Genomic DNA, 144179 nt, shown 5'->3' on the forward strand with positions numbered 1-144179 from the left:
CCAGCACAGCACTTCATTTTTTCTAACGATGAGAGGGACTTCGCTCTTGGCCTCGTTCTTGAGACGTAATTTCGGCACCAGATTTTTAAACCGCGAGAACACTGGGGACTGCGGAAATAGCATATTACAAGAAAATTCGTTGAGCATCGCGTTCAATTCAAGATGTTAGCGGACTGGCCGTCTATCGCAGAAGGATTCCTAACCTCATTTTCAAGAGTTACAATTTATACAAGGAAAAACTGTCGAATATCTGTGAAAAAATACTTCCTGGCTGGTCGTCTCGGCCAAGCTTAGGCTAATCAGAGTCCCGTTAACGAATTGAAGGTTGTTTGATTTGTTGGACTGATGGAGTTAACTAGCTTAAGAAACTCGTGCAAACGGAGGCACCGGGAGTTTGATCAAAAACTTTCATTCCCTCTCTGCTCAATGACTCTAAATGGCTCTTCGTCTGAAAGACTGAGTCTTTTTGTCAAATTTAGCCCTCAGTACACGCTCTTAAACATCCTATTAGTATAGGTATGTTTGGGCTTACCCGAAAACTGACCTTGGCAGAGTGAACATATTTTTAGAACGCTAACTCAAATAATTTCACTAGACATTCGAAATGAACAACAAAGTACTTCAATAACAACTAAAACTTCGAGAACTGAAACCCTAGAGAGAACTTCCCGATGGGGACCTTAGGCAAGGTCAAGGACTAACCCAAACATGACCAGCGATGACGATTATTGTACGATTATTGTTGATATATAATTATTTTTTATAATGACTTGGCTGGGTATCACCTAAGCTTACGTCGCCCTAGTGCTGAATTTTTAATGTAAATACTAACTTACCAAAAACTATCCATTATTGCAATGATTAAGCTTTTGTTTCGATTCGCAGATGTACAGCTAAAATTCATCTGTTATGTTGGCGAAGTGCATTAAATTAAAAATTTATTCAGCATAATATTTATAGTCCCACTCTGTAAAGGTAATCGCATAGGGCCGAGCAGAATGAAAGATTAATATTACAGTAGTTTTCAGAAGGTACAGAAATTGCCCGAGCCTTGCAGCGACTTCGTCAACTTCTGAAAACACTAGTTACATCGATCCTAATGTTTGAACGATGAAACGTGCGATTGCTCGTTTATAATAATTATAAAGGGCAAAGTTTCATTTCAGTTAGGTCTAAAATGGACACTGTTGCGCAAGTACGTGGGGAGCCATTTCAGTGTTCAGTTAGCGGCAATGAACTGTAAAACTCACGAATCAGCTGAATGAAATCTTATTTTTTTTCAGCAACGCCAAAATTTTTTACAATTTTTTTTAGCAACGCCTTGCTAAAAACATTCGTAAATTCTGACATTCATGACTATTCTACAAGGCAAAACCAGGCAGAACGGTAGATCAAAGGTTCGAACAGTAGATTAAAGGTTCATCGAAGTAAAGAGGTCACCAGAAAAGGGTTCATGAAAAGGGTACTCTAAGAAAAATAAACTAAAATTAAGTTTTACTTTACCTACTTCTAAGCTCCAAATGTGCTGCAATAAGCTGAATTTATGATGCTACTAAGGCGTTGGGGTTTTAGACTAAGATTGGATTGCTTCATAACAGAAAACAAAGAGCGTTATTTGTGTTTTTGACAATCGTTCCAATCAAATCACAGGTATATCTACAACAACAAACTAAGCAGTCTTCATCCAGGAGTATTTAGGACCTTAAAGTCCTTGGAAATTTTGTGAGTGGTTGTGTTTTTTTTCTTACTTTTTAACAGTAGAAATTATTTGGTAAAGTTTCTGGTCACGCACACTTTTATTTGAAAATAAATTGTCTTATTTGAAATTTACTATGTAAGGGCTCCTTTCGATTTTGATATTTTGATATGATTGCTAAGTTCATTGGGACAGTTTGGTCCATGTAAGAGTTGCTGGGGTCAAGGATTGGTTAACAACTATACGCTATACCGCTCTCTCTCTGAGGAACAATTATCTTGAAGAGGCCTGGGAACAATCTGAATAAAAGACTTTTTAGTTCACCATGCTGCCACAATGATCGGTAGCTACTTCAAGTATAGCGTTTACTTTGTTTCTTTTTCCCAAAGTTATCATAAACATTTCAAATTTTGATGGATAAATTAGTAACCAATTTAAAAATAACAATGTTTTCGTGGCTGTCGTCGTCGTATAGAGCCGGCGGTAAACAACAACCAGCTACATTAATATAAGATATTTTTTAGTCAATGTAACAATACATTTACTGAAAAGCTAATGGCACTGCGCTGCCACTGATCGTGACTCCCCATGCCAATTTTCTTTAGATAAACAGATAGTGAAAAGCTCTTCAGCAAATATTTTATTTCTTTGGTTAGTCGAAACTGCTCAAGGGTACTGTCTGTAGAATAAGGAAATCATAAAAAAATACAGTACTTTAGAATGCATTAAAATTAAAGAGGCCAGAAAAAACCAGAAAGGTCAAGGATCGCAAAGATTAGTGCAGGTCACCTGACGAATTGGAAAAATTAAGACTAAACTGTTTTTTGGTTTCACAAACCACGACAAAGCTCTGTAATTAACACAACAGTGCAAAATTTGAAACATATTTCAGTAGAATAAGGCAAAAAAAGATCAGTAGAATAATAATCAAAACTTTGCTGGGCTAAAAAATTTGTAGTTTTTATCGTCTTTATAGATCAGCGTATGGAAATGAACTGAAGATGTTACCAAAGGGAATATTCAACAACTTGAAAGATTTAAAAGTACTGTAAGTATAAAGTAATTTAGGTTATATCATCAACATGCGAATTGCTCCTTTTCGACACTGCTAACCTAAGTTAAAAATTTATGACAGGGAACAAACATGGCTTTGCTTTCGTGTGCTAATAATTGCAATTAACATTAACAGATAAGAAGCCGTCGGAAGTTACTCATTTACGGATGTCTTTTTGATGGGAGTGTCTAGCATTTACCCCTCCCCCCCACACCTCAACCTCTTTGACGTCTGAAACCTTTTCAAATTCAATGATTTCTTTTCTAGCTCGAAGAAACACTTTAATAAGTGAAAAAGTTGTAAAAAGTATCAAATGTAAGTCTGCATGGGAAAACGTTTTTAAAAGTGAACGCAGGGGACGGTAAAATGACACGATAGGCCGTAGTTTGGTACCAAATGACACGGCGGGTTCTGAGCGGCGTGCATGTCCGATAGCATGAGGAAGACGAAATGCACCAAAGCCGGACACAAAATCCCCAAAAGCCAGCAGGCGTGAAAAAGGGGAACGGGTGACCTCGACCAAGGTAGTAGTGTCATCGTCAGAACTTCAGGCGTCCCATGTAAAACATGGTGTGCACATGATAAAAAGTAATTTTATCAAGGAAGGATCTGATTAGACATTAAACTGAAACAAGGTGCCAACATGACAATACACACAAGAAATAATGAATAAAAAGAAAACGAAACCTAACAGTTTTACTTGGCGAGGGCTGAGCGTAGAATGCCTCACCCTATTGGCGACTGAAGGATACAAATTACGATCCCATCTCCGCGTCTCGCAACTATCTCCAGCCCCGCGATGCGTACCGGCAAATCTTTGTTACCATGTACCACACGAGTGAATGGTGCTTTCCGCACGCGCTGATTGGCTAACTCGGAGGTGAACTTGATCGCAGATACTTCTGGTATAGCGTTTACGTTATTTTTCTTTCCCAAAGTTATCATAAACATTTCAAATCTTAATCAAAAAAATAATAACCAATTTACAAATAATAACCACGTCTTCGTCGCTGTTGTCGTCGTATAGAGCAGGTAAAGAACAGCTAGCTATATCATGATATTTTAGGGAATGGAACAATATATTTCTTGAAAAGCTAATGGCACTGCGCTGCCTTTTATCGTGACTCCCCCTGTCAATTTTCTTTAGATAAACAGATGGTTAAAATCTCTTCAGCAAATATTTCATTTCTTTGCCAGTCGAAATTGCTAAAGGGTATTGTCTGTAGAAGAAGGAAACCTTAAAATAATACCGTACTTTATGAATGCAGCAAAAAACTAAAGAGGTCAGAAAAAAACAGAAAGATCAAGGATGGCAAAGATTAACGCAGGTCACACGACGAACTGGAAAAGTCTAGACTTAATCTTTTTTTTCGGTTTCACAAACCAGGACAAAGCTCTCTAATTAAAAAAACAGTGCAAAATTTGAGACAGATTTCAGTAGAATAGGTTGCAAACAGGCGGAATGTATGGAAAACCTTACATAATATTTATAGTCCTCAAGTATCATGTAATTACGATTACCCTAACTTAACTAAAGCCATTTGCACTTTCCGACTGGTGATAAGTTATCTCTACCAATTTGAACAATAACTTGTAGATAAGAGATCGTTACCTATGTAATTAAAACTGCAGAACAGAAATTGATCGCGCCCGGTGATCGGACAACTTAGTAGAGTAAAACAAATATGAGTTCAAAGAGAGTAAATGTTCGAGAAAATATTGAATTAAAATCACTGACCTAGGAACTCTTTTCTCATTTTTAAACGTGCTGCTCATAAGCTGCCTTTGTCATGCAGCAACTTTTATGCAAAGTTAGACTCTATTTTATTTATCGTATTTCAGTTCGAACCTACAACTTAATTTGCACCTACAGCTACTACTGAATTCTCTTTTTTGCCAAAGAAAACCAGCTGTTTGATGCTCTTTCAAACGTTTACCAAACTGACGTTTGGTCTGTCCGATGTTTTCGCTGTAACCATACAATTGGTTAATTGTGGCTCATGCCTGTATTTGGACACCTACAGTTTGATAAAACACCTGACCCTGGGCTTAGTGACAACACGTCCTCAGGCTCACACTCGTACATCGTAACCTAGTTCGGGTGATGCTTATCATTAAGAATTCAGTGAACAGTATGTTACACACAACTGCTGCGGCAAGAGCAACTAAGCATCCGTTTCTTACCACACTGCCAACTAAAATTGGTTTACCAGACTGCTTCATTCAAGGGCCTGAGAAACACAAACGGCTCCATAGGTTAGAGACGGTTGCAACTATGCAAAGTTAGACTCTAATTTATTTATCGTATTTCAGTTCGAACCTACAACTTAATTTGCACCTACAGCTACTACTATTTTTTCTACTGCTACTGCTACTAAGGTCAACGATCTTCGATATTCGTTATCTTCATGAGCCCTCATCTCAAACGCAACCGATTTATCTAGACCTTTTGATCAGTTATTAAATCAGTTTAAATCTACCAAGAGGAGCTTCGATTATTGTCACCTCGCACTGCGCTACCCCTGTAGTTGTTGAGGATTTGAGTAAGCCGCAACCTCAACAAACCATTAGCGTTACTTAATGGTTGTTTTTTGAGTTCTGAATAGCAGCTAATAAGGTGCCTCTCTAATGCTACTCAATCGTTGAATTTTTAAACTGTGATTGCGCTGACTACATAAAGAAAGCCAGGTTTTGTCTTCAAAACAAAACTTTGTTCAGAACACAACTGGCCGGGAAAGTCAGAGAGAGGCTACGCGAAAAATTTCATTAACAACACACACTCAAAAGTGAAATTTGAAGGACGTGAACATTTTAATTAAACAAGCTGCCACATTGCTCGACAGATACGTTTCGTATGGCGTTTTTTGTTGTTCCTCTCTCATTACATAAGCATTTTAAATTTTAACCTTATTAAAAATTATTAAGTATTGTATAGTAAACTTATTATTTATCCTATGAGTGAGAGCTGATCAGTATCATCAAAGAAAAGTAACATGTCGGTTGCTTTTTTTAGCCTTATGTAGGACTGAATTCACTGAGCGGTCTATTCATTGCGCACAATTAGATGAAAAGAATTAAACTTTGACCGATGGATGATAAATAACTGACGGTAGGATCCTTGCAAGTTGACCGTGCGTCTATAGAAATTTCAAAAAAGAAGCCTTGACAAATATTGGTGCAGCGACTGGAATCAAACTCGTGCTACCGAATAGTGCTTGGTCGCTACTACCGACTGAGAGACAGTTAGAGTCGAGAGCGTGGCAAATTTTAGTGAGATGGCCATTATCGTAAGGGAATCTGATGACAATTAATTCAAATAAATTGTACTTGTTTATGCTTACCTGTTTTTCAAGCCTGACAATAAACAACAGAGTAATCCTTGAAATAAGTATTGGAATAATGAGTAGAAGCAAGAACATTAATCGTAACTTAACATGCGGGTAATATATGAAAAGCTGCAGCTTTTAGAATCGATCACAACCAAGAAGAAGCTGGTCTACCCAATGTTGAAGAGAGAATAGACTGCTTTAATCTGGACTTCTGATTTTTTTCTTCTTTTTAACCCAACTATAGTGACGTCTCGAACAATGAGCTCCAAACGTTGCCGGAGGGAACATTTGACAACCTGACCAGCTTAACTGAACTGTAAGTATATATCAACTGATTAATTGATAGATGCGAAAACAAGTATTTTGCATTTTTGTTTTGTTTTGTTTATTTTCCTCGGTTTTGTTATCAAAGGGCCAAATAAGGTTGATTCACATTATTATCGAGTTGGCAGATCAGAGTTGGCGTAAAACCTTAATCATTTTCTTAGCAGCTAAATGTAACATGAACAATGCAATGAAATAAATTAGGTAGATATTTAATACAAAATTGTATTTCCCTTTATTCGTTGTAATCGTCATGAATGCTCTTACGTCTACCCTAAATTACCTTGAATGAGCTGTGCATAAATTAGGTAGAAACGCAATCGTGAGATCGACAAAACCAACGTGCTATACGGAAAGAAAGTATGGTATCATTAGAAAACAGTGGGTGAGCAGATCATAGGGAAAGATAAAACATGTAAAGTGCTTTCCCGTAGAAGGAAACTTTGTCCTGTTATAGCAAAATATGCTTCGTGCAAATCAGCTAGGAAAAAATGATGATACTGAGAGAAAATGGAAAAAGTTTCAATACCATATGTCATTGATATTGGTAACCTGCCATCGACATCATTTATCACATGTGGTTAAAGGGCAATCAGTTAAAAGAACTACCACCAAACATTTCTGATAAACTGACTCGGCTGCAGAAATTGTGGGTAGCACTCTTTGCCTCTACGAATAATGCGGTTATTCACAAGGCTGGATAAAATCAGAAACAGGGGCAATTCTAAATCTTTCCTTGATTGCAAACGAAAGCTAAAATCAACGAATATTTACGCGTGACCTTGTGGTCTAATCGTTATTATGGCTAATGTTTGGCGCGTTGGACCTGGGATAGAAAGGTGCGGGTTTGAGTTCTGGCAGAGACTCTCTCTTCTATTCTGCATGGGAGCTGGATGTAAATTTCTTTATTTTAAAGATCATCGACATGATCAGATGGAAATTGAGGAATTGAAGGTGAACACTGAGCTCACCCAAATAAGAGATAGTTACGTCTGAGTCACAACTGTATACTCTAGTCCTGATCAATTATGTTTTGTCCAACATGATGTTGGAGGAGCATGTACAACCACATACACTTGAAATGCCTCCCTCAACATTGTGTTTGATGGATTCTTAGGTTTGCTCTAAATCCAACATATTTATTCAACATTCTCCTTCTTCACGGGCAAAATTTTTGATGGCAATTGTGCATATATCGAAGTATGAATACACGCAGAAGGTTTGGAGAGCACGAGCGAAGCGTTGCTCGAGGGGCAAAGGTCTTCCCTTGGGCGGCTACCACACAGGTATTTTTATGGAGAGTAATACCGATTTGGAAGACCCGGATGATCTATTTTTTTTTTTTTGTTGTTGTTGTTAGAAGGAACTAGCAGCTAAACTGACGGTAAAGATGCAGGGACCCGAAGTGGTCGTGATAAAGGAATTAATATGGCAAGAATACCTTCAATTATTACTAGTCGATGAGAAGAAGTACGGAAACTTTCCACGGCAGGGTCTGTGGTAAAATTTTTATCTTCGGAAAAGCGGCTAAACTGTGGGATCGTTACGATCCAGATTTGCTTCCGACCCAAAATCTAGGTCATCAGTAATGTGTTTTTTTCGAAAAGCTTCAAGCCTATCTTGAAGTTGCCGCCAAGCGAGACGAGAGAGTCAGAGGTCGTGAGCTGAAACGTGTCGCAGGAGAACGTGAACGGCAGCTACGGGAAGAAATCGAGTCCAAAAAACAAATAATTGATGAAGCAAGAGTAAAGGTTATCGACATTTCCTTCGATGTCGGATCAGCAGGGGGCACCAGGCTCAGCAACACAGGCTTTGTTTTGCATTTGCTGAGGTCAAACTTTCCATTTCCACTTGCGTCGGCGCTGGCACCTCCGGTTTTTGAACACAACTTCCAGAGAAGACTTCCGAGTTCTCAGAAACCTGAAGTCCCTCATTGAGATTCTCTATCGTTTCATCAAGGTCAGCTTGCATTTTCTTAGCGGATTTAAAGCTAATATCGCGGACACGAGAGTATTCCACCTTGTTTGCGGAACTGGGAAGTACCAAAGGGCACTTAAGTTGCGTACAGGAAAGCTTTCTATCGACCTTTGTCCAGGCCTCAAGGTAAAATAGAACACTAGCTATGAGCAAACATGATTCGGTGAGGCCTGCCCTGCATCCCAAACAATCAGCGCAGTTTATTGTCCTATCCCTCACGGTACTAATCCAGATTTGATTGTAGGCCTCAAGACTGCGGAAGACTTTTTTGCGCATAATAGCTCGTCTTGAAAACAAAATAGCAGAGCAAATGAGTCGATTCCACCGACGGTAAGCAATCGGGCTTGAAGCGTTTCCCACCTATCAAAACAGGATCGATTCTGATAGTCGAAATGTTCTTTAGATAACGCTCTCTGACTTTTAACGTAATCAAACAGAGGAATTTGGACGACATGGTCTGGATCAGACGAAGGAATGGCAATTTTTTCAGTAGACGCCATTCATTTAATTCTTTTCGAATTTCTGAACTATCAATTTGGACCGTGTTTGCATATAGTAATGACTGAAAGCTAGCTGTGACCGGTCACGTATCCAACCAAAACAAATGGAATTATATATGAATGAATATATATATGCTATGTACCCTTACTTTCTCTTCGCCGCGATTCACCATCCTAAATCGTCCCCGACTTTCTCTGTGCGACCTGGTAGCTCAGTCGGCAGAGTAACGGTAGATCTAATCCGGAGGTCGTGGGTCCGATTCCCACCGAGGTCAAAAGATTTTTTCTTTGCCTCGTGTGGTTCCCTGTTTCCCTTTATTAGGGCTAACGCCCTGTGGGTTATTCATGGGTTTATATAGCACTTTAATTTACAATTCAGAGTTAATTCTCTGTTTCACCACAAATGGAATTATAGCTTCGGTCAAATAAAACGCTTATAAATTTTGCTGTGGTCGCTTACTTAATTTGTTTTCACTCTAAATCTTTTCTTAAAACTTAAAACAAACTGAATTCACTGCTTCTTTCTATTGTCAAAACTGGAAAAAGAAAAAAAAATCATAAAAAGGAGGTGTTGCTATGTGACCGGAACTGAATCAAAATCCAATGCTAATCAATTTACACAGCCTGTTCTGACTATTTTCAAATGAATTCAACAATTTAAAATCCAAGGAGTTTTCAAGAATACGAGAGGAAGTGGAATACTTCTTAGACAAGCATTCAATCACGTTGGAGTTTTAGGTCATCGACAACTGAAGCAATGAAGTTGTGCACAGCCTTTTGAACAAGTTTTTTGGTTCGTGGAACCAAGCGGAGAAGTGAGAAAAAGAATTCAGCATGCAACACTTTAGTAAATTAAGTGACCCAATCTGAACACTGGAAGTGCAATAACCGATGCCAAGAATCTGACAGAGCGATCAAAATCATCATGGCTTCAAGGGAATTAGATACGACAAGCAGATGCTGTGTTGTTTGGGAAATAGCCTCCATTTAACTCGAAAAAGTGGTCGTATCATTTCTATCGAGAAGTGGCCACATCTTATGAGAGTGAAATTTAAAGAAAACTCTGACCAACCTGGAAGCCATTGTAAATAAAGGACGCTCAGCACTCGGCCAGGTATTCGTTTATTACCGAACGGTTTATCAAAATAGACTAATGAGTCGTCGAAATTATAACGAACAATTAGAAAAAGTAGGAGTGCCGCATACCATTATAGTAGGTCCTTTTTTTAAAGTCCCTTAACTTTGACCACATTAGGTTCGCATAGATGGTATGAAGTTTGGCAGAAACGTGTCGGAGACTTGACGTATTAAACAGGGCGCAAAAACACTGAAACACTCAATACACTCAATACAATCAATACACTCAAACCTGTGACGGGAAGTTAAAAAGAGCTTGAAATATCGATATATCGATATATATTTCAAAGTTTTGGGAACAAAAGACCAGAACTGAGGAAAATACGCTTTTTATGGAATTTTATTCGTTCAGTGTCAAAATATTTCTCTTCACCCTGAACATTTTGATCAAATTTGATGACAGTATAGTGAACAGTCGCTGCTAATAAGCTGCGTCTATAATGCTACTCATCTGTAATGCGACTCAGTCATTGAGTTTTCAAACTCTGATTGCGCTGAATATAAGAATGAAAAGCCAGGTTTTTTTGACATTGCTTCATAACAGATAAAAAAGGTGGCTGTATGCGTTTTTGAAAAGAAGTCTGACAACTTTTCAAATCAAAGGTCTCTTTACATCAACAAACTAAGCAGCCTTCATCGGGAATATTTTTTTCCTTCTTTTTTGCAAATCATAGAAATCGATCGTTAAAATTTTAGTCACAGCGACTTTTGTTCAAAAATAGAGTGACCGAATCTATGTAGGCACAACATTAAAGTGCTATCTCTGTAGATATTTACTGATTTTATTATTTAGTTCATTAGAAAATTCTGGGAGAACAGAATAAAGTAAAGCAAAAACATTAGTTACATCGATCCTAATATTTGTACAACGAAACATGCGATTACTCGTTTGTAAAACAAAGGACAAAGTTTCAGTTCGGTAAGGTCAAAAATGGACACTGTTGCGCAACTACGTAGGGAGCCATTTCAGTGTTCAGTTAACGGCAATAAACTGTAAAACTCACGAATAAGCTGAATGAAATTTTATTTTTTACAGCAACGCCAAAGCAATAAATCTAGTCTTGCTAAAAGAATATTCGTACATTCTGACATTTATAACTATTCTACAAGACAGAACAAGGCAGAACAGTAGGTCAAAGGTTCGAACAGTAGATTAAAGGTTCATCGAAAAAAAAGTTCACCAGGAAAAGGTTCATGAAAAGGGTCCTCTAGGAAAAATAAACTGAATTACGAAATGTTCAATTTTCGGCGGATTCTCGGAGGTGGGTACGGGGGTAGCTGGAACTGCTGTAAAGTTGGTAAACCTGTTCTCCAGTGAAGATGAGGAGGTTCCTTGTGGAGTGTGGGGGTTCCTTGGGATGATTGTATACTCATCATTACTACAGGTGCCATCTGCCAAGTCTTCGGCCTGTGGTACAGGTATCTGACTAGCAGTGCTACGCTTATCCTTCCGGACTCTTCTTTCTCTCTTCTGGCTAGTTTCGTTTGGGATGTTAATGAGAAGATTATTACATGGCAATAGCAAGTTCCCATGTAGGGTTCTGTTCCTCCCATTGCCAGCTTCGAGCTTGGCTTCATACACAGGGCTATCTTCTTCCTTACGGCTGATGACTATGTGAACCTGATCCTCCCAATGCGAGCGCAGCTTCCCCGGTCTACCCAGTTCTCTGAGATTGCGTACAAGAACTCTATCACCAGGCAGGTCATAACGTTGTTTAGCTCGTGTGCCTGCTTCACTGGGCTTCTTTCCTGCTAATTTGTATGCCTCTGTCTTTGCTTTTCGCCACTTTTCGGCATATTATGAGTGGTTCACGTGGTTGGTTTCATTTTCGGTTCCAAAAATTAAGTCTACCGGTAAACGGGGGTGGCGACCGAAGAGGAGGAAGAACGGTGAGTAGCCAGTTGATTCGTGTTTCGTGCAGTTATAAGCGTGTACCACATGGTTCAAGTGTTCTGCCCAACGTGATTTCTGGGTCTCTGGCAAGATACGGAGCATTCACAAAAGTGTCCGGTTGAAGCGCTCAACTTGACCGTTCCCTTGGGGGTGATGTGGGGTAGTATGAGAATGTTCCACACCGCATAGCTCGAGCTACCGATGGAGGCAATTTTCAAATTCTCCCCCTTGATCATATATCAAAAAATAAAGACCTGAAAACATATTTAGTTAGCTTTGTAGATTAGAGAGTGTTCTCTCGCGCAACATACATGCCTAATATTATTCATGCCAACTAATTGGCAATTGTTACCGTGGACTTTCTTCAAATCTTTTACGAATTTGCATTTGTCGAGTTTTATGGCACCATCGCCATCTTTCTCTCTTAGTGATAAAATGACTCATAAACAAATTACTTGTAAAGAAATTACCGTGTAGGATGTTTCTTTAGTATTTCCTGCAACAGTCACTTTCTACGCGGGTTTTTTTTTATAATTTAAATGGATATTTGGACATCGTATTACAAAGACAGGAAAGCTAAAATGAGGATTCAAATTTAGGATGGTAGAAGCTTATTTCCACATAAATTAACTGCAGGTGGTTATACGCCAACAAACTGCAAAGCCTTCCTTCTACGATATTTGGAAACCTTACCTCCCTGAGAAAGCTGTAAGTACCTATAACTCGCAATTTTCAGTTGAAAACTTTTTCATCAATGCTAACGTTCTCATGCAAACGTCTCATAAAGATCTAAACGATCTGTGCTTACCAAGAATATGATAACACTTTTTTCCCTATAATGAATTCTAAAGGTCAGAGAACTGATATATCCGAACTAATTTTCCAATTCTTTATTGTGCACCTTAAAACTTAACCATTTAAGGTATGGGGTAACTTTTAAAAATATTCTACAGGTCCTTGTCCCTTAACCAGCTCAGTCAACTGCCACCGATTGTTTTCAAAGAAAATAAAAACCTAGACTGGCTGTAAGTAGAAAACGAATTACTCTTCATAGTTACTGAAGCTGTATAGTACTCAACAGCGATCGATATATTAGACCGGAGGTGAATATAAAAAAAGGTCCTAGATTCAGACAATCATTCCATATAGATTTCCTTTATTTTTTCCTCTCTTATAAGTAAGGAAAAGTGCGTCAGTCAGTGTTTGAACGACTAAAGCTGAGTTCACTCGATTTACGGGGAACTTATTTTCCTCTAGATATCCCGGCAAAGAAGTTTGAATTTTTTCGTGATTTACATTGACCTGTTTATTTCCCTCTTGATTACTTCCAGCTAGTTTCACGTTGGGTTAGTTAGCAGTTAGCGCTGATAGTCCTTGCGGCCCTGCGACCTTCTAATTAAAAACATAAGACAAAAATCCCCATATAAGGGCTGTAGCGACCACTTGAGTAAGGCCAAAAAGCCGTGCGGCCCCGGGAGGTGCCAATGCAGAAGAAATCAAGAGAAAGAAAGAGTGAAGTTCTTACGTGCGTCGCCTATAGATATCTACGCTACATCAGTTCCTAACTAAAGTCAGAGACAAGGACAAGCCAGAAAACAGACAGGGAGCTTTTATAAGATCAACTGCTCATACTGCAAATATCCTTTATCGGAAAAACTTCAAAAACAACCGCATGACTGGACACAAACGAGAGGCAATAATCGGTGACGTCAAAATTCACATCGCTGAACATTATTCACTCTATGAAAACACTATCAACTGGGACTCTACGTAATTCCTGACCTACAGCTCCAACTACTTACGACGACAGATTCTGGCCAGCAAATTTGCTACCTTAGAACAGACTTCCCTCAACAGATGCCTAAAACTGCCAATATCATACAAACGTCTTATTCACGGTATTTGCAGGCAAATAGAACCGAAGAGAACGACCTTTAACGACGGATCGAAGCCGACCAACTACGACCGACTAACGGGTACTCGAGTCTTGCAGACAATAACACCATGGGAAAACTGACCAATCAGTATGCACGAACCGGACTATAAACAGCTCGACTGACAACAACTCTTCACCAGTCTCTAATGAAGACTTCTGCTGAGGTTGTGCAAGCCTCATTCACCACTTCCCTCACCCAGACGATCAGAATACATAATCAAATGTTACTCACAGGTTTAAGACATTTATGGTACCATTATTTTTGTTTTCTGTTTTATTTCTATGAACAATGCAGAGAGTTGTCCGACAACAATCTCAACGAATTAACTAATAACCTGTTTCGAGGAATGAAGAATTTAACAAGGCTGTAAGTGAGACCTTTTTAAGATTCTAATAACGTTATGATTAAAGGAACTTTCTGGCATGGGATTTAAACTTGTAAAAGCAAATCCTGACGACAGACGTTAACGATTTTTCACCGCAGGGCAAGAAGACTAATAGGGTAATTACAATTTATGACAAGCCAGCTTGCAAAGGCTGTTCTATGATCAGACTTTTATACTTCTCATTAATCATTCCAAATGATGGTAAAGGCTGCAAACCAGCTCGTTAAATCATCTATAACCTTTACCCAATTTTTTTTAGTCTTTCTGTCGTTATCCTCTGTTAGTCCATTCTTAACCTTTATCTAGATTGTTTTTCCTATTTTTATACTGTCTTTCCGCATATCTCTCCCTCCGTTTTCCCCGCTTCTCGTTTCAGTGTGTTTATCTGTCTGGATATCCATTGATTCTCTTGCCACTCTTATAGGTGGTTGCGTAACAACAAACTGAAGAAGCTAACCCCAGAACTGTTCACAGATTTAATAAGTTTGAATGACACGTGAGTGAATGCGTTGAAGATTAAATCTAAAAGCCCTTTGATCTTATATTTCTACCTCCTACAAAGTCGTAATTTGTCAAGTTAGACTGACTGAAAATGGAAAGGGGAAATAAAATTGTTATTCTTAAATAAAACCATGAACAAATATGTACACTCCAAATATTGTAACATGCCATTCTGACTTAAGAAAAAGGCTTAGTTTTTCGGTTTTATTTCCTTAAAATTTGGAAGAAATCATGATGAAATACGCATTAAAGCAAATCAATCTACACTCAGATGTTAGGAAACTATCAATCTATTCAATGCAGTGAAGCGGGGGGGGGGGGGGAAGCGTGAGCCTCTGAAGCCCTCCCCCCAGTTTGAATATTATCAACAACGTATTTACTAACAGTAACTTTGGGGGCTGGCAGGTAAAGTTTCGTTACCTTCTTAGCCATAACGAGCATAGGTTTTCTTTTTGCCTCTTAACCTATCAATTCCCAAACGTATCCAGGTCAAAGCAATGACCAAAAGTAATGCAAACGTCTGCTTTCTAGCTTGGCCTCGAAAGTAATCAGTCTTACCCATTAGACAAAGAGCACTTAGTTTCACTATTCCCCGGGCTAAGCAGGATCTGTTTCTGTTGCGATTCATGAAATAAACGATTGTTTTCAGGGATCTGTCAAACAACGAAATTAAAAATCTGCCCCTAGGACTTTTCAAAGGTCTAAAGGAGCTTGAACAGCTGTAAGTGATGAATTACATCTAAGAATTCCTTAGTTTTGGAGAATGATTTAAACATCCTTCCTTCAAATATAAAACCAAGAAGTGCTGTCACTCACCTTTCCAACCAACAATTTTCTAAATAAGCTACAAGGCAAGCGCTTTCATTAACAGGGGGACCAGGATTGGGGAAAAACAAAGATAATTAAAGCAAATGTTCAAAAATATAAATTTCAACAAAGAGCATGCAAGAAGAATAAAGATTTGCTGGTGTTATTAGATACTACCTAAGTTCTAATAAATGTATATGAAACCTTAAGTTCATCAAGACTTAAAATTTAAATATCAAGAGAAACAAATTGATGAAGAAAACTGCTAAAAAAGAACAAATCAAATATAAAGTAGTTTCTAATGCACAAAATTTTGAAACAAAAATTCTAAATTTACCATTTAGTTTCATTATTTCTTCGTTCATTCATTCATTTAGCTGTTGCTCTCTCACTTTCTTATTTATTTATTTATTTATTTATTCATCCTTTCACTTGCTTAGTTCAAATACAACCTTTCTGATAAAAACAAATACCGTTGGTAATTATCTTTTTGTAAAGGATAAAGCAGAGGTTTTTGTTGTCGATTAAGGTGATTCCTCAAAGAAAAAAAGTGACCGAACATACCAGTAATTTTTTTTAAACTTTCCTTAAACGTTCCTTACCAATGTCTCTTTCGAAATTACAATAAAAGGGACAGGTCACCGTGCTTGTTTTAAAGATATGATAAGCCAAACTTACCCCACTTATACCTGTACTGGTACTAATCACGCGCGTCATTTCATCGGTTAACGGTACGTTTTTCTGCACTGGGTTTTTAAAGTAACACATGTAAAAAAATCTTGATTGGTGGAAAGTGTCCAGCACATGGCACAATTGATATGTAATTTCGGGAAAATCACGCAAATTTAAACATGTTCCTCGAGTCGTTCCTTTCAAGGTTATAATTTGCATCCTCGAGGAATGGGCTTCGTGCACGCTTTTAGCCTAATCTTTTTTTTCGTAAGAATAATTTTTTTTAATTTCCCCAATTTAAAGTGGAAAAATTTTGCACCAAAATTATAAAAAAAAAAAAAAAAAAAATATATATATATATATATATATATATATATATATATATATATATATATATATAGAGAGAGAGAGAGATAGGTCACCGTGCTCGTTCAAGAGCTAAAGACCATCGTACATCTTTTCCTGATCCATAGATTGAAAAACAATACCGTGTGGGCGCTCATTCCTCTGATTACGTGATTTTTATGCGCAATACAGGATGCGCGGTGCAAATCTGAGGAATTACCTCAGGCAAAGTGTTAAAGCAGATTTAAGCAATCCTATTTGATTGGAAGAAGCAAGTATCGGAAGTAGCTATGTAATCAATAAGCAACAGGTTAGTCCTCGATCCTCCTGAAACGATTGATAGCGAAACTAGACTTAACTTTCAACTTGGTATCTAGTTTCTTTTACGCTATCTCTGTTTTCCATAGGATTTTGTCAGGCAATCAACTCGAGGAACTACCCGGAAATATTTTTGCCAACCTCTCCAAGCTGTTAAATATGTAAGTCATCAAGCACTACACCCAATGTCCCATGGATAGTGTTTTTCGCCGAGCTTTATATTACGCCTGGCGGTATAATGTCACAAAGTGTATTTTTGAAGAGATATACTATGTTTCACAGTGCTCCAAAGCTTTCTTCGTCGCATTTTCATTGACTTATTATATGCCACAGAAAACTGGACAAGAACAAGCTTAAGAACCTCCCCAGGGATTTGCTTCGTACTCTGGTCAACTTAAACGGGCTGTAAGTTTTGTGATTGGGTTGAAAGATATCACTTACTTTAATAATGACATATTGTAATCCGCGAAAGTATTATCGAAACTAAATAAGTTCTCTAATTTAAAAATATGCATAGTAAAACTATTCATTGGATTCAGTTTCTATATGAAAGTGAATCCATTTTTTAATCTCGCCATCGCGCGCTGTCTTCGATTGGAAAAAAGTGTTCTAACAGAGTACAAAACACGGAGCTGAGCTAAAGCTGTCACGCTATCTGCCAATGTTTACTATTTTTTGTAAACATGCCATGGGCCGTAATTGATGTTATTAAAAAACGTGAGCAGAGACGAAAATCCTCAAAGAGAAAACGAAATGGGCAGTCCGAGTTTCGAAGGTTTTCACTCCCAGTGAGATTGTGAGCTTTCTTTCGGCAATAAAAATCAAATATAGATAACAATCGTATAGCATATATAGTTTCGTGTTCAAAAACAAAATAGAACCAAGCAGGAATCATGAAAAACATAACCAAATTGGCATAACTGTTAAAATTAATGTAATTCATGACGGTGTCAGAGCGACTGCGATCATGATGAGGTCAATCGCGGTCAACTGTAAATTTGGCTGTCGTTCATTCAGTAAACATACGACTTGAGCAGTTTGTTTTCTGATTGTCATGTGAAAAAAAAATTGCGTGTCTTTATGAGCCACAACTATCTCGGATTTCAGTGCACATTTCACTTTAAGATTCTGTTATAAGACTGGAAAACTTCAGGCAACAATGTTAAAGTCGACCTGCCAACGTACTTTTTCAGTTTGTGAACTAATACAGATTATGCACTTTGATGGTTGTAAAATTTGCTTGTTTGACATTTTTGACAGCTTTAGTCTTATTTAACTAATCAGATCATTTGAACCATCCTAACAAGGATACTGATTGGCTTATTCTACCTTGATTAATGAGAGTATAGAACATGCTGACGGCGCTTTTGCTCGCTTCGAAAACTAAAATTTGTTTTTAAAATAGTAAGTAATGCGTGGGAAATTCGATGGATTCTTTATTACAAAAAAAAAAAGACAATTTCATCAAGGGCGTGGCACAACTGAATGGCTCCCATTTGTACTAAATAATATCGTTGGAATATGTTGCATTGAAAACAGTCTAAGGGATAACACGGGTGAAAAACTGATCGAGACGACGGGGAGTTGTCTGTGATACTACTTTCATACTGTCAGCTGACTCTAAATCCACGATATCTTGTTTGCCTCAGTAGCTCGATATAGCAGGGTTTACTTTGAATAACTGTTGTAATCCGCAAGTTTCGTGTCTGTTCATGTTCTGTAGCTATCACTTTGTAGCTACCATTTCGTCTCCCTGTTAATGCACGTGTTTACATCTCGTAACCGCGATGCAAAGTGATGCCTCTAACAACTAAACATTAATTCGTTTGCCTAGCCAGTCCAATAAAAAAAATTTGGGCATGTATCTAAAACATAATTTACATTTAAGGTATCTTTCTGAAAATAACCTCGAGAATTTACCCAAAGGGATTTTCAACGGCATGAGAAATCTTCAGGTTCTGTAAGTACAACGTTCGCAAAAGTCACTTGATGGATTTTAATTTTAAATATCGAGAAGCACTCCATATCATACGATGCTATACGATGCCATATCATACTTTGACATTACAGACCACACCTCGTGTAGATTAATAAGGACCAATAAAAAGCGTGTCCACGATAGCATAGGGCAGTCGTGCTACATGCCATCTCACCGATTTCATTGAAACTTTGCCAGTTTAAAGGGTCTACCCTAAAACTCAAAAACACAAACCAGTTTCTGTTTTGGTTTTGGATTTTTCCGGGGGGAGATGGACCACCCCCCCGGTTTTTCTTGGTTTTCACTAAGGAAGACGCTTCAAAATAGGTAAAATGTATGAAGCTCTCACTGCGATGGTATTTAACCAATTACTCTGAGGGTTTGCACGCATATTTTTCCATCCTTATTTAATGTCTGCCGCAAGTATCAGTCAATTTGATTGACAAGCCGTCAATCAAATTGACTGATAAAAAGGAATGACTGTGTTTTTAGACTTTTCGATTCATCCAAATATTTGACAACTTTGAGGTCAAATATCTCCCCTTGCCAGAAAGCTACAACACTAATCTTGATTCCCCTTCATAACCATCATTTCATCTCTGAAAATCATCAAAAAAATCTTTGGGCACTACCGTATTTTTGTCTTGGATATCTTTTAAAATCTGCGACTATGACATGTTTCTCTCAACTACACCTGTCACGCAATTCTTACTCTGGGCGGTCACTTGACCAAATAAACCTACATTTTTGGCTCTTTATACAAGATGATTGATCAAGAAAGGTAAAAAATGTGAAAAACTTTCGAGATTTTTTGGTAGGAATGGAAAATTTCACGTTAGAGAGATGCATTTGAGCGAAAAATCCATGGGAAGATCGTAGCGTTTCTTTCTCCTGTCGTTTGTTACTTTGAAGATTTGCTAAAATCAGGAAATAGGGCTCTTGTACAGAACAAAAAATTCATTTCTCTATAATTTGATCGTCTATTATCATTATCGCACAAAAAATAAAGAAACTGTAACAGGAGAGGAGATTTTAAAGTCACATGTCGCGTGCTTGTTGAAGTACAAGTTCCTGTGTGTAACAATTTCGGCTTTTCCATACCGCGGATGACAGGAAACTCTGCCCCCCTTATTTGATAAGAAATATCAGTATCCCCATAAAATTCATTAACCGCGCCATGTTTTCAGAATATAAGACTGGAAAATGTTTTTCCACTTTCCACCATCAAGAAATTCCACGTAGAAATAGTATTTGTAGCGTGCCTGCGTGACTTTTCATGAGAAGTAAAAATTATCTTTTTTTTTTTTTTTAAGAACACACTTCTAGAAAGTTCTTAATCCTTATTTTATCTTATTTTCCTGTTTTTTGAATATTTGCTATTATTTCCGGTGATTGTCATGGCCTTTCCTGCGCGCACGTGCGAGCCAGTTCATATACAGCACTCTTTCGAGTTTCTTTGGGTGGTTTCGGGCTCAGGTGTGTAGGTCTGGCTCAAAAGATATCTGCACGCTGCAACACGGGTTCCTTTGTTTTCTCCTTGCATTATCACACACATTTATGATTTTTTATTCCCTCAGCGCGTTCCCTCAGATTTGGAAGTAGACTATGAAAAGTCAATATTGACCAGAACTGAAACCCTTTTCTATCACTATTTGTTTCAGAGAACCCCTGTTATTTATAACTTTATTTCTGAAGAGAATGTGTTTTTATTTGCTATTTATTTCCATTAGAACATGAAACTAGGTCCTGATAAGTTTTTTTGTTTCATGACTCCCAAAAACTGTGTTTGCCACAACATTAATTGAGAAATCAAAGGCAATTACGCCTGAGAAATTCGCTTTTAGCCTTCTACCCACAGAAGGCAAATCCATGTAAAGAAACGTTCTAAGACCTCTGTAAACTAGAGACATTACGTGATGTTGAGAGGTCAACTATTTACACTAAATCTGTGACCCTCAAACGGATCACGTACTCGTACATGTAACGTCCAGAAAATGTCACTCATGTAGAACACCGTAGACGCAACTGGCGCAATTCTGTCCACTGGCTTTAATAGTAAAGAGACAACTTATTTACTATTTGCACATGAGCAAGCTTATTTACCCTACTTGAAAAAATCATCGATAAAGTCTACTCTTGTCAGATGAAACGCGTGGGAGATAAATACAAGTTTTTACTTTCTTAGTTCGTGCAGTGATGCTTACTAGTTTGTTCCGTCAAAAATGCTTTTAATGTGAAGTCACGTCGACCTCGACAGAAAAATTTAGCTCACCCTGCCATAATCAATGGTTTGATACCGTAACTACCCATTTAGGTACATCATCGGGTTTTGATCACAATAATGAAAAAAATGTGCGTTTCCTCACGCTCGCCACATTTATTCTTTGGAAAATTATTTTACTCGAGGGCGATGTCGCTTAGCTTGGCGCGTCTTGACTTTGGCCGACTAAAATTTTCGAGGTGAACCCCATGAAATTCTTGTCATATGTTTTAACAACTTTGTCTACCCTTGATTTGCACGCAGAAAGAAAAGGCAAATTCCGAACGGTAATTTAAAATATTTTATTCATTGGCCAATGTATGAACTGTTTTATAGCCGCGCGAGGAAAAAGCAAAATTGAAACAACTGGCGTATTGGTCAAATGAATTCCAATTTTTTGAACAAGGAGTTTGTAATTTTTCCAAGTAAATTTGATTAGGGGTCAATTTTTTGTGACAGCCGAAGATAGACATCTCTGAAACGTCTCACAACTTAGTTTGAGATTCAGACCTTCGGGTTTGTAAATGCTAGTATCCTCCTCATAAAAATTGGAGACGTAAAGTTGAGAGAGATGTGAATCTGAAGATGGCAGAAGAAATCGAAGCTGGTGACGAGTCTTCCTGGTGGCAAGGTGACTGTAAACCTAATAGAACGAGTACTGTAACTGCTATCTTAGAGTCGGCAATGAATAAGGAAGAAGGGCAAGAAGAGCGCTTATCTGAACATCAGTTTTCCTAACTGGTGATTTGTGACTGAGATGAACTTTATATCATATGATTGCTAGGGATACGCAGGTACTATAGAGGCGCTCACATAAATAGAGGAAGCCGATCCTCCCTCTGACTTAAGAACCGCGACAAGTTTAGAGCGCAGACTAACTGGCACAGTTTGGAGCACCACAGGGTCTCACTAGGCTCATCACATTAGAAACCTTCAGCAAACTAATCGTAGAAGCGGGTGGTTATCAGCAACGTGAACAGATCTCTGAACGCGGGTAATTGCCCGAACTATACCCAATCCATCACAGACAGAACAAGAAAGCGAGATATTCTTGCTAAAAGGAAGGATTTATCGAGACGTTTCAGTCATTGACTGCCATCCAAAAAGCACCCAAGCAAAGACAAACACAGTGAAGCTGACAAAAAAATCCGCCTATGATAAGGTCAAGAGGAAATAAACGAAGCCCGGCTTGCCATTCTACAGGGGATGATTACGTTTAAGGACGGACTTCAGGTAAAATTCTGACGAACAATCCCTAAGTAGCCAAGTGGACTTTGAATGGGCTCTTTGGAAAACAAAAAAAAAAGCAGCCACCTTTTCTTAGAAAACAAAGAATTCTGCATGGAAATGTTCGATGACGGTAAGTGACAACGACAACTCTATTTTAATTTTATTTTCGGGATAGAAGCACAGTTTTTAGTCTGATAGAACTATTGATATTTGCTATCTAGCCAGAGCGTAGAATTTCTCGTCTGTAAAAGCCGAAGTTGTAGCACACTGGAACTTGTAGTAATGTCAACCAACACGCAGCATGTGACTCCTAAAATGAGCAATGATGATGATAAACAATCAAATTTTAGACTAATGAATGTTTTGTGCCGTACAAAAGCCATATTTGCTGATTTTAGCGAATCTCTAAAGTAATAAACGACTGGAGAAAGAAACGCTACGATTTTCTCTTCGATTTTTCGCCTACATGCATCTCTCTAAACGTGAAATTTTCCATTACTACAAAAAACTCGAAGTTTTTCACATTTTTCACCTTTCTTGATCAATCATCTTGTATAAAGAGCCAAAAAATGTAAGTTTATCTAGTCAGTGACCGCTTAGAGCAAGAATTGCGTGACAGGTGTAGTTGAGAGAAACATGTCACAGCCGCAGATTATAAAAGCCATCTAAGACAAAAATACGATAGTGCCCAAAGATTTTTTTGATGATTTTCAGAAATGAAATGATGGGTTATAAAGAGGAATCAAGATTAGTGTTGTAGCCTTCTGGCAAGGAGAGATATTTGACCTCAAAGTTGTCAAATATTTGAACGAATCGAAAAGTCTAAAAACACAGTCGTTTCTTTGCCTCTGTTGATTGACGGCTCGTCAATCAAATTAGCTGATAGTTGCCGCAGACATTAAATAAGGATGGAAAAATATGTGTGGAGACCCTCAGAGTAATTGGTTAAATACCATCGCAGTGAGAAAAATATGTGTGGAGACCCTCAGAGTAATTGGTTAAATACCATCGCAGTGAGAGCTTCATACATTTACCTATTTTGAAGCGATTTCCTTGGTGGAAACCCAGAAAAACCGGAGGGGGTGGTCCATCTCCCCCCGGAAAAACCAAAACAGAAACCAGTTTGTCTTTTAGAGTTTTGGGGTAGACCCTTTAAACTGGCAAAGTTTCAATGAAATCGGTGAGATGGCATGTAGCACGACTGCCTGGTACTCTCGTGGACACGCTCTTAAACCATCTTATGTCCACACTTCCCCATTGAATTACAGCACAGCATATAATTTTAAAATGTACAATATTGCTCAAACTTTATATTTATGAAACCCTCAATAAAAGACACACCTTACTATCTCGCACACGTCACATCACACTTTATCATGTCATACCACACCACAGCACACCATATCATGAGAAGGAACACTGCAAAACGTCACATCATACTTTATCATGTCATACCGCACCACAGCACACAATATCATGAAAACGCACACTGCAGCACGTCATATCACACTTTTCCATGCCATACAACACCAGAACATACCGTATCATCAAAAAGAACACCATAGCACATCACACCGCACTTTACCATGTCCTACCGCGACACACAATACCTCAACATTCCCGTCATACCCCTCAAAACCACTCTTTACTAATATAATCCACATTATAACAAATGATCCACAAAACATCACACCACACATGACTTTCCCGTGTGCAGTTGCCCTAACCTCACAATACTGTGGATATCACAGCTGTGACTTTTTACTTCCTAACGCAGATTTTTTTTTTCTCCACAGCACTATTTCTGATAACAAGATTCCCGGTGTCACCAACGAAAACTTTAAGGACCTTCCAAATTTGGTTATTTTGTGAGCAAATACCCACTGATGAAATTCATCATTATCCTACTGGGCTTACTAAAAATAAAAATTGGTTTATAACAATGACGTCCTGTAAAGAAACACAATTTTAAATTGAAAATCATGAAATAGGAACATGATGTTTTAGCGCTAGCTTTTTATTTTTTGCAACAAAAATACAGAGAAACCGTATTTTAGTTGTCGTTTCACTTACACCCTTTAACTCCAACGAGTGACCAAGAAAGCATTTCTCCTTACAACATTAATTAACAAATAGAGAAGCCTTGACTGTGCTCTGTTCTGTTATAAAGCACTTAGGAAGCGGATAGAGCACGAAAGAAGTGTATGGCGACTAAACTGCTTGAATTCCAGGGAATATTATCCTACTGCAGTTAATATGTCGCTGGTACAATAGTACAATAAAAAACCTTAACTGGCTTATTTTTTGAGAAAAGATTACAGGTATTTATTGCGAGCACAGAGCGAGAGGCACCTCGGGATCGTCAGTTTACACAAACGTAGGGTTTGTTCCGAGATTGACCCTAGTTAGAAATTAGACTGAAATCCAGGGACGTTGGGCTATAAAAAAGGATGAATCTTCACGGCGTTTAAACACAATTTAAACACGCAGCAAGGGGGCACGCATTTTGACATCACGGTGCAGTTTCAATTTTTTTTATCCATACCTATTTATCGATGGTAGCCTTTTTTATTTTTAGGAATATGCAAAAAAACCAAATGTCTGAGCTTCCTAACGGGTTTTTCGATGGAATGAAGGACATCATGAAAGTGTAAGTTTTTCTCCGTGGTCAGTGAAACGTACAATATCATATTATATTATGTTTCATTAGCGTTGGACTTTTCATTCAAAAATCCTGAGTTCAGGCCCTCCATCCCGCATTATTTGAGACTTTTTGAGAGGGGGGCCGGGGGAGGAATCGTAAGATTTCGTATTCAACATCCACGCGCTCCGCAAATATTTAGATGGTTTAGGTAGGTTGAACCTACTGACAACTTGTAGTTATACAGAGATTCTTGTTGAAGTTACAATCTTTTGCAAGTATAAGGTTTCCTTTTTCCTTTTTGAGGCTCCATATAATCACAGCCTACCTCACCTAGCTTCAAAATCAGCAGAAAGTTTGGTGCCTCAAAGACCGTTATATTTACTATTCGTAGATTGAGCCAATAGCCACCAGCAAAATAAGCTATACCCCACATTTTGATTATACATCCCTGTGTGAATGACAACATATCTTTTGTATTTTTATTACCACTGTACTTGCCTTCTACATTGTGGATTACAGGATAGTGGACACCAGTCTTATGTGTTGTCATCTGACGAAAGAAGACGCCCAATGTACCTCTTTATACGACGACAGCTTCGCCAGTTGCGAGAGCATGTTTCGCGACTCAGCCCCACGTAAAAGTATCTGGGCAATCGGAATCCTTTCTCTGCTTGGTGCTGTGTTCGTAATTGTATGGCGTCTGATCTTTAAAGAGAGAAACATAGTCCAGCTTATCATGTTAATGCACTTAGCGGTTGGGGATTGCTTGATGGGCGTTTACTTGGTCACTTTAGGTGCCAAAGACCTGTTATGGTCGGGAAGTTACTATCTGCATGACTTCCAGTGGCGATCCGGTTTGTCGTGTCAGGTCACAGGTGCGATCTCAGTGCTGTCCAGTGAGGTCTCTGTAATGATACTTGCCCTCATCTCTGCTGACAGGCTGAAGAACATCGTTTTCCCATACCATGGCAGAGGGCTGACTCCCAGGAAGGCACACATTCTGTGCGTGATTATTTGGGTCCTTGGTTTTGTCATCGCATTCCTTCCCCTCAGTGGCATTAGCTACTTTTATGACGCCCTAGAGCGCCCTGCCTACTACGGACGATCCGTTGTGTGCCTCCCACTGCAACTTTCCAACAGGTTTCCAGCTGGTTGGGAGTTCTCCATTGCCATCTTCGTTGGGTTAAACTTCCTCCTCTTCCTGTTCATGACGGTAGCTTATGTCGCAATCTTTCTTAAAAGTTATCTCTCCAGCCGTCAGCTCGCAAAGAAGGGAACCAGACGAGAGGTGCAGGCAAGAAAGAAGAATGCAAGTGCCAGAAGGGAGAGAGCATTGGCCAAAAGAGTCTTCTTTATCATTCTCACAGATTGCGCCTGTTGGATGCCGATAATAGTCATGGGCATCAGGTCTTTGGCTGAAAAAGATTACAGGCCCAGAGGCGATCTTCCTGCCTGGATCGCCGTGTTTGTGCTGCCAATTAACTCAGCCTTGAATCCGATCATCTACACCTTATCAACCCCTCAGGTAAGACAGGGACGTACATTAGTACAATTCAATCGATCGCGACGGATTTCTCCATCGTGTTTATGCGTTAATTACGTATCCTCGCAGAATGCTTAAAAGTAGATCATGAAAGATATACGTCGTAGGCTTCCTAGGAAAAACCTTATCGTGGAATTATCATGCAATGAGCGGATTCGTTCATAAAAAAAAAAGAAGTAGGTGACTTATCAAATGTTTCAATTGCAAATGAACACGGCTGTCACATTTACTTTCAAAATGATTCCTCTCACCCAAAAATTTCCCGCACCTTGAAAACTATCATTAAAAAAAATTTGCACATGAAATTTCTGAAAGCTACTTGAGCAATTTCTCATAGTTCTTTTTGAGGCATTTAGAAAATATCAGAACTGGATGGCTATGCAACTTAACTGGCTGATTCTAGCATCGGCTCAATGGCTATGCAACTTAACTGGCTGATTCTAGCATCGGCTTTCCTTGTGTTTAAGTCGTATGATCAGCTTTAACATTGTTTATGAAAGTTACGTTTGTAATCTCTCTATCATATTCTCTCTTAATTTTTACAGATTTAATGAAATATTCGCTTTGCATTACCCAAACAGGTGCAGGGCATATTGCGACCAAAACTGCGAATTTTGATGAACCATGTACGCAGCTTTTTCTCTTGCTGTAAAAAGCAGCAAGATCATCAAGGTAAGGTTTACCGTTTTCTTTAGTCACTCTATAGGTGGGAAGGTATCTTATTTTTGTGATAGGAAATAAAAAATCATATTAGTTTGCCTGAAAATAATATAGCTCAGTGCAATTAATGGAATTAGAAACTTAATCATATCATCACATCAATGGAAAAGCTCACTAAATATAATAAGAACTTATCTAAGGTCACTTTAGAGTATTCACAAGATCTTAGATCATATGAGCATACATATATATATATATATATATATATATATATTTACATGTATACATGTATGAATATGAATATTTATTATACATGTATGTTGATTGGTGTAGATCAGGAACAAGGAGACAATGGAATGCTAGAAATGGTGGAAATGGTGCAACTTGGACAAGCAGATCCGGAGCAAGGTAACTTCTGTTAAATTGATCTTTGGCATTTATCCCGACAAACCAGAAAAAATTAATATATGAATACAAGATAAATTAGTTAGGAAGCTGATCTGTGCCAAAATAATGGATGAAGGGCCAAAATGAAAACTTTTTATTCTTTAATTTTCTTTATAGCTTTATTGATTTATTCAATATACCTTTGGTGGTCGTGTGGCAAGAATTGATGTCACATTAACAAAACTTGTTTTGCACAGGTTGTATCGCTATTTAAAATAAGAGACCTCACTTTAAACATACTTTACATTAACAGCATACTTTATTAGTATTGGTACTAGACAACTCAACTGACTGGATACGAATCGACCGGGTATGAAACGACCGTGGGCCGGTACGAAACCACTGGTAACCAACTCAAATTAGCCGTTAACACCTTCATCTGCTTTGTCCTTAACGATATTGGAAGAACTTGAAGAAGAACTCCCATTAATGATTTGCAAAAGCAATAAAGAAAGAAAAACAAATGATTCATTTTCTGTTAGGTGTAGGCCAAGTTAACGAGGAAGAACATATGCTGCCGGCTGAAGCAGGTATAACAACAAACAAGACCCAACATTGTCTTTAGAATCGCAATTAAGTCCTTGAAATTAAAAAGATGGATATGCATTATTTGATCTTTTAACGTGGACTTCTAAAAAAGGTTTTTTCGTCTGTTGATCAGTTTACTTTTTTTTGTCGTACAAAACCTAATTTACAATTTGTTTTGGCTTTTTTAATTGACGAAACTCGACGAATATTGTAGTGTGTGAGAGTGGGAAACGAGGGGGGGGGGGGGGGGATGGCCTACGATGAATAAGAATGAATGAATAAGAATGGTCGTTGCATGCAAAGAAAACCCGGATAAACTTCGCTGCCTCGTGGGCCAATAGGGTAGAGAATGGATTGGACCTTACTTAAGCCGAGCTTAAATGTGTTGGAACAGTTATGAAATAAACACACAAGTATAACTGTTATCATGAAGTAGATGTCACTCATTTGCTGTGTTCGATATTTACAGCTACATTTGTTGATTGGCGGAGAAGGTGCTTATTTAAAGCAATTTTATTTTTGTTTGACTGCTTAATGTGACACATTTTCACACTCGATCGTCAATATAAGTTTTTTCAGTTAGCGTTGGATAAGGGATTATGTACTGTGAACATTTAAGAATATTCCTGTTGGATAATTTGATACCATTTTGTTGTTCAAGCAGAAAAAGACGAAGATGAGGGCAACGTAGGAAATTTGCAAATGGTTGTTGTGGAAGGTGAGTCGTTCTCTGAGAGTCTGTATCAAAGGACAAAGCCTTGAATGCTCTTTCAGAAAATAGTAACTATTAGTGGGAAAACCTATAGAGAGTTAAAGGAAACGAACCTGAGAGGACCCCGAAAGCATTGCGCTTAAACTTCTATCAAGAAAAGGATCTGAGGGGTCATCATTTCTCCATAGAAAGAGGTGCTTGGATGCTCACTTTGTTCATCTCTGTAATAGAAATGAAATCTTAATGTCATCAATATTCTCATTCGGAGCTAATACATTGATTGCTAACGAAAACACTAATCTTAATCTGTTTTTTTCCATTTCAGTTCATCCATACAAAGGACCACGAGATAATGCAGTCCAAACTACGACTTATGGAAAAGGTAAAGTTTTCATTGTACCAAATCATATTAAAACGGTTCATAAGTCATCGCTACTTCTTAGCTTTTATCTTTTTAATTTACGCCAAAGCCACCTTTGTAGTTTTTTAGTGCAGCTACTTATATTTTTACTTTTATTTTCCTCAGCTATTTTTTTTGTCGCTTTTTCTATTCCTTAAATTCACTTCACTTTGTTTTGTTTTCCCTGAAACCTTTTATGAACATTATGTTCATGCGTCCAAATGATATCGAATTGTTTTGCTATCAATTTTCAAGCATCAGTTCCAAAGATAACATGAATTAACTCTGTTTTTCACGAGCCTTTCGTTGTCAAAATAGTTTATTAATTTGCCAATCCACTAATTGAAATTAGATGACCGACCTACAACTGATAAACTCCGCCTGACTGGCCACTTGACTGACAGACAGTCGGACCGACTAACTGACTGTCTGATTAACTAATAAAATTCATGACTGTCTGAAAAACAAAGACGGACAGACTGACTGACTTACCGTCAGACGGACTGACTGTCAGGTGGACTGACTGTCAGACTGACTGACAGACTGAGTGACGTACTGACTGACGGACTGACTGACAGACTGAGTGACGTACTGACTGACGGACTGACTGACTAACAGACCGTTAGACTGACTAACTGACTGATTGTTTGAATGACTGACTGAGGGGCCGTCAGGCTGACTGTCTAACCGACCGACCGACTGACTGACTGCCTGACTGACAGACTGACCAATCCCTCTGACGAAGGGCTAACGCTCGAAATGTCAGCCTTAAAACTCTTTACGGTGGCCTACTTACGTTTTCAACTCAGTTGATAATACCAAATTAACCAATTGTCTAACTGATTGACTTATCAATCAACTTACCGATTAACAAATATCAAGGTTTTGTTTCCTTCTGTCTCAAATCAGAACAAAAGCAGGATTCTGAACAGGACAAGGAAGGACAACAGGCAGCTTCCACAGAACAACCATCAACTTCCTTTGAGGGTGCAAAAGAAAAAGAGGCCGTTGAATTTGAAACCAAAAGTAGTGACAGAGATGATCGAACTACCTCGGACCGACCATCAACTCCTTTAAAGGAAACCAGCGAAGAAGCTAATGAACACGAAGACAACAAGGGAGAAGAAGAAGAGGAAAAGGAAGAAGAAGAAGAAGAGAAAGAAGAAGAAAAAGAAGAAGAAGAAGAAGAAGAAGAAGAAGAAGAAGATAAAGAAGAAGAAGAGGAAAAGGAAGAAGAAAAAGGAGAAGAAGAGAAAGAAGAAGAGAAAGAAGAAGAAGAAGGAGAAGAAGAAGAAGAAGAAGAAGAAGAAGAAGAGAAAGAAGAAGAAGAGGAAAAGGAAGAAGAAGAAGAAGAAGAAAAGGAAGAAGAAGAAGAAGAAGAAAAGGGAGAAGAAGAAGAGGAACGTAAGATCGCTCCAGATGAACCATCTGCTCTCTCTAAAGAAACATTTGAGGAAGCTAAAGAATACCGAGACACAATGGGTGAGGATGATGAGAGCAAGAACGTCCTAGCAAAACCAGAGCAGTAAAACTGCTTAATATGAAACAGGCAGTGACTTAACTAAAATATAATTATAAATGTTCTATGTAGCACTTAGATTTGTAGTTTCGAGCAGGAATAAGCAGATAGCAAGAAAAGACAGCAAAACTAAGCAGAAAAAAAAGTTCAGTTACTCCACGAGATCGTAAAGACTATGGTGAACTAGTTCGGTAAAATTGGAAAAAAAAACTCACTCGCTGAAAAAAAAGATCCCTAAACACGTATTTATCTCTTGTTTTACTCAGAAGTTACGATAGCATTTAGCATTCGCTTGGTAGGAGTCGGTTGAGGTCCTTTTTCTTGCATGTTTCCGTGTTTCATTATACTGGTCTATTTTAATCTTCTCTCTCGTCAAATAAAATTTCATGTATTGCTTTTGCTCAGGTTTTAGAACAATTTTGTAGCACCGATTAGAAGCCGTCTCTGGAAAAGTAACATACATTCCTTAAACAAGGTTAAAACGTTTGTGACAAACAAACAGCAGAGAGGCTTAAAGATGTACGGACAATGAAATTGTAATCGTGAGTTAAGTAAGCAACGCTGTTAAACCACCTGATTATCAATAAAAACGTCGAGAGAGTTTAAGTTACTTTGCCTTCTAGAAATGACTTGTTACTTTGCGGTATTCACCGAGGATTTGAAGGGTTTGGTTGGTAAAGGAACTACCTGTCAGAATATGAATTCGTAAGGTAATTAATTTATAACACAAAAAGTGATGAAGACAACACACTACCATCTGATTTGCAATGAGGTAGAAGCAGAAGTAAGGAGTTTATTTGTGGACCGTCTGTCGGAACAAAAGGGGTGGCCACCGTAAAGAGTAAAAAAGCTGACGTTTCGAGCGTTAGCCCTTCGCCATCGCTCTGGCGAAAGACTAACGCTCGAAATGTCAGCTTTTTTACTCTTTACGGTGGCCAATTTACGTTTTCAAGTCAGTTGTTAACACTAAATTACCTGCTATACTCTCCCACCGACGCAGCACCACAGTTTCTTTAAAAACGTACCCCTTTATTCTATGTAAAACACTGGCTTTTGGTGAAGATTTTCGAACTTTGCCTTACGTTTACTACAAGACATTATTCAAAATATGCGACGGTGGTATTATCAGATTTAACTACCTATACCGATATCAGCTACAAGTCGTTGACTACGAGATAATTTCTGTCAAAACACGACATTCTACAACATTTCACAACATTTCATCCTGGCCGCGCGAATTTTCCCTAAGGACTGGAGACACCGAATCTTGTTGATCTGCTGACCGTAAGGCTTCGCGGGCAAGAAAGTTCTCTCTCTTGACTTGATTGTCAACTTCCTTCGGAACATCGGGGATAATCCAAGCCAAGATTGCCGTCATACCGAACACGATGTGCTGCACAAAATAACAAAATAATAAGACGATCAGCCAAACACAAGAAGAAATATTAGATGGTAGGTAAGTTTCTTCAACTGAACCGTTTTTTTTTTTGGTTGGTCAATTTTAAATGTTTCACAGAACTGCTACAAGGATCAACTAGGAAACAGAGAGGAACACAGATAGGGTGGAATCTTCTTTTTACAACATTACTGCAGTAATCTCCACCAACAATTCTATTTGTAGGAAAATACTCCTATTCTCAGTATCCCATCAGGTGCATCATAACGAGCGTTCCACAATTAAAAGTGGACACAAACTCAACAGAAAGGCAACCACAAAAAACAGCTTGGCCGCCAAAATATGCCAATAGGCTGTCGAGAACTTGTAAGCATTCGGATTTGGAAGGGTCGTGTTGAGTATTGTAATTTTTGGTCGTTCATAATACCCTCGGAATCTAAAATGAAAGCACACAAGACCTTTAAAACTTGAGTTATAATGGATGACTTATGATTCTTACAATAGTGTCACCAAGCGTCCAGCAAGCTTTGACAAATTAATGAATCAGTACACTAATCAGTAAAGGCGATTCTTTTTTCTGCAAGAACTAAACCATAAAACAGAACCCTCCTTGTTATTTTACCTGCAGGTAGATAAATTAAACCCACAACTGTTAATTCTTAGGGGGGAACTCAACAGCAGCAGCTCCAGAAGGTCTCTCAGACTCAGGAAAATCATCCACCGCAAAAACACGACAAGGTGTGGTTTACAAATCCTTCCAAGCTGTCGTTGTGTTCACCTAGGGTGTAATACAGTCTGGGGACGAATTCGGAAACAAAGGGAATCACAAAGCCCTAACAAAAAGGGTAAGAAAAAAACAAGTTACCGTGATTATACATTGTAGCTTTCCTTACAATAAGTTCTCTTTGGTTTTAAATCAAAACGCCGAGTACGACATGTTTTTAACCTTTGACAACAGGTAGAACAAAGAGATAACTCTCTGCTGTATTCTGCTCTTCAAATCGCTGATTCAGATTATTCAAGTATGCTTCCTTCAACTAAAGTGACTCGAACCGCAGCATGCAGCGCGTACGATTAATGAAGCAATACTATTACTCAAGTTCCTTTGAATACAAACTTTTTTCAAGCAAAATGAGCGGTCCTTGTAGAACATGCGAAATAATTGTCTGTCCGCTTGAATTTGCAAGTTACCAAAGCAATGAAATACCTCATCCTATTAAGAAATCCTTCAGTTTTAGCTCTTACAGGTCAATAACTACCATCAGGTGACCAAATTTGACTATATTATTGTTATTTGATTTAAGTCAGGACCAACCTTTTTTGCTTGAACATGGGAAAAACTGTCTCATTTATTTTTTCTTTATTCGATAAAATTGGGGAAAAAAAATAACTGTGTTTGTAACTGAATCTGTCACCCCAAGTAATTTTACTCTGTTTATTTTCCGTTTTTTTAATTATTTTCTTTCAATTTAAATCCTTAAAGAAATAATATTCAAAAACGCACAACTTTGTTAAATAGATTCTTACATTTACGACCACAGAGATCTTCGTAACGCCTTTCAAGATTTCAAATTCCTGTGAAAACAAACAAGTGTTCTGTTCGGTAGTTCCTAAATAGACTTTCAATTAATAAAAGATAAAAAGACCAACAGAAATAATCGGCCCTCTCTTTGTACATAACGCATACCTATATCCTGCGCACGAGCTGCCATTGGGCGCTGAAAAACCACGATAAACTTGTAAGCATCAAGACGAATTTCCAACAAGTTATTGATGAGGGCAAAGAACGGTCCAAGTGGAAAGGCGGCCACAAATAGTGTCACAAAGCCATACTGGATCACTGGAAAAAACAAAAACAAAAACAAAACAAAACAAAAAAAAAAAAACAGAGTTTATACCCAGTAAAATCTCAATCATCTCCTTCGCTCAACAGTACAAGCTGCGCAGTTCTTACCCATCTCAAGGTATTCATAAAACAACCCGTGCACGGGATACTGAGTCAAGTCATAGTCCAGTTCCCAACGTGTGTATTCGGTCAAGTCGGGGGTTTTAATATTCTGACGGCGTCTCCACCAGTTCTGAAGCTTTCTGTGGAAAATAATTATAATAATAATATAAACCTCAGTCAAATACCAAGTGGGTTTCCCCGCGCGAAAACATGATATCTTCATACGTGAAGATAACATGTTTCTCTTTACACGTGGAAACAATATCGATACTATGATTAAACTATTATAAGGCCGCTTGGAGCTACAAGCAGCGGTGGTGGCGGTGGTGGCGGCGGTGGCGGCGGTGATGATGATGAAAAAAAAGGACTGCTTACCCAAATGATCATCCCACTCATTTGAAATTTGAGTCAAAATATTATTAATCCAAAACGTTCACAGAATGAGTGACTTGGCCTGTGAAATACTGTTTTACAGGACTAAACAATTAAAAGTCTTATTTCACTGTAAATGTGTTTGGAGCATGTTCCCATAATAATAATATACATGGAGAAATTTCTAAGTTCTGATTGGTTAAGATTAATGCAGTTTTCAGGTAATTCAGTGCAGAAGAGAGTTAATTCAGTGCAGAAGAGGGTTAATTCAGTGCAAAGAAAGTAACAAATCAAACATTCTGATTGGTCAATAATCAAAGAAACTCACAGATAGCCAATCAGATGAGAGCCTTGGATGTCGCAACAAAATTTGAAAATTTGAAAATTTGAAAATTTGCGAGCGAAACAATGGCCTGCGTTTTAAGTAGGTTTTCTTTCGCCACCGAAGCTGAAAACAGCTCAGACAACCAAAACACTGTAAAAAGCACTGTTTTTGGTTTCGGTCTGGAAAAAGTGGTGTTTAGAGAAGGGAATTGCCAAGGAAATCGAAAATTACAAGCCGACCTAGCTTAACACTTTGCTCGAGCGATCCAACGCCGAAATTAAAAACAAACATGGTTAAACCTCGAAAACGACAATTCCATTTCATCGAAAGTGATTCGGACACAGACTGAACAATTCCTTGAACTGTTTAGCCGGACTTTGAACTTTTTTGCGCCTTAAAAATGTGAAGATATCATCGCATATTATTGTTTTGATCGTACATTATTGTTTTGACCGAACGCACGGTTTGAATAAATTATTTTTGCTCTTGATGCGCGCGCTTTGCTTCTGCTTAGTTATGATAAGCCATCTCGTTTTTTTCCATGTACATTATTATCACGTAACCACATGATTTTTCTCGTGTAATTTGGAATAAACAAGCACTTGTTAATTTTTTCAAAGACCACCATTTTTGTACAAATTTTGAAAAATTTACTCGTGCTTATCGATTCCAAATTGCACTCGAAATCATGTGATTACCTATACAAATACATTCCCGGATTTTTTTTCAGCGATTCCGGTTTTCTGATTACTATGCCAGTGTTTCACTTACGCTATAAATGTGCTTCTCCAATAAGCTATTACACCTATATGTATGTCGTATTGCAAAACTGTCCAAGTATATCGAGCAGAACGTAAATACTCCTAGTTAACAGTAAACTGTTGTTACATTAGAATACGTAAATGTCCATAAATGTGTTACTTTCTAAAACCTGCCTTAAGTCCAACGAAGTCTCAAAAAGCGGGAACGTTAAAAATGTACCTCATCTCTTTACGGGCTACTTACGGGACGATTATTTCAATAAAATTATTGAAGATCTGCTTTCCAACCATGATAACTGCCAGCTGAACCAAGAGCTCAAATAAACAACCTGCCGGATTACACTGCCAGAATAACATAAAAATGAACTCAGAATTCTCCTTTACAACTGCTCTATGTTTGAAAGATATTTTCAGTTACTTTTATGCCTTATTTTACTTTCTATTTTCTGATTGAAATGAACTAATATTGTCCAAAGGAGGTAAAAAGTCAAAAATAAGATTCAAATTGTTAAAGCAACTATTTCCAAGTCGGCAAACCTTGCATTGTCAAATTTAACGAACATCACATACACCCTTACGATATAAATTCTAATCAAACGCGTCCTTTTTAAACTGGTCCAACTAATGGGACCAAAGGCGAAAAACATTATTTACTTCAATTACAAACAATGTCTAAAGACGATCTTCCCTTCCTTTTCTCGCAAATTTTTGATTTTTTTCTTACCTCTTCTTGTCGAAAACCAAATATCCTGTTAAATTCTGCTGGCCTTCCAGGGCTGAAAACAAACATTTTTTTTGTCAGCGCAGTTCTTTCTTCCAGAGGGACGAAAATTGTTGTCCCCGTAGGTCTGTTCAGTACCATTTTAAAATTATGCATAAAAAATCTGTCCCACCCTAAACAGATAACTTATAATTGTCAGTTGAAAATATTCTCAAAATATGATTCAATACGTTCATTCTACCGCTGTGATGCCAAACAATTTTTAATGTGTTTAACGCTTCTATGTAAATAGATAAAAGTTCCTACTGGTTATTATGTAAAACTATTCTTCTGAAGATGTTTTTACTTTTGATGTGAATCGCGACGTTTCAATGGCTTAGTGCGAGTTTTCTTTACGTGATGAGGTCGAGTGTATACGAGTCACCTTCTGAAGCATTATGCTCCAATGTGGTGGGCTGTTTCTCAACAGCTTAGCGCATTTCGAAGATTCGCTGTAACACGGCTCTCCTGTTGTTGTTTTTGATCGTCAGTCAGTCGTACTACAAGCCGCAGCCAACCTCCAGGCACTTGTCAACGCAACACCAACAAACCGGTGCGCGGAATGGACACTCACCCAAAAGAGGGAGGGGGCGAGGGAAGGAGGGAAGGAAGGAAGGAAACAAAGCAGTAAGGTAGTAATGCACATCAATGCCCTTGGGAGGCTCTGGTGAAACTGCTGCATTATCTCGGTTTAAACCTGGCCAAAATCACATTTACCCTTATTAAACGTTATCCAGTTCTTACCATGAAGATGATGAAACTGAAACTACAAATAAATCTGGGCACTTTCCTCCCAAGCGATATGAAAGGCTCTTCCACTTTCGTGATGGGGTTCAAACGGGTCTCCATCGCTACTGCCTCGTACTCGGGACGAGGTTGTTCCTGAAACAGAATAATGAATTGGAGCTTGTACATTTATGGAAAGATGGTCAAATGAAAAACACACTGAACAGGACTGACGGTCAAATTTTTGCGAGTCTTTTTAAGTAATAAACTGTACCTTGAGTTCAAACGAACACAGTTCAGAGATTCGTGAGATTAATATTAATTGCTTATAACATGCAACAAGATCAACAAAAACGTTTACATTTAAAGCACCATTCACAAAACGAAAGAAAAATCGACACGGAGAAGTAAGTAGTGTGGTTTTTTGTTCCTGGATAAATCCTAAACGGCATAAGCTTACCTTGCCAACCTAATCTTTGCCTTCTTACAAATAATTAACAAAAGTCATAAATAAATACATTGATTGATTAATTAATATCGTACCTCTTCGTCCTCATATCCCAATAGATCCCATTCGTAAGCAATCTCTGCCTGCCGCCTCTTCCAAAACTCAAGAAACATGGTGGCTGTGTAACAAATACACACATGATCATCAGCAAAGTATTGCATTAACATTACGACCCTGAAAGAAAATCAAAGTTTCCTTTCTGTGAAAGTCACAGACAAAATGATCCTATTTATGAAATGTTCGGTAATCAATCCATTAGCTATTTTTTCAACTCTTGAACGGGATGGTTAAATACAAGTTGCCCAAACATTCTGTCAAGTTTCTTTGACTATTCAGCGTTACCAATAAGTATATACTCCCGGGTGGAGAGAAGCATTCTCAGAGTGAATCATCTCGCCCAACAACTCAATATAATGACCACACCAGGGCTTAAACATTTAGACTTAAGGTTCCACGTGCTAGCCATTTATGAATTGTACAGCTGTCAACAATAGAGCCTCGGGGTCTGACACAGTTTACTACACAAGCAATTATTCTTAAAAATAAAAAAAGGTCTCACCCCAAATCGACATAAAAATGGCAAAAACCACAGTAAACTCATTGTCAAAAACGTAAGCCACCTGAAGAGAATCAAAGAGGGCATTAGTACATGTAGACGATAAAACTGGATAGATAACTTCTGAAAAACGAGCTACAAAGATGAATATTTCCCAGCAAAATAATGTGTTAATCATTATGAATTGTCTCCAAATTCATGTTTATGCTACGTGTAGCCCCTTTAACAAGGGGCAACATCAATTATTAATGGGACAGAGGGCCTCACACTGCGGTCATTTGGTCATCATGGTCAGCAGGAAGAAACTGTGGTGCTTAAATTCAATGCTGCACAAAATTTCTTTCTCTGCTTTCTTTCTTTCTTTCTTTCTCCATTTCTGGCAAACATTTCGTGATTTTAACGCTTTAACTCCCATGAGTGACCAAGACAGAATTTTTCCTTACAATATCAATATAATATCAACCAGATAAGTGATAATAATAAAGAAAAATATCAATTTGGGGATAACTAGTTGTTCCAATACTAAATTCTCTGAACAAACAATATAAGAATTGTATGGTTGACTTTGAAGAGAATGACAAATTTGGTTAAGTCGCCAAATAGCGACCTTTAAAAAACTTTAGCAAAGAGGTCGAGGAAGAAGAAAAGAAGGAACTTGAAGTAAGAGGTGAAAATGTTCTTTAAGTCACCTTTGAATAGATGCATGTGTCCGATAAAGACCAGTATGGACAGCGTTTGTCACAGCGAGGGCACATGGGAAAGTTCTTAGACGTATCACAGATGTCTTTCCTAAAGCAAAAGATACATACATACAGTTGGTTTTACGTGTCTGAAAGCCACGTTTACACAAAAATAAAAAAAAAGTTCGTTCTCTGACTTGCGTTTTTTCAGTATAAAACCAGTGATTGCAATACTGTTAACGGTTACGACTGGCAGTAATAGTAAACACTGGATGCACATTATAGTGAAAGTTATGTAAAATAGCACATGTGAATGTATCACCTAGTATATTTTTCTTTTGTTCCATTTCACGACAACTTTATATAATACTTTAAAATTCCCAGTCCTCAATGAGCCCATTTCACGGCTGATATGAATATAAGGCCTTTACATATGATAGAATGCACATATAGACCTTGCCAAACTCATCACTTACACAGGAATATAAGACTCCAGTCTGACAAGTCCATAAATCACACAAACAAGGCCCATGATGGCTGCTGGGAGCAACATCCATGTGTAGAAACCTGTCAAACAGTCAAGAGAGTAACATTTGTTTCATGACACTGTTTTCCTCATTGACATCCAAACTTCATGCATTGTGCAATGTCCTTGAGTCTCACTGGCTGACTAGAATACAGTCATAGCCTTTAATATGTGTTCTTCCAAAAATAAAAATTATATGCAGCCATGATTAAACAGCTGAAACAATAACTTACTTCAATCAGAGTGCACATGAAATTTGAAGTCATTAATTATATTTACCTAACCAAGCAAAGTAGATTCCAATTTTCTCTCCAAAGTAATCTCTGCAACAAAATTAATGAATAATCGACCAAAACAATTATTAACAACAAAAAATGACACACACACCTTGAGTTAAACAGTCTTGTGTAAGTGATTTTACCTGATATGATCCAATGGTTGCATTTTGTACCAGCGATGTGCTTTTAACCCAGGTGTCAAACAACAGCTGAAATAGCAACAACCCACAAATAAAACTATCATTGATTACCAACTGTAAAACTGGAAAAAACAATGCAATAGAAAAATTTATAACTGCACTTAAAAGAAAATATTGAGAAAAGCTATCAGAGTTTCAAGTCTGATATATCTGAACACAAGCTTGAGAGGAATATCAAGAGTAGGGGTAGAAGTAAAAATATTTGAGAAGGAGAAAATTCAATGAAAAAACAAACAAACAAACAAAGTTTTCTTTGGTGATTTGACTTGTTCGACTCTAATTTTCCTCTTACAAGTTCCTACATAATAGGAATTTACCTTAAAACATCTAAAAGCAGGAATGTGATAAGAAGAAAGAAAAAACTTCAGGGGACAAAGTATTGTTTGATTGTATAAACTGTAAAAGCTGTATGGTAGACTGGATGGAGAATTGATGTTTACATCTTTGAAAAAAAAGGTTACATGTACTGTAGCTTGAATGACAAATCAGCTTTGAAAGAAGTTTACAAAACTGATGAAGTGTAAGTTGAAGAGATGGTAATAGGATGGCATAGATTGGGTTACTGATCGTTTACAGTCATGTCATACCCAGTTAGTTGAGTCATTTTGTACCCAGCTTGAGTATAAAATGAATGAGTACAAAACAACTATGGGTACGAAATGACTGCATACCATAGATTTGTTTAGGAGTTTATTAGGTCCGAGTTGTACATACACAATGTACACTGTAAACTTAACAGGAAACAACATACACAAAACTAATTAACCTTACGAGGTCTATCAATTTAAAAATATAATAAAAAAATTACCTGTCTGGCATTTTCAGGTCTTGGAGGATAATTGGATTGATCTTTTTCATAAGTGCCCTACATCAACCTTTGTAAAATACAAAAATGATGGTACTGTATCAAGTTATTCCATGCATTATTGTGGTAATTTTTGCAATGTATAGATCTCTACATGTCAAATTCCCTGATAAAGTAATTATAAATTGCAGTGTGCTCATCATATGCCAAATCCATCTCTTTTTAACCTCTCTCCAGTAAAAAAAATCAAATGCAACTCTTTAATTTGTAACATCAACACCTAAAGGTAAAAGAACATGTTTCAAAATGCTAAAAAATTACTTTTGTGTGTTATGAGCAACTGACAACCACACAGTTGTCCTAGATATGATTAAGACAACATGATTTTTGTACATGTTGTGTTCAAGTTTGATTGAATTATTTTGATGGTCATGAACAAAAAGCATACCCTGAAAATTGGCCTGAAGTACAATTATGCTTTGTTGCTATTCAAAATCCCTGGTTTCATTGATCAAAACTATAACAAAATTCTTGAGTTCTCCAGCTCAGTTTGAGCACTAATAGGACAGTGTACACATCATGCTTGTAATTGGACAGTGTAATAGGGCAATTAACATACCATGCCTGTGTAAGTGCACAGAAGGTGTCACATGTGCATGCTATTGTCTCACATTTTGCCCCTTTAATTGTTGTTTTTTTTTTTAGATGAAAAGGTACAACGGCTGCCTTCACAGTGCAATCATCCGATTTTGTTAATCACTTGGATAATTACAGCCTGAATTGGACTCCTCTTAGTCCTATTACTATTATATACATGTACAATGTACATGTATCAGTCTGAATAGCTCCCCATGTACAACAAGCTTAATGTTCCCTGGATCAAGACATCCATCGTCCAACTCTCACTTGACTAAACATATGGACATGTAGTTGTTTGATGTTATTCCTTCTTTGTATTAAATTTTCATTCTAAAATTTTGATCTCACGAGAATGCCTTACTGTACTTTCTGAAATAAATGACAAGAAAACACAGTTGGCTAACTTTGCCAACATTTGGCTGAATCCTGTTCAAGCAACCTGACATAATTGTTGATTCAAGGAAAATATCATTATTAGACTCCAAATCACTCTGAGAAAACTGATGCAGTATGTTGCCTTTTCCTCTGGCCAGTCCCTTGCATGGGACCATTCAACCATATGGAGTGCACTTACAAAAAATGAACCATGACCTATATAGCTTTGTTTGGCTTTTTCATGTCCCTTTAATTCCTGACAGGAGACAAGGTTTTTAATTTTAAGTTTTGTATGATATAACTGTATGTCAGCCTACTTGGGCCTTCAACTTAATAATCATGTGCAAATATGAGGGCCCTTAAATTTGTTCACCACTGCCCTTCAAGTCTCTGATTTCAGTCACTCTAAATTCTGAGAAGTTTCAAAGCCTATGATATTCTCTTCTAAAGGACTATCACTCAGGAACTGCTCAATTTTTAAACCTAGAGAAATCATTGTAAATTGCAGTGATCCATCAAATTATACCATAGTAAATTTCTTGGACACTTTTTAAGTTTCACAGTAAGGAGTTGTTATACTGAAGACAAAAAAACAAAACAAAACAAAACTTGCAATTAATTTTTTACCTCGTGTAAGGGATAAGCTGCAGCGTAAGATCCATTGCCAATTAAGCATCCAATGCCTAATATCATATTACAAAGATGCATAAATGACAAGGATATGCACCTACATTATGTTAGGTATAAGTTTCTGATCACACCATACACAATGTGATACATGTTATGCTGCAAAATCAGTTTAATAAGCTGACATCAATTATTAAAAGTAATACAAAAGGGAATACTTCAAAGAGTCTTGCTGTTATCAGAGAAAACTGACATGTACCTTTAAATCCCCTGTAGGTGGCAATATTCTTATTGTTCAATGACTGACAAAAATATATTTCTCTTCCTAATGTAAAGGGCCCCAAATTTTTAATGCTAGTCATTCACATAAAGTATAGTTTTGATTAAGATTGCTTCATTTTTACCAATCTGATTCCTCTTCTCACCATACTGTGTTCTTGTCAAAATTCTGTGAACGTGCTTACAATTGAACATCAATATTTACTGTACTTCTATTTGTTTTGCCATCTCTGTCTGAGATATATATCGATGTGTTACCTGAGTATACTATTTTATAAATCAGGCAAAGGATGAATATAACATTTGGTCATTGTTCAGGTACTACAAGACATACATGACTGTAAAACTATCAGACTTGTAATGTTGTAATGATAAAGTTGAGTTCAAAGTAAACATCCTGTGTTACAGGAATCACTTACAATTCTGCTTCGCTGAGCACTTTTGAAGAAATCATCACGGCTAACCATAACCATTTGTGAACCATAATCCTGATGGTTAACAAAGAAAACGTACTTGTCAAGTTTGTCTTTTCTGAAGGCACAAGTGAAGTAGTTTGGCTGCTCTAGGAGATCTTCAGCTCTGAGTTCAAATGGATTACGCATTCCAATGGTATCAAAACATCTCTCAGTCCAATCTCTTATGTCAAAGTCATTCTCCTGTCAACAGAAAAGATTGTGTTAATTTCAAGCACTTATCAGGCACTTGTCAAATACATGTAATTTATGAAGATTGCGTGACGAAAACAAGTCACGCTGTCATGTCTATCATGAGGAACGGTTCTTGGGAGATCGTGGGCGACTCTTCTTAAGAGGCATAGCGAGTACAACGGACACGTACGGTCCCCGTACCCAGCAATCGGAGAAAATGCTTATGGAAGATGAGCATCATTGGCTGTGACTGTCTGCATCAACATCACACTGATCGATACAGTACTGAAAATAACATTGAAATGAAATGCTTATTGATTAACTAGAGATTTTTAAATTTAGAAATTGAACACGGAAGCGGGTGCCAGGAAACTTTTAGGGAGCAACAGGAGACGCTTCCAAGGGACTGAACACATGCATCATCCTTCGCTGCAGGGTTATCAATCAATAATTGCTTTATTATAATACATACATGCGAGGCAGTGAGTTTTTAAAGTGTTTCCTCCACCTAGGCCTTGAGTATTTACTCTATTTTATATGATGTGATTCACGAAGATGACGTCTGCTTGCTCGATTATTTTTGAGTCTAATGCCCCAAGTGAATTTTCTAATAATTGCTTTTGGGTTCCCACTTCTAAATATGTTACTTACTTAAAGAGTCGTGTGAGACAGTTCATTTCAGGTTAAGCAATCAAATAGCCATTTTGAACTCCGCTTTGCTTCGTTCCCAGGACCTCTCCTCTCTGAGAAACAGGACCGAGGTTGTGACTTGATTTGCATAAGCATCCCGCGCGAAAGAGAAATCACCGACGTTTTTGTGCTAATCTCTAGAGAATCCAGTGTCATTCACTAAAATGCAGGTGACTGCTACGAAAGATCGTTCTGATGTGCCTTCACGGCGTCACAATCAGGCCGAGGAGATTTTCGGGTGACTCCTTACAATTTTAAGGTATACCAGTGTCTTGTTGGGTAAATGTTAGGTATATCATCGCGGTCAATATCCCTTTACTTCCCCACCCCCTAACCCTATACGGCGTTTGCATTTTGGCGAAAGAGGTTCATTCTGCACTACAAGTCTCAAAGGAAAGAAATAACAGTTGTGCTTTCAATTGTATTAAGTCTATAGCTAATATTTCGCCCCATCCTTTCCTTCATCATTATTCTCGCCGTGCCTGAAATCTTCCACACTTACTCAAAACAGTTCCCTCTGACTTTCAGGAGTGTTTTCTTGACATGAAAAAATCTCCTTGAAACATAGGAGTACTTTCGCTGATTGGTTAGAGAATATGATCGAAAAACTAAATCCTCTTAACTAATTTTATGCATAGAAATGTGTGACAGCTGAGAAGGAAATTGCCTGTCACATCTTTAGATTTAAGGGGTTCAAACGGAGGTGGTGCTGCGTTATGGCACTTATCTTACGTTCTCCTGAGAGCAAAAATGCTGGGTTCCATCACTTTTGTAAAGGGTAGTAAATCAAAAGGTAAATATGAGTTAAATCCTCTTTTTCAACTCTCGTGCAGCAGAAGATAGCTTCGCATCAATACCATGAGAAACATTGGTCAACCTCGATGTCTTTGATAAGGCTCCGAAACTAATATTTTTACATCTGGAACAAACATCCACGCTTGGACAATGAGATGTTTAGGTTTTATCTGACGTTACTGTTTTGATATTATGACTAGGGGTGTGTGTAGTGTTTTTGATCCTGGCGGCGAGAAACTTGGCAAATCTTGTCAATCTGCACGTGGCTGATGTTGGGAAAACCGGCGAATTGCGTATTTGGCTCGTGATTTGTTTTGCTGTTCTGCTGCCATACTCGTGGCTGGGAACGCCCAAGCACTTCTGAGGGATCGCTGTCAGTGCTAGTGTAGCAACAGCTATGGCTTGTTTGATGATCTGCGTGTGCATCGCATTGGATATGCCGTCTGATTTGAATACTATTGAACAACCTAGTGTAAGCTTCGAGAGTTTCTTTTCAGGTGTGTTTTCCTAAGTGGACTTATTATCATATATAATTATATATGCTACTCATATAAAATTATACGATAAGCTGAATTATACAAGCATTTTATTGGTACTACTTATGTTCTGTTGGAAGACAAACGCATAGATGACGTCATTATTAACAACCTTTCGTCATCTCTACAATTAGAAAATCGATTCTACGTTGCTGTAGGTCTGTACAATAATAGATCACAGAAGACATCAAAATGTGGTAAAAACATCAGTGACACAACCGGCTGCGCTTCATGTGCTCTTTTGTTTTTTTTTACCACGTTTTGACTGCATCTGTGATCCATTTCTGAACAGAGGCTGCCAATGGTCTCGGTGTGGCCAAGTCGACTTACAAGATTATCCAGTGTAATAAAAAAATGACACGACTTTTTTACTAGAATGTGCCGCGAAATGTTAACATTTTAATCGTCAGTAAGAGCTATCCACTGCGTGGCTAAAATTTCGCAGGAAAAATGAGGATGGTAGGTTTTATCTAAAGTAAACCTTATATTCATTCCTCAATGCTGCTGAGTTCTTCTAATTTCTCCTTTTCTTTTAGCTTTCGGAACTATATTATTTTCATTTGGTGGCGCTTCAACCTTTCCAACGATTCAGACAGACATGAAAAAAATGCTCCAAGTTTTCAATTTCTGTGTTCTGGGCGTAGGTTGGTGTCGTAAGCATGTATCTGCCTGTCTCAATCCTCGGTTTTGTGGCTTACGGCAAGAACATCACATCGAACATTCTCGAGAGCGTGAAATACGAAGGACATGACGCGGCTGCTGTTATGTTAGACATAGTGCTTGTACTGATCACACTTCACCTGCTGTTAAGCTTTGTTATTGTGATAAACCCAGTATCGCAGTCTTTTGAGGAGTTTTTGAGCATACCTCAAGGTTGGTTTAAATACACCCAGGGTTAATCTCATTAATTCAGCGGGAAGCAAGGGTTGCGATGGACGTCTACCTATTCCGTAAAAAAAACATAGAATCTAATATTTTACAGGGAATGTGATCAAGATAGCTCTAGGGTCCACAGCTACGCTTATATATCTAGGGGCGAAATACGAGCGCTTTTTTTTTCTTGCTTCTTTCGTGTAAAACTGTTTTCCTTATCGGCTTCTTGCTTTCATAAAACCCCCCATCCACACAGCGTTTTAATGTTAGGCACTTACGCTACTTTAAGTCATTTTTCGGTCTTCTTTTCCAACAGGATTTGGTGTCAAACGGTGCCTCCTTCGCACCGCCATCATGTGTTTTATTCTTGGCATTGGCGAACTCATCCCAAAGTTTGGTCCCATTCTGTCTCTTATTGGAGGATCCACAATAACTGCATTGACCTTTGTATTTCCCTGTTTGTTTTATTTGAGAATTGAACGTAATATTCCTCTTCATATCAAGGTTTTCTTGTATGAACTCATAGCTGTTGGAATTTTTGGTAGTGTGGCGTCCACCTACAACGCAATAAATGACATTCGAAAAGTATTCAGTTAAATCTTCAAAATAATAAAAATATCGGACTTCTTCAATGGCCTTCATTTTGATCCTTCATTTTGATCAAACTAGTAGAATCAGGGTACGAATTGTTTGATCCAGTGATAGTTCGTATTATTACTTAATGCATGAAATATGTTTGTGCTAGTTTATTATAAAGAGCTGTAATCTGGCCCTCGTGTATGATTCACCGAGTGCCTAAGGAAAACGGTTATAAACAGCTCCCCGTCCATGAATAAAAGTACATGAATCGTAACATGCAGGGCTGATGGTTGTCTTATTCTTCTAAAAAGATCTGAACATGTTGACATATTTGGTATGTCCGACACAACAAGCAGCCCAGGCTCAATCTGAGAAGTTTGAAAAATTTAGATATTACATGATATGACCAAACTGTTACACGAAATATGAAAAGAAGCATGAACTGTATGTGAAATTCACCTTTTAGCCTAAATAATTAAAAAAGAGCTAGATTTGCAATGGAAAGTTCACCTACGGCAAAGCATCAGGACATAAATATGTATTAAAAAAAAAAACTCCCCACATTAGTTTTGGGCGGTCTGTGAGATCTGGTTTGTTAAATGCGGCAACATAGAAAAATCTGTGTTGGTGAGAAATTTATGTATTGAAACGCAACGTACCAGGCTTTAGCTTCTTGTGGGCATGCGCACTCTTTTCACTTCCTCGGAAATACACCTTTTACTAATATCTATTTCTGAATGAATGGTATTCCTCAGCTTCAGTCGTATTACCATTCAAAATTTCTTTGTGAACTAAAAATATTTCATCCTACGTGTTTCATTTGAATTTTCATGATAAAGATCGCTAGTTTTTAAATAACAACAATGACAATAACGTCATTTTAGACAGGCATTGAACATATTGTACGAAAAAGAGATGAAAAAACACAAATATTTGCTATAAGTAGAGACAAGAAGCCGAATGAACAGTTCAGTTTTTTAAAGAAAGATGAATTCCTGAAAAGTTTGGAAGTTTCAAAACAATTTCAGTTCCCCGGGATATTAATTATGTATCGTCCACCACATAATTATCGGTAATTATGCATGCAAATCCACGTTTTCATGCAATTTATTGCAAACGTATTCAAATAACGTTATTTTAGCAATTCTGTCTTTAACGGTACAATATTGTGGCTTACAAGAAACCAGAGACTCCTCAATGGGGTAGTTCAGGTAAATAATTGAATTCATCCATTTGTGTACTGCAACTAGTACATTTAATAGTTCAGAACAATTGGTAAAAAATATATAGTTACAGCCAGTTATAGTTTTTTCAGTGATCAAGTCATAGTAACCGTTACCGCACCATATGCTTTTGACTTTATGTTGTTGTCAGGCTGAAAAAAATCAATATGCTCCGTAATACTTACTGTTTTTTTGTTTTGAAAATTACACATAAATAACGATTTTTAACAGAAATTGAAGAAGCAATGGTTGTTTGTGCGATTAGCTTTTAACATGTCCAACAGAAACTAATGTAATCATTATGGCATCGTGCTACAGTTTACTTCATCCTTTAACATTCGGCCGGTTGTCAAAAGACGGATGTTTAGCAACCTCTCTCTCTTGGTAAAATAATTCACCGAAAATGTTATGACAAAACGACAATTAATTTGAGATTGCAATAAGAAAGTTATTTTCGTTATCTCTGTGACTAAAGGAATAATCACTGAAATTGTTTGTGAGGCTTTTTAAAACTGAGCAGCAATTTTTTCTTGTTTTGTGAGCGGGTAATTGTTTTTCACCATCTGCTTAAAACTTAAAATTAATGACAAAGACGACAATTATCTGACGGTTTTTTGTTGTTCACAAGTACTTTTATAGTGCGTTTGAATCGCAGGTCTTAGTGTAACGTCAACACAGACTGCTTCAAAAGGCTTCAAAGGCTTTTCTTTGAGCTTGTTTCAGACCAGGCACGACTGATGACGGACTTCAGCAATAAAGCTCATTGTCATTGTCATATTCTTATGATCCCCATTCATTCGCACTTAATCGGCTGTCAATTTTCTTCAGTTCTATCTTCATACTCTGTTGGCGATACTTCCCCCCTCCGCTTCTGCTGAACACCACGTGATTTCCTCAGATAATCGCCCCCCTTGCCCCCCACCCTCTCGGCGATAAGTAGTCATTTTCATATTTGCATGAGTGCCCCTCATTAAAAATTAATCGTCTGTCAATTTTCTACAGTTCTATTTTTAATCACTGTTAGCGACGACTGATCCCCCTCCGTTTCTGTTGACCCCTACGTGGTCCACCAAATCCTCTGCCTCCCCCCTCCCCCGGCCCCCCTCGGCGATAAATAGTCATTTTCATATTTGCATGAGTCCCCCTCATTAAAAGTCAATCGGCTGTCAATTTTCTACAGTTCTATTTTTATACTCTGTTGGCGACGACTGATTCCCCCTTCATTTCCCCTACCGTTGATAAATAAAGACTGGTCCCTTAGTGTACGCCTATGGTTCCTTTTATAAGATTATATTCAGCTCTTCAAATTTTTCCAAGTTCGCCTTAGTTTATTTCCCCTTTGACCACAAGACTGAAAATGCGTTCCACATAGATTTCTTTGCCATGCCTGCTTGCCTCGATCTTAAGCGCTGATCTTGTCTATTGTGCTTTCAGGTGATTCTCGCGTCATGTCTGTCACAAAGAAAACCATGTTCGTGTTTATTTTTTTATTGGGTAAGCGATGACATTTCACTTCTCGTAAATACTATTGGCGAATAATTTAGCCCTCTCTACCAAATATATTTAGTAATCATCAGTCATCAGTACGTAGTTTTGTTTCTTATTTTGGAAATACTTATCACTTATGTAAATTTAACTGAACAGCTGTTGAAACCGTAAGAAGCAATTATTTGGCATCAAATACTACAATTGATTGTCCAGAACCCTGTGAATGCAAGTCAGTGGTAGTTAACTGCAGGGGAAAACAACTTAAATCATTTCCATGGAAACTGCCAACTACAACGACAATCTTGTGCGTATATTACATGTAATCATTCAAGTCAAATAAATTCAAATAATAGACAAAAAAAAACAAACAAACCAACAAGAGAGGACACTATATATGATTTTTCAAGAAAAAATAAAAGTATTAAATAGCTAATCAACCAGCTGCCAAATATACCAAGAAGCAAAGATGAATGGATAATCCAATTGCTTCTTTAAGAGAAAATCGTCCATCACCATGATAGAGGAAATTTTCTCTTTATCCATTCTCGTAACTATGTAATAAATTTTTCAGTTTTCTTGTAAACGCTAATCACCTGAGAATAATAAAGTCAGAGTTGTTCACGGATATTTCCCCTTGTACACGTTATTTGTAAATGCCATTGCATTTTACAGAGACCTGAGTGATAACCATTTGGAGGAGCTACCATCTGACTTGCTTGCCAACCTCAGCAATCTTCAAGCATTGTACGTTGAATTACGTTTGCCAACTTCATTACAGTTGTGATTTAAATAAAAATGTTGTCTTAGTTATGTAAGGAAAAAGAAACATGTCATATCATTTATTTATAATATGTCACGATCGATATGATGTGGTCAAAAAAAGTAGGTGTGGTCCTGACAGACTTCTTTTTGGTTTATATTGACGTTGAACCCATAGAGAAAAAAGAACTTCAGACTGGAGGGAAAAGTTCAGGGAGCCTAAGGTCGCTGTTTCGTTGATAAATCTTTGTTATTCTTGTGATAAGCTAACAGCTAATCTTCTTGACTGTTCTGGCTAAATAGGGGATTACACAAAAACAAGCTGAAAGACCTTCCTCCAACCCTATTTGATCGCAATCCACATTTGAAGATCCTGTGAGTTAACTTTACTTACCTTTCTTTCATTGGGCCTGCTCCTATAGCAGCTTCCAGTTCAGGAGGAAAAATTTTGACTTTCGGGGAATTTACTCTCTGTTGATTCATTTATGAACTGTGTCATACGAAGTCATATTTGGTGGATGGATTTTGCCATCGTTCTGTTAGAAGTTATAATAGTTTGACTTGGCTGTGTAATCATAAATTGCCGAGCCCTGAGGACGGAAAGATCTGACAGCAGTACTAACGTTTCGTCTTCCATGCGTTTCTACCAGAGTCAAAGCAAGCAATTAAATGCCACAGCACAGTCCTCACTATGCACTAGTCACTGTACACTCTGCACCCTGCATATAGAGGCGTTAATCAATACGCGGACAGGATCAACGCCTTTGTTGCCACTGACGGGCCAGATCAGTCCATTCACACTAAACCGAAACATGTCTTTTGTATATCAAAATTGTCTGCTCTAATCATTTAATTATCCATTATTCTTCTGGAGGTTTCATAAACAATGCCGAGACTGTAGAAAAAAAAAATCAAAAACAAAACTTTTTTCATTAATTGGATTGCACAGACAGAAAAAGCTAACAAAAAGACCACCGTAGTAGTTTTTTGAGCTGGCTGTGTACTCATAAATGATGACCAAACCTTAAGGTAGGAAAGAGTGACAATAGTTTAACTGTTTGTCCTCCATGCGTTTTTGTACCGAGTCAAGCAAGTAATGTCACAGGACAGTCCTCAACTTCAACCTTCAGTGAGCAGTATGTTACACACGTTTCGTACCTTCCGAGGACTGCCAACTAAAATTGGTTTACCGGACTGCTTCATTCGCACGGGCCTGAGAAACACAAACGGCTCCATAGGTTAGAGACGTTTGCAACTATGCAAAGGAAACTCGAACCTACATCTGTTCCAGCTGGAAAAGTTATCATCCCTCGATGAAAACAGCTTTAGAAGTAATCGATGTAATCGAATATGAGTACAGATGTGGATAACGCCCGGTGACGGGACAACTTAGTCATGCAAAAAATTATTTTTTTCAACGAAAATAGATGTTTGAGAACCAGTTTATTCATATTAATATCATTGACGGATAAACGATGTTGCAGCAAACCCCTCGCGTTACAGGAGTATTCTTTTATGAGTTCCGAAAGTGCTGTCAATAAGCTGCATTTGGAATGCTACTCAGTCGTTGAGTATGCAAACTCTGATTACGATGGATACATAAGACTGTTAGTTTTGAAACGCCGCTTGCTTTTACTAATTTCCTACAAACTTCCTTTTGATTTATATTTAGTTATTATGTAGTCAATTACGTGATCTAAAATAAAGGCGTTGATAGAAATGGAGATTTCTTAGAATCACAACTTTGGAATCTTTGCTGCCCAGGAAGTAGTTCTTATTATGGGCGCTACTTTTTGCGACGCCATAGCTTTAATTTCTTCACGTATCATAACCTATAAGTTGGTTGAAGCCACACCGTTACCTTTGTTACGATCAGTAGGATCCAAGCTACCGCTATATCAATTGTCTTTGCTTTTTTTTCGGTGTGAGTCGTCAACCAAAGTGCGTCAGTATTTTCTTTGTTTTAATTAAGTCACAGAATCGTAAGCCTTTTTTTCGGTCACAGAACGTCTCGTTTAGTCAACTAAGTGTTATTATTACATTATTATAGCGAAACGATCTTATTTACAAATTGTTTTGGTTTCTTTTTAAATCGTTACTCTTTTATTCTCATTTTGTTACTTTTGTTTATAGTAACATACTGTTGTTTGTACCTTGGTTTGATTATAATTTATATGACACGAGAATTATCACGTCTTTCCATTTCTACAACTTAATCTGCACCTACAGCTACTACTGTTTTTCCTACTGTTACTGCTTCCAAGGTCGACGATCTTCGATCTTCGCTATCTTCATGACCCCTCTGTCAAACGCAACCGATTGATCTAGACCTTTGAACTTTTTGTAACGAAATACTGTTAGAAGTATGCCGGCATAAATTACCTGGCTATATTGAAGCGGCGATCATAGGCACTAGCAATTGAATTTATCACAATGAGCGTGCCACTAATGATTATATAACAATACGCGCATTCAGGATGTAGTCAGTTATAATATATTTCTTCGGTCTTTTGAACATGTAACAGCTCGGTTTATGTTGAAGTAATAAATAGGCTTTTTAACCCAAACTTACCGTTACACTTTTGATCTGTCATTAAATCAGTTTAAATCTACCAAGTGGAGTTTGAATTATTGTCACCTTGCACCGCGCCACCCTTGTAGTTGTTGAGGGTTTGAGTGAGCCGCAACCTCTAGAATCTTCACAATTACAAAGACCACGTAAAGAAAGCTAGGTTTTGTATACGATACGGCAACTAAACGATATTGCAACAAACCCTTGGCGTTATTTAATGATTCTTTTCTTAGTTCTGAATGAGCAGCTCATATAAAGCTGCATCTGTAATGCTACTCAGTCGTTGAGTTTTTAAACTCTGATTGCGCTGAGGACATAAAGAAAGCGAGTTTGTTTTACACTGCTTCTTAACAGATAACAAAGGTGGCTGTTTGCGTTTTTGAAAAGAAGTCTGACCATTGTTCAAATCAAATCACAGGTATATCTACAACAACAAACTAAGCAGCCTTCATCCGGGAATATTCAAGACCTTAATGTCCTTGGAACTTTTGTGAGTGGTTATGTTTTTTTTCTTTTTTTTTGTAAATTATGGAAATCGATCGTTAAAATTTGTGTCACAGCGACTTTTATTCGAAAAAAGAGTGACCGAATCTATGTCAATGCACCATCAGAGTGCTTTCTCTGTTGATATTTACTGATTTGACCGTTAAGTTCATTAGAAAACACTGGGTGAGCGGAATAAAGTAAAGGAAAAAAAATCGTCGAGTGTCTTTCAATTGTGTGAAACGTTTCCCTGTTTCCCTGTTAGCAATTATGCTCAATGGAAAGCAATAAGGAAAACAAAATAAATGAATAGGAAATAAACGTCGGTATGCTTGATTTCATAAATTACCATAATTAGAATTAGTGTCATTGTTATTACTAACCTACCATCGACATCCTTTCTTACAGGTTGTTACATGAGAATCAGTTAAAAGAACTACCACCAAAACTTCTTGATGAATTGACTCGGCTGAAAAACTTGTGAGTAGCACTCTCTGGCTGCTTAAAATCCGGAGCAGGACCAATCCTAAATTGTCCTTGATTGCAGTATTAAATTCATGTGAAAGATTCTCTAAAGATTTTGTCAGACGTTGTTGATCTTGAACTATTTTTGATAATGATTTGGCTTGGAATTCGCTTAACTTAACTTACCATTTTGGCGGGTCTTAATGTTCGCGATTGACAATGTCATCAAACAGTTCATTGACCAAGTTAATAAACACCAAACAACAATCAAAACGGCTTAAACATCAGAAGCTAATTTCTTAGACACAACTGTCTATAAGGGTGAAAGATTCAACAGAGTCAGTTCTCGATATAAGAACCCACTTCAAACCAACAGAGACATTCTAGTTCACTTTCTACGCAAAGCGTCACCCAACGGGAGCTAACGAAGGCTTCGCTAGAGCCAAAGAGTTACGACTCCTCAAAAAAAATTCTTCAAAACAAAACTTTGTTCAGAACACACCTGGCAGGGAAAGTCAGAGAGAGGCAACGCGAACAATTTCATTAACAACACACTCTAAAAAGTAAAATTTGAAGGACGTAAACATTTTAGTCAAACAAGCTGCCACATTGATCAACAGATACGTTTCGTATGGCGTTTTTGTTGTTTCTCTCTCATAACATAAGCATTTTAAATTTTAACCTTATCAAAAATTATTAAGTATTGTATAGTAAACATATTTTTTATCCTTTGAGCGAGTGCTGATCAGTGTCATCAAAGAAAAGTAACATGTCGGTTGCTTTTTTAGCCTTATGTAGGACTGAATTAACTGAGCGGTCTATTAATTGCTTACAATTAAATGAAAATGATTAAACTTTGACCAATGGATGATAAATGACTGACGGCAGGATCCTTGCAAGTTGACCGTGCGTCTATAGAAATTTTAAAAAAGAAGACTTGACAAATATTATTGCAGCGACTGGAATCAAACTCGTGCTACCGAATAGTGCTTGGTCGCTATTACCAACCGTGAGACAGCAAGAGTCGAGAGCGTGGCAAATTTTAGTGAGCTCGCCATTATTGTAAGGGAATCTGATGGCAATTAATTCAAATAAATTGTACTTGTTCGTGCTTACCTGTTCTTCAAGCCTGACAATAACCAACAGAGTAATCGATGAAATAAGTATTGGAATAATGAGTAGAAGCAAGAACGTTAGTCGTAACTTAACATGCGGGCAATGAATGAATAGCTGCAGCTTTTAGAATCGATCACGACGAAGAAGAAGCTGGTCTACCTAATATTGAAGAGAGAATAGACTGCTTTAATCTGGACTTCTGATTTTTTTCTTCTTTTCAACCTAACTATAGTGCCGTCTCGGACAACGAGCTCCAAACGTTGCCAGAGGGAATATTTGACAACCTGACCAGCTTAACTAGATTGTAAGTAGATATCATCTGATTAATTGATAGATGAAAGAAAGTAAGCGTCTTTACTTGTTACACGCGTGTTCATTAGTGTTAAGAGATTAAGAGCGACGGTCAAAATCTTAATTTCGTGGCAAGAGTTGAAAAATCGCTTTCTTTCGTTTTTTTGTCCATAAATAACTTTTAGGTAGATAAGATACCTGATGTGGATTGTTCCCGCCAAAAGCTTTTTATTTTTTAGAAAAATTAGAATATCGGTTTTTGTGGTCGGAGTCACAAAATTGGCTAATCATTTACGTGAAATTTGCATACATCAACTTGCCTCTCGTTCGCAAACAAAGTCGCACGAAGAAATTTGGACACTTTATTTCAACAGAATCACTGTTCTTCTTTTACTAGAAGATTCCTTTAGAGCAAAAGCGACCTGAACCAACTGGAATAAAAATTCCCAGTTTCTTCCATATCAAATAACAAACACTTTTGTCAGGTCCTCTTTCTGCCTTTGCGTTTTTTGGGGCTTGTCCGCCGTGCTTCGAGATTGGTGGAGGAACTCGGCACAGATTCGATCCTCGACGCCACCCAATACCAAGGGATGAGCGGTGCCGGGGACAAATCGTTAATTCCGAAAGGTCTAACTCCGAAGAAAAGGATGTAGATACTCTTCCCAAAATAAGTTCGATTTCGGTTTCTACGTCAGTTATTAACAAAGAAGACTTATGACCCGCGATGTCTCTTTTGCAGTTCAGAAATGGAATAACCTCAGTTGATCTGCTCCTATCTCTGGGGTCATAAGAGCAAGAACCGCCGACTAAGGAGCTAAAAGAGCACTTAACGTCCATGATGACACAAAACTGGCAAAACAAATTCACTCTAACTTCGCTAATTAAATTTTCCCTCTTTGTATTTAATTGACTAATTCAATTTACTACGGCTGGTAAACTGCTTCGAGCTTTAGCCAACTCTGTCATTTCTTCAACAAATAATGAAAATGAATCCTCACAATTGAAGAAAATATTGATTTAAAAAGCATCTATAATTTTTTTCTTTCTGTTACAAGTATAAAAGTTAAACAGGTTAGCCGAGAGCTAATCAAATTACATCCTGACATTTATCAGGGAAAACATCTTACGCTGAAAAGGAAAACTTCCACCTTAACAATGAGAAAAAATAACCTGTCTTTTTTCAATAAAAAAAGGACCCAAAGCTCACACCAGAATCGTTTTCAGTACGCTTTCGTGTATATTCCGGCCTGCTGTGTAAAAACTCCGCTTGACGTTACGGTCACGCAACAAGAATTGTTTACTCAGCCGTTGTAAAAAATTTGAATGAATTACTGTCATCTCAAAACCTTCGCGTGAGGCGCTGTAAAGAAACCCCATGCTGATTCTAACATATTATCAAGGACAACCTTAAATCCCTCTAATGACATAGTTAAAAGGAAAATCTGAATTATATTACATAGTGAAAAAAACATTTGAATTAAGGAGGTATTTGCGAGATTTTTCACGTTTGAAAACACAGCACTTTCCAGCGCGTTGTTTGCTATTTATGAACAACAATAAAGATAAGTCATATAGTTTCTGGGAAAGTACGGCATTCACTCTATCAAAATTCGGTGTCATGATCTTTTGAATCGTTTTTCCTTGAAAACCAAAAGTCAGTTTAAAATATCAATTTCACACTTGCTTGCGGGACCTTTCGGGATCGTCGCGGGTCAAATTCGTTTTTCTCAGTTTTCTCAGAATTAAAGCGCTCTGAGAGAAAAAGAAATACATTGAATTTCTTCTATTCTTAGTAGCTTTTTATAGTCAGAAAATAAGCGAAATTCATTTTTCAACTCATGCCACTCAATGGTCGATATTTCCTGACCGTCGCTCTTAAGTACTTACAGAAATCATGAACGCAAATGTCTATTTTAACGTAAAAATCGTGATCGTGATAGCAGTATGATGCTATATTAACCATGATCCAGCTTTGCAGATTATGTTATGATGTGGTTACATTACGGGCTCTTTGTGATATAAAAGAAGTTTTGCCCAAATATAGTTGCGACGTAAGAGAATACAAACAGGCGGAATGTGTGGAAAACCTTACATAATATTTATAGTCCCCAAGTATCATGTCATTACAATCACACTAAGTTAACTAAAGCGACGTGTACTTTCCTATCGGGTGATACCTCATTTTCTCCGATTTGAACAATAAATTGTAATATATGAAACATGAAATTTGATTAAGAGATCCTTACCGATGTGATTAAAAATGCAGGAAAAGAAATCGATAGCGCCCAGCGATCGGACAACTTAGTCGTATAAAAAAATGAGTTTCAAAGTAAGAAAATATTCGAGGAAAATTGAATTAAAATCACTGAAAAGTCAAAAATATCTGCGAAGAGTTCTTAGCGTCACCTGGGGATTCTTTCCTCGTTTCTAAATGTTGGCTGATAATGTCCTTGGCTGAGAGATTGTCCTCAAAATCTTAATTTTTCCCTGGAAGCTTCGCTTCTCGGCCGGATATTCATTTTTCGGTCAATATCTCAGCCGTGGACTTAATTAGCCGCCTGAAGGGGTTTATTTACAAAATAATTTAGAAAATAAATTGTGGAGTTATGAGACTCGAGGCCACTGGTTTTGATTATGGCAAGTCGTGTTTTATCGATGCGTTGTACTTCCACAAAGCTTATCCATTGTATTTTATTAACATCGAGTAAGTGGAATTAACAAAGTTGACGTGGAGAGGAGACTCTCCTCGGCCGAGGTTTTCTCAAAAGAAAGATGCAAAGTTATTACATCATTTCTCAGTATTAAAGTGACTATGCTGATCAGTCTAAGTGTTGGGAGCGAGGCAACTTTTAGTGGGCTCTTCACTCTCGTAAATGAATGTGATCACAACTTATTGAAATAAATCGTATTTGTTTATAGTTACTTATTCTTCGATCGTCATCCTGTGCAACCCCATGGGCAATGGATTGCTATTTATTACTTTGAAGGGATAGTTTACGAGATCAATCACAAAGGGTGGCAATTTTTTTTCAACTGTGTCTTCAAAACCATGTTTCTTGTTCACTCTACTTGGAACGCTACCATTTAAAGCATAGTAATCAGCATCTAAGAAACCAATTACCGAAGCAAAGCGCTCGTCTTTTCTTCTCTTGTCTCTAAAAATTAGGTGAAGGGTAAGGTTCAACGTTTTCAATTTTTTCGGCGGTTGAAAACTCAATTTAGCAGTAGACTGTTTGTTCTGTCAGTTTACTGGCTTAATAATTTACGCAGGATATTGTGAAAACAAGTATTTTTCATTTTTGTTTTGTTTTGTTTTGTTTATTTTCTTCGGTTTTGTTATCACGAGCCAAATAAGGTTGATTCACATAATTATCGAGTTAGCAGATCAGAGTTCGCGTAATATCATAATTATTTTCTTAGCAGTGTAATATGGACAGTGCAATGAAATAAATTAAGTACATAATTAATTCAAAAATGTATTCCCCTTTAATCATTGTAATCGTCATAAATGCTCTTACGTCTACATTGAATTACCTTGTATGAGCTGTGCATAAATGAGGTAGAAACACGACTGTGAGATCGACATCACCAACGTGCTATGCGGAAAGAAAGTAGAGTACCATCAGAAAACAGTGGGTGAGCAGATCATAGGGAAGGATAAAACATGTAAAGTGCTTGCCAATAGAAGGAAATATGCTTCGTGTAAATCAGTAAGGAAAAAATGATGATACTAAGAGAAAATGTAAATATGGCAGATTTCACGAGTTTCAATAATTTGTGTCATTGTTATTACTAACCTGCCATCGACATCCTTTATCACATGTGGTTGAATGGCTACCAGTTAAAAGAACAAAAGCTTTTTACATGATAGGGTTGTTAGCCCTATGCAAAACTCCCAAACCTGGAGGGCCGGTAGATTGCTCTTTGTCTGGCCCCTAACCTTTGACCTGTCTGGCATGGGTGTCCCTACCAGGACCTCGAGAGGTCCAGCCAACATAGCTCTCGGGCTCATTGGAGCGCGCAAGCACCCTCACCACGTCAAGGTGGCAATCTTCGAACATCTTAGGCGTAAGTGAGAGTAGATGGACAAAATCTGGGAGAATGAAGACAACAACAGGAGAGACAGTTCTCTACTCTGGGAGAGAGGATGATTTACATCATGAGGGGGTTGCAATCATCATGAAGAAAGGGATGGAAAAGTACTTAATGGAGTGGAAACCAGTAAACAGCAGGATTATTCAAGCACGATTAAAGGGCAGGCAGTCTAACTTATCCATCATACAGTGCTATGCACCTACAAATGACAGCAACGACAGAGATAAAGAGGCCTTCTATGAGCAGCTGCAAGCAACATTTGAGAACGTCCATTGTAGAGACTTCCTGCTGGTGATGGGTGATCTTAACGCCAAGGTGGGCTCAGACAACTTGAATTTTGAAAGAGTCATGGGAAGAGGAGGATGTGGAGTGCAGAATGACAATGGAGAGAGGCTGGTAGAATGGTGTGCATTTAATAACATGATCATCGGTGGAGCCCTATTCCCGCATCGCAACATTCACAAACTCACCTGGACATCCCCTAATGGGCGGGATCAAAACCAAATAGACCACCTAATGGTTAACAGCATGTGGCGCCGCTCCCTGCTTGACGTAAGAGTAAGAAGAGGGGCTGATGCAAGCAGCGATCACCATCTTGTGACTGCAAAGGTGAGATTGAAACTGAGAGCAGCTGGACCAAACAAACAACGCACTCCTAGATATGACATCAGCAGATTACAAGACCAAAGGACTAAGAATGCTTTTGTCCTACAGCTGAGGAACAGGTTCCAAGCCTTGAGTAACATAGACGAGCAAAGCATTGATGAAGAGGAAGACACTGTAAATCAACAGTGGAAGCAAGTGAAGAACATATTTGATGAAGCGAGTAAAACCTGTCTGGGGATGCAAAAGACGAGAAAGAAGAAAGAATGGATTACACCAGACACATGGCAGGCTATCGAGGAGAGACGCCAGCTGAAGAAGAAGATAAATGACAGCAAATCAGCCAGACTTCGAGAGAAGTATAGAGCGGCTTACACAGAAACCAACAGGCGTGTCAAAAGAAAGATCAGAACAGATAAGAGAGCGTATATGGAAGGGATCGCCAGATGTGGAGGGAACACGTTGCTGCCCTACATGCCTGTTAGGCGTAAAGGGCATGAGAGAGAGAGAGAGAGTTAAAAGAACTACCACGAAACATTTTTGATAAACTGAATCGGCTGCAGAAATTGTGAGTAGCACTCTTTGGCTCTATGAATAATGCGGTTATTCACAAGGCTGGATAAAATCAGAAACAGGGGCAATTCTAAATCTTTCCTTGATTGCAAACGAAACATTTTCTCAAGTTTGTATCGGATGTAATTAATATATAACAATTTTCGATAATGATTTGGCTTGGTATTCGCTGACCTTGCACTGTTTCCGAGCTAAACTACTGGATTTTTTTTTGCGCAGTAATAAAGAAAAAATTTAAAGTTGCTATGAGCCACGAACCTCAGAAAATGAATCGTGGAGGGATGAGACATCAATAATGCGGTTTAAGAAATGATCGCAATCATCGGTTCATCACTTATCGGGATTATTACGAACCAACATGATGACCAGCTTCCAGTTAGCTTGTTTACCAATAATTGTAAACCAGTCGATAAACATTTATCATTATGCAACATATGAAAGGTAAAATCAACGAATATTTACGCGTGACCTTGTGGTCTTATCGTTATTATGGCTAATGTTTGGCGCGCTGGACCTGGGATAGAAAGGTGCTGGTTTGAGTTCAGGCAGAGACTCTCTTTTCTATTCTGCCTGTGAGCTGGATGTAAATTTATTTATTTTAAAGATCATTGACATGATCAGATGGAAATTTAAGAATCTAAGGTGAACGCTGAGCTCAGCCAAGTAAGGGATAGTTAAGTCTGAGTCACAACGGTATACTCTAGTCCTGATCAAACATGTTTTGTCCAACATCATGTTGGTGGAGCATGTACAACCACATACACTTGAAATGCCCCCCTCAACATTGTGTTTGATGGATTCCCTGGTTTGTTCTAGATCAAATATATTTATTTAACATTCTCCTTCTTCACGGGCAAACTTTTTGATGGCAATTGTGCATATATCGAAGTATGAATACACGCAGAAGGTTTGGAGAGCACGAGAGAAGCGTTGCTCGAGGGGCAAAGGTCTTCCCTTGGGTGGCTACAACACTGGTATTTTGATGGACAGTAATACCAATTTGGAAGACCCGGATGAGCTAGTTTTTTTTAACTCTTATGACGAAAATAATTTAGAAAATAAATTGTGGAGTTACGAGACTGGAGGCCACGGGAATATTTTTTTCCCTTTTTTTTTTTGTAAATTATAGAAATCAATCATTAAAATTTTAGTCACAGCGACTTTTATTCAAAAATAGAGTGACCGAATCTCTGTAAGCACAATGTCAAAGTACTTTCTCTGTAGGTATTTACTAATTTTATTATTTAGTTCATTAGAAAATACTGGGTGAGCAGAATAAAGTAAAGCAAAAAATATGTTGAGTGCCTCTCGGTTTTGTGAAACGTTTCCCTGTTAGCAAATATGCTCAATGGAAAGCAGTAAGGAAAACAAAATAAACAAATAAATTGCCATAACTATTGTCATATTGTCAGCAATCAGATAAACACTGGCTTTTTTTACGAGTGGCTTTCGCGCGAGATGAAAATTAATGGGAGGGTTATAAAATGAATAACTCCTTTCTGGTTTTATAGTATGTGTTGGCTGACAATGTCAATTCAAGATTCTCTCAAGATTTTGTCGGACATTGTTGATATGTAACTAGATTTGAAAATAGAATAAACAAATAAATTGCCATAATTATTGTCATAGTTATTGCTAACCTACCATCGACATCCTTTACTACAGGCGGTTCAATGGTAATCAGTTAAAAGAACTACCACGAAGTCAATAATATCTGCGGAAAGTTTTTAAGCGTTACCTGGGAATTATTTTCTCATTTTAAAATGCGCTGCTTAGAAGCTGCATTTGTCATACTGCTAGGCTGAGTATTCTCTTTTCGTAAATACAGATCTTCATTTCGAAAAATTAAGCTTTTTATTTTGCAAATTATAGATTTCCAATTCGTTTCGTCATGTTTCGTTTCGAAAATTACAGTAGGCAGTAGGCCCCCGCGAAGTAAGAATCAGGAAGAAAAAAAAGCAAGATTTAAATGATGACATGAAAACAACTGAAGCAAGGCTGCATGCAGACGCTGGACAAGAACCTTGAAATGTTAAGGAAGGCATCCAACAACGTTTTGTGGTCTTTTCCAGAAGCGGCTAGTTTTATTTGCTTCATTGATGCAATGCATAAATGGACCAGTTCTGCCTTTTTTCTTTCCTTTGCCGCCATCACTCAACTGATATCCTCCATCCCACAAATTACTTTTTCTCTCTTCCACATTGAATTTCTAGAAAGTTTCGCTTATTTTCACTAACACGACACTTTATCCTTTTTCCCGATGAGAGCGACTTCCTACTCAGCCTCGTTCTCGCGACGTAATTTCGGCACCAGATTTTTTTAATATCGTAAGAACACTGGGAATTGCGGAAATGGCTCATTTCAAGCAAATTCGTTGATCATCGCGTTCAATTCAAGATGTTAGCGGACTGGCCCTTTATCGCAGAAGGATTCCCAACCTCATTGTCACGAGTGGCAATTAACACAATGAAAAACTGTCGAATACCTGAGAAAAATACTTCCTGGCTGGTCGTCTCGGCCAAAGTTAGGCTTGTCAGAGTCCCGTTAACCAATTTAAGATTATTTAGTTTGTGGACTGGTGGAGTTAACTAGCATAAGAAACTCGTGCAAACGGAGGCACCGGGAAATGGGACAGTTACACCTTTTTTTTTCTTTCCTTTGCCGCCATTACTTAGTTGATAGCCTCTCTCTCGCTAATTATTACTCATTCCATTACGTTAAATTTCGTGAAACTTTCGCTCATTTTCACCAGCACAGAACTTTATTTTTTCTAACGATGAGAGCGACTTCGCTCTTGGCCTCGTTCTTGAGACGTAATTTCGGCACCAGATTTTTAAACCGCGGGAACAATTGGGACTGCGGAAATAGCATATTTCAAGAAAATTGGTTGAGCATCGCGTTCAATTTAAGATGTTAGAGGACTGACTCTCTATCGCAGAAGGATTCTTAACCTTCTTTTCACGAGTTGCAATTTATACAAGGAAAAACTGTCGAATATCTGTGAAAAAATACTTCCTAGCTGGTCGTCTCGGCCAAGCTTAGGCCAATCAGAGTCCCGTTAACGAATTGAAGGTTGTTTGATTTGTTGGACTGATGGAGTTAATTAGCTTAAGAAACTCGTGCAAACCGAGGCACTGGGAGTTTGATCAAGAACTTTCATTCCCTCTCTGCTTAATGACTCTAAATGGCTCTTCATCTGAAAGACTGAGTCTTTTTGTCAAATTTAGCCCTCAGTACACGCTCTTAAATATCCTATCAGTATAGGTATGTTTGGGCTTACGCGAAAACTGACCTCGGCAGAGTGAACATATTTTTAGAACGCTAACCCAAATAATTTCACTAGACATTCGAAATGAACAACAAAGTACTTCAATAACAACTAAACTTCGAGAACTGAAACCCTAAAGACAACTTTCCGATGGGGACCCTAAGCAAGGTCAAGGACTAACCCAAATATGACCAGAAATGACGATTATTGTACGAGAATTAAGCCCTATTTCAACTGTCAAAGACACATCACTCAAAAGGTAAAAATGAATGTGTGATCTTGCGGCACAGAAAAAACCAAAGCTCATGGGACTCGTACAAGGATTTAAAGATCATCTAACAGGCCTAAACAATTCCCTAATACTTAGTGGGAACATTCCCGATTTTAGTAGTTCCCAAAGACTTCTAATTTTAGTAGCTCATAGCAAGTTCATTAGAAGATACTGGCTGAGCAGATGTAATATAACTTTTAGAGTGCTTTAAAATGGGTGAACGCTGCCCTGTTAGCAAATATACTCAATAGAAAGCAGCGGGGAAAAATAATAAACAAATAGGAAATAAATGTAACTACGGTCAATTTTCAAAAATCTCAATGTTATAATATCATTGTTAGTACTAACCTGCCATCGCCATTATTTATCACAGGCGGTTAGATTTCAAACAGTTAAAAGCACTATCACCAAACATTTTTGATAAATTGACTCAGCCATAGTACTTGCGAGTAGTTCACTCTATATTCCTAACAATGCAGACATTTAAGATTGAATTGACCTGCAAACGTTCTCTCAATTATCTATCAGAGGTAGTTGATATATATATGTTATTTGCCGGCTGGGAGGTCCGTATGGTGAAAAACTGTGACCGAGGTCTTGAAAATACTGCCCGAGGCCGTAGGCCGAGGGCAGCATTTTCAAGACCGAGGTCACAGTTTTTCACCATACGGACCGACCCTTAGCCGGTAAATAACATATTTATTGTTTTTAAACTTGACGAAATTCTTTCCGAAAGAACCCGAATGATTTATGGACGTAAATACGGCAAGATCTTCCATAAACTGAACAATTTTTGAGTGGGTAAATGGTAGTTAAAATAGAGGTGATGCAAATTTAAGAGAGATGCCTCAGCGAAACATTTTCATTTCCGTAACGATAAAGGTGATTTAAAAGGCTTCCAAACAAACTTTGAAACATTATTTTTACAAGTATCTGTCACAATCTGACACCTGTCAATTAGAGAGCGCGCAAGAAAAAAAAAAGCGAAGGAACATTTGAAAAACAAACAGAACTAGTTTGGCAAGGACTGTCGCGACAATGTTTTCTTCAAAATCAGTTAATGATCTAACGGAAAGTATTATTCACTCTCATCGACCATTCATTCATGTACGAAGATTTACCTCTTTTCATTAAGTAAACAGCGAGGAAAGTAGTTGTGAGTAAATTCAATTTTTTTTATTTTGAAGTTGTGAGAGTTTGCTCGTTTGTTTGCTGTAATGGCGTGTTTAACTCTGGTCTTTCCTTCACAAAAACTAAATTCGAACGGCACACTCCATCGAGACACAAGGGAATGTAATGCGGCCTTTTCTCAAAAAACTCCTTCAATTTCTGTTGTGCAATTTAAGGTACAAATGTCCAAATTGAACGGAATTGGAAAGACTCACCAGGAGCGTATATTTGTTGTAGAACTTAAATTAAAACTTCGCTCGCTCTTTCACTATGAACAAATCGCTCGAGAAAATTCAGATATTAAATGAATGAAAGTTCCATCGTTCAGTTTAACTGTAACCAAATACCTCACCTTTCAACTTTCTGGGTACTTTTTGTGAACGATTAAAATTAATTGCAGACGGTTTTTAGGCCGCTTGTCAACCAACGTAATGACACTATTGTTTATACAAAGTCATTCTGAAACCAGTATTTTTCTGTCAACCAAAGTGATTTGATAGAGAGAAAAGAGAGGATTCATAAGTTATTTATCGGCTTGAGGTAGTAACCGACGTGTTTACTTAAAAATACTGCCCAGCCGGAAAACGAGGTACATTTATGAAAAATGACAACGAAAGTTGGGATGTACTCGGCGACTCACGAAAGCTTTACCGTGGCCCGTGGGCAGAGATAGGATAATACTGACCGGGTAAAGAACCAATCAGATTGCAAGATTCGTTACCGTGCCCTCTAAAAAAACAATAAATAATTTTATTGAATAATAAAGATTGAATTTACTCACAATTACTTTCCTCGCCGTTTACTTAATGAACAGAGGTAAATCTTCGTACATGAATGAATCGTCGATGAGAGTGAATAATAGTTTCCGTTAGATCATTAACTGATTTTGAAGAAAACATTGTCGTGACTGTCCTTGCCAAACTAGTTCTGTTGGTTTTCAAATGTTCCTTCGCTTTTCTTTTTCTTGCGCGCTCTCTAATTGACAGGTGTCATAATGTGACAGATACTTGTAAAAATAATGTTTCAAAGTTTGTTTGGAAGCCTTTTAAATCACCTTTATCGTTACGGAAATGAAAATGTTTCGCTGAGGCATCTCTCTTAAATTTGCATCACCTCTATTTTAACTACCATTTACCCACTCAAAAATTGTTCAGTTTATGGAAGATCTTGCCGTATTTACGTCCATAAATCATTCGGGTTCTTTCGGAAAGAATTTCGTCAAGTTTAAAAACAATAAATATGTTATTTACCGGCTAAGGGTCGGTCCGTATGGTGAAAAACTGTGACCTCGGTCTTGAAAATGCTGCCCTCGGCCTACGGCCTCGGGCAGTATTTTCAAGACCTCGGTCACAGTTTTTCACCATACGGACCTCCCAGCCGGCAAATAACATATATATCTTTTATAATGACTTGGCTGGGTATCACCTAAGCTTACGTCGTTTTAGTGCTGAATTGCTTTGCAATGAAGTAATAAAATGAAGGTGGCTGTCAGCCAAATACTCAGAAAATTATTTATGGAGGGATGAGAAGTCAAGGCCACTGAACTGGTTTGGTTGAATGAACTTAACTTAATGAACTTTTGGTTGTGACAAGTCATTTTTTTTTCTACGTGGTCTACTCGTGGAAATCCGTCCAGGGTCCTTTTTTAACATTGACCGAAATGCAATGAACGAAGTTGAGTGTCTCGACCGAGACAAAAGAGAGATGTAAACTTATTACATCATTCCGATAGCTGTGTGATCGCAATAGCTGTACGCTGCCAAATCATCCAACATACAGCTCAGATCAGATTCTGAAAGGGGGTAGAGTGCAGCCTCGTGTCTCGTAAATATTTGAAATAATAACTTACTAAAAACTCTCCATAATTGCAGTGATTGAGTTTTTGTTTCGATTCGCAGACGTGCAGCTAAAATTCATTTGTTATGTTGGCGAAGTGTATTAAACTAGAAATTTACCTTGCATAATATTTATAGTCCCACTCTGTAAAGGTAATCGCATAGGGCCGAACAAAATGAAAGATTAATATTACGGTGGTTTTCAGAAGGTGCAGAAATTTCCCGAGACTTTCAGCGACTTCGTCAACTTCTGAAAACATTAGTTACATCGATCCTAATATTGGAACGACGAAACATGCGATTACTCGTTTATAATATAAAGGGCAAAGTTTCATTTCAGTAAGGTCAAAATGGACACTGTTGCGAAATTACATAGGGAGTCAGTTCAGTGTTCAATTAGCGGCAATGAACTGTGAGACTCACAAATCAGCTGAATGAAATTTTGTTTTACAGCAACGCCAAAGCGATTACGCCAGCCTTGCTAAAAAAATATTCGTAGATTCTGACATTCATAACTATTCTACAATTCAGAACAAGGCAAAACAGTAGATCAAAGGTTCGAACAGTGGATTGAAGGTTCATCGGAAAAAAAGTTCATCAGAAAAAGGTTCATGAAAAGGGTCCTCTAGAAAAAATAAACTGAATTACGAATTTTTCAATTGTCGGCGTATTATCGGTATTTAATTACGGTCAATAGCTCTCAGCATAATTTCAGTTTTCATATATTGTAATGATAATTGTTCTTCGATACATGGCCCCTATGGATATCAGCTTTCGAGCTGAAAGGGCTATCCTGTCTAAATTAAGTTTTACTTTACCTACTTCTAAGCTCCAAATGTGCTGCAATTTATGATGCTACCAAAGCGTTGGGGTTTTAGACTATGATTGGATTGCGTGCTTGAGACCACACAAAGAAAGTCGGGTTTCTTTTTAAGATTGCTTCATAACAGAAAACAAAGAGCGTTATTTGCGTTTTTGACAATCGTTCCAATCAAATCACAGGTATATCTACAACAACAAACTAAGCAGTCTTCATCCAGGAATATTCAGGACCTTAAAGTCTTTGGAAATTTTGTGAGTGGTTGTGTTTTTTTATTATTTTTTTATTATTATTTTCTAAGAGTAGAAATTATTTGGTAAAGTTTCTGGTCACGCACACTTTTATTTAAAAATATATTGACTTATTTGCAATTTACTATGTAAGGGCTCCTTTCGATTTTGTTATTTAGTGATATGATTGCGAAGTTGATTGGGACAGTTTGGTCGATGTAGGAGTTGCTGGGGCCAAGAATTTGTTAACAACAATATGCTATTTTGTTCTCTCTCTGAGGAACAATTATTTTGAAGAGGCCTGGAAACGATCTGAATAAAAGAATTTTTAGTTTACCATGCTGCCACAATGATCGGCAGATACTTCTAGTATGGCGTTTACGTTGTTTCTTTTCCCCAAAGTTATCATAAACATTTCAAATTTTAATGGATAACCTAATGAGCAATTTACAAATAACTACGACTTCGTCGCTGCCGTCGTCGTTTAGAGCCAGCGGTAAACAACAACCAGCGACATTATGATACTTTAGGCAGTGTAACAATACATTTATTGAAAAGGTAATGGCACTGCGCTGCCACTTATCGTGACTCCCCATGCCAATTTTCTTTAGATAAACAGATAGTGAAAAGCACTTCAGCAAATATTTTATTTCTTTGGTTAGTCGAAACTGCTCAAGGGTACTGTCCTAGAAGAAGGAAACCATAAAATAATACAGTACTTTATAAATGCAGCAAAAAACTAAAGAGGCCAGAAAAAAACCGAAAGGTCAAGGATCGCAAAGATTAACACAGGTCACATGACGAATTGGAAAAATTAAGACTAAGGTTTTTTTGTTTGTTTCACAAACCAGGACAAAGCTCTGTAATTAACAGAACAGTGAAGAATTTGAAACATGTTTCAGTAGAATAAGGCAAAGAAGGATCAGTAGCATAATAATCAAAACTTTTCCGAGCTATAATTTGTAGTTTTTATCGTCTTTATAGATCAGCGTTTGGAAACGAACTGAAGATGTTACCAAAGGAAATATTCAACAACTTGAAAGAGTTAAAATAACTGTAAGTATAAAGTAATTAAATTTGTATCATCAACTAGCGAATTATTCCTTTTCGACACTGTTAGCCCAAATTTAATTTGTGGCAGAAAACGAACATGGCTTTGCTTTCGTGTGCTTAAAATTGCAATTAACATTAAAGATTAACACAAAGATTAACACAGGTCACGTTACGATTTAAAAAAGTTAAGACTAAGATTTTTTTTGTTTCACAAACCAGGACAAAGCTCTGTAATTAACTCAACGGTGCAAAATTTGAAACATGTTTCAGTGGAATAAGGCAAAGAATGATCAGTAGCATAATAATCAAAACTTTTCTGGGCTATAATTTGTATTTTTATTGTCTTCAAAGATCAGCGTTTGGAAACGAACTGAAGATGTTACCTAAGGGAATATTCAACAACTTGAAAGATTTAAAAGAACTGTAACTGTAACATAATTTAAGTTGTATCATCAACTGGCGAATTATCCCTTTTTGACACTGCTAACCTAAATTAAAAATTTGTGGCAGAAAATGAACATGGCTTTGCTTTCGTGTGCTTAAAATTGCAATTAACATCAACAGATAAGAAGCCGTCGGAAGTTGCTCCCCCACACACCTAAACCTCATTGACGTCTGAAACCTTTTCAAATTCAATGATTTCTTTTCTAGCCCGAAGAAACACTTAAATAAATGAAATTTTGTAAAAAGTATAAAATGTGATTCTACATGGGAAAACGTTTTTAAAGGTGAACGCAAGGGAACGTTGAAATGACACGATAGGCACTTTGGTGCCAAATGACACGGCGGCTTCTGAGCGGCGTGCATGCCCAATAGCACGACTTATTAAAATCTTTCCTTTGTTTACATGGCACGATAAAAACAAAGGCGTGTGTCAATTAAAATGGCACTCGGTTCAAGTGCGCAATATGACACGTAAAACCTTATAAAAATGACACACCGGATGAATCCAAGTATGAATATGGTAAAAGCCTTCGAAGGTGGACAAAAATATCGATCGCAATTCTGAATTGAGTATGAGATCCAGAGTATGCCTAATGAGGGCTAATACACATTTAACATGTCTTTATGACCATTTTGTCTCTGCTACTCTACAGTCACACACAGTAATGATATCCTAGTGCGTTGTCCAGCCAAGCCGGGCGCTAAAACGAATCATGAGGGTAGCTTCCGTATTCTCAAAATGTATTTTGAGATTGAGGAAGATTAAATGCATCAAAGCCGGACACGAAATCCCCAAAAGCCAGAAGATGTCAAAAAAAGGGGAACAGCTGAATGAAATTTTATTTTTTACAGCGACGCCAAAGCAATGACTCCAGCCTTGCTAAAAAAATATTCGTACATTCTGATATTTATAACTATTCTACAAGGCAGAACAAGGCAAAACAGTAGATCAAAGGTTCTAACAGTAGATTAAAGGTTCATCGAAAAAAAAGATTCATCAGGAAAAGTTTCATGAAAAGGGTCCTCTAGGAAAAATAAACTGAATTACGAAATTTTCAGTTGTCGGTGGATTCTCGGTATTTACGGCCAATAGCTCTCAACGTAATTTAAGTTTTAATATATTGTAATCATAATTGTTCTTCGATACATGGCCCCTATGGATATCAGCTTTCGAGTTGAAAGGGTTATCCTGTCTAAATTAAGTTTTATTTTACCTACTTCTAAGCTTCAAATGTGGTGCAATAAGCTGAATTTATGAAGCTACTAAGGTATTGGGGTTTTAGAGTAAGATTGGATTTCGTGCATGAAACCACACAAAGAAAGGCGAGTTTTTTTAAGATTGCTTCATAACAAAAAACAAAGAGCGTTATTTGCGTTTTTGACAATTGTTCCAATCAAATCAACATCACCGGACACTTATGAAGCAGTAACCCCTCTATACCAGTCGATATTCGTCTTCCGGTTTCTTCCGTCGAAAAGAAACAAAGTCGGTGAAAGAAAGTATGTTCTAAAATCAGGAACGGAGAAATAGGAACGGGAGTCAAGGACTAAAGGTACGGCCCTGCAAGGACCCGATTTCTATCCTACCAGCAATTTATATCACAGTAAAACTAAATTTTTGAGGTCAAAAGCCCTTCAATAAGATCTATGCTTAAAGTCCATGATATTTGTTTACGACTGAGTTCGAAGATCGCTTCCTTAAAAGTTATAAATGATGCTCAGACTGCTTTTCCACGCTGTCATCTGCCAACTTGAATTGATATGCGGATTACGGTCTATTAATTGCTCACAATTAAATGAAAATAATTAAACCTAAAACGGCTGAAATATCAGAAGCTTCTTTCTCAGACACAACTATCTATAGGGGTGAAAGATTGAATAGGGAGTCAGTTCTCCATTTAAGAAACCACTTCAAACCAACATGGACATTCCAGTTTACTTTCTACGTAACGTGTCACCCAGCGGGAGCAAAGAAAGGCTCCGCTAAAATGAAAGAGTCACGACTCCTCGGGATTAATTCTTCAAAACAAATATTTGTTCAGAACAAAATTGGCGGAGAGAGGCAGAGAGAGACAACACGAAAATTTTATTAACACACTCTCCAAGGTGAAATTAATATGCTAGCGTGGTATGGTCACCTCATACCAAACGAAACATCAACAATTTGGAACAGGTCCAACGTAGGGCTACGAGATTCATTCTTGGTAGGGATTATTCGGAGCACGAGCGCCTTAGTAAATTAAATTTATTACCTTTGCGGTATCATAGAGAAATTAAGGATTTAGTTTACTTTTTTAAGTGTTTTAAGAATATATACAAGTTAAATATCTTCGATTATGTATTGTTTCGCTCTTGTATCAAACCGTTGAGAAACGTTGATAATTTAACGCTTGATGTTCCTTTCAGCAGGACCGACGTCTTTAAAAATTCTTTTTTTGTTCGAATCTGTCGCCTGTGGAATGAACTTCTTCTCAGTATCAGAGAGTGAAATACCTTGTCGGTCTTTTGTGAGAATTTGATGGCCTTTTATCATGATAAGTTTAATGTAGATGTTTTTAAATTTTACACTGTGCTTTACCAAATCTTTAGTCCATTTATAATAATTTTATTTATAAGCGTTCATGTCGCATGTCTTTCATAACCGACATGTTACGCTAACGACTTTTTAGATAGTTTCATTAATTCATTAATTTTGTAGATGTAATAATAGGTAGCTTATTTTTAAGGAGTCTTGTATTCTGTTTTAAGACTACCTCAGATTTGTCATTCTACTTGTAAATCTGAAACTTGATTAAAGAATAAAGAATCAAGAATTTAGTTCAACATGCAGCCACGATGATCAACAGATACGTTTTGTATGGCGTTTTTGTTGTTTCTCTCTCATTGACTCGACTTAAGTATTTTAAATTGTAACCTTGGTAAAAATTGTGAAGTATTGTTTACTAAACTTATCATTTATCCTTTGAGTGAGTCTGCTGATCATTGTCAACAAACAAAAGTAAAATGTCAGTTGTTTTTCGTAGCCTTATGTAGGACTGAATTAACCGAGCGGTCTATTAAATTGGTTACAATTAAATGAAATGAATTTGATTTGATCGATGGATAAGAATTAACTTACGATATAATCCTTGCAAGTTGACCGTACGCTCAAAGAAATTTCGAAAAAGAAGCTTTCAAGGATGTTTGTGTTGCGCCAGGAATCAAACTCGTGCTACCGGATAGCGCTTAGTTGCTGCTAAAAGAGACAAGGGTTAAGTGTCGAGAGCGAGGCAAATTTTAGTGGGCTCTTCATTATCGTAAAAGGGATCTGATGACAATTAATCCAAATAAATTGCACTTGTTCATACTTACCTGTTCTTCAATTTCTTTTTGTTTGTGCAACTATGGGAAAATGGATTGTTATGTATTCTCCATATTCTATATGGAAATTGACCAAAATATCATTTCATTCAAGCCTGACAATGAACAACTGAATAATTCTTGAAATAGGTATTGGAATAACGAGAAGAAGCAAGAACGTCAGTCATGCCCTTACAAGAGGGTAGTGAACGAATAGATGCAGCTTTTAGAGTCGATCTTAACTTAGAAAAAAGCTGGTCTGCCCATTGTAGAAGAGAGTATAGATTGCTTTAATCTGGACTTATGATTTCTTTTTTCTTTTTTTGTAACCCAACTATAGAAGTGTCTCGGACAACGAGCTCCAGACGTTGCCAGAGGGAATATTTGACAACATGACCAGCTTAACTGAACTGTAAGTATTTATCAACTGATTAATTGATTGATGAACGAGAGTAAGCGTCTTTACTTGTTACATGCGTGTTCACTAGTATTAAAAGATTAAGTATTTACAGGAATCATGAACGCAGATTTCTACTTTGACTTAAAAATCGTGATCGTGATAGCAGTACGATGCTATATAAACCATGATCCAGCTTTACAGATCAAAAGTTATGATTAGGGTACATTGCGAGCTCCTGTGAAATGAGAGCAATAAACTATGAGTTACCGAAAACTTTCCATATATAACTACAGCAATCAATTTTTTTGTTTCAATTGGGAGACGTTCTGCCTAAATACATTTGCAACGTTGGAGAATACAAACAGGTGAAATGTATGGAAAACCTCACATAATATTTATAGTCCCCAAGTATCATTTAATTACAATTACACTTAACTGAAACGATGTGCACTTTCCTCCTTGGTGATAACTCATCTTCTCCAACTTCCTATATCTCCAATAAACTGTTATATCTGAGGCTGGAAATCTGACTAAGAGATCGTTACCTAAGTGATTAAATTAAAAGTTCAGAATAGAAATTGATAGCGCCTAGTGATCGGACAACTTAGTCGCGTAAAAAAAATGAGTTTCAAAGGAGGTAAATATTCGAGAAAAGTTGAATTAAAATCACTGAAAAGTCAGCAATATCTGCGGAAAGTTTTTAAGTGTTACCTGGGAACTGTTTTCTCATTTTTAAATGCGCTGCTTAGAAGCTGCATTTGTCATGCTGCTAAGCTGAGTATTCTCTGTTCGCAAATACAGATCTTCATTTCGAAAAAAACAAGATTTTTGTTTTGCAAATTATAGATTTCCAATTCGTTTCTTCCTGTTTCGTTTCGAAAATTACAGTAGGCCCCCGCTTCGTAAGAATCAACAAAGAAAAAAAAGCAACATTCAAACGGTAAGATGAAAACAACTCAAGCAAGGCGTACGTCCAAGCATCCAACAACGTCTTGTGGTCGAGCATCGTGTTCAATCCAAGATGTTAGAGGTCTGGCCCTCTATCGCAGAAGGATTCCCAACCTTATTTTCACGAGTAACAGTTAACACAATGAAAAATTGTCGAATACCTGTGAAAAAATACCTCCTGGCTGGTCGTCTCGGCCAAGGTTAGGCTTATCAGAGTCTCGTTAATGAATTTAAGATTATTTAGTTTGTTGGACTGATGGAGTTAACTAGCTTAAGAAACTCGTGCAAAAGGATGGCGGGTTATCGATATATCGACACATACTTTGAGACTGTAAGGACAAAAGACCAGAAATGAGGAAAATACGCTTTTTATGGAGTTTTGTTCATACCGTGTTAAGATATTTCTCTCGACCCTGTACATTTTGATCAAGCTTGATGCAGCATAGTGAACAGTCGAGTGAAAATGAAACATTCTGATCAAGGATTTAGAAAAAATACATCGTAGTTAATGAAACCAGTATAGGCGAAACCTGCACTGGACTGGTGCGTTTTATGCCAGGAGACACATGTCGGAAAAAAAATGACTGTTTCGAATCAATTATTTGCATTGGACTTTAGTGCGGTTTCTTTTTGACTCGTTTCATATTTTATTATAGGACTCGTGTTAAAGATCAGCTTGTCAATAACCAATCATGTTCGACAAAACTTTCAGTGTTTTGATCTGAGCTCTAGTGGCTCATGCTGTATTTGGACACCTATAGTTTAATAAAAAACCTAACCCTGGGCTTAGTGACAACACATACTAAGAATCACACTCGTACATCGCAACTTAGTTCAGGTGATGCTTATTATTAAGAAATCAACGAGCAGTATGTTGCACACAACTGCTGCTATAAGAGAAACTAAGCATCCGTTTCGTACCTTTCGAGCACTGCCAACTACAACTGGTTTACCGGACTGCTTCATTCACGGGCCTGAGAAACACAAACGGTTCCATAGGTCAGAGATTGTTGCAACTATGCAAAGGAAACTCGAACCTACATCTGGTCCTGCTGGGAAAAGTTATCGTCTCTTAAAGAAAACAGCCTTAGAAGCTACGATGTAATCGAAAATGATGAAAGATATGGATAACGCCCTGTAACGGGACAATTTGGTGAGACAAAAATACATGTCTTTAAAGAAAATAGATCTTTGAGAACCAGTTGATTAATATTTATATCATTGACGGATAAACGATATCGCAGCAAACCCTTAGCGTTACAGGAGTATTCTTTTATGAGTTCCGAATGGACTGCGAATGAGCTGCATTTGGAATGCTTCTCAGTCGTTGAGTATGCAAACTCTGATTACGATGGGTACATGAGACTGTTAGTTTCGAAACGCCGTTTATTTCTACTAATTTCCTACAAACTTCCTTTTGATTTATATTTAGTTATTATGTAGTCAATTACGTGATCTACAATGAAGGCGTCGGTAGAAATCGAGCTTTCCTGGAATTGTATCACAACTTTGGAATCTTTGCTGCCTAGGAAATAGTTCTTATTGTGGGCGCTACTTTTTGCAACGCCTTGGCTTTCTTCACGCAGCATAAACTATAAAAGTGCAACGCGCACCGTTTAAAAAAAGAAGAATTTGGTTGAGGCCACAGCGCTACCTTTGCTACGATCAGTGGGATCCAAGCTACCGCTATCTCAAGTGTCTTTGCTATTTTTTTAGTGCGATTCGTCAACTAAAGTACGTAGGTGTTTTCTTTGTTTTAATTAAGTCACAGAATCATCAGCCTTTTCAATAGTCTCGGTCATAGAGCCTCTCGTGTTATTATTACAGTATTATAGCGAAACGATCTTATTTACAAATTGTCTTGGTTTCTTTTTAAATCGTTACTCTTTTTATTCTCATTTAGTTACTTTTGTTTAGCACTTTCCTGTTGTTTGTTCCTTAATTCGTTTGATTATAATAATATGATAAATAATGACATGAAAACAACTGAAGCAAGGCTGCATGCAGACGCTAAACAAGAAATTGGAAATGTCAAAGAAGGCGTACGTCTAAGCATCCAACGACGTTTAGTGTACTTTTCCAGAGGCGGCTACTTTTATTTGCTTTATTGCTGCAATGCATAAATGGAACAATTCTCCATTTTTTCTTTCCTTTGCGACCATCACTTAACTGATATCTTCCATCCCACAAATTACTTTTCTCTTTTCCACACTGAATTTCTAAAAAGTTTCGCTCATTTTCACTCACACGGCACTTTATTCTTTTTACCGATGAGAGCGACTTCCTACTTAGCCTCGTTCGCGCGACGCAATTTTAGCACCAGATTTCTTTGATATCGTGAGAACACTGGGAATTGCGGAAATGGCCCATTTCAAGCAAATCCGTTGAGCATCGCGTTCAGTTCAAGACGTTAGCGGACTGGCCCTCTATCGCAGAAGGCTTCCCAACCTCATTGTCACGAGTGACAATTAACACAATGAAAAATTGTCGAATACCTGTGAAAAAGTACTTCTTGGGATGTCGTCTCTGCCAAGGTTAGGCTAACCATAGTCCTGTTAACAAATTTAAGATTATTTAGTTTGTGGACTGGTGGAGTTAACTAGCTTAAGAAACTCGTGCAAACGGAGGCACCCGGAAATGGGACAGTTACACCTTTTTTTTTTTTTCTTTTGCCGCCATTACTTAGCTGATAGCCTCTCTCTCACTAATAATTACTCACTCCATCACGTTAAATTTCGTGAAACATTCGCTTATTTTCGCCAGCACAGCACTTCATTTTTTCTAACGATGAGAGCGACTTCGCTCTTAGCCTCGTTCTTGAGACGTAATTTCGGCACCAGATTTTTAAACCGCGAGAACAATTGGGACTGCGGAAATAGCATATTTCCAGAAAATTGGTTGAGCATCGCGTTCAATTCAAGATGTTAGAGGACTGGCCCTCTATCGCAGAAGGATTCCTAACCTTATTTTCACGAGTTGCAATTTATACAAGGAAAAACTGTCGAATATCTGTGAAAAAATACTTCCTGGCTGGTCGTCTCGGCCAAGCTTAGGCCAATCTGAGTCCCGTTAACGAATTGAAGGTTGTTTGATTTGTTGGACTGATGGAGTTAATTAGCTTAAGAAACTCGTGCAAACGGAGGCACCGGGAGTTTGATCAAGAACTTCCATTCCCTCTCTGCTTAATGACTCTAAATGGCTCTTCATCTGAAAGACTGAGTCTTTTTGTCAAATTTAGCCCTCAGTACACGCTCTTAAATATCCTATCAGTATAGGTATGTTTGGGCTTACGCGACAACTGACCTTGGCAGAGTGAACATATTTTTAGAACGCTAACCCAAATAATTTCACTAGACATTCGAAATGAACGACAAAGTACTTCAATAACAACTAAGATTCGAGAACTGAAACCCTAAAGAGAACTTTCCGATGGGGACCCTAAGCAAGGTCAAGGACTAACCCAAACATGACCAGCAATGACGATTATTGTACGAGAATTAAGCCCTATTTCAACTGTCAAAGACACATCACTCAAGGGGTAAAAATGAATGTGTGGTCTTACGGCACAGAAAAAACCAAAGCTCATGGGACTCGTACAAGGATTTAAAGATCATCTAACAGGCCAAAACAATTCCCTAATACTTAGTGGGAACATTCTCGATTTTAGTAGTTCCCAAAGACTTCTAATTTTAGTAGCTCATAGCAAGTTCATTAGAAGATACTGCCTGAGCAGATGTAATATAACTTGTCGAGTGCTTTAAAATGGGTGAACGCTGCCCTGTTAGCAAATATACTCAATAGAAAGCAGCGGGGAAAAATAATAAACAAATAGGAAATAAATGTAACTACGGTAAATTTTCAAAAATCTCAATGTTATAATATCATTGTTAGTACTAACCTGCCATCGCCATTATTTATCACAGGCGGTTAGATTTTAAACAGTTCAAAGAACTATCACCAAACGTTTTTGTTAAATTTACTCATAGTAGTTCACTCTATATTCCTAACAATGCAGACAATTAAGATTGAATTGACCTGCAAACGTTCTCTCAATTATCTATCAGAGGTAGTTGATATATAATTATCTTTTATAATAACTTGGCTGGGTATCACCTAAGCTTACGTTACTCTAGTGTTGAATTGCTTCGCGATGAAGAATTAAAATGAATGCGGCTGCCAGCCAAATACTCAGAAAATTATTTATGGAGGGATGAGAAGTCAAGGCCACTGAACTGGTTTGGTTGAATGAACGTAACTTGATGAACTTTTGGTTGTGACAAGTCATTTTTTTTTCTACGTGGTCTGCTCGTGGAAATCCGTCCAGAGTCCTTTTTTAACATTGACTGAAATGCAATGAACGAAGTTGAGTGTCTCGACCGAGACAAAAGAGAGATGTAAACTTATTACATCATTCCGAAAGCTGTGTGATCGCAATAGCTGTACGCTGCCAAATCATCCAACGTACAGCTCAGATAAGATTGTGAAAGGGGGTAGAGTGCAACCTTGTGTGGCGTAAATATTGTAAATACTAACTTACAAAAAAATCTCCATAATTGCAATGATTAAACTTTTGTTTCGATTCGCAGACGTGCAGCTAAAATTCATTTGTTATGTTGGCGAAGTGTATTAAATTCAAAATTTACCTTGCATAATATTTAAAGTCCCACTCTGTAAAGGTAATCGCATAGGGCCGAACAAAATGCAAGATTAATATTACGGTGGTTTTTAGAAGGTGCAGAAATTTCCCGAGCCATGCAGCGACTTCGTCAACTTCTGAAAACATTAGTTTCATCGATCCTTATATTGAACGACGAAACATGCGATTACTCGTTTATAATATAAAGAGCAAAGTTTCATTCCAGTAAGGTCAAAAAATGGACACTGTTGCTAAATTACGTAGGGTGCCATTTCAGTGTTCAGTTAGCGGCAGTGCGCTGTGAAACTCACGAATCAGCTAAATGAAATCTTATTTTTACAGCAACGCCAAAGCAATGACTCCAGCCTTGCTGAAAAAAACATTCGTACATTCTGACATTCATAACTACTGTGCAAGGCAGAACAAGGCAGAACAGTAGATCAAAGGTTCGAACAGTGGATTAAAGGTTCATCGACAAAAAAAAGTTCATCAGAAAAAGGTTCATGAAAAGGGTCCTCTAGAAAAAATAAACTGAATTACTAAATTCTCAATTGTCGGCGGATTCTCGGTATTTACGGTCAATAGCTCTCAACATAATTTAAGTTTTAATATATTGTAATCATAATTGTTCTTCAATACATGGCCCCAATGGACATCAGCTTTCGAGCTGAAAGGGCTATCCTATCTAAATTAAGTTTTAATTTACCTACTTCTAAGCTCCAAATGTGCTGCAATTTATGATACTACTAAGGCGTTGGGGTTGTAGACTATGATTGGATTGCGTGCTTGAGACCACACAAAGAAGAAAGTCGGGTTTTTTTTTTTAAGATTGCAACCAGCTACGTTATGATATTTTAGGCGATGTAACAATACATTTACTGAAAAGCTAATTGCACTGTATATTTTATTTCTTTGGTTAGTCGAAACTGCTCAAGGGTACTGTCTGTAGAAGATGGCTATAAAATAATACGTAAACCTTGTCAAATGACGCACCGGCTGAATCCAAGTATGAATATAGTAAAAGTCTTCGAAGATGGACAAAAAAATCGATCGCAATTCTGAATTGAGTATGAGATCAAGAGCATGCCTAACGAGGGCTAATACACATTTAACATGCCTTTATGACCATTTTGTCTCTGCTACTCTACAGTCACACACAGTAATGATATCCTAATGTGTTGTCCAGCCAAGCCACCATGCTATATATATCCGGGCGCCAAATCGAATCATTGCGGCAGCTTCCATATTCTCAAAATGTATGTTGAGATTGAGGAAGACTAAATGCATCAAAGCCGGACACGAAATACCCAAAAGCCAGCAGGTGTGAAAAAGGGGAACGGGTGACCTCGACCAAGGTAGCAGTGTCATCTTCAGCAAGGTAGTGGTGACTGGTGTCACGGTCAGGACTTCAGGCGTTCCATGTAAAACATGGTGTGCACATGAGAAAAAGTAATTTTATCAAATACCATTCTATTATTCCTCCGTTCCACCATTCGTCTGTTTAACTTCGGACCTTGCTCGCCCTTTGGAACATGGGTCGCTGATTCAAACGGTAAAATGCTCTCTCTTCCAAAAAAAACAGGTTTCCTCAAAGTTTACGCGATATGCACATCATCTCTATTTAGATATTTCTGCATGAAAAAGTTTGGTTTCTAATTATGCGCCATCCTAAAATGACTGCGAGATTTTTCTCGTCTTCTGTAGTCTTCTGTGACACCAAGAACTGAAAAGTGAAATGTTGGGTTTCTTTAGGCATAAAATAATTTGCTTCAAAGGCTTTCTTCTCTACTAAAAATAAATAGGACCCAATATTTATAGTGCGAATGTCGATCTACGAAGATACTTAATAAGTGATATGGGGTCAAAATCGGGTGAAGATCGGCATTTTTTTATTATTTATGATCAGTCAGTCAGTCACTTACTAATCATTTACATATCTGGATTCGCCTCCCGAAGGGCAATCTCCATCAGCTCATGACTTTTACACGCATCTGTTTCCATCTCTTTTATTTTACACGGAAGAAAAACAAATTCGTTTGAGTTCAGTGATAATTGATATTAAAATAAGTATCTGAAATCTTATTTGACTGAAGTTAACCAGTGCAATGCTCTACCAACTGAACTAACAAGCCAACTGGGAGCTGGTCATTCTGAATTTGGTCGATTCCGAATTTATTTTTCAGGCCTTGTTTTTATCACTGCTTAAGTGGTGTTCGTTACTGCGAAGATCTCTTTCAATTCCATTTATTAAACCGCAGTTTACATATATGATTTCCATATGTTCACAGTCATTGATTCATCACTTTACGGGTTTATTACGAACAAACACGATGACCAGCTCCCAGTTGGCTCGTTAGCTCAGTTGGTAGAGCACTGCACACTTTATAATTGATTGATAAGCATTTTATCATTATGCAAGATGTGAAGGGTAAAATCAACGAATATTTACGCGTGACCTTGTGGCCTTATCATTATTAGCTCGTTAGACCGGGGATCGAAAGGTTCGGGTTCAAGTCCTGGTACAGATCATTGTAGTTACTTGAACAAGACTCTCTTTCTCTCTCTTATCTCTGAGAGCTGAATGAAAGTTTCTTTCTGGGAAAACAGCCTCCATTTAACTCGAAAAAGTTGTCATATCCTTTCTATCGAGAAGCGAACTCATCTTATCAGAGTGAAATTTAAAGAAAACTCTGAGCGACCTGGAAGCTATTTTGAATAAAGGACGCTTAGTACTCGGCCAGGTATTCGTATATAACCGAACGGTTTATCAAAATGGACTAGTGAGTCATCGAAATAATAAAGAACAATTAGAAAAAGTAAGGGTGACGCATATCATTATAGTAGGTCCTTCATTTAAAGTCCCTTAACTTCGACTACATTAGGTTCGCATAGATGGTATGAAGGTTGGCGGAAACGTGTCGGAGACCTGACGTTGTAAACAGGGCGCAATTACACTGAGTAGTCTCTGTGCAATGTATCCTAGTCGAGTGATGGCAAAAAAGACACTAATACTGTCGTCTTTCAATAACTCAAACTTGTGACGGAAACTTAAAAAGAGCTTGAAATATCGATATATATTTCAAAGTTTTGAGACCAAAAGACCAGAACTGAGGAAAATAGGCTTTTTATGGATTTTTGTTCATACAGTGTCACGATATTTCTCTTCACCTTGACCATTTTGATCAAATTTGATGACAGCATGGTAAACAGTCGTTAGAAATAGGCTACGTTTATAATGCTACTCATCTGTAATGCTACTCAATCGTTGAGTTTTAAAACTCTGATTGCGCTGAATATAATAATAAAAAGCCAGGTTTTTTGACATTGCTTCATAACAGATAACAAAGGTGGCCGTATGCGTTTTCGAAAAGAAGTCTGACAACTTTTCAAATCACAGGTCCCTTTACAACAACAAACTAAGCAGCCTTCATCTGGGAATATTTTTTTCCTTTTTTTTTGTTTTGTAAATTATAGAAAGCGATCGTTAAAATTTTAGTCCCCGAATCTATATAAGCACAATATCAAAGTGCTTTCTCTGTAGGTATTTACTCATTTTATTATTTAGTTCATTAGAAAATACTGGATGAGCACAATAAAGTAAAGCAAAAAACATGTCGAGTGCCTTTCAATTATGTGAAACGTTTCCCTGTTAGCAAATATGTTTAATGGAAAGCAGTAAGGAAAACAAAATAAACAAATAAATTGCCATAATTATCGTCATAGTTATTGCTAACCTTCAATCGACATCCTTTATTACAGGCAGTTACATGGTAATCAGTTAAAAGAACTACCACCAAACGTTTTTGATGGATTGACTCGACTGCAGCACTTGTGAGTAGCACTCTCTGGCTGCTTAAAATCAGGAACAGAGCCAATCCTAAATTGTCCTTCATTGCAGTATTAGATTTATGTGAAAAATTCTCTCAGATTTTTTCAGACATTGTTGATATGTATCTATGTTTGATAATGATTTTAGCTTGAAATTTACTTAACTTACCTTGCCATTTTGGCGGGTCTTAATTTTCGCGATTGACGATGTCATCCACCAGTTCATTGACCAAGTTAATAAACACCATCCATCAATCAAAACGGCTGAAATACCAGAAACTACTTTCTCAGACACGACTATCTATAGGGGTGAAGGATTGAATAGGGAGTCAGTTCTCGATTTAAGAAACCACTTCAAACCAACAGAGACATTCCAGTTCACTATCTACACAACGTGTCACCCACAGGGAGCAAAGAAAGACTCCACTAAAGGGAAAGAGTTACGACTCCTCAGGATTAATTCTTCAAAACAAATATTTGTTCAGAACAAAAATGGCGGAGAGAGGCAGAAAGAGACAGCGCGAAAAATTTTATCAACAACACACTCTCCAAAGTGAAATTTGAATGACGCAAACTATTTAGTTCAACAAGCTGTCACAATAATCGACACTACATATATATAATAAACCTTTCGTATGGCGTTTTTGTTGTTTCTCTCTGAAAGACTTGACTTAAATATTTTCAATTGTAACCTTGTTAAAAATTGTGAAGTATTGTTTACTAAACTTATCATTTATCCTTTGAGTGAGTCTGCTGATCATTGTCAACAAACAAATGTAACATGTCGGTTGTTTTTCGTAGCCTTATGTAGGACTGAATTAACTGACCAGTCTATTAAATTGGTTACAATTAAATGAAATGAATTTGATTTTGATTGATGGATAAGAAATAACTTACGATATGATCCTTGCAAGTTGACCGTACGCTCAAAGAAATTTCAAAAAAGAAGCTCTCAAAGATATTCGCACTGCGACAGAAATCAAACTCGTGCTACCAGATAGTGCTTGGTTGCTGCTACCAACTGAGAGACAAGGGTTAAGTGTCGAGAGCGCGGCAAATTTTAGAGGGCTCTTCATTGTCGTAAAAAGAATCTGATGACAGTTGATTCAAATAAATTGTACTCGTTCATACTTACCTGTTCCTCACTTTCTTTTTATCTGTGCAACTATGGGGAAATTGATTGCCATGTAGTCTCCATACTCCATTTGGAAATTGACCAAATATCATTTCATTCAAGCCTGACAATGAACAACTGAATAATTCTTGAAATAATTATTGGAATAATGAGTAGAAGCAAGGACGTCAGTCATACCCTTACCAGCGGGTAGTGAACAAATACATGCAGCTTTTAGAGTCGATCTTAACTGAGAATACGCTGGTCTACCTATTGTTGGAGAGAGTATATATTGCTTTAATCGAGACTTGTGGAGCTTTTTTTTTAACCCAACTATAGAGGCGTCAACGACAACGAGCTCCAGACGTTGCAGAAGGGAATATTTGACAACCTGACCAGCTTAAATAGACTGTAAGTATACATCAACTGATTAATTGATTGATGAACGAGAGTAAGCGTCTTTACTTGTTATATGCGTGTTCACTAGTAATAAAAGATTAAGTATTTACAGGAATCATGAACGCAGATTTCTACTTTGACTTAAAAATCGTGATCGTGATAGCAGTACGATGCTATATAAACCATGATCCAGCTTTGCAGATCAAAAGTTATGATTAGGGTACATTGCGAGCTCCTGTGAAATGAGAGCAATAAACTATGAGTTACCGAAAACTTTCCATATATAACTACAGCAATCAATTTTTTTGTTTCAATTGGGAGACGTTCTGCCTAAATACATTTGCAACGTTGGAGAATACAAACAGGTGAAATGTATGGAAAACCTCACATAATATTTATAGTCCCCAAGTATCATTTAATTACAATTACACTTAACTGAAACGATGTGCACTTTCCTCCTTGGTAATAACTCATCTTCTCCAACTTCCTATATCTCCAATAAACTGTTATATCTGAGGCTGGAAATCTGACTAAGAGATCGTTACCTAAGTGATTAAATTAAAACTGCAGAATAGAAATTGATAGCGCCTAGTGATCGGACAACTTAGTCGCGTAAAAAAAATGAGTTTCAAAGGAGGTAAATATTCGAGAAAAGTTGAATTAAAATCACTGAAAAGTCAGCAATATCTGCGGAAAGTTTTTAAGTGTTACCTGGGAATTATTTTCTCATTTTTAAATGCGCTGCTTAGAAGCTGCATTTGTCATGCTGCTAGGCTGAGTATTCTCTGTTCGCAAATACAGATCTTCATTTCGAAAAAAACAAGATTTTTATTTTGCAAATTATAGATTTCCAATTCGTTTCTTCCTGTTTCGTTTCGAAAATTACAGTAGGCCCCCGCTTCGTAAGAATCAACAAAGAAAAAAAAGCAACATTCAAAACAACTCAAGCAAGGCGTACGTCCAAGCATCCAACAACGTCTTGTGGTCGAGCATCGTGTTCAATCCAAGATGTTAGAGGTCTGGCCCTCTATCGCAGAAGGATTCCCAACCTTATTTTCACGAGTAACAGTTAACACAATGAAAAATTGTCGAATACCTGTGAAAAAATACCTCCTGGCTGGTCGTCTCGGCCAAGGTTAGGCTTATCAGAGTCTCGTTAATGAATTTAAGATTATTTAGTTTGTTGGACTGATGGAGTTAACTAGCTTAAGAAACTCGTGCAAAAAGATGGTGGGTTATCGATATATCGATACATACTTTAAGACTGTAAGGACAAAAGACCAGAAATGAGGAAAATACGCTTTTTATGGAGTTTTGTTCATACCGTGTTAAGATATTTCTCTCGACCCTGTACATTTTGATCAAGCTTGATGCAGCATAGTGAACAGTCGAGTGAAAATGAAACATTCTGATCAAGGATTTAGAAAAAATACATCGTAGTTAATGAAACCAGTATAGGCGAAACCTGCACTGGACTGGTGCGTTTTATGCCAGGAGACACATGTCGGAAAAAAAATGACTGTTTCGAATCAATTATTTGCATTGGACTTTAGTGCGGTTTCTTTTTGACTCGTTTCATATTTTATTATAGGACTCGTGTTAAAGATCAGCTTGTCAATAACCAATCATGTTACATGTGACAACACATACTAAGAATCACACTCGTACATCGCAACTTAGTTCAGGTGATGCGTATTATTAAGAATTCAACGAGCAGTATGTTGCACACAACTGCTGCTATAAGAGAAACTAAGCATCCGTTTCGTACCTTTCGAGCACTGCCAACTACAACTGGTTTACCGGACTGCTTCATTCACGGGCCTGAGAAACACAAACGGTTCCATAGGTTAGAGATGGTTACAACTATGCAAAGGAAACTCGAACCTACATCTGGTCCTGCTGGGAAAAGTTATCGTCTCTCAATGAAAACAGCCTTAGAAGTTACGATGTAATAGAAAATGATAAAAGATATGGATAACGCCCTGTAACGGGACAATTTGGTTAGACAAAAATACATGTCTTTTAAAGAAAATAGATCTTTGAGAACCAGTTGATTAATATTTATACCATTGACGGATAAACGATATTGCAGCAAAGGCGTCGGTAGAAATCGAGCTTTCCTGGAATTGTATCACAACTTTGGAATCTTTGCTGCCTAGGAAATAGTTCTTATCGTGGGCGCTACTTTTTGCAACGCCTTAGCTTTCTTCACGCAGCATAAACTATAAAAGTGCGACGTGCACCGTTTAAAAAAAGAAGAAGTTGGTTGATGCCACAGCGCTACCTTTGCTACGATCAGTGGGATCCAAGCTACCGCTATCTCAAGTGTCTTTGCTATTTTTTTTAGTGCGATTCGTCAACCAAAGTACGAAGGTCTTTTCTTTGTTTTAATTAAGTCACAGAATCATCAGCCTTTTCAATAGTCTCGGTCATAGAACCTCTCGTGTTATTATTACAGTATTATAGCGAAACGATCTTATTTACAAATTGTCTTGGTTTCTTTTTAAATCGTTACTCTTTTATTCTCATTTAGTTACTTATGTTTAGTACTATCCTGTTTTTTGTACCTTAATTCGTTTGATTATAATAATATGATAAATAATGACATGAAAACAACTGAAGCAAGGCTGCATGCAGACGCTAAACAAGAAATTTGAAATGTCAAAGAAGGCGTACGTCTAAGCATCCAACAACGTTTAGTGGTCTTTTCCAGAGGCGGCTACTTTTATTTGCTTTATTGCTGCAATGCATAAATGGAACAGTTCTCCCTTTTTTCTTTCCTTTGTGAACATCACTTAACTGATATCTTCCATCCCACAAATTACTTTTCTCTTTTCCACATTGAATTTCTAAAAAGTTTCGCTCACTTTCACTCACACGGCACTTTATTCTTTTTACCGATGAGAGCGACTTCCTACTTAGCCTCGTTCTCGCGACGTAATTTTAGCACCAGATTTCTTTAATATCGTGAGAACACTGGGAATTGCAGAAATGGCCCATTTCAAGCAAATCCGTTGAGCATCGCGTTCAGTTCAAGACGTTAGCAGACTGGCCCTCTATAGCAGAAGGATTCCCAACCTCATTTTCACGAGTGACAATTAACACAATGAAAAATTGTCGAATACCTGTGAAAAAGTACTTCTTGGGATGTCGTCTCTGCCAAGGTTAGGCTAACCATAGTCCTGTTAACAAATTTAAGATTATTTAGTTTGTGGACTGGTGGAGTTAACTAGCTTAAGAAACTTGTGCAAACAGAGGCACCCGGAAATGGGACAGTTACACCTTTTTTTTTTTTCTTTTGCCGCCATTACTTAGCTGATAGCCTCTCTCTCATTAATAATTACTCACTCCATCATGTTAAACTTCGTGAAACAGTCGCTCATTTTCGCCAGCACAGCACTTCATTTTTTCTAACGATGAGAGCGACTTCGCTCTTGGCCTCGTTCTTGAGACGTAATTTCGGCACCAGATTTTTAAACCGCGAGAACAATTGGGACTGCGGAAATAGCCTATTTCCAGAAAATGAGTTGAGCATAGCGTTCAATTCAAGATGTTAGAGGACTGCCCCTCTATCGCAGAAGGATTCCTAACCTCATTTCACGAGTTACAATTTATACAATGAAAAATTGTCGAATACCTGTGAAAAAATACTTCCTGGCTGGTCGTCTCAGCCAAGCTTAGGCTAATCAGTGTCCCGTTAACGAATTAAAGGTTTTTTGGTTTGTTGGACTGATGGAGTTAATTAGCTTAAGAAACTCGTGCAAACGGAGGCACCGGGAGTTTGATCAAGAACTTTCATTCCCTCTCTGCTCAATGACTCTAAATGGCTCTTCATCTGAAAGACTGGGTCTTTGTGTCTAATTCAGCCCTCAGTACACGCTCTTAAATATTCTATTGGTATAGATATGTTTAGAGTTACGCGACAAGTGACCTTGGTAGAGTGAACATATTTTTAGAACGCTAACCCATATAACTTTACTAGACATTCGAAATGAACAACAAAGTACTTCAAAAACGACTAAAATTCGAGAACTGAAACCCTAAAGAAAACTTCCCGATGGGAACCATAAACAAGATCAAGGACAAGCCCAAACAGGATCAGCGATGACGATTACTGTACGAGAATTAAGCCCTATTTCAACTGTCAAAGACACATCACTCAAAATGTAAAAATGAATGTGTGGTCTTGCAGCACAGAACAAACCAAAGCTCATGGATCTCGCACAAAGATTTCAAGGTCATGTAGCAGGCCTAAACAATTCCCAAATACTTAGTGGAAACATTCCCGATTTTAATAGTTCCCAAAGACTTCTAATTTTAGTAGCTAATAGCAATTTCATAAGAAGATACTGGCTGAGCAGATGTAGTATAACTTGTCGAGTGCTTTAAAATAAGTGAACGCTGCCTTGTTAGCAAATATACTCAATAGAAAGCAGCGGAGGAAAAATAATAAACAAATAGGAAGTAAATGTAACAACGGTCAATTTTCAAAAATCTCAATATTATAATATCATTGTTAGTACTAACCTGCCATCGCCATTATTTATCACAGGCGGTTAGATTTCAAACAGTTAAAAGCACTATTACCAAATGTTTTTGATAAATTGACTCAGCCATAATACTTGGGAGTAGTTCACTCTATATTCCTAACAATGCAGACATTTAAGATTGAATTGACCTGCAAACGTTCTCTCAATTATCTATCAGAGGTAGTTGATATATAATTATCTTTTATAATGACTTGGCTGGGTATGACCTAAGCTTACGTCGCTCTAGTGCTGAATTGCTTTGCAATGAAGTAATAAAATGAAGGTGGCTGTCAGCCAAATACTCAGAAAATTATTTATGGAGGGATGAGAAGTCAAGGCCACTGAACTGGTTTGGTTAAATGAACTTAACTTAATGAACTATTGGTTGTGACAAGTCATTTTTTTTTCTACGTGGTCTACTGGTAGAAATCCGTCCAGGGTCCTTTTTTAACATTGACCGAAATGCAATGAACGAAGTTGAGTGTCTCGACCGAGACAAAAGAGAGATGTAAACTTATTACATCATTCCGAAAGCTGTGTGATCGCAATAGCTGTACGCTGTCAAATAATCCAACATACAGCTCAGATCAGATTGTGAAAGAGGGTGGAGTGCAGCCTCGTGTGGCGTAAATATTTGAAATAGTAACTTACCAAAAACTCTCCATAATTGCAGTGATTTAGTTTTTGTTACGATTCGCAGACGTGCAGCTAAAATTCATTTGTTATGTTGGCGAAGTGTGTTAAACTAAAAATTTACCTTGCATAATACTTATAGTCCCACTCTGTAAAGGTAATCGCATAGGGCCGAACAAAATGCAAGATTAATATTACGGTGGTTTTCAGAAGGTGCAGAAATTTCCCGAGCCTTTCAGCGACTTCGTCAACTTCTGAAAACATTAGTTACATCGATCCTAATATTTGAACGACGAAACATGCGATAACTCGCTTATAATATAAAGGGCAAAGTTTCATTTCAGTAAGGTCAAAATGGACACTGTTGCGAAATTACATAGGGAGTCAGTTCAGTGTTCAGTTAGCGGCAATGAACTGTAATACTCACGAATCAGCTGAATGAAATTTTGTTTTACACCGCCAAAGCAATGACGCCAGCCTTGCTAAAATACATTCGTATTTTCTGACATTCATAACTATTCTACAAGGCCGAATAAGGTAGAACAGTAGATCAAAGGTTTGAACAGTGGATTGAAGGTTCATCGGAAAAAAAAGTTCATCAGAAAAAGGTTCATAAAAATGGTCCTCTAGAAAAAATAAACTGAATTACGAATTTTTCAATTGTCGGTGGATTATCGGTATTTACGGTTCATAGCTCTCAACATAATTTAAGTTTTCATATATTGTAATCATAATTGTTCTTCGATACATGGCCCCTATGGATATCAGCTTTCGAGCTGAAAGGGTTATCCTGTCTAAATTAAGTTTTACTTTACCTACTTCTAAGCTCCAAATGTGCTGCAATTTATGATGCTACCAAAGCGTTGGGGTTTTAGACTATGATTGGATTGCGTGCTTGAGACCACACGAAGAAAGTCGGGTTTCTTTTTAAGATTGCTTCATAACAGAAAACAAAGAGCGCTATTTGCGTTTTTGACAATCGTTCCAATCAAATCACAGGTATATCTACAACAACAAACTAAGTAGTCTTCATCCAGGAATATTCAGGACCTTAAAGTCTTTGGAAATTTTGTGAGTGGTTGTGTTTTTTTAGTATTATTTTTTGATTTTCTAAGAGTAGAAATTATTTGGTAAAGTTTCCGGTCACGCACACTTTTATTTGAAAATATATTGACTTATTTGCAATTTACTATGTAAGGGCTCCTTTCGATTTTGTTATTTATTGATATGATTGCTAAGTTGATTGGGACAGTTTGGTCGATGTAGGAGTTGCTGGGGCCAAGAATTTGTTAACAACAATACGCTATTTTGTTCTCTCTCTGAGGAACAGTTATTTTGAAGAGGCCTGGAAACAATCTGAATAAAAGAATTTTTAGTTTACCATGCTGCCACAATGATCGGCAGATACTTCTAGTATGGCGTTTACGTTGTTTCTTTTCCCCAAAGTTATCATAAACATTTCAAATTTTAATGGATAACCTAATGAGCAATTTACAAATAACTACGTCTTCGTCGCTGCCGTCGTCGTTTAGAGCCAGCGGTAAACAACAACCAGCGACATTATGATACTTTAGGCAATGTAACAATACATTTATTGAAAAGGTAATGGCACTGCGCTGCCACTTATCGTGACTCCCCATGCCAATTTTCTTTAGATAAACAGATAGTGAAAAGCACTTCAGCAAATATTTTATTTCTTTGGTTAGTCGAAACTGCTCAAGGGTACTGTCTGTAGAAGAAGGAAACCATAAAATAATACAGTACTTTATGAATGCAGCAAAAAACTAAAGAGGCCAGAAAAAACCAGAAAGGTCAAGGATGGCATAGATTAACACAGGTCACGTGACGAATTGGACAAATTAAGACTAAGGTTTTTTTTTGGTTTCACAAACCAGGACAAAGCTCTGTAATTAACACAACAGTGAAAAATTTGAAACATGTGACAGTAGAATAAGGCAATGAAGGATCAGTAGCATAATAATCAAAACTTTGCTGGGCTATAATTTGTGGTTTTTATCGTCTTTGTAGATCAGCCTATGGAAACGAACTGAAGATGTTACCGAAGGGAATATTCAACAACTTGAAAGAGTTAAAAGAACTGTAAGTATAAAGTAATTTAAGTTGTATCATCAACTAGCGAATTATCCCTTTTTGAAGCTGCTAACCTAAATTAAAAATTTATGACAGAAAACGAACATGGCTTTGCTTTCGTGTGCTTAAAATTGCAATTAACATTAACAGATAAGAAGCCGTCGGAAGTTGCTCATTTACGGATGTCTTTTTGATGGGAGTGTCGAGCATTTACCCCTCCCCCACACACCGAAACCTCATTGATGTCTGAAACCTTTTCAAACTCAATGATTTCCTTTCTAGCCCGAAGAAATACTTTAATAAGTGAAATTTTGTAAAAAGTATCAAATGTGATTCTACATGGGAAAACGTTTTTAAAGGTGAACGCAAGGGAATGGTGAAATGACACGATAGGCACTTTGGTGCCAAACGACACGGCGGCTTCTGAGCGGCGTGCATGTCCGATAGCACGACTTATTAAAATCTTTCCTTTGTTTACATGGCACGATAAAAACAAAGGCGTGTGTCAAGACGAACAATACTAAGTTTAATAGTGTATCTTGATCGTCCGGGTGAGTGTGGTCCTGAGAAGGACTGTTGTCGTTAGAAGTGACTGACGTTTCATCAACCTGAGCGGAATTCTTCATCCGAGTCAAGTGAATAGTTCTTGTCAGTCGAATGTTCTAAGTCCCCCTCGTATAAACTGATTGGTCAGTTTTGCCGTGGTGTTATTGGCTGTAAGACTCAAGTGGCGTAGGTCGGTCGTGATTGGTCGGTCTGGATCCGTCGGTAAAGTTAGGTCGTTAAGTTATGTCGCACTGTTCGTCTGTAATGTTAATATCGTGAATGAGTCGTGTGTTGTAATTTAGTAAACCAGCTTTCCAGAATCATTCGTTGAAAGCAGTTGGCGCTGTAGGTTAAGCATTGCGCAGAGTCGCAGTCAATATTGTGGTTGTAAGTCGATGATGTTCAGAAATGTGTTTGCTGACATCTCAAGTTTCCTCGTCGCTTGTTAATTTCAATCACTCATTTAGTTTGTCGAGAACAGCAACATGTAAAATGACACGCTTTTGAGTAAACTGGCTCACGACTCAAATGAGAAAAAGAGCGCGCCAGCCATCAAAATGGCACTCGGTTAAAGTGCGCAATATGACACGTAAAACCTTGTCAAATGACACATCGGCTGAATCCAAGTGTGAATATGGTAAAAGGCCTCCGAAGGTGGACAAAAAATCGATCGCAATTCTGAATTGAGTATGAGATCAAGAGTATGCCTAATGAGGGCTAATACAAATTTAACATGAAGTCTTATGTAAATGGGTTTTCCCATCACCGGATGCCTTTAGGACCATTTTACCTCTGCTGCTCTACAGTCACACACGGTAATGATATCCTAGTGCGTTGGCCAGCCAAGCCACCTTGCTATATATATCCGGGCGCTAAATGTGCTTCTACTCGAGTCAAAGCAAGCAATTAAATGCCACAGCACAGTCCTCGCTATGCACTAGTCACTGTGCACTCCTCACCCTGCATATAGAGGCGTTAATCAATAAACGGACAGAATCAACGCCTTTGTTGCCTCTGACAGGCCAGACTAGTTCATTCGTACTAAACTGAAACATGTCTTTTGAGTATCAAAATAGTTTGCTCTAATCATTTAATTACTCTCTATTCTCGTATAGTTCTTGTAAACAATGCGGAAACTGTAGATGATAAACAAAACTTTTTTCATTCTTACGTTGGGTCGGCCCGAGGGCCACTTTGGACAAATGGTAATCGCTTTAATTGAATTACAAAAACAAACAAGCTAACAAAAACACTATGGCAATAATTTTGTGCGACCTGGCTAGGTGCTCATAAATCATGACCAAACCCTGATGTAGGAACCATCGACAGCAATTTAACTGTTTGTCCTCCATGCGTTTCCGTACCCGAGTCAAGCTAGCAATGTCAGAATAGTCCTTAACTTCAAGCTGCATACAAAGGCATTAATTAACATACAGGCGGGAAAAAACGCCTTGGTTGGAAGAGACAGATCAGACCAGGTCTTTAATAATGAATTGTAACATGACCGTTGTATATCAAAACCGTCTGCCCCGATCATTGAAATATTCTTTATTCTTATGGTAATCTCATGAAAGCTCTCAAAATCTCATGAAAGCTCTTAAAATGATATTTATTCATTCATACGGTTAGTCGGCCTTGGGTCATTTTAGACAAGTGGTAAACGCCTTCTACTTGTATTAAAATAAAAAACAGCCATCTCAATAAGTTTCTAAACAGGCCCAAAGCGGAATTATTGCTTTGAAATACTAGCCCCGTCACTTTTTATCCGCTTCGTTTTAACTACCGTCCGGCTTGTTTCCAAAGTCAGGAAGACTCATAGATCTTCAGTACTGTTATATTATCATATCTGTTTGTCTAAAGGCAAAGTTATGCCTGAATATAGATCAGAATGAGATGGAAGGAGTCTCCTGGAGAGGCATGAAATATCAAATGATTGAGGTTATGCTTTTACTTTGCTGAACGATCAATTAAATACAACTAGTAAATGATCAACTGGCAACCAACTGAAAAGACAGCAAGGGACAAAAAATTACCATCTCTTCTATTCTTTGAGAGGAAAAGAAAAAATTGTGCGTTACATAGTAAAAGACTATATTATATATATTATTTTTGCTCTGCTTGCTAAATGTTTTGGCTTCGTAAACGCTAATTACTTCTGAAATTAATCAGAGTTTTTTTATGGGTTTTTCCCGCTTTTGTAATTAGATTCGCTCTTACAGAGACCTGAGTGACAGTTTATTACAGTTCTAGTTGATGTTTCGTTTGCTATACAGGGTTTAGGAAAAGTAGAATAGCAGGCATTTATTGACATATTTCAAGAATGACATGATATAAGGGCAAGTAAGGGTGGTCCTCTTAGTCCTAATGCCGGCTACTGACTTCGACACTTGACCCGCAATAAAGTTCGAAGGACGCTACCATAAAGAGTTATAATTGATGCCGAGACTGCTTTTCCGCGTTGTCGTTTGCCATTTAGAATTGATATACGGATAACGACTCTACTTCGATTCCAGAATACCGTTCCTAGTTGCCTGTTCCCTGTTCCTGACTTTAAAAGCATCTCTTTCCATCTCTTTTATTTTACACGGATGGAAAACAAAGTCGTTTGAGTCCAGTGATAATTTATATTAAAATACGTGTCTGCAATCAGTTAAACAGTGGCTTTTTTTACGAGTGACTTTCGCGCGAGATGAAAATTAATGGGAGTGTTATAAAATTAGTAACCCTTTTCTGGTTTTATAGTATATGTTGGCTGACAATGTCCTTGGCTGAGCATGAGAGAGTGTCCTAAAAAATTTCAAGTTTTCCCTCGAAGCTTCGCTTCTCGGCCCAATATTGATTTATCAGTCAATTTCCTAGCCGTGGACTTTATCAGCCGATATACTAGCCGCTTGGAGGGGTTTATTTACAAACTCATTAAGTAAATGACTTGCCAAGGAGTGAAACTCAAGGCCACTGGTTATGTTTTATGGCAAGTCGTGTTTTATCAATGCGTTATACTCCCACAAAGCCCATGCAGTATTCTTTATTAACATCGAGTAAGTGGAATGAACAAAGTTGACGTGGAGGGGAGACTCTGCTCGGCCGAGGTTTTCTTAAAGGAAAGATGCAAAGTTATTACATCATTTCTTAGTATTAAAATGACTATGCTGATCAGTCTAATTGAGCGACGAAGTTAACTGTTGGGAGCGAGGCAACTTTTAGTGGGCTCTTCATTCTCGTAGGTGAATCTGATCGCAACTTATTGAAATAAATTGTACTTTTTTATAGTTACTCATTCTTCGATCGTTTTTATCCTGTGCAACTCGTGGGCAATAGATCGCTATTTATTACTTTGAAGGGATAGTTTACGAGATCAATCACAAAGGGTGGCAATTTCTTTTTCAACTGTGTCTTCAAAGCATGTCTCTTGTTCAGTTCACTTTGAATGCAACCATTTAAAGCATGGTAATCAGCATTTAAGAGACCAATTACGGAAGCAAAGCGTTCGTCTTTTCTTCTCTTGTCTCTAAAAAAATTAATTGAAGGGTAAAGATTTACGTTTTTGTTTTTTCGGGGGTTGAAAGCTCAGTTTAGCAGTAGACTGTTTGTTCAACCAGTTTACTGGCTTAATAACCTACACAGGATATTGCGAAAACAAGTATATTGCATTTTTGTTTTGTTTATTTTCTTCGGTTTTGTTATCACGAGCCAAATAATGTTGATCCACACAATTATCGAGTTTAGCAGATCAGAATTCGCGTAATACCATAGTTATTTTCTTAGCAGCTATATGTAATAGGGACAGTGCAATGAAATAAATTAAGTACATTATTAATTTAATAATGTATTTCCCTTTATTCATTGTAATCGTCAGAAATGCTCTTACGTCTACACTGAATTACCTTGTATGAGCTGTGCATAATCAGGTAGAAACACAACTGTGAGATCGACATCACCAACGTGCTATGCGGAGAGAAATTACACTACCATTAGTAAAGAGTGGGTGAGCAGATCATAGGGAAGGATAAAACATGTAAAGTGCTTGCCAATAGAAGGAAACGTTGTCCTGTTACAGCAAAATATGCTTCGTGCAAATCAGCAAGGAAAAAATGATGATACTGAGAGAAAATGTAAATGTGGTAGATTTCACGAGTTTCAATAATTTATGTCATTGTCATTACTTACCTGCCATGGACATTCTTCATCACCACCAAACATTTTTGATAAACTGACCAGGCTGCAGAAATTGTGAGTAGCACTCTTTGGCTCTATGAATAATGCGGTTATTCACAAGGCTGAATAAAATCCGAAAAAGGGGCAATTCTAAATCTTTTCTAGATTGCAAACGAAACATTTTCTCAAGTTCGTATCAGATATAATTAATATATAACAATTTTCGATAATGATTTGGCTTGGTATTCGCTGACCTTGCATTGTTTCCGAGCTAAACTACTAGATTATTTTTTGCGCAGCAATAAAGGAAAAAGTTAAAGTTGCTATAAGCCACTAACCTCAGAAAATGAAGCGTGGAGGGATGAGACATCGGTCTTATCGTTATTATGGCCTGGTTAATGTTTGACGCGTTGGACCTGGCTTAGACTCTCTTTTCTATTCTGCCTGGGAGCTGGGTGTAAATTTCTTTATTCTAGGGTGAAAGCTGAGCTCTGCCAAGTAAGGGATAGTTACGTCTGAGTCACAACTATATACTCTAGTCCTGATCAAACATGTTTTGTCCAATATCATGTTAGTTGAGCATGTACAACCACATATGCTTGAAATACCCCCCTCAACATTGTGTTTGATGGATTCCTAGGTTAGTTCTATATCAAAATTTATTCAACATTCTCCTTCTTCACGGGCAAAATTTTTGATGGTAATTGTGCATATATCGAAGTATGAATACACGCAGAAGTTTTGGAGAGCACGAGAGAAGCGTTACTTGAGGGGCAAAGTTCTTCTCTTGGGTGGCTACAACACTGGTATTTTGATGGACCCGGATGACCTAGGTTTTTTTTACTGAACTCGCATGACCAAGTGTTCGTAGTATTTTGTTAGTAGGAACTGGCAGCTAAACTGACGGTTAAGATGCAGTTTGTTACAACACACATGTCATGTTACTTACGTACGGTTGTACGTATAGTTAACGGCCAGTCCACAATTGTGCGTTACATATAAGGATGGTAAAAAGCAAAGAATGGCGTAGCGCCAAGCTAGCTGTGACCGGTCACGTATCCAACCAAAATAAATGGAATTATAGCTTCGGTCAAATAAAACGCTTATAAATTTTGCTGCGATCGCTTACTTAATTTGTTTTCACTCTAAATCTTTTTTTTTTTGAAATTTAAAACAAACTGAAGTCACTGCTTCTTTCTATTGTCAAAGTGGAAAAAAATTACAAACTATATAATAAGCTCAGTTATGCACGCACTCTGATTGGTTCTCACGTGTGCCACTTTCTTGTTCATATTACATTTTGTTGTCATCTGTGATCTATTACTGAACAGACGCACGGCAAATTGGAATCTATTTGTTAAACAGAGGTATTGCTATGCGACCGGAACTGAATCAATATCCAGTGTCAATCAATTTACACAGTCTGTTCTGGATATTTTTAAATGAATTCAACAATTTAAAATCCAAGAAGTTTTCAAGAATACGAGAGGAGGAGGAATACTTCTTAGACAAGCATTCAATTACGTTGGAGTTTTAGCTCATTGACAACTGATGCAATGAAGTTGTGCACAGCCTTTTGAACAAGTTTTTTGTTTCGTGGAACCGAGCGGAGGAAGTGATCGTGATAAAGAATTCAGCGAGCAACACTTTAGTAAATTGAGTGACCCAATCTGAACGCTGGAAGTGCAATAACCGATGCCATGAATCTGATAGAGCGATCAAAATCATTATGGCTTTAGAGGAATTAGATACGACAAGCACATGCTGTGTTGTTTGGGAAAATAGCCTCCATTTAACTCGAAAAAGTGGTCGTATCCTTTCTATCGAGAAGTGAACACATCTTATGCGAGTGAAATTTAAAGAAAACTCTGACCGAACTGGAAGCCATTCTGAATAAAGGACGCTCAGTACTCGGCCAGGTATTCGTATATAACCGAACGGTTTATCAAAATAGACTAGTAAGTCACCGAAATAATAAAGAACAATTAGAAAAAACAAGAGTGCGCGCATACCATTATAGTAGGTCCTTCTTTTAAAGTCCCTTAACTTCGACCACAGGTAGGTTCGCATAGATGGTATGAATGGTATGAAGATTGGCAGAAATGAGTTGGAGACTTGACGTTGTAAACAGGGCGCAAATACACAGAGTAGTCTCTGTGCAATGTATCCTGGTTGAATGTATGGCAAAAAAGACGCTACTACTGTCGTCTTTCGATAATTCAAACCTGTGACGGAATTTAAAAAGAGCTTGAAATATCGATATATATATATATAATTTTGTAAATTATAGAAATCGATCGTTAAAATTTTTAGTCGCAGTGACTTTTATTCAAAAATAGAGCGACCGAATGTATGTAAGCACAATATCAAAGTGCTTCCTCTGTAGTTATTTACTAATTTTATTATTTAGTTCATTAGAAAATACTGGGTGTGCAGAATAAAGTAAAGCAAAAAACATGTTGAGTGCCTTTCAATTATGTGAAACGTTTCCCTGTTAGTAAATTTGCTCAATGGAAAGCAGTAAGGAAAACAAAAGAAACCAATAAATTGCCATAATTATTGTCGTAGTTATTGTCATAGTTATTGCTAACCTGCCATCGACATCCTTTATTACAGGCGGTTAAATGGTAATCAGTTAATTCCTCCTTAATTTATTTAATTATTTTTAATTTTGGCGATTGACAATGTCATCCACCAGTTCATGGACCAAGTTAATAAACACCACCCATCAATCAAAACGGCTGAATTTTCAGAAGCTACTTTCTACACAACGTGTCACCCAGCGGGGAAAAAGAAAGGCTCCGTTAAAGGGAAAGAGTTACGAGTCCTCAGGATTAATTCTTCAAAACAAATATTTGTTCAGAGCAAAACTGGCGGAGAGACGCAAAGAGAAACAACGCGAAAAATTTTATTAAAAAAATTCTCTCCGATGTTAAACTAGAAGGACGTAAACTATTTAGTTCAACAAGCTGCCACAATAATCGACAGTTACGTTTCGTATGGCGTTTTTGTTGTTTCTCTCTTATAGACTTGACTTAAGTATTTTAAATTGTAACCTTGTAAAAATTGTGAAGTATTGTTAACTAAACTTATCATTTATCCTTTGAGTGAGTCTGTTGATCATTGTCAACAAACAAAAGTAAAATGTCGGTTGTTTTTCGTAGCCTTATGCAGGACTGAATTAACCGAGCGGTCTATTAAATTGGTTACAATTAAATGAAATGAATTTGATTTTGATCGATGGATAAGAAATAGCTTACGATATGATCCTTGCAATTTGACCGTATGCTAAAAGAAATTTCAAAAACGAAGCTTTCTAAAATATTCGCGCTGCGACAGGAATCAAACTCGTGCTACCGGATAGTACTTGGTTGCTGCTACCAACTGAGAGACAAGGGTTAAGCGTCGAGAGCGCGGCAAATTTTAGTGGGCTATTCATTATCGTAAAAGGAATCTTATGACAATTGATTCAAATAAATTGCACTTGTTCATAGTTACCTGTTCCTCAATTTCTTTTTATCTGTGCAACTACGGGGAAATGGATTGTTATGTATTCTCCATATTCTATATGGAAATTGACCAAATATCATTTCATTCAAGCCTGACAATGAACAACTGAATAATTCTTGAAATAAGTATTGGAATAACGAGAAGAAGGAAGAACGTCAGTCATGCCCTTACAAGAGGGCAGTGAACGAATAGATGCAGCTTTTAGAGTCGATCTTAACTGAGAAAAAGCTGGTCTGCCCATTGTAGAAGAGAGTATAGATTGCTTTAATCTGGACTTCTGATTTCTTTTTTCTTTTTTTGTAACCCAACTATAGAATCGTCTCGGACAACGAGCTCCAGACATTGCCAGAGGGAATATTTGACAACATGACCAGCTTAACTAAACTGTAAGTATTTATCAACTGATTAATTGATTGATGAACGAGAGTAAACGTCTTTACTTGTTACATGCGTGTTCACTAGTATTAAAAGATTAAGTATTTACAGGAATCATAAACGCAGATTTCTACTTTGACTTAAAAATCGTGATCGTGATAGCAGTACGATGCTATATAAACCATGATCCAGCTTTACAGATCAAAAGTTATGATTAGGGTACATTGCGAGCTCCTGTGAAATGAAAGCAATAAACTATGAGTTACCGAAAACTTTCCATATATAACTACAGCAATCAATTTTTTTGTTTCAATTGGGAGACGTTCTGCCTAAATACATTTGCAACGTCGGAGAATACAAACAGGTGAAATGTATGGAAAACCTCACATAATATTTATAGTCCCCAAGTATCATGTAATTACAATTACACTTAACTGAAACGATGTGCACTTTCCTCTTGGGTGATGACTCATCTTCTCCAACTTCCTATATCTCCAATAAATTGTTATATCTGAGGCTGGAAATCTGACTAAGAGATCGTTACCTAAGTGATTAAATTAAAACTGCAGAATAGAAATTGATAGCGCCTAGTGATCGGACAACTTAGTCGCGTAAAAAAAATGAGTTTCAAAGGAGGTAAATATTCGAGAAAAATTGAATTAAAATCACTGAAAAGTCAGCAATATCTGCGGAAAGTTTTTAAGTGTTACCTGGGAATTATTTTCTCATTTTTAAATGCGCTGCTTAGAAGCTGCATTTGTCATGCTGCTAGGCTGAGTATTCTCTGTTCGCAAATACAGATCTTCATTTCGAAAAAAACAAGATTTTTATTTTGCAAATTATAGATTTCCAATTCGTTTCTTCCTGTTTCGTTTCGAAAATTACAGTAGGCCCCCGCTTCGTAAGAATCAACAAGGAAAAAAAAGCAACATTCAAATGGTGAGATGAAAACAACTCAAGCAAGGCGTACGTCATCCAACAACGTCTTGTGGTCGAACATCGTGTTCAATCCAAGATGTTAGAGGACTGGCCCTCTATCGCAGAAGGATTCCCAACCTTATTTTCACGAGTAACAATTAACACAATGAAAAATTGTCGAATACCTGTGAAAAAATACTTCCTGGCTGGTCGTCTCGGCCAAGGTTAGGCATATCAGAGTCTCGTTAATGAATTTAAGATTATTTAGTTTGTTGGACTGATGGAGTTAACTAGCTTAAGAAACTCGTGCAAAAGGATGGCGGGTTATCGATATATCGATACATACTTTGAGACTGTAAGGACAAAAGACCAGAACTGAGGAAAATACGCTTTTTATGGAGTTTTGTTCATACCGTGTCAAGATATTTCTCTCGACCCTGTACATTTTGATCAAGCTTGATGCAACATAGTGAACAGTCGAGTGAAAATGAAATATTCTGATCAAGGATTTAGAAAAAATACATCGTAGTTAATGAAACCAGTATAGGCGAAACCTGCACTGGACTGGTGCGTTTTATGCCAGGAGACACATGTCGGAAAAAACATGACTGTTTCGAATCAATTATTTGCATTGGACTTTAGTGCGGTTTCTTTTTGACTCGTTTCATATTTTATTATAAGACTCGTGTTAAAGATCAGCTTGTCAATAACCAATCATGTTCGACAAAACTTTCAATGTTTTGATCTGAGCTCTAGTGGCTCATGCTGTATTTGGACACTTATAGTTTAATAAAAAACCTAACCCTGGGCTTAGTGACAACACATACTAAGAATCACACTCGTACATCGCAACTTAGTTCAGGTGAAGCTTATTATTAAGAATTCAACGAGCAGTATGTTGCACACAACTGCTGCTATAAGAGAAACTAAGCATCCGTTTCGTACCTTTCGAGCACTGCCAACTACAACTGGTTTACCGGACTGCTTCATTCACGGGCCTGAGAAACACAAACGGTTCCATAGGTTAGAGATGGTTACAACTATGCAAAGGAAACTCGAACCTACATCTGGTCCTGCTGGGAAAAGTTATCGTCTCTCAATGAAAACAGCCTTAGAAGTTACGATGTAATAGAAAATGATGAAAGATATGGATAACGCCCTGTAACGGGACAATTTGGTTAGACAAAAATACATGTCTTTTAAAGAAAATAGATCTTTGAGAACCAGTTGATTAATATTTATATCATTGACGGATAAACGATATTGCAGCAAAGGCGTCGGTAGAAATCGAGCTTTCCTGGAATTGTATCACAGCTTTGGAATCTTTGCTGCCTAGGAAATAGTTCTTATCGTGGGCGCTACTTTTTGCAACGCCTTAGCTTTCTTCACGCAGCATAAACTATAAAAGTGCGACGTGCACCGTTTAAAAAAAGAAGAAGTTGGTTGATGCCACAGCGCTACCTTTGCTACGATCAGTGGGATCCAAGCTACCGCTATCTCAAGTGTCTTTGCTATTTTTTTTAGTGCGATTCGTCAACCAAAGTACGAAGGTCTTTTCTTTGTTTTAATTAAGTCACAGAATCATCAGCCTTTTCAATAGTCTCGGTCATAGAACCTTTCGTGTTATTATTACAGTATTATAGCGAAACGATCTTATTTACAAATTGTCTTGGTTTCTTTTTAAATCGTTACTCTTTTATTCTCATTTAGTTACTTACGTTTAGTACTATCCTGTTTTTTGTACCTTAATTCGTTTGATTATAATAATATGATAAATAATGACATGGAAACAACTGAAGCAAGGCTGCATGCAGACGCTAAACAAGAAATTTGAAATGCCAAAGAAGGCGTACGTCTAAGCATCCAACAACGTTTAGTGGTCTTTTCCAGAGGCGGCTACTTTTATTTGCTTTATTGCTGCAATGCATAAATGGAACAGTTCTCCCTTTTTTCTTTCCTTTGTGAACATCACTTAACTGATATCTTCCATCCCACAAATTACTTTTCTCTTTTCCACATTGAATTTCTAAAAAGTTTCGCTCACTTTCACTCACACGGCACTTTATTCTTTTTACCGATGAGAGCGACTTCCAACTAAGCCTCGTTCTCGCGACGTAATTTTAGCACCAGATTTCTTTAATATCGTGAGAACACTGGGAATTGCAGAAATGGCCCATTTCAAGCAAATCCGTTGAGCATCGCGTTCAGTTCAAGACGTTAGCGGACTGGCCCTCTATCGCAGAAGGCTTCCCAACCTCATTGTCACGAGTGACAATTAACACAATGAAAAATTGACGAATACCTGTGAAAAAGTACTTCTTGGGATGTCGTCTCTGCCAAGGTTAGGCTAACCATAGTCCTGTTAACAAATTTAAGATTATTTAGTTTGTGGACTGGTGGAGTTAACTAGCTTAAGAAACTTGTGCAAACAGAGGCACCCGGAAATGGGACAGTTACACCTTTTTTTTTTTTTCTTTTGCCGCCATTACTTAGCTGATAGCCTCTCTCTCACTAATAATTACTCAGTCCATCACGTTAAATTTCGTGAAGCAGTCGCTCATTTTCGCCAGCACAGCACTTCATTTTTTCTAACGATGAGAGCGACTTCGCTCTTGGCCTCGTTCTTGAGACGTAATTTCGGCACCAGATTTTTAAACCGCGAGAACAATTGGGACTGCGGAAATAGCCTATTTCCAGAAAATGAGTTGAGCATCGCGTTCAATTCAAGATGTTAGAGGACTGCCCCTCTATCGCAGAAGGATTCCTAACCTCATTTCACGAGTTACAATTTATACAATGAAAAATTGTCGAATACCTGTGAAAAAATACTTCCTGGCTGGTCGTCTCGGCCAAGCTTAGGCTAATCAGTGTCCCGTTAACGAATTAAAGGTTTTTTGGTTTGTTGGACTGATGGAGTTAATTAGCTTAAGAAACTCGTGCAAACGGAGGCACTGGGAGTTTGATCAAGAACTTTCATTCCCTCTCTGCTCAATGACTCTAAATGGCTCTTCATCTGAAAGACTGGGTCTTTGTGTCTAATTCAGCCCTCAGTACACGCTCTTAAATATTCTATTGGTATAGATATGTTTAGAGTTACGCGACAAGTGACCTTGGCAGAGTGAACATATTTTTAGAACGCTAACCCATATAACTTTACTAGACATTCGAAATGAACAACAAAGTACTTCAAAAACGACTAAAATTCGAGAACTGAAACCCTAAAGAAAACTTCCCGATGGGAACCATAAACAAGATCAAGGACAAGCCCAAACATGATCAGCGATGACGATTACTGTACGAGAATTAAGCCCTATTTCAACTGTCAAAGACACATCACTCAAAATGTAAAAATGAATGTGTGGTCTTGCAGCACAGAACAAACCAAAGCTCATGGATCTCGCACAAAGATTTCAAGGTCATGTAGCAGGCCTAAACAATTCCCAAATACTTAGTGGGAACATTCCCGATTTTAATAGTTCCCAAAGACTTCTAATTTTAGTAACTAATAGCAATTTCATAAGAAGATACTGGCTGAGCAGATGTAGTATAACTTGTCGAGTGCTTTAAAATGGGTGAACGCTGCCTTGTTAGCAAATATACTCAATAGAAAGCAGCGGAGGAAAAATAATAAACAAATAGGAAGTAAATGTAACAACGGTCAATTTTCAAAAATCTCAATATTATAATATCATTGCCGATTAGTACTAACCTGCCATCGCCATTATTTATCACAGGCGGTTAGATTTCAAACAGTTAAAAGCACTATCACCAAACGTTTTTGATAAATTGACTCAGCCATAGTACTTGCGAGTAGTTCACTCTATATTCCTAACAATGCAGACATTTAAGATTGAATTGACCTGCAAACGTTCTCTCAATTATCTATCAGAGGTAGTTGATATATAATTATCTTTTATAATGACTTGGCTGGGTATGACCTAAGCTTACGTCGCTCTAGTGCTGAATTGCTTTGCAATGAAGTAATAAAATAAAGGTGGCTGTCAGCCAAATACTCAGAAAATTATTTATGGAGGGATGAGAAGTCAAGGCCACTGAACTGGTTTGGTTGAATGAACTTAAATTAATGAACTTTTGGTTGTGACGAGTCATTTTTTTTTCTACGTGGTCTACTCGTGGAAATCCGGCCGTCCAGGGTCCTTTTTTAACATTGACCGAAATGCAATGAACGAAGTTGAGTGTCTCGACCGAGACAAAAGAGAGATGTAAACTTATTACATCATTCCGAAAGCTGTGTGATCGCAATAGCTGTACGCTGCCAAAAAATCCAACATACAGCTCAGATCAGATTGTGAAAGGGGGTGGAGTGCAGCCTCGTGTGGCGTAAATATTTGAAATAGTAACTTACCAAAAACTCTCCATAATTGCAGTGATTAAGTTTTTGTTTCGATTCGCAAACGTGCAGCTAAAATTCATTTGTTATGTTGGCGAAGTGTGTTAAACTAAAAATTTACCTTGCATAATATTTATAGTCCCACTCTGTAAAGGTAATCGCATAGGGCCGAACAAAATGCAAGATTAATATTACGGTGGTTTTCAGAAGGTGCAGAAATTTCCCGAGCCTTTCAGCGACTTCGTCAACTTCTGAAAACATTAGTTACATGGATCCTAATATTTGAACGACGAAACATGCAATAACTCGTTTATAATATAAAGGGCAAAGTTTCATTTCAGTAAGGTCAAAATGGACACTGTTGCGAAATTACATAGGGAGTCAGTTCAGTGTTCAGTTAGCGGCAATGAACTGTAAGACTCACGAATCAGCTGAATGAAATTTTGTATTACACCGCCAAAGCAATAACGCCAGCCTTGCTAAAAAAACATTCGTAGATTCTGACATTCATAACTATTCTACAAGGCAGAACAAGGCAGAAGAGTAGATCAAAGGTTTGAACAGTGGATTGAAGGTTCATCGGATAAAAAAGTTCATCAGAAAAAGGTTCATAAAAAGGGTCCTCTAGAAAAAATAAACTGAATTACGAATTTTTCAGTTGTCGGCGGATTCTCGGTATTTACGGTCAATGGCTCTCTACATAATTTAAGTTTTAATATATTGTAATCATAATTGTTCTTCGACATATGGCCCCTATGGATATCAGCTTTCGAGCTGAAAGGGCTATCCTGTCTAAATTAATTTTACTTTACCTACTTCTAAGCTCCAAATGTACTGCAATTGATGATGCTACCATAGCGTTGGGGTTTTAGACTATGATTGGATTGCGTGCTTGAGACCACACAAAGAAAGTCGGGTTTCTTTTTAAGATTGCTTCATAACAGAAAACAAAGAGCGCTATTTGCGTTTTTGACAATCGCTCCAATCAAATCACAGGTATATCTACAACAACAAACTAAGTAGTCTTCATCCAGGAATATTCAGGACCTTAAAGTCTTTGGAAACTTTGTGAGTGGTTGTGTTTTTTTATTATTATTTTTTTATTTTCTAAGAGTAGAAATTATTTGGTAAAGTTTCTGTTCACGCACACTTTTATTTGAAAATATATTGACTTATTTGCAATTTACTAAGTAAGGGCTCCTTTCGATTTTGTTATTTATTGATATGATTGCTAAGTTGATTGGGACAGTTTGGTCGATGTAGGAGTTGCTGGGGCCAAGAATTTGTTAACAACAATACGCTATTTTGTTCTCTCTCTGAGGAACAGTTATTTTGAAGAGGCCTGGAAACAATCTGAATAAAAGAATTTTTAGTTTACCATGCTGCCACAATGATCGGCAGATACTTCTAGTATGGCGTTTACGTTGTTTCTTTTCCCCAAAGTTATCATAAACATTTCAAATTTTAATGGATAACCTAATGAGCAATTTACAAATAACTAAGTCTTCGTCGGTGCCGTCGTCGTTTAGAGCCAGCGGTAAACAACAACCAGCAACATTGTGATACTTTAGGCAGTGTAACAATACATTTATTGAAAAGGTAATGGCACTGCGCTGCCACTTATCGTGATTCGCCAGGCCAATTTTATTTAGATAAACAGATAGTGAAAAGCACTTCAGCAAATACTTTGTTTCTTTGGTTAGTCGAAACTGCTTAAGGGTATTGTCTGTAGAAGAAGGAAACCATAAAATAATACAGTACTTTATGAATGCAGCAAAAAACTAAAGAGGCCAGCAAAAAACCAGAAAGGTCAAGGATGGCAAAGATTAACACAGGTCACGTGACGAATTGGAAAAATTAAGACTAAGGTTTTTTTTTTGGTTTCACAAACCAGGACAAAGCTCTGTAATTAACACAACAGTGAAAACTTTGAAACATGTTTCAGTAGAATAAGGCAAAGAAGGATCAGTAGCATAATAATCAAAACTTTGCTGGGCTATAATTTGTAGTTTTTATCGTCTTCATAGATTAGCGTTTGGAAACGAACTGAAGATGTTACCAAAGGGAATATTCAACAACTTGAAAGAGTTAAAAATACTGTAAGTATAAAGTAATTTAAGTTGTCTTTTTGAAGCTGCTAACCTAAATTAAAAATTTATGACAGAAAACGAACATGGCTTTGCTTTTGCTTTTCAAACTCAATGATTTCTTTTCTACCCCGAAGAAATACTTTAATAAGTGAAATTTTGTAAAAAGTATCAAATGTGATTCTACATGGGAAAACGTTTTTAAAGGTGAACGCAAGGGAACGGTGAAATGACACGATAGGCACTTTGGTGCCAAATGACACGGCGGCTTCTGAGCGGCGTGCATGTCCGATAGCACGACTTATTAAAATATTTCCTTTGTTTACATGGCACGATAAAAACAAAGGCGTGTGTCAAGACGAACAATACTAAGTTTAATAGTGTATTTTGATCGTCCGGGTGAGTGTGGTCCTGAGAAGGACTGTTGTCGTCAGAAGTGACTGACCTGGTTTCATCAACCTGAGCGGAAGTCTTCATCCGAGTCAAGTGAATAGTTCTTGTCAGTCGAATGTTCTAAGTCCCCCTCGTATAAACTGATTGGTCAGTTTTACCGTGATGTTATTGGCTGTAAGACTCAAGTGGCGTAGGTCGGTCGTGATTGGTCGGTCTGGATCCGTCGGTAAAGTTAGGTCGTTAAGTTATGTCGCACTGTTCGTCTGTAATGTTAATATCGTAAATGAGTCGTGTGTATGGTACCGGTGGTGGTTAACACCTGTTGAGGGGAGTCCGTTCTAATTTAGTAAACCAGCTTTCCAAAATCATTCGTTGAAAGCAGTTGGCGCTATAGGTTAAGCATTGCGCAGAGTCGCAGTCAATATTGTGGTTGTAAGTCAATGATGTGTAGAAATATGTTTGCTGATATCTCAAGTTTCCTCGTCGCTTGTAAATTTCAATCACTCATTAAGTTTGTCGAGAACAGCAACATGTAAAATGGCACGCTTTTGAGTAAACTAGCACACGACTCAAATGAGAAAAAGGGCGCGCCAGCCATTAAAATGACACCCGGTTCAAGTGCGCAATATGACACGTAAAACCTTGTCAAATGACACATCGGCTGAATCCAAGTATTAATATGGTAAAAGGCCTTCGAAGGTGAAAAAAAATCGATCGCAATTCCGAATTGAGTATGAGGTCAAGAGTATGCCTAACGAGGGCTAATACACATTTAATATGCCTTTTATGACCATTTTGTCTCTGCTACTCTACAGTGACACACAGTAATGATATCCTAGTGCGTTGTGCAGCCAAGCCACCTTGCTATATATATCCGGGCGTTAAATCGAATCATTACGGTAGCTTCCATATTCTCAAAATGTATGTTGAGATTGGGGAAGGCTAAATGCATCAAAGCCGGACACGAAATCCCCAAAAGCTGGAAGTTGTGAAAAAGGAGAACGGGTGACTTCGACCAAGGTAGTAGTACCATCGTCGGGACTTCGGGCGTCCTATGTAAAACATGGTGTGCACATGACAAAGAGTAATTTTATAACGGAAGGATATTGAGTACACATTAAACTGAAACAAGGTGCCAACATGATAACGCATAAAAGAAATAATGAATTAAGAGAAAACGAAAGCTTACAGTTTTACTTGGCTAAGGCTGAACGTAGAATGCCTAACCCTGTGAGCGACTAAAGGATACAAATTACGATCCCATTCCCGCGTCTTGCAACTATCTCCGGCCCCCTGATGAGTATCGAAAACTAATGATTTAATGATAATTAGTATTAGTATATACCACACAAGAGAATAGTGCTTTTCGCGGGCGCTGATTGGCCACTTCGGAGTTGAATAGCAATTGTTATTCATCTTCGAGCAGCAAATGAGAAAAACTCGTGCGTCAAGAGTTTAATTCCGACCATATTTCAGTATATTGAAAGAGATAAACTAAATTTTTCGAAAGCAGTTTTGCTCAAAAAGTATTCCTGATCAAAAGATTCACAAGAGTGTTTGTCCGTCGTGCATTCAAAAATCAACACCAAGGATTTCTGGCTCATAACTATCACAATAACCCACATTCTTAAGACTGTTTGGAAGTGTATTTGCTTACGGATATCAAATGAGACGTAGCACTTTTAAGTGCTTTTCCACACAACAGAGCAGAGACGAGGCTTCTCTTTTTATGCGTATTAAGGTTGATCAACTATTGCATTAAAACAGCTAATGGATTCTGCTTGTTATAACGTGAATATTATACTATACCGTTCGTTACATGGTGTCAGGCCGACGAACCTGCGTAAACTATTTTTGCTGAAATGGCGGGAGGCGGAGAAGCTGAGCAGTCCTAGAGTTCGTCTTCGGATATTTCGAGCGCGAGAAGTAGAGCCTTGTTTGCTTTATCACCACCAGCACCGCTTGATATCCATTATTCAAACGCGGCAGAAAATTGGAATGAATTTGAGCAAGCATGGAAAACTTGTTCGGTAGCTATGAAATTGCATCAGGAACCCGAGATCGTATAAATTACGACGTCGCTTCCGGTGATCGGAGCCGAGGCTAGAATAGTTCTCTCGACGTTTACGGTTGGCGATAATAACTGTGACAGAATGAGCCGCTGTTAGAGAGTTTTGCTGCTTATTACCAGCCACTCAAGAATGTTTCTTTTGAAAGATAAAAGTTTTACTCGAGAATGCAAGAAGTGGGAGCATCGTATAACCATTATCGGAGAACCCTACGACAATTAGCCGATCGATGCGAATTTGAAACTATTACGGTAGATCAAATTTTACGGGACAAGATTGTTTTCGGAATTCAGGATTCAAAGGTACGAGAGAGACTGCTTCGCAAAAGAATTTTTCACTGCAGAAAACTGATGAAATTTTCCGGCGCACGAGATAATGATTCAACATATGAAAGCTGTTGGAGGTGCCAGCATTGGGGATACAGATCCGAGCGATGTAAATGCCTTTTCTAAAAAGCCTAAATCAGGGAAAAAGAGGCGTGGTCGATTCACTGGAGGCGCTGACTCCCGAGTGAAAACGTGGGATTTTTTTGGGTGTATGCATGATGTGACAAAGCGTGAAAACTGTCCAGCATTCGGAAAAAAGTGTCAAAAGTGTAACAAGAAAAGCAATTTCGCGAACGTGTGTTTTTGGATCAGCGCCTAAACCGTCGCAGCGAGGCAGTCGTGTTCATTTATCGGGAGATGAATTATCACACGAAGCTTTTGGCGTGGAGAGACTCTGGATGATTCGCAGCTTGTAACATTAAAATTGGAGTCAGGAAATTTTCTTTGTTTTCAGCCGGACACTGGAGCGCAATGTAACGTGGTCCCTTTGCATCTGTATAAGAAAGCGACTAGAGACTTAAACTTATTTAATGTGGCCCCAGTAAGCACGGCAATTATTTCGTATGGTGGGACTTCGATTCCTTTTCTTGGTAAAGTTCGTCTTAGAGTGGATCAGATCAGCGTCTTAGAGCAATCTGGTGGACAGCTAAAGATTCAGAACTATACTTAGCAGGAAGGCTCTTCTTGGAATGAAAATCATCAAGTACTTGGACAATGACTGGTTGAATCGTCCCCAGACCTCTGATGGTGACATGTATACGTATGATGCACTAACCGAGCCTTTTCTGTCCGCTGCCGAGCCTGCTTTGTCCGCAGACCAGTTGGTTAAGAAATTCCTTCCTGTGGGTTCTGGCACGTTGTTCTTGACGAGCAGTCATCGTTCCTAACCACATTTAACACACCGTTTGGTCGTTATCGCTGGACAAGGATGCCCTTTGGAATGCGCCCAAAATTTTTCAAGGTGGGCAGCGATTGGCGTATGCTTCACGAGCCTTAACCCATACGGAAGAAAAATATGCACAGATTGAGAAGGAAGTTTCGGCGATAGTCTTTACCTGTGAGAAATTTGACGCCTACCTTTATGGCCGTGATTCTGTTCGTATACAAACAGAACACAAGCCCCTCGAGTTTATCTTCCGGTAAGAACTGTGCGTAGCACCAAAGCGTCTCCAACGAATGCTATCTCTGGAGTATTTCGCCAATCTAGAATTGCCAGTAAGAGATCTTTCTCGTCCTCCTTTGCTTTCCTGAACAGTCCTTTACATGTTTTGACAGCATTTTCCGCTTTCCTATTTGACTGTGGGTATCGCGGGCTCGACGTGTTCGAACTTCCATTCAGTGGCGAACTTCGCAAATGCTTCGTTGGCAAATGCTGAGCCATTGTCAGTGATAACTACCTCGGGGATCCCGTGACGGACAAAATGCACCTTGAATTGCTTAATCACAGCCATTGCTTTCCTCGTGTGAATCTCCGCGACTTCAAAGTAGTTGAGAGGGCAAGTCATGAGTGTTCAGCTCTTCCCGAGCCTTTTATTCCAATATTTGTAGACGATGTCATTGCAGTCACACTAATTTAGTTGATGGGATGTGCAATTTAGAATTGGATGATGACTCATTCTCTCTGAAGACGTGCATACCAATGCATGGTGGCGAAACGTGGAACGAGCTTGAATTTCTTTCACTGAAAATATAAGTCCTGTTGTGCTGGGAAAAATTTTCCTTGTTTGGACAAAAATTGCTAGCTCATTTCCACAATTAGGGGAGTCCATTTTGGTATTAACACTTTGTAATTCATTTTGAAAGAGGTTAAATATATTTTTAGGTTTAAGATATTTTTAGTTCTCTTCTGAATTTTATCTTTTTTTATCTCTTTTTCTAACTACAATCGCGCGAAACATGATTAGGTTGGAAAATCGTCTAAGGAGGTTGTGTATTTAAGCCTCATAGCTTTATTTCTTTGTATCGAAACACTTGGTCCATTCATCTGGTACAGAGGTTGGCGGAGATAACTTGGAGACTTGTTGTGGATTGTACTATGGGAAATTTGGACGAGCCAGTCCTCAAAATTTAAGATTCCCGGGGGGTTGCCCTACTAAGAGATGTCGTGGGATGATCGACGCATAACCTTACATGCAAGCGAGAACAGATGGCGCTGCGGCATCCATGGAAAATGGAGTTTGCACGAGCTGAGTTATTGACTTAATATCTGACAATTCATTATGAAAAACTGCAAACCGGTTGATAAACATTTTATCATTAAGCAACATATGGTAACGTATCCAATCAGCGCAAATGGAATTATCGCTTTAACCAAATTAACCACTTTTAAATATCATTTTTCAAATTGAAACCAACCGAAAAATAAGACAGAGGCATTGTTATACGATTCAAAATCCAACGCTTAGTAAGTTAGACAGCCGGTTCTGAATATTCAAGCGAAATGCAATAATTTCAAATTTAAGAAATTTCCAAGAATACGAGACGAGTTAACATACTCCCGAGACAAGCATCCAATTGCGTCTAAGTGTTAGCACGTCAGTGAATTGAGTGAACCAATCTGAACTCTAAAAGTGCAATATTCGAAGCTCAGAATCTGATGAAGCGATCAAGATCATCGCGGCTTCAAAGGAATAAGATGGGACAAGTGCATGCTGTGTTATTGATATATCGATACATACTTTGACACTGTGAAGACAAAAGACCAGAACTGAGGAAAATACGCTTTTTATGGAGTTTTGTTTATACTGTTTCAAGATATTTCTCGTGACCCTGTACATTTTGATCAAGTTTGTTGACAGCATAGTGAACAGACGAGTGAAAATTAAACATAATGATCAAGGATTTACGAAGAGGTTCTTCGATGAGAAAAAATACAACGTAATTAATGAAAACAGTGTAGGCGAAACCTGCACAGGACTGGTGCATTTTATGTAGTGCCAGGAGACACATGTCGGAAAAAAAATGACTGTTTCAATTATTTATATTGGACTTTAGTGAGGTTTCTGTATTTTTAACTCGTTTCACATTTAATTATACGGCTTATGTTACAGACCAGCCGCTTGTTTTGACTAATTTCCTACAAACTTTCTTTTGATTTGTATTTTGTTGTTATGTAGTTAATTAGTGATCTGAAATGAAGGTGTCGGTAGAAATCGAGATTTCCTGGAATTGTATCACAACTGTGGAATCTTTGCTGCCCAGGAAATAGTTCTTATATATTGTAGGAGCTACTTTTTGCAACGCCTTAGCTTTCTTCACGTATCATAAAAATGCGGCGTGTACCGTTTAAAAAAAAGAAGCTGGTTGAAGCCACACCGCTACCTTTGCTACGATCAGTAGGATCCAAGCTACCGCTATCTCAAGTGTATCTGCTATTTTTTCGGTGCGAGTCGTCAACTAAAGTACGTAAGTCTTTTCATTGTTTTAATTAAGTCACAGAAACATCAGCCTCTTCTCGGTCATAGAACGTCTCGTTTAGTCAACTAAGTGTTATTATTACGGCACTATAGCGAAACGATCTTATTTACAAATTGTCTTGGTTTCCTTTTAAATCGTTACCCTTTTATTTTCATTTAGTTACTTTTCTTTAGTACTTTACTGTTGTCTGTACCATCGTTTGATTATAATTTATTTGACACGAGAATTATCACGTCTATTCATTTCACTCTATGAGTTTGCTACTTTACTGCTGTTATATGTCTCTTGAGAGTCTACCGTTTCTCTTTAGCCTTATCTAAGTTAGACTTTATGTTAATTATCGTGCTACAGTTCAAACCTACAACTTAATCTGCACCTACAGCTACTACTATTTTTTTCTACTGCCACGGCTACTAAGGTCAACGATCTTCGATCTTCGCCATCTTCATGACCCCTCATGTTAAACGCAACCGATTGATCTAGACCTTTGAACTTTTGATCTCTTATTAAATCAGTTTGAATCTACTAAGTGGAGTTTGAATTATTGTCACCCCACACCGCGCTGTCGATGTTGAGGATTTGAGTAGGCCGCAACCTCCAGAGTTTTCACAATTACTGAGAAAACGTGAAGAAAGCAAAGTTTCGTAGACGATATCAAAACTGAACGATATTGCAACAAACCCTTAGTGTCACTTAGTGATTCTTTTCTGAGTTCTGAATGAGCAGCCAATAAACTGCATCTCTAACGCTATTCAGTCGTCGAGTTTTTAAACTCTGATTGCGCCGAGGACATAAAGGAAACCAGGTTGTTTGACACTGCTTCCTCACAGGTAACAAAGGTGGCTGTTTGCGTTTTTGAAAAGAAGTCTGACCATTGTTCAAATCAAATCACAGGTATATCTTCAATAACAAACTAAGCAGTCTTTTGTGAGTGGTTGCGTTTTGTTGTTGTTGTTTTTTTTTCTGACAGTAGAAATTATGGTTGTGAATATATGAGTCATATAAGTCATATATTTGCACTGCGCATAAAGACGTGAATATGATAGCGATCTTCACAGAAAGGAACACTACTTAAACAGTAGTGAAAAGAAGGCCTGAAAAAAATTCAGGCCTGTACGGGATTTGAACCCATGACCGCTGCGATACCGGTGCAGCGCTCTACCAACTGAGCTAACAAGCCAACTGGGAGCTGAACTCTGTGTTGGTTCCAAATAAACCCGTGAAGTGGTGAATAAACGGCTGTGAATATATGAAAGTCATATATTTGAATTGCGGATAAATACGTGAATATGTTAGCGATCTTCGCAGTAATGAACACTACTTAAGCAATAGTAAAAAGAAGGCCTTTAACATGCCTTTATGACCATTTTGTCTATGCTACTCTACAGTCACACACGGTAGTAATATCCTAGTGCGTTGTCCAGCCAAGCCTCCTTGCTATATACATCCGGGCGCTAAATCGAATCATTACGGTAGCTTCCATATTCTCAAAATGTATGTTGAGATTGAGGACTAAATGCATCAAAGCCGGACACGAAATTCCCAAAAGCCAGCAGATGTAAAAAAAAGGGGAACAGGTGACCTCGACCAAGGTAGTAGTGTCATCGTCAGGACTTCAGGCGTCCCATGTAAAACATGGTGTACACATGATAAAAAGTCAAGGAAGTCAAGGAAGGATATGAGTACACGTTAAACTGAAACAAGGTGCCAATATGACAATACATAAAAAAATAATGAATTAAAAGAAAACGAAACCTAACAGTTTTACTTGGCGAAGGCTGAGCGTAGAATACATCACCCTATTAGCGATTGAAAGATGCAAATTACGATCCCATCCTCGCGTCTCGCAACTACCTCCGACATGCGTACCGACAAACTAACGATCTAAGCTAATTAGTGTATACCACACAAGTAAATAGCGCTTTTCGCGTCCACTGATTGGCTAGTTTGGAGGTGAATAGCAAGTACTATTCATCTTCGAGCAGCCAGAAGAAAGTTGCCTCATAACAGTAAAAAAGAGTGTTGTTTGTGTTTTTGACAGTCGTTCCGATCAAATCAAAGGTATATCTACAAAAACAAACTTAACAGCCTTTATCCAGAAATATTCAAGACCTTAAAGCCCTTGAAAATGTTTAGAGTGGTCGCGGTTTTAATGTAAGGAGTAGACAATTTTGATTTAAAAGATGTACTGCCTAAATACAGTTGCGACGTCGGGGAATACTAACAAGCAGAATGTATGGAAAACTTTACAGAATATCTATAGTCCCCAAGTACCATGTAATTATAATTACACTAACTGAACTAAAGCGATGCGCACTTTTATTTTGGGTGATATCTCGTCTTCTCCAATTTGAAAAATAAATTGTGATATCTGAAGCTGGAAATTTTATTACGAGATCGTGGTCGAGATCGTGGTAAGAAAAGAAATCGATAGCGCCCAGTGATCAGACAACTTAGTCGTATATATAAAAAAAAAAATTAGTTTCCAAGTAAGAAGATATTCTACAAAAATTGAATTAAAGTCACTGAAAAGTCAACAATATCTGCGGAGAGTTTTAAGCGTCACCTGGGAATTCTTTCCTCATTTCTAAATGTGCTGCTTATAAGCTGCTTTTCATGCTGCTACGTTTCACAGGAGTCAAGGACTAAAGGTACGGCCCTGCAAAGACCCGATTTCTATCCTACCAGCAATTTATATCACAGTAAAACTACATTTTTGAAGTCAAAAGCCTTTCAATAAAATCTATGCTTAAAGTCCATGATAATTGTTTACGACTGAGTTTGAAGATCGCTTCCTTAAAAGTTATAAATGATGCTCAGACTGCTTTTCCACGCTGTCATCTGCCGTTTAGTTACGTGTCCCGGTTACTGGCTTTAAAAGCATTTCTTTCCATCTCTCTTATTTTCTGCGGAAGAAAAACAAAGTCGTTAGAGTCCAGTGATAACCAATATCAAAATACGTGTCTTGAATGCGATAAACACTGACCCTTTTACGAGTGGCTTTCGCGCGAGATGAAAATTAATGGGAGGGTTATAAAATAAATGACCCCCTTTCTGGTTTTGTGGTGTATCTTGGCTGATGATGTCCTTGGCTGGGAGATTGTCCTCAAAATTTCAAGTTTTCTCTTGAGGCTTCGCTTGTCGGTCGAATATTCATTTTTCGGTCAACATCCTAGCCGCCAGAAGAAGTTTATTTAAAAAATAATTTAACTTAGCGTTACTTAATGATTCTTTTCTGAGTTCTGAATGAGCAGCTAATACGCTGCGTCTTGTGAGTAGCACTCTCTGGCTGCTTAAAATCAAGAACAGGACCAATCCTAAATTGTCCTTGATTGCAGTACGCAATTTATGTGAAACATTCTCTTAAGATTTTATCAGACGTTGTTCATCTTGAACTATTTTTGGTAATGATTTGACTTGGAATTCGCTCAACTTACCTTACCATTTTCGCGGGTCTTAATTTTCGCGATTGACAAGGTCATCAACCAGTTCATTGACCAAGTTAATAAACATCATAAAACAATCATAACGGCTTAAATATCAGAAGCTAATTCTTAGATACAACTGTCTGTAAGGGTAAAAGATTCAACAGAGAGTCAGTTCTCGATATAAGAACCCACTTCAAACCAACAGAGACATTCTAGTTCACTTTCTACGCAACGCGTCACCCAACGGGAGCTAACAAAGGCTTCGCTAAAGGCGAGGAGTTACGACTCCTCAGAAATAATTCTTCAACACAAAACTTTGTTCAAAACACAGCTGGCCAGGAAAGTCAGAGAGAGGCAACGCGAACAATTTCATTAACAACAAATACTCAAAAGTAAATATTTGAAAGACGTAGACATTTTAGTTAAACACTAAACTCCTACATTGATCGACAGATACGTTTCGTATGGCGATTTTGTTGTTTCTCTCTCATGACATAAGCATTTTAAATTTTAACCTTATTAAAAATAATAAGTATTGTATAGTAAACTCATTATTTATCCTTTGAGTGAGTGCTGATCAGTGTCATCAAAGAAAAGTAACATGTCGGTTGCTTCTTTTAGCCTTATGTAAGACTGAATTAACTGAGCGGTCTTTTAAGAATTAAACTTTGACCAAGGATGATAAATTACTGAGGGTAGAATCCTTGCAAGTTGACCGTGCGTCTATAGAAATTTCAAAAAAGAAGCATAACAAATATTCGTGCTGCGACTGGATTCAAACTCGTGCTATCAAATAGTGCTTGGTCGCTACTACCGACTGAGAGACAGTAAGAGTCGAGAGCGTGGCAAATTTTAGTGAGCTCGCCATTATCGTAAGGGAATCTGATGAAAAATAATTCAAATAAATTGTACTTGTTCATGCTTACCTGTTATTCAAGCCTGACAATAAATAACAGAGTAATCCTTGAAATAAGTATTGGAATAATGAGTAGAAGCAAGAACGTTAGTCGTAACTTAACATGCGGGTAATGAATGACTAGCTGAAGCTTTTAGAATCGATCACAACCAAGAAGAAGCTGGTCTACCCAATGTTGAAGAGAGAATAGACTGTTTTAGTCTAAACTTCTGATTTTTTTCTTTTTTTTAACCCAACTATAGTGCCGTCTCGGACAACGAGCTCCAAACGTTGCCAGAGGGAATATTTGACAACCTGACCAGCTTAACTCATCTGTAAGTATATATCAACTGATAAATTGATAGATGCAAAAACAAGTATTTTGCATTTTTGTTTTGTTGTGTTTATTTTCCTCGGTTTTGTTATCACGAGCCAAATAGGGTTGATCCACGTAATTAACGAGTTGGCAGATCAGAGTTGGTTTAATACGTTAATTATTTTCTTAACAGCCAAATGTAACATGAACAATGCAATGAAATAAATTAAGTATATAATTAATACAACAATTTTTTTTTTATTCGTTGTAATCGTCATGAATGCCCTTACGTCTACCCTAAATTACCTTGGATGAGCTGTGCATAAATTGGGTAGAAACGCGATCGTGAGATCGACAAAGCCAACGTGCTATACGGAAAGAAAGTATTTTATCTTTGGAAAACAGTGGGTGAGCAGATCATAAGGAAGGATAAAACATATAAAGTGCTTTCCAATAGAAGGAAACGTTGTCCTGTTATGCTTTGTGCAAATCAGCAAGGAAAAAATGATGATACTGAGAGAAAATATAAAACGTTTCAATACAATATGTCATTGTTATTACTAACCTGCCATCGACATCCTTTATCCCATGTGGTTAAAGGGCAATCAGTTAAAAGAACAACCACCAAACATTTTTAATTGACTCGGCTGCAGAAATTGTGGGTAGCACTGTTCGGCTCTATGAATAATGCGGTTATTAACAAGACTAGATAAAATCAGAAACAGGGGCAATTCTAAATCTTTCCTTGATTGCAAACGAAACACTTTCTCAAGTTCGTATCAGATATAACTAATATATAACAATTTTCGATAACGATTTGGCTTGGTATTCGCTGACCTTGCATTGTTTCCGAGCTAAACTGCTGGATTATTTTGACATATGATTATATGAAACATCGATAATGAATGTTTGGTTTTATCAACTGCTGTTCAAGAAATGATCGCAATCATCGATTCACACTTATCGGGATTATTACGAACCAACATGATGACCAGCTTCCAGTTAGCTTGTTTACCAATAATTGTAAACTGGTTGATAAATATTTTATCATTATGCAGCATATGAAAGGTAAAATCAATATTTGCGCGTGACCTTGTGGTCTTATCGTTATTATGGCTAATGTTTGGCGCGTTGGACCTGGGATAGAAAGGTGCGGGTTTAAGTTCTTGTTGTGTCTCGCGGAATTGAATGAATCAAACTTTTAAAACACAACAAGGTTTAATCAAACATGGCGGCTTACATTCAACGACAGGCGCACATGGCATGCGTGCGCATAATAGTGACAAAACCGCAGACCATCATGTGCGACATAGCATTCCTCCCCCCTTAAATCACATTCTATTAATAACGGACAAGTTCAGTTCAGTCACAGGTTCGGTCTCTCTGGTGGCTTCCGTAGCCGAAGGGGATAATGTCTGCATGGTGGTGTTGCCGGACTGCTAACCATGGTCTCACTTTGGCTGCTGGGAGGCTTGTCAGGGGTGTTGTCCACATGTGTATCTTTGGTCCATGGTTCCTCCACGCCACTCATAGTGGGAGCCTGTAATTCTTCATTCTCCTCGCTACTTGCTTATTGTGGTGTTGCTGCCAACACCGCTGGGTTTAATCGCAGTGTGTGCTGTTCCTTATTAAATTTTGGAGTCACTGCAGAATCTCTGAGTTGATCAACATGCCGTCGCCATACTGTATTGGGTGCGACCTGGACTTCATATAACAAGGGTCCCGAGTGAGCTGTGATGATCCCCGGAACCCACTTGTTTCCAGCTCTGTAGTTTCGGGAAACGACAGCTTGGCCTAACTCTAGCTTTCTGGCAGGGCTGTGAATTGACCGTAACTCTTGATCTTGTTGTTTGTCTTCCACTCGCTTCCGTAAGTTAGGCTTCAGTATATCAAGCCTTGTCCTGATGTTTCTCCCAATGAGGAGCACGGCTGGTGTCTCTCCAGTCAATGCATGTGGGGTTGATCTGTAGGCCAGCAAAAAGTTTGCCAGCTTCTAACAGATAGATTTCTTTTCCGCCAGCGCTGCGTGGAGAGCTTGCTTGAATGTCTGTACAGAACGTTCAGCCATTCCATTTGTGGCTGGGCGGTACAGAGCTGACTTAATGTGCTTAATACCATTACTTCGCATGAACTCTCCGAATTCATCTGTTATGAATTGAGGTCCATTATCACTTACAAGCTGTTCTGGCGAGCCGTGTGTGGCAAAGAGCTTTCTCAGTTCCTCAATTGTTCTACTGGCAGTTGTAGTGGTATCACTTCGGGCCATTTAGAATGTGCATCTACAACAATCAGAAACATAGTTCCTAAGAATGGGCAAGCAAAGTCAATGTGGATGCGTTGCCATGGTCGTACCGGCCACTCCCATGAGTGGAATGGAGCGGTCATAGGGTTGTTCTGGGTAAGTTGACAGCCAGTGCGCTCCTTTGCTACTTCTTCAATTGCTTTGTTCATCCCTGGACACCCAGGGAACGACGTGGTTGGCCACCACGTGCTGCTCCTGGCCAGGGCCTTCATCTTAACGATTCCAAGGTGGCCTTCATGGAGCTCAGCTAACAGTTGTGCCTGGTGCTTGGGTGGGATTACCACTCGTGAGCCCCACATAAGGCAGCCATCCTGTATGGTGAGCTCATCTTTCTTCCTCTGAAATGGCTCCAGCTCCTTCTCACTAACAGTTGGCCACCCTTGCTTTGTGTTTTCCATCACACGTGTCAAAACCGGATCTCTCTGAGTTGCTTGACGGATCATATCTGCGTTGACTGGCAGCACTTCTATCTAGGATACTTGAAAAATCTGCACTGGTTCAACCACTTCCTTGTCACAGGCTTTCTTTAGAGGTAGGCGTGACAATCCATCCGCATTTCCATGTTGGGTTGTGTTCTTGTACTCAATACTGTATTCAACCCTGATAGAAACAACGCATGACGTTGCAAGCGAGCAACTGTCATTGCTGGTATTCCTTTCTTAGGATTAAAAATTGAGGTCAGGGGCTCATTATCTGTCACGAGTGTGAAATGACGACCAAACAGGCAAAGGTGTAATTTATTGACTCTCCAAACCAAGGCTAGGGCTTCTTTATCAATTTGGGATTATTTCCTTTCTACTTTGGTTAGGGTACGTAATGTGAAGGCTATGGGTCACTCTGAGCCATCCTCCATGATGTGCGATAAAACTGCCCCAATTCCGACTGGTGAGGAGTCACAGGCTAGTCTCAATGGCCGTCTAGGATTATAATGGGTGAGCACCATATCTGATGTGATCAGCTTCTTTACTGAGTGGAAGGCCTTCTTCGTACTCTGTGGTCCACTTCCATCGTTTTCCTTGCTCCAATAGTCCATTAAGGGGATTGAGTGTGGTGGCAAGGTTTGGCAAGAACTTGTGGTAGTAGTTTACCAGGCCTAAGAATGAACGGAGTTGCTGGACATTCTCTGGTCTTGGGGCATTAACAACTGCATGAATTTTCTCTTGAGTCTTGTGTAACCCGTGCCGATTTACTTCGTGTCCACAGTAAGTGATCTTCGTCTGGAAAAACTCGCACTACTCGCGGTTTGTTCGTAGGCCACTTGCCTGTAGCCTCTTCAGTACTTCCTCCACATATTCAAGGTGCTCTTTGTCATCTTTTCCTGTGATAATCATGTCGTCTAAGATGCAACTAGTTCCTTCGACCCCTTCTAAGATTTGATCCACAGATCTCTGCCAAATTGCTGGAGCTGAAGTGATCCCGAACACCAGGCGGTTATATCGGTACAACCCCTGATGGGTGTTAATCGTCAAGTACTCTTGTGACTCTTCCTCCACTTCCATCTGATGGTAGGCCTGTCTGAGGTCAATCTTGGTGAACTTCTGCCCTCCTGCTAGCTTAGCGAATATGTCATCGATGCGTGGGAGTGGGTACTCTTCTGTCTGAAGCTGGGGGTTAACTGTGGTCTTATAGTCGCCACAAATTCGAACTGTGCCGTTTGATTTGGCAACTGGCACAATAGGCGTCGCCTAATCGCTGAATTTGAGCTTTCGTAGTATGCCTTCTTTTTCTAGACGTTTCAGCTCCACCTCTACCTTAGGTTTCATGGCATATGGGACAGGCCTGGCTTTAAAAAACTTTGGTTGACTGCCTTCCTTCAATGCGAGTTTCGCCTTGGCTGACTTACACGTGCCGATTTCATCCTTAAACACCTTTGTCTTCGGGTAGAGTTCTGACTCTTTCCTGAGCGGCAAACTCTTTGGATATGGCCTAATTTTCCGCATTTTCGGCATGGTTTATATCTGAAGTAACACTCGGCTGACTCGTGTTTACTACCCCCACATCGATAACACTGCAATTCTAGTGTGTCTTTCGCTGCCGCTTCCATTGCTAAGGCAATTTCTGACGCTTTGGCCAATGACAAATCTGGCTCGGAGAGGAGCCGTTTCTGGATAAGTTCATTGTGTAGTCCACACACTAGTCTATCTCTTAACGCGTCATTCAAGTTAGTTCCGAATTCACAATACAGCAACAATTTCTTTAATTCAGCAAGGTAAGAACTTACGGTTTCACCTTTGAGCTGGTTCCTTTTGTGAAAGCGGAATCGCTCTGCTGTGAGCAGTGGTCTCGGTGACAGATGCTTCTGTAGAGTTTCTACGATAGTCTTGAAATACAGGCTGGATGGCTTGGCTGGGGCGGCCAAACTGCGTAGTAATCCATACGTTGTTTCCCATTAAGCTTCGCATTACGGCCATTTGCTTGTTGTCCTTGATTTCGTTGGCGAAGAAGTATTGCTCTACACGTTCCACATAGGTGTTCCAATCGTTGTTCGTTTCGTCAAACGCTTCAATCTTTCCAATCGGCATAGTGGCGAAAGCTCGAAGTTTCTCTGGTTGCTGCGTAGAATCTAAATCCCAGTCGCCAATCAGTTGTGTCTCGCGGAATTGAATGAATCAAACTAGTACAACACAACAAGGTTCAATCAAACATGGCGGTTTACATTCAACGACAGGCGCACATGGCATGCGTGCGCATAATAGTAACAAAACCGCAGGCCATCATGTGCGACATAGCAGTTCTGGCAGAGACTCTCTTTTCTATTCTGCCCGGGAGCTGGATGCAAATCTCTTTATTTTAAAGATCATTGACATGATCAGATGGAAATCGAAGAATCTAAGGTGAACACTGAGCTCAGCCAAATAAGGGATAGTTACGTCTGAGTCAACTGTATACTCTAGTCCTGATCAAATATGTTTTGTTCAACATCATGTTGGTGGAGCATGTACAACCACATACACTTGAAATGCCTCCCTGAACATTTTGTTTGATGGATTCCTAGGTTTGTTCTAAATCAAACATATTTATTCAACATTCTCCTTCTTTACGGGCAAAATTTTTGATGGCAATTGTGAGCACGAGAGAAGCATTGCTCGAGGGGCAAAGGTCTTTCCATGGGCGGCTACCACACTGGTATTTATATGGACAGTAATACCAGTTTGGAAGACCCGGCCTGAGCCTTGCATCCCAAACAATCAGCGCTGTTTATTGTCCTATCCTTCGCGGTAATAATCCAGATTTTAAGGAAGGCTTTTTTGCGCATAAAAGCTAGTACTGAAAACAAAATAACAGAGCAAATGAGTCGATTCTGCTGACGGTAAGCCATCAGGCTCGAAGCGTTTCCCACCTATCAAAACAGGATCGATTCTGATAGTCGAGATCTTCTTTAGATAACGCTCTCTGGCTTTTAACGTAATCAAACAGAAGAATTTGGACGATATGGTCTGGATCAGACGAAAGAATAGCAATTTTTTCGGTAGACGCCATTCATTTAATTCTTTTCGAATTTCGGAACTATAAATTTGGACCATGTTTACATATAGTAATACTGAAACACGAGACCAATTTGTACCAACATGGCGGAAATTAATTCTGTGACGTCACGTGAAAACGATCTTTTAGGATGGTAAAAAGCAAAGAAGGGCGTAGCGCCGAGCTAGCTGTGACCGGTCACGTATCCAACCCAAACAAATGGAATTATAGCTTCGGTCAAATAAAACGCTTGCAGATTTTGCTGTGGTCGCTTACTTTCTTATTCTTAAAACTTAAAACAAATTGAAGTCACTGCTTCTTTCTACTGTCAAAACTGAAAAAAAAAAAAATCACAAAACAGAGGTGTTGCTATGTGACCGGAACTGAATCAAAATCCGCTCCTACTCAATTTACACAGCCTGTTCTGAATATTTGAAAATGAATTCAGCAATTTAAAATCCAAGAAGTTTTCAAGAATACGAGAGGAGGAGGAATACTTCTTAGACAAGCATTCAATTACGTTGGAGTTTTAGCTCATTGATAACTGATGCAATGAAGTTGTGCACAGCCTTTTGAACAAGTTTTTTGTTTCGTGGAACCGAGCGGAGGAAGTGACCGTGAAAAAGAATTCAGCGCCATTGCCGCCATTACTTAGCTGATAGCTTCTCTCTCACTAATAATTACTCACTCCATCACGTTAAATTTCGTGAAACAGTCGCTCATTTTCGCCAGCACAGCACTTCATTTTTTCTAACGATGAGAGCGACTTCGCTCTTAGCCTCGTTCTTGAGACGTAATTTCGGCACCAGATTTTTAAAGGTATGTTTAGAGTTACGCGACAAGTGACCTTGGCAGAGTGAACGCTTACTTCAAGCTGCATACAAAGGCGTTAATTAACATACAGGCGGGAAAAAACGCCTTGGTTGGAAGCGACAGACCAGACCAGGTCATTAATAATGAATTGTAACATGACCGTTGTATATCAAAACCGTCTGCCCCGATCATTGAAATATTCTTTATTCTTATGGTAATCTTATGAAAGCTCTCAAAATCTCATGAAAGCTCTTAAAATGATATTTATTCATTCATACGGTTAGTCGGCCTGGGGTCATTTTAGACAAGTGCTAAACGCCTTCTACTTGTATTAAAATAAAAAAACAGCCATCGTAATAAGTTTCTAAACAGGCCCAAAGCGGGATTATTGCTTTGAAATACTAGCCCCATCACTTTTTATCCGCTTCGTTTTAACTACCGTCCGGCTTGTTTCCAAAGTCAGGAAGACTCATAGATCTTGACGTACAGTTATATTATCATATCTGTTTGTCTAAAGGCAAAGTTATGCCTGAATATAGAACAGAATGAGATGGAAGGAGTCTCCTGGAGAGGCATGAAATATCAAATAATTGAGGTTATGCTTTTACTTTGCTGAACGATCAATTAAATAAAACTAATAAATGATCAACTGGCAACCAACTGAAAAGACAGCAAGGGACAAAAAATTAATTTCTTAAATCTTCTATTCTTTGAGAAGAAAATGAAAAATTGTGTGTTACATAGTAAAAGACTTTATCATTTTTGCTCTGCGTGCTAAATATTTTGGCTTCGTAAACGTTGATTATTTCTGAAATTAATCAGAGTTTTTTATGGGTTTTTCCCGCTGTTGTAAATAGATTCGCTCTTACAGAGACCTGAGTGACAGTTTATTACAGTTGTAGTTAATGTTTCGTTTACTATACAGGGATCAGGAAAAATAGAATAGCAGGGAGAATTTGTGGCATTTATTTACATATTTCAAGAATGACATGATGCAAGGGCAAGTAAGGGTGGTCCTCTTAGTCCTAATGCTGGTTACTGACTTCGACACTTGACGTGGAATAAAGTTCGAAGGTCGCTTCCATAAAGAGTTATAACTGATGCTGAGACTACTTTTCCGCGTCGTCGTCTGCTATTTTGAATTTACATGCGGGTAACGACTCTACTTCGGTCCCAGAATACCGTTCCTAGTTGCCCGTTCCCTGTTCCTGACTTTAAAAGCACCTCTCTCCATCTCTATTATTTTACACGGAAGGAAAACAGAGTCGTTTGAGTCCAGTGATAATCAATATTAAAATACGCATCTGCAATCAGATAAACACTGGCTTTTTTTACGAGTGGCTTTCGCGCGAGATGAAAATTAATGGGAGGGTTATAAAATGAAGAACTCCTTTCTGGTTTAATAGTATGTGTTGGCTGACAATGTCCTTTGCTGGGCATGAGATAGTGTCCTCAAAATTTCAAGGTATCCCTCTAAGCTTCGCTTCTCGGCCTAATATTGATTTCTCAGTCAATTTTCGAGCCGTGGACTTTATCCCCCGACATACTAGCCGCTTGAAGGGATTTATTTACAAACTCATTAAGGAACTGAATTTTGGAGTAGTGAGACTCAAGGCCACTGGTTATGTTTATGACAAGTCGCGTTTTATCAATGCGTTATACTCCCACAAATTTTCTCTTCAGTCTCTTTATCCAGACTAGAGGGAAAAGTTCAGGGAGCCTAAGGTCATGATTTCGTTGATAAATCTTTGTTATTCTTGTGATAAGCTAACAGCTAATCTTCTTGACTGTTCTGGCTAAATAGGGGATTACACGAAAACAAGCTGAAAGACCTTCCTCCAACCCTATTTGATCGCAATCCACATTTGAATATCCTGTGAGTGAACTTTAACTACCTTTCTTTCATTGGGTCTGCTCCTTTAGTAGCTCCTAGTTTAGCAGGAAAAATTGTGACTTTCGGGGAATTTACTCTTTGTCGATTCATATATGAACTGTGTCATAGGAAGTCATACTTTGTGGATGGACTTTGTCAACGTTCTGTTAGAAGTTATAATAGTTTGACTCAGCTGTGTAATCATAAATTGTCGAGCCCTAAGGACGGAAAGATCCGACAACAGTACTAACGTTTCGTCTTCCATGTGTTTCTACCCCAGTCAAAACAAGCAATTAAATGCCACAGCGCAGTCCTCACTATGCACTAGTCACTGAGACGACAGAGAGTGTAGAAAAAAAAAAGAAACAAAAACAAAACTTTTTTTCATTCCAACGCTGGGTCGACCTGAGGGCCAGTTTGACGGATAAACGATATTGCAGCAAGCCCTTAGCGTTACAGGAGTGTTCTTTTTTGAGTTCCGAATGTGCTGCCAATAAGCTGCATTTGGAATGCTACTCAGTCGTTGAGTATGCAAACTCTGATTACGATGGATACATAAGACTGTTAGTTTTGAAACGCTGTTTGTTTTTACTAATTTCCTACAAACTTCCTTTTGATTTATATTCAATTATTGTGTAGTTCATTACGTTATCTAAATACCACAAATTTTCTCTTCAGTCTCTTTATCCATTCTTGTAACTATGTAATGAGTTTTTCAGTCTTCTTGTAAACGCTAATCACCTGAGAATAATAAAGTCAGAGTTGATCACGGATATTTCCCCTTGTACACGTTATTTGTAAATGCCATTGCATTTTACAGAGACCTGAGTTATAACCATTTGGAGGAGCTACCATCTGACTTGCTTGCTAACCTCAGCAATCTTCAAGCATTGTACGTTGAATTACGTTTGCCAACTTCATTACAGTTGTGATTTAAATAAAAATGTTGTCTTAGTTATGTAAGGAAAAAGAAACATGTCATACCATTTATTTATAATATGTCACGATCGATATGATGTGGTCAAAAAAAGGAGGTGTGGTCCTGACAGACTTCTTTTTGGTTCATATTGACGTTGAACCCATAGAGGAAAAAGAACTTCAGACTGGAGGGAAAAGTTCAGGGAGCCTAAGGTCATGATTTCGTTAATAAATCTTTGTTATTCTTGTGATAAGCTAACAGCTAATCTTCTTGACTGTTCTGGCTAAATAGGAGATTAAACAAAAACAAGCTGAAAGACCTTCCTCCAACCCTATTTGATCGCAATCCACATTTGAATATCCTGTGAGTGAACTTTAACTACCTTTCTTTCATTGGGTCTGCTCCTTTAGTAGCTCCTAGTTTAGCAGGAAAAATTGTGACTTTCGGAGAATTTACTCTTTGTCGATTCATATATGAACTGTGTCATAGGAAGTCATATTTTGTGGATGGATTTTGTCAACGTTCTGTTAGAAGTTATAACAGTTTGACTCGGCTGTGTAATCATAAATTGTCGAGCCCTAAGGACGGAAAGATCCGACAACAGTACTAACGTTTCGTCTTCCATGTGTTTCTACCTGAGTCAAAACAAGCAATTAAATGCCACAGCGCAGTCCTCACTAAGCACTAGTCACTCCACACTCCGCACCCTGCATATGGAGGCGTTAATCAATACACGGACAGTATCAACGCCTTTGACAATCGTTCCAATCAAATCACAGGTATATCCACAACAACACACTAAGCAGCCTTCATCCAGGAATATTTAGAACCTTAAAGTCCATGGAAATTGTTTTTATCTTCTAACAGTAGAAATCATTTGGTAAAGTTTCTGGTCACGCACACTTTTATTTAAAAATAAATTGACCTATTTGCAATTTACTATGCTAGGGCGCCTTTCGATTTTGATATTTATTGATATGATTGCTATGTTTATAGGGACAGTTTGGTCCATGTAAGAGTTTCATCACCCTTATAAAAGCAATTCTCCTCTTTATCCACTCATGTAACTATGTAATGAGTTTTTCAGTCTTCTTGTAAACGCTAATCACCTGAGAATAATAAAGTCAGAGTTGCTCACGGATATTTCCCCTTGTACACGTTATTTGTAAATGCCATTGCATTTTACAGAGACCTGAGTGATAACCATTTGGAGGAGCTACCATCTGACTTGCTTGCCAACCTCAGCAATCTTCAAGAATTGTACGTTGAATTACGTTTGCCATCTTCATTACAGTTGTGATTTAAATAAAAATGTTGTCTTAGTTATGTAAGGAAAAAGAAACATGTCATATCATTTATTTATAATATGTCACGATCGATATGATGTGGTCAAAAAAAGGAGGTGTGGTCCTGACAGACTTCTTTTTGGATTATATTGACGTTGAACCCATAGAGGAAAAAGAACTTCAGACTAGAGGGAAAAGTTCAGGGAGCCTAAGGTCATGATTTCGTTAATAAATCTTTGTTATACTTGTGATAAGCTAACAGCTAATCTTCTTGACTGTTCTGGCTAAATAGGAGATTAAACAAAAACAAGCTGAAAGACCTTCCTCCAACCCTATTTGATCGCAATCCACATTTGAATATCCTGTGAGTGAACTTTACCTACCTTTCTTTCATTGGGTCTGCTCCTTTAGTAGCTCCTAGTTTAGCAGGAAAAATTGTGACTTTCGGGGAATTTACTCTTTGTCGATTCATATATGAACTGTGTCATAGGAAGTCATATTTTGTGGATGGATTTTGTCAACGTTCTGTTAGAAGTTATAATAGTTTGACTCAGCTGTGTAATCATAAATTGTCGAGCCCTAAGGACGGAAAGATCCGACAACAGTACTGACGTTTCGTCTTCCATGTGTTTCTACCTGAGTCAAAACAAGCAATTAAATGCCACAGCGCAGTCCTCACTATGCACTATTCACTCTACACTTCGCACCCTGCATATGGAGGCGTTAATCAATACACGGACAATATCAACGCCTTTGACAATCGTTCCAATCAAATCACAGGTATATCCACAACAACACACTAAGCAGCCTTCATCCAGGAATATTTAGAACCTTAAAGTCCATGGAAATTGTTTTTATCTTCTAACAGTAGAAATCATTTGGTAAAGTTTCTGGTCACGCACACTTTTATTTGAAAATAAATTGACTTATTTGCAATTTACTATGTAAGGGCGCCTTTCGATTTTGATATTTATTGATATGATTGCTATGTTTATAGGGACAGTTTGGTCCATGTAAGAGTTTCATCACCCTTATAAAAGCAATTCTCCTCTTTATCCACTCATGTAACTATGTAATGAGTTTTTCAGTCTTCTTGTAAACGCTAATCACCTGAGAATAATAAAGTCAGAGTTGATCACGGATATTTCCCCTTGTACACGTTATTTGTAAATGCCATTGCATTTTACAGAGACCTGAGTGATAACCATTTGGAGGAGCTACCATCTGACTTGCTTGCCAACCTCAGCAATCTTCAAGTATTGTACGTTGAATTACGTTTGCCAACTTTATTACAGTTGTGATTTAAATAAAAATGTTGTCTTAGTTATGTAAGGAAAAAGAAACATGTCATATCATTTATTTATAATATGTCACGATCGATATGATGTGGTCATAAAAAGTAGGTATGGTACTGACAGACTTCTTTTTGGTTCATATTGACGTTGAACCCATAGAGGAAAAAGAATTTCAGACTAGAGGGAAAAGTTCAGGGAGCCTAAGGTCATGATTTCGTTAATAAATCTTTGTTATTCTTGTGATAAGCTAACAGCTAATCTTCTTGACTGTTCTGGCTAAATAGGAGATTAAACAAAAACAAGCTGAAAGACCTTCCTCCAACCCTATTTGATCGCAATCCACATTTGAATATCCTGTGAGTGAACTTTACCTACCTTTCTTTCATTGGGTCTGCTCCTTTAGTAGCTCCTAGTTTAGCAGGAAAAATTGTGACTTTCGGGGAATTTACTCTCTGTCGATTCATATATGAACTGTGTCATAGGAAGTCATATTTTGTGGATGGATTTTGTCAACGTTCTGTTAGAAGTTATAAAAGTTTGACTTGGCTGTGTAATCATAAATTGTCGAGCCCTAAGGACGGAAAGATCCGACAACAGTACTAACGTTTCGTCTTCCATGTGTTTCTACCCGAGTCAAAACAAGCAATTAAATGCCACAGCGCAGTCCTTATTATGCACTAGTCACTCTACACTCCGCACCCTGCATATGGAGGCGTTAATCAATACACGGACAATATCAACGCCTTTGACAATCGTTCCAATAAAATCACAGGTATATACACAACAACACACTAGGCAGCCTTCATCCAGGAATATTTAGAACCTTAAAGTCCTTGGAAATTTTTTTTATCTTCTAACAGTAGAAATTATTTGGTAAAGTTTCTGGTCACGCACACTTTTATTTGAAAATAAATTGACTTATTTGCAATTTACTATGCAGGGGCGCCTTTCGATTTTGATATTTATTGATATGATTGCTAAGTTTATAGGGACAGTTTGGTCCATGTAAGAGTTTCATCACCCTTATAGAAGAAATTCTCCTCTTTATCCATTCTTGTAACTATGTAATAAATTTTTCAGTCTTCTTGTAAACGCTAATCACCTGAGAATAATAAAGTCAGAGTTGCTCACGGATATTTCCCCTTGTACACGTTATTTGTAAATGCCATTGCATTTTACAGAAACCTGAGTGATAACCATTTGGAGGAGCTACCATCTGACTTGCTTGCCAACCTCAGCAATCTTCAACAATTGTACGTTGAATTACGTTTGCCAACTTCATTACAGTTGTGATTTAAATAAAAATGTTGTGTTAGTTATGTAAGGAAAAGGAAACATGTCATACCATTTATTTATAATATGTCACGATCGATATGATGTGGTCAAAAAAAGTAGGTGTGGTCCTGACAGACTTCTTTTTGGTTCATATTGACGTTGAACCCATAGAGCAAAAAAAGAACTTCAGACTGGAGGGAAAAGTTCAGGGAGCGTAAGGTCATGATTTCGTTGATAAATCTTTGTTATTCTTGTGATAAGCTAACAGCTAATCTTCTTGACTGTTCTGGCTAAATAGGAGATTAAACAAAAACAAGCTGAAAGACCTTCCTCCAACCCTATTTGATCGCAATCAACATTTGAAGATCCTGTGAGTGAACTTTACCTACCTTTCTTTCATTGAGTCTGCTCCTATAGCAGCTTCTAGTTCAGCAGGAAAAATTGTGACTTTCGGAGAATTTACTCTCTGTTGATTCATTTATGAACTGTGTCATACGAAGTCATATTTGGTGGGTGGATTTTGCCATCGTTCTGTTAGAAGTTATAATAGTTTAACTTGGCTGTGTAATCATAAATTGCCGAGCCCTGAGGCCGGAAAGATCCGACAACAGTACTAACGTTTCGTCTTCCATGTGTTTCTACCCGAGTCGAAGCAAGCAATTAAATGCCACAGCACAGTCCTCACTATGCACTAGTCACTGTGCACTCCACACCCTGCATATAGAGGCGTTAATCAATAAACGGACAGAATCAACGTCTTTGTTGCCTCTGACAGGCCAGACTAGTTCATTCGTACTAAACTGAAACATGTCTTTTGAGTATCAAAATAGTTTGCTCCAACCATTTAATTACTCTCTATTCTCGTTTATAATAAAGTTCGGATATTACGCGCGCTGTCATTGGTTGAAAGAGCGTGCTCTATGAGAGTATAGAGCATAGAACTGAGCTAAAGCTGTCACGCCATCTGCCAAATTGTACCATGTTCGACCTTTTCCGGGACTTCTTTTTAGCTTTTTTCCGATAATTGAAAGTGAAATTTCGGAACAAGCGAGCCGGCAAGTAGTAACAGAAGAACCAAAGAAAGGTTTGTAAACATACCAGGCGCCGTTATTTATGTTATTAAAACGTGGGCAGATACGAAAATCCTCAAAGGAAAAACAATATAGACATTCCGAGTTTTAAAGATTTTCACGCTCAGTTAGATTGCAAGCTTACGTAAGGTAATGAAAATCAAACACAGCCAACACTCGTATAGTATATAAAGTTCAGAGTTCAAAAACAGAACAGAACAAAACAGAAATGATGAAAAATATAACCAAACTGGCATAATTGTTAAAATTCATACTAATCATGACGGTGTCTGAGCAAATATGATCATGCTGAAGTCCATCGCGGCTCATGCACTTATCATGCCGCTCTTCGAGTGAAAAAATAAGAGCTCGCTCCGATATCCTTTCCAATGTGTTGAGTGGAAAGTCACTTGAGTCACTGCAGCCGAGTTTTGCGGCGCTGTCATCCCGAGCGATCTTCATGTTCCGCTGAATTCGGCTGTCGTTCATTTAAAAAACACTCGCCTTGAACAGTTTGTTTTCTACCTTGTCATGTTAAAAAAACTCGCGTGTTTTTATGAGCCATAATTCGGCTGAAGTTCACATTTCACTTCAAGATTCTGAATTAAAAACTTCAGGCAAAAGCGTTAAATTCGACCTGCCGAATTATTTTAGTTTGTAAACTATCGCAGAGTGTGAACTTTGATGGTTTTTGAACTTTGATGGTTTGACACTTTTGACAGCTTTAGTCTTGTACAGCCAATCAGATTATCTGAACGATTCTAACAGGGATTCTGATTGGCTTATTGTAGCGTGCTCTATGAGAGTATAGAGCATGCTGACGACACTGTTCTTCGCTTTGGAAATAAAGTTTGTTTTGAAAATTGAAAGTAATACATGGGGAATTTAACGGATTCTTTATTATAAAACAAATAGAGAAGCCTTGACTGTGCTCTGTTCTGTTATAAAGCACTTAGGAAGCGGCTAGAGCACTCAAGCAGTGGGAAGAAACACTCGACTACGTCTCGTGTTTCTCCCTACACTTCTTTCGTGCTCTAGCCGCTTCCTGCGTGCTTTATAACAGAACAGAGCACAGTCAAGGCTTCTCTATTTGTTAAATAGTTCTTGTAAACAATGCGGAAACTGTAGATGATAAACAAAACTTTTTTCATTCTTACGTTGGGTCGGCCCGAGGGCCACTTTGGACAAATGGTAATCGCTTTAATTGAATTACAAAAACAAAGAAGCTAACAAAAACACTATGGCAATAATTTTGTGCGACCTGGCTATGTGCTCATAAATCATGACCAAACTCTGATTTAGGAACCATCGACAGCAATTTAACTGTTTGTCCTCCATGCGTTTCCGTACCCGAGTCAAGCTAGCAATGTCAGAATAGTCCTTAACTTCAAGCTGCATACAAAGGCGTTAATTAACATACAGGCGGGAAAAAACGCCTTGGTTGGAAGCGACAGACCAGACCAGGTCATTAATAATGAATTGTAACATGACCGTTGTATATCAAAACCGTCTGCCCCGATCATTGAAATATTCTTTATTCTTATGGTAATCTCATGAAAGCTCTCAAAATCTCATGAAAGCTCTTAAAATGATATTTATTCATTCATACGGTTAGTCGGCCTGGGGTCATTTTAGACAAGTGCTAAACGCCTTCTACTTGTATTAAAATAAAAAACAGCCATCGAAATAAGTTTCTAAACAGGCCCAAAGCGGGATTATTGCTTTGAAATACTAGCCTCGTCACTTTTTATCCGCTTCGTTTTAACTACCATCCGGCTTGTTTCCAAAGTCAGGAAGACTCATAGATCTTCAGTACTGTTATATTATCATATCTGTTTGTCTAAAGGCAAAGTTATGCCTGAATATAGAACAGAATGAGATGGAAGGAGTCTCCTGGAGAGGCACGAAATATCAAATAATTGAGGTTATGCTTTTACATAGCTGAACGATCAATTAAATACAACTAGTAAATGATCAACTGGCAACCAACTGAAAAGACAGTAAGGGACAAAAAATTACCATCTTTTCTATTCTTTGAGAAGAAAATGAAAAATTGTGCATTACATAGTAAAAGACTTTATCATTTTTGCTCTGAGTGCTAAATGTTTTGGCTTCGTAAACGTTAATTACTTCTGAAATTAATCATAGTTTTTTTATGGGTTTTTTCCGCTGTTGTAAATAGATTCGCTCTAACAGAGACCTGAGTGACAGTTTATTACAGTTGTAGTTAATGTTTCGTTTGCTATACAGGGTTTAGGAAAAATAGAATAGCAGGGAGAATTTGTGGCATTTATTTACATATTTCAAGAATGACATGATATAAGGGCAAGTAAGGGTGGTCCTCTTAGTCCTAATGCCGAGACTGCTTTTCCGCGTTGTCATCTGCCATTCTGAATTGATATGCGGATAACGACTCTACTTCGGTCCCAGAATACCGTTCCTAGTTGCCCGTACCCTGTTCCTGACTTTAAAAGCATCTCTTTCCATCTCTAGTATTTTACACGGATGGAAAACAAAGTCGTTTGAGTTCAGTGATAATTAATATTAAAATACGTATCTGCAATCAGATAAACAGTGGCTTTTTTTACGAGTGGCTTTCGCGCGAGATGAAAATTAATGGGAGGGTTATAAAACTAGTAATCCTTTTCTGGTTTTATAGTATATGTTGGCTGACAATGTCCTTGGCTGAGCATGAGAGAGTGTCCTCAAAATTTCAAGTTTTCCCTCGAAGCTTCGCTTCTTGGCCTAATATTGATTTATCAGTCAATTTCCTAGCCGTGGACTTTATCAGCCGGCATACTAGCCGCTTGAAGGGGTTCATTTATAAACTAATTAAGTAAATGACTTGCAGAGGAGTGATACTCAAGGCCACTGGTTATGGTTATGGCAAGTCGTGTTTTATCAATGCGTTATACTCCCACAAAGCCCATGCAGTATTCTTTATTAACATCGAGTAAGTGGAATGAACAAAGTTGACGTGGAGGGGAGACTCTGCTCGGTCGAGGCTTTCTTAAAAGAAAGATGCAAAGCTATTACATCATTTCTTAGTATTAAAGTGGCTATGCTGATCAGTCCAATTAAGCGACGAAGTTAATTGTTGCGAGGAAGGTAACTTTTAATGGGCTCTTCATTCTCGTAAATGAATCTGATCGCAACTTATTGAAATAAATTGTACTTGTTTATAGTTACTCATTCTTTGATCGTTTTTATCCTGTGCAACTCGTTGGTAATGGATTGCTATTTATTACTATGAAGGATAGTTTATGGTTTATTTTTTTCAACTGTGTCTTCAAAAGCATATTTCTTGTTCATTTCACTTTGAAAGCAACCATTTAAAGCATGGTAATCAGCATTTCAGAAACCAATTACCGAAGCAAAGCGCTCGTCTTTTCTTCTCTTGTCTCTAAAAAAATTAGGTGAAGGGTAAAGTTCAACGTTTTTAATTTTTTCGGCGGTTGAAAACTCAATTTAGTAGCAGACTGTTTGTTCAATAAGTTTACTACTGGCTGAATAACCTACACAGGATGTTGCGTGAACAAGTATTTTGCATTTTTTTTGTTTTGTTTATTTTCTTCGGTTTTTTTATTGAGAGCCAAAGACGATTGACCCACATAATTATCGAGTTAGCAGATCAGAGTTTATCTAATACCATAGTTATTTTCTCACCAGCTATGTGTAACATGGACAATGCAATGAAATAAATTAAGTGTATAGTTAGTACAAAAAATGTATTTCCTCCTTATTCCCTTTTAAAAAATATTTACCATGAATGTTCTTACGTCTAAACTAAATTACCTTGTGTGAGCTGTGCATAAATCAGGTAGAAAGAGACATGTTTTGTCCAACATCATGTTGGTGGAGCATGTACAACTGCATACACCTGAAATGCCTCCCTCAACATTGTGTTTGATGGATTCCGAGATTTGTTCTAACTCAAACATATTTATTCAATTTTTGATGGCAATTGTGCATGTATCGAAGTATGAATACACGCAGAGGGTTTGGAGAGCACGAGAGAAGCGTTGCTCGAGGGGCAAAGGTCTTCCCTTGGGTGGCTACAACACTGGTATTTTGCATGGCGAAGTGTTTGTAGTATTTTGTTAGAAGGAACTGGCAGCTAAACTGACGGTAAAGATGCAGTTTGTTACAACTCACGCGACATGTTACTTACGTACAGTTCTACATATAGTTAACGGCCAGTCCACGACCGTGCGTTAAACATAAGGACGGTAAAAAGCAAAGAAGGGCGTAGCGCCGAGCTAACTGTGACCGGTCACGTATCCAACCAAAATAAATGGAATTATAGCTTCGGTCAAATAAAACGCTTATAAATTTTGCTGTGGTCGCTTACTTGATTTGTTTTCACTCTAAATCTTTTTTTGAAATTTAAAACAAACTGAAGTCACTGCTTCTTTCTATTGTCAAAACAGAAAAAAAAAATCACAAAACAGAGGTATAGTTATGCGACCAGAACTGAATCAAAATCCAGTGCTAATCAATTTACACAGCCTGTTCTGAATATTTTTAAATGAATTAAGCAATTTAAAATCCAAGAAGTTTTTAAGAATACGAGACGAGGTGGAATACTTCTTAGACAAGCATTCAATTACGTTGGAGTTTTAGCTCATCGACAACTGAAGCAATGAAGTTGTGCACAACCTTTTGAACAAGTTTTTTGTTTCGTGAAACCGAGCGGAGGAAGTGATCGAGAAAAAGAATTCAACAAGCAACACTTCAGTAAATTGAGTGACCCAATCTGAACACTGGAAGTGCAATAACCGATGCCAAGAATCTGATCGAGCGATCAAAATCATCATGGCTTCAAAGGAAATAGATACGACAAGCACATGCTGTGTTGTTTGGGAAAATAGCCTCCATTTAACTCGAAAAAGTGGTCGTATCCTTTCTATCGAGAAGTGAACACATCTTATGAGAGTGAAATTTAAAGAAAACCGTGACCGACCTGGAAGCCATTGTGAATAAAGGAAGCTCAGCACTCGGCCAGGTATTCGTACATAACCGAACGGTTTATCAAAATAGACTAATGAGTCATCGAAATAATAAAGAACAATTAGAAAAAGTAAGAGTGCAGCATACCATTATAATAGGTCCTTTTTTTTTAAAGTCCCTTGACTTCGACCACATAAGGTTCGCATAGATGGTATGAAGGTTGGCAGAAACGTGTCGGAGCCTTCACGTTGTAAACAGGGCGCAATGACACTGAGTAGTCTCTGTGAAATGTATCCTGGTCGAATGGATGGCAAAAAAGACACTAATACTGTCGTCTCTCGATAACTCAAACCTGCGACGGGAAGTTAAAAAGAGCTTGAAATATCGATATATCGATATATATTTCAAATTTTTGAGGACAAAAGACCAGAACTGAGGAAAATAGGCTTTTTATGGATTTGTGTTCATACAGTGTCAAGATATTTCTCTTCACCCTGAACATTTTGATCAAATTTGATGACAGCATAGTGAACAGTCGCTGCTAATAAGATACGTTTATAATGCTACTCATCTGTAATGCTACTCAGTCGTTGAGTTTTCAAACTCTGATTGCGCTGAATGTAATAATGAAAAGCCAGGTTTTTTGACATTGCTTCATAACAGATAACAAAAGTGGCTGTGTGCGTTTGTGAAAAGAAGTCTGACAACTCTTCAAATCACAGGTCTCTTTACAACAGGTTGTTTTTCGTAGCCTTATGTAGGACTGAATTAACTGAGCGTTCTATTAAATTGGTTACAATTAAATAAAATGAATTTGATTTTGATCGATGGATAAGAAATAACTTACGATATGATCTTTGCAAGTTGACCGTGCGCTCAAAGAAATTTCAAAAGAGAAGCTTTCAAAGATATTCGCGCTGCGCCAGGAATCAAACTCGTGCTGCCGGATAGCGCTTAGTTGCTGCTACAAGAGACAAGGGTTAAGTGTCGAGAGCGAGGCAAATTTTAGTGGGCTATTCATTATCGTAAAAGGAATCTGATGACAATTGATTCAAATAAATTGCACTTGTTCATACTTACCTGTTCCTCAATTTCTTTTTATCTGTGCAACTATGGGGAAATGGATTGCCATGTACTCTCCATATTCCATTTGGAAATTGACCAATTATCATTTTCATTCAAGCCTGACAATGAACAACTGAATAATTCTTGAAATAAGTATTGGAATAATGAGTTGAAGCAAGAACGTCAGTCATACCCTTACAAGCGGGTAGTGAACGAATAGATGCAGCTTTTAGATTCGATCTTAACTGAGAAAAAGCTGGTCTGCCCATTGTAGAAGAGAGTATAGATTGCTTTAATCTGGACTTCTGATTTCTTTTTTCTTTTTTTGTAACCCAACTGTAGAAGCGTCCAGGAAAACGAGCTTCAGACGTTGCAGGAGGGAATATTTGACAACCTGACCAGCTTAACTGAACTGTAAGTATATATATTAACTGATTAATTGATTGATGAACGAGAGTAAGCGTCTTTACTTGTTACATGCGTGTTCACTAGTATTAAAAGATTAAATATTTACAGGAATCATGAACGCAGATTTCTACTTTGACTTAAAAGTCGTGATCGTGATAGCAGTACGATGCTATATCAACCATGATCCAGTTTTGCAGATCAAAAGTTATGATGAGGGTACATTGGGAGTTCCTTTGAAATAAAAGCAATAAACTATGAGTTACCGAAAACTTTCCATATATAATTACAGCGATCAATTTTTTGTTTCAATTGGGAAACGTTCTGCCTAAATACATTTGCGACGTCGGAGAATACAAACAGGTGAAATGTATGGAAAACCTTACATGATAATTATAGTCCCCAAGTATCATGTAATTACAATTGCATCGGTAGAAATAGAGATTTCCTGGAATTATCACGTCTATTCATTTCACTCTAAGAGTTCGCTGGTTTATTACTGTTGTATATCTCTTAATAGTCTACATCCTTTATTACAGGCGGTTAAATAGTAATCAGCTAAAAGAACTACCACCAAAAGTTTTTGATGGATTGGCTCGACTGCAGTACTTGTGAGTAGCACTCTCTGGCTGCTTAAAATCAGGAACAGGACCAATCCTAAATTGTCCTTGATTGCAGTATTAAATTTATGTGAAAGATTCTCTCAAGATTTTGTCAGACATTGTTTATATGTAACTAGATTTGATAATGATTTTAGCTTGAAATTCGCTTAATTTACCTTACCATTTTGGCGGGTCTTAATTTTTGTGATTGATAATGTCATCCACCAGTTTATTGACCAAGTTCATCGGCAAAAATATTGGACAAGATGGCGGCCGCGTTTGCGCATTTCGTCCATAATGGCGTCCAAATAATATAAGAAACTGTATGGAAATTTGTATAATTTTTTAAAATATAACAACTAGGAGCTCATGGTCCCGTCTGCTCTCGATCGAGACATATTCAGTACTGATTCTGCTATTCATCAAACCTCACAGGGACTCGATGAATAAAAACCACTTACTTCCCGAGCCAGTTCTTTTGTCATTGATCATTAACCTACGTCGCCATACAGTTCTTCAAAATCCGTCATTCTTCATCCCAAACACTCGCCTATTACAGGAAAGTGCATCAATAAAGTCAACTGCTCTCGATCGTATTGACTGCTACAGAGTCCGAAGCGTCCAAATATCCTGTAAAATTGCCATTTATTCCCATCAAAAAACTTCCCAACGCGCCAGAATATCCCTTATTTTCCATGTTGAGTAGGTGACGAGACGCCATGTTGAAAACTATGACTGAAATAGTTAAATACGAGCAACGCTGATCTTCGAATCGTCGGCCATATTTGTTTATGTTCTTGCGGGGAAATAAATTAGTTCTCAGGTCCTTTTCGGAATAAAAATATGCCAGGCACTGAATGCAAATTCAGTAGTCGAACCCTAGCCCTAAAGCAAATCAAAATTCTGACATCATGTCATCGCTCTGCCTCGAAAAATCCCAAAGATTTACTTACAGGTCTTCTTTTCTTTTTCTTTTCATCAAATAGAAGATCTGCGGTGCTCAAATTGTATAACTCATGGTACGAAACACTCTTCTTTGCAGATCGAGCCGTGATCGCCGCCATATTGAATTCTCTTGATATTCTATTGTTTCAGAGTGTAATACGATATACCGCTGATAATTGTTAGCGGGCTCGAAATGTCCTTGATTTCTGGCGATGTAATAAACACCATCCATCAATGAAAACGGCTGAAGTATCAGAGGCTAAGAAATATGTTTTTTCGTCTCGTCACGAGCGTGGGACAAAGAAAAATTCTGAGTCGCCATGAGGAATCGAACCTCAGACCTTCGGATTTGCGCACCGATGTTCTACCACTGAGCCACAATGACTCTTCGGTGAGCGGGGTCTATTACGAAGTTCTAATGACACGCGTCCTGCATACTGCTAGGATCAGCAATGTCGATAGCGTAATGTTTTTTTGATAGAAATAATAGAGATGGTAAGTTTTGAGCTCGGTGAAGAATTAAGAAAGATGTTTTTTCGTCTTGTCACGAGCGTGGGAACAAGAAAAAATTCCGGGCCCCAATGAGAGAGAAGCCACTTTCTACACAACGTGTCACCCAGCGGGAGAAAAGGAAGGCTACGCTAAAGCGAGAGAGTTACGACTCCTCAGGATTAATTCTTCAAAACAAATATTTGTTCAGAACAAAACTAGCGGATAGAGGCGAAGAGAAACAACGTGAAAAAAATTTTATTAACAACACACTCTCCGTTGTGAAATTAGAAGGACGTAAACTGTTTAGTTCGACAAGGTGCCACAATGATCGACAGATACGTTTCGTATTGCGTTTTTGTTGTTTCTCTCTCATAGACTCGAGTTAAGTATTTTAAATTGTAACCTTGGTAAAAATTGAGAAGTACACGGTTTACTAAACTTATGATTTATCCCTTGAGTGAGTCTGCTGATCATTGTCAAAAAACAAAAGTAAAATGTCGGTTGTTCTTCGTAGCCTTATGTAAGACTGAGTTAACTGAGCGTTCTATTAAATTGGCTACAATTAAATGAAATGAATTTGATTTTGATCGATGGATAAGAAATAACTTACGAAATGATCCTTGCAAGTTGACCGTTCGCTCAAAGAAATTTCAAAAAAGAAGCTTTCAAAGATTTTCGCGCTGCGCCAGGAATCAAACTCGTGCTACCGGATAGTGCTTGGTTGCTGCTACAAGAGACAAGGGTTTAGTGTCGAGAGCGAGGCAAATTTTAGTGGGCTCTTCATTATCGTAAGAGGAACCCGATGACAATTGATTCAAGTAAATTGCACTTGATCATACTTACCTGTTCCTCAATTTCTTTTTATCTGTGCAACTATGGGGAAATGGATTGCCATGTATTCTCCATATTCCATTTGTAAATTGATCAAATATCATTTCATTCAAGCCTGACAACTGAATGATTCTTGAAATAAGTATTGGAATAGTGAGTAGAGGCAAGAACGTCAGTCATACCCTTTCAAGCGGGTAATGAACGAATAGATGCAGCTTTTAGCGTCGATCCTAACTGAGAAAAAGCTGATCTGCCTATTGTAGAAGAGAGTATAGATTGTTTTAATCTGGACTTCTGATTTCTTTTTTCTTTTTTTTTAACCCAACTGTAGAAGCGTCCGGGAAAACGAGCTCCAGACGTTGCAGGAGGGAATATTTGACAACCTGACCAGCTTAACTAAACTGTAAGTATATATCAACTGATTAATTGATTGATGAACGAGAGTAAGCGTCTTTACTTGTTAAGTGCGTGTTTACTAGTATTCAAAGATTAAGTATTTACAGGAATCATGAACACAGATTTCTACTTTGACTTAAAAGTCATGATCGTGATAGCAGTACGATACTATATCAACCATGATCCAGCTTTGCAGATTAAAAGTTATGATGAGGGTACATTGCGAGCTCCTGTGAAATAAATGCTATAAACTATGAGTTACCGAAAACTTTCCATATATAACTACAGCGATCAATTTTTTTCTTTCAATTGGGAGACGTTCTGCCTAAATACATTTGCGACGTCGGAGAATACAAACAGGCGAAATGTATGAAAAACCTTAAATATTATTAATAGTCCCCAAGTATCATGTAATTACAATTGCATTGGTAGCAATAGAGATTTCCTGGAATTATCACGTCTATTCATTTCACTCTAAGAGTTCGCTAGTTTATTGCTGTTGTATATCTCTTAATAGTCTACCGTTTCTCTTTAGCCTTATCTAAGTTAGTCTCTATTTTAATTATCGTATTTCAGTTCGAACCTAGTACTTAATTTGCACCTACAGCTACTACTATTTTTTCTACTGCTACTGCTACTAAGATCAACGATCTTCGATCTTCACCATCTTCATGACCCCTCATGTCAAACGCAACCGATTGATCTAGATCTTTGAACTTTGGATCTGTCATTAAATCAGTTTAAATCTACCAAGTGGAGTTTGGATTATTGTCGCCTCGTACCGCGCCACACTTGTAGTTGTTGAGGATTTGAGTAAGCCGCAACCTCTAGAATCTTCACAATCACATTGACCACGTGAAGAAGCTAGGTTTTGTATAGGATATCGAAACCAAACGATATTGCAAGAAACCCTCAGCGTTACTTAATGATTCTTTTCTGAATTTTGAATGAGCAGCTGATAATAAGCTGCATCTCTAATGCTACTCAGTCGTCGAGTTTTTTTTAAAAACTCTGATTCATAACAGATAACAAAGGAGGCTGTTTGTGTTTTTGAAAAGAAGTCTGACCATTGTTCAAATCAAATCACAGGTATCTTTACAACAACAAACTAAGCAACCTTCATCCGGGAATATTTAAGAACTTAAAGTCCTTGGAACTTTTGTGAGTGGTTGTGTTTTTTTTTGTTGTAAATTCTAAGAATCGACCGCTAAAATCTGTGTCATAGCGACTTTTATTCGAAAGTAGAGTGACCAAATCTATGTAAGTGCACCATCAGAGCGCTGTAGATACTTATTGACTTGATTTTTTACTTCATTAGAAAAGACTGGGTGAGCGGAATAAAATAAAGGAAAAAAAAAACTCGTTGAGTGCCTTTTGATGGTGTGTAACGTTTCCTTGTTTCCCTGTCAGCAAATATGCTCAATGGAAAGCAGAACGGAAATCAAAATAAACAAATGGGAATTCAACATTAATATGCTTGATTTTGTAAATTGCAATAGTTAGTGTCATTGTTATTACTAACCTACCATCGACATCCTTTATTTCATTACATTTATCGCAGGTGGTTACATGGTAATGAGTTAAAAGAACTACCACCAAAACTTCTTGATGAATTGACTCGGCTGAAAAACTTGTGAGTAGTACTCTCTGGCTGCTTAAAATCTGGAACAGGGCCAATCCTAAATTGTCCTTGATTGCAATATTAAATTCATGTGAAAGATTCTCTCAAGATTGTCAGACTTAGTTGATATATAACTATCTTTGATATTGATTTGGCTCGGAACTCGAATAACTTATCTTACCATCTTCGCGGATCTTAATTTTCGCGATTGACAATGTCATCAACTAGTTCATTGACCAAGTTAATAAACACCAAACAACAATCAAAACGACTGAAATATCGGAAGCTACTTTCTCAGACACAACCATCTATAAGGGTGAAAGATTCAACAGTGAGTCAGTTCTCGTCATAAGAACCCACTTCGAGCCAACGGAGACATTCTAGTACCCTGTGGGTAACACCTTATGTAGATATTGAAATTTGAAGGGCGTAAA

At 38.0% G+C, this 144179-nt stretch overlaps 3 protein-coding genes and 2 pseudogenes across 4 annotated transcripts; 3 read left to right on the plus strand and 2 right to left on the minus strand.

Moving 5' to 3' along the window:
- The first annotated feature begins 13583 nt into the window (after positions 1–13583).
- On the plus strand, positions 13584–28203 carry LOC149049767 (G protein-coupled receptor GRL101-like). Its single transcript, XM_089191491.1, has 10 exons — positions 13584–13681; positions 14143–14214; positions 14658–14729; positions 15384–15455; positions 16966–17037; positions 24923–24994; positions 25472–26513; positions 27113–27203; positions 27525–27599; positions 28121–28203. The coding sequence occupies exons 1-10, from the start codon at positions 13584–13586 to the stop codon at positions 28201–28203; spliced, it is 1749 nt and encodes a 582-aa protein (XP_089047617.1).
- Positions 28204–31558: 3355 nt separating this feature from the next.
- On the minus strand, positions 31559–43939 carry LOC149049768 (anoctamin-4-like; annotated as a pseudogene). Its single transcript, XR_016182248.1, has 15 exons — positions 43857–43939; positions 39777–43214; positions 39635–39678; positions 39306–39396; positions 38839–38938; positions 38153–38213; positions 37629–37711; positions 37094–37241; positions 36324–36505; positions 35844–35941; positions 34148–34281; positions 33870–34033; positions 33721–33768; positions 32816–33026; positions 31559–32629 (listed from the first exon to the last, which is right to left on the minus strand). The product of XR_016182248.1 is annotated as an anoctamin-4-like (transcript).
- Positions 42849–46696, plus strand: LOC149049769 (uncharacterized; annotated as a pseudogene).
- A 12444-nt stretch (positions 46697–59140) lies between these two features.
- LOC113686014 (protein CFDP2-like) lies at positions 59141–60292 on the plus strand. Its single transcript, XM_089191510.1, has one exon. It carries the CDS (start codon positions 59177–59179, stop codon positions 60290–60292), a length of 1116 nt encoding a protein of 371 aa, XP_089047636.1. The 5' UTR covers positions 59141–59176.
- A 59418-nt stretch (positions 60293–119710) lies between these two features.
- LOC149049770 (uncharacterized) lies at positions 119711–120885 on the minus strand. The gene is made up of 3 exons (XM_089191521.1): positions 120493–120885; positions 120194–120285; positions 119711–120104 (listed from the first exon to the last, which is right to left on the minus strand). Exons 1-3 carry the CDS (start codon positions 120883–120885, stop codon positions 119711–119713), a joined length of 879 nt encoding a protein of 292 aa, XP_089047647.1.
- Between the last annotated feature and the right edge of the window lie 23294 nt (positions 120886–144179).

The sequence above is a fragment of the Pocillopora damicornis genome, chromosome 2, assembly GCF_964200805.1.
Source record: "Pocillopora damicornis chromosome 2, jaPocDami1.2, whole genome shotgun sequence".
Taxonomy (NCBI): domain Eukaryota; kingdom Metazoa; phylum Cnidaria; class Anthozoa; order Scleractinia; family Pocilloporidae; genus Pocillopora; species Pocillopora damicornis.

Bases quoted from the DNA above. Each gene is read 5' to 3' on its own strand.
- LOC149049767 (XM_089191491.1), top strand. From the start codon at position 13,584: ATGACTGGACACAAACGAGAGGCAATAATCGGTGACGTCAAAATTCAC. The intron at 26,514-27,112 runs GTAAGACAGGGA...TTACCCAAACAG, and splicing joins ACACCTTATCAACCCCTCAG to GTGCAGGGCATATTGCGACC. The intron at 27,204-27,524 runs GTAAGGTTTACC...TGATTGGTGTAG, and splicing joins AAAGCAGCAAGATCATCAAG to ATCAGGAACAAGGAGACAAT.
- LOC113686014 (XM_089191510.1), top strand. From the start codon at position 59,177: ATGAAGACAACAACAGGAGAGACAGTTCTCTACTCTGGGAGAGAGGAT.
- LOC149049770 (XM_089191521.1), bottom strand. From the start codon at position 120,885: ATGATCCGTCAAGCAACTCAGAGAGATCCGGTTTTGACACGTGTGATG. The intron at 120,286-120,492 runs GTACGACCATGG...AATTCATAACAG, and splicing joins TCCACTCATGGGAGTGGCCG to ATGAATTCGGAGAGTTCATG. The intron at 120,105-120,193 runs GTACAGACATTC...GCTGGCCTACAG, and splicing joins ATGGAATGGCTGAACGTTCT to ATCAACCCCACATGCATTGA.